Source organism: Dipteris shenzhenensis, chromosome 2, assembly GCF_047967505.1.
Source record: "Dipteris shenzhenensis isolate YYH24624 ecotype China chromosome 2, Dip_SZ_1.0, whole genome shotgun sequence".
In the NCBI taxonomy this organism is placed as follows: Eukaryota; Viridiplantae; Streptophyta; class Polypodiopsida; order Gleicheniales; family Dipteridaceae; genus Dipteris; species Dipteris shenzhenensis.
In genome coordinates this window covers 9,176,016-9,320,194 of record NC_141597.1, presented here as the reverse complement: position 1 = coordinate 9,320,194, position 144,179 = coordinate 9,176,016, and the positions used below count along the sequence as shown (strand labels likewise).

At 42.9% G+C, this 144,179-nt stretch overlaps 2 protein-coding genes across 8 annotated transcripts; both read left to right on the top strand.

The window, feature by feature from the left end:
• The first annotated feature begins 23,090 nt into the window (after window positions 1-23,090).
• Window positions 23,091-35,577, top strand: LOC147904305 (serine/threonine-protein kinase D6PKL2-like). 4 transcript variants are annotated; one of them, XM_087385762.1, is made up of 4 exons: window positions 23,091-23,192; window positions 24,267-24,372; window positions 24,485-25,225; window positions 34,377-35,577. In XM_087385762.1, exons 3-4 carry the CDS (start codon window positions 24,510-24,512, stop codon window positions 35,260-35,262), a joined length of 1,602 nt encoding a protein of 533 aa, XP_087241888.1. In that variant the 5' UTR covers window positions 23,091-23,192; window positions 24,267-24,372; window positions 24,485-24,509; the 3' UTR covers window positions 35,263-35,577. The 4 variants fall into 4 exon arrangements, with proteins under 4 accessions (XP_087241888.1, XP_087241880.1, XP_087241862.1 ...); XM_087385754.1 differs by having other exon boundaries at window positions 24,481-25,225; XM_087385736.1 differs by lacking the exon at window positions 23,091-23,192 and adding an exon at window positions 23,222-23,427 and having other exon boundaries at window positions 24,267-25,225; window positions 34,377-35,576.
• Window positions 35,578-68,789: 33,212 nt separating this feature from the next.
• On the top strand, window positions 68,790-136,286 carry LOC147904304 (PIN domain-like family protein). 4 transcript variants are annotated; one of them, XM_087393984.1, is made up of 10 exons: window positions 68,790-68,986; window positions 69,357-69,422; window positions 69,618-69,723; window positions 86,488-86,530; window positions 88,255-88,327; window positions 91,277-91,364; window positions 91,500-91,556; window positions 112,604-112,653; window positions 113,636-113,714; window positions 135,697-136,286. In XM_087393984.1, exons 1-10 carry the CDS (start codon window positions 68,883-68,885, stop codon window positions 135,823-135,825), a joined length of 795 nt encoding a protein of 264 aa, XP_087250110.1. In that variant the 5' UTR covers window positions 68,790-68,882; the 3' UTR covers window positions 135,826-136,286. The 4 variants fall into 4 exon arrangements, with proteins under 4 accessions (XP_087250110.1, XP_087250123.1, XP_087250115.1 ...); XM_087393989.1 differs by having other exon boundaries at window positions 68,827-69,053; window positions 135,697-136,279; XM_087393997.1 differs by lacking the exon at window positions 112,604-112,653 and having other exon boundaries at window positions 135,697-135,806.
• The last annotated feature ends 7,893 nt before the right edge of the window (window positions 136,287-144,179 follow it).

Sequence of the window (144,179 nt, the reverse complement as noted above, 5' to 3'; positions counted from 1 at the left end):
ATCTTTCTGCCTGTTTGGTTTTCTACCATGGCTTTGAATTCTTGAAATCTGGCAAACACTTCAGATTTCTCTTTCAGAAAGTAGACCCAACAATATCTGCTGTAGTCGTCGATGAAGGTCAAGTAATAAAGTGAACCATTGATGATGCGGGTCTAAGCATAACCCCATACATCTGTATGAATCAAATCAAGAATACCTCGTGCACGAGAGGTACTTCTGACAAAGTGGGTTCACTTTTGTTTGCCGAAGCAGCATGCTTCACAAACTTTTCCAAGAAACTGTAGCTTTGGAATCCCAATTGCCATATTTTGATTCCTTAGATCTAACAAGTACTTGAAGTTGACATGACCATATCTCTTGTGCCATTTTGCAGATAGTGGCATCTGTTGCATTTGAGCTGACATGGCATGCTTATCTAGTACTGTAGCTAGCATCCTGTATAAGCATCCTTCCTTAACACCTTTTGCTACTAGCTGACCTCTTTTGGATTTGTCTCTGATAGTGCATTCATCACCGTCGAAGATGACTTTGTAGTTGTGTTCTGTCATTTGACCTACTGACAAAAGGTTTTTGCTGAGCTTCGGAACATAGAGCACATCTTTGACTAATCCTTTTGTACCAGTGAAATTGTTCATAGGGATAACACCTGTCCCTTGAACTGGATTCGGTGTATTGTCTGCTGTGTAGATGACATTCTTTTGACCTTCTAATGGCTTCATTTCTGTGAACCATTCCTGGTGATTTGTCATATGAGATGATGCACCGCTGTCGATGTACCAAGGATCCTGTTCCACTTGGTCGACTTGATAGCTGAAATCCTCTTTGGGATTGAAATCAGTGTCTAGGTGCATTGTATCAGTCTGATGCAATTCCTCACTTGCAAGAAACATATTTCCATGTTCATTTGCAAAATGACTGTGACTAGAATGTCCACCACGATGATTTCCTCTTCCTCGGGAATTCCCTCGATTACTGCTGGTGGATTGACCGCCTTGGTCATACTGCTTTTTGCGGCAATCTCTTTCATAGTGTCCAAACTTGTGACAATAGTTGCATTGAATGTTTGACACATTGGTGGATGCATTCCCTCGTCCTTGGAATCTTCCTCGGTTGGAATGATTTCCTCTTTGCTGATTTTGATGTTGCTGCGGATGATGCTGATGCTGATGCTGATTCTGACTTTGTTGATGATGACCACTTTTCTAATATGATCTACCTCTGTTTCTGCCTTTGCCTCTGCTTCTGTCTGAAGCTGTGAATGCCTGATCATTAGAATGACCTTTACGTGCTTGAATGGCCTGAGTCCTGAGTTCTTTACCAAGTAGAACTGACTGAAGTTCTTCCAGTGTTGGAATTTGCCGTTGGATGGCAATACTTTGGACTAGATTCTCATATCCTTCTCCTAGTCCATTCAGGATTACTTGAACCATTTCTGCAGGATTCATAGTCTCTCCTGCTGCTGCAAGTTGATTGTTGTAGTCTTTGATGCGGAGTATATAAGCATGACCGGTTTCACTGCTATTGCAAAAACTCTGGTTGATCTGGTTTCTCAGGGTGAGAATCCTGGATGTGTTCTTGGACTCGTAGAGAGCTGCGAACATATCCCATGCTTCTTTTGATGTCTTGACTGTGTTGAGCTGTCCTAGCATGACATCTTGCACATTCTGCTTGATCAGGTGATAGGCATACTTGTCTTTCTTATCCCATTCTGCTTGAGCTCGAGCAATGGCAGGATCTGCTACTGGTGCCGAAACTGTTTGTGTAAATGTAGATCCCGATGTAGATCCCGTTGCTGGTGCTGTGACAACAGATGGAGTAGAGCTACTGGTGGCTGGATCGGCCAATGGTCTAGGTATAGATCCATCGACATACTCCCATTTGTCCTGAAGCACAAGAATGGTCTCCATTCGGTATTTCCATGTACCATAATTGGAGTTGTCTAACTTAGCAGATGCCTCCAGATTGAGGTTGCTAGTCGACATGGTGAAAACAATGTACTCAAAAAGTGTCCTGGAAAACTCTATATGAATCAACTGCAAATACACTGAAGATGCCAAGTGAAATCTCTATACTGTCGGTGAAGATAGAACTGCAGTATAAAAGATCTGATCTGTGTTACAAGGCTTGTGGCAATGATGCCGGGAATAGCCAAGAGGCTTTACAAGGCTGAAAAATGATCTGCACGATGCCGTGAGATAGCCAAATAGGCTTTACAATGGTGGCATGTGTGTGTGAAATCAAGTGCTATCTGCCCACTGAACCAATCTGCAATGCCTTTGAACTCTGAAGTCTGCTCACTGAACTGATGAACATAAGGTTTCAGGTAATGTAATGATGTGAAATCGGATGTGAGCATATGGACTGGACTCCGAGTAGGTACTACTCGGGAATTTCGGGCATGGCTTAGATTGGCAACTTGGGGAATTCAAAGCGTCCCCTCTATGGCGATCTAGTCTACTCTGATCTAGATCTAAACCAACCGTCGATCGATGAAAGAGTAGCAAATAATTCCTTTTCCTTTGTTCTTTTTAAGTGCTGGGTCAGATGCGTCGATGTAGAGGCAAATGTGCGTGAAGGAAGTGGTTTTGTTGACGAGGCACAAATGTGAGTGTAACTTGCACCGAAATGTGCGCATGATGTAACGAGCGCGTAGAGCACAAAAAATCGAGCGACTTTCCTTTTTGGAGCACCCTCAAATTCTTCCTAGATCAAGAGATACAACTTGATCTAGGTGGAGGGGCAAAAGGAGTGCAAATGGTGCTCAATGATGATGTGTCACTGTGAGTCACATGCAGTGATGATGTGGCACTGTGCTTAGCAAGAGGTGTGCCAGTGAAGCTCTGTGCTGAGGTGGCAGGAGTGTGCACATGCAGTGTGTGCACAGTGTGCCTGGCAAGGGACTGTGTCTGCAGAGGGTCAGTGCTGACTGGACTGCTGAGGTGGCAGTGCTGAGGTGGCACTGATGATGTCAGCAGGGTGATGTGGCAATGCTGACGTGGTACTGATGATGTGGCATAGGTGATGTGGCACTGATGATGTGGCACAGGTGACGTGGCACTGATGACGTGGCACAGGTGACGTGGCACTGATGACGTGTCAGCTGACGTGGTAGATAAGATAACGTTGCCACGTGGCACAATTGTGATCAAACCACCTAACTAGGGGTTGACTGGTTAGGTCCTATCTGCCACGTGTTGCAAGGTGAGCCACCGGAATCTTTCGGAGATTTTGACGGAATCTTCGGGATTCTGTCGGTGCTGCAGGTCGCGGGTGGCGTTCGAGTAGTATGCAGTAGCAGTTGCGCAGGGAATTATGGCAGCTAGACAAGTAGGAATCGCGATGGATTTCTCTGCCAACAGTAAGTATGCCTTGGAGTGGGCGTTGAAGAACATTGTTGAACACGGCGATCACCTCATCCTCGTCGTAGTCAACAAGAAGGTGAACGAGACGGGCGAGGTACATCTCTGGGAAGACACCGGTTCTCCTCTCATTTCTGGAGACTTTGCAGTATCTTGAGAGACAGTCTCTAACCTATCCATGCTTGACTGCCTCGACACTTCATCAACCTATTCATTTCCAGTTTCTTCCCTTGACAGATCGCCAGACTCCTCTTCCGGATCTGGCTCACCACAGCGTCCTTCTCCACCTGTATGGGCTGGATAAGTTGCAACCGTAAGCGTCCGTTCTCCCTCTGTGTGCGGAAGAACCCCTGAGGACGCGCACTAACCTCCTTCAGAACAAACCTACCGCCTTTCTTGATTGACAGAGTTGCACAAGAGGCGATAGGAGGCGGGAAACTGCGACTCGCTTTCGATGCGCCGGCCTCATCTGCTACCAGAGCCTCCTCATCTGCCAGAGGCCGGTTGTCGGCGTCGCTAATCAAGGCATCATCAGCCCGACAACACGGAAATTCAAGGCTTGGTGGTATATGCTGGAGCTGTTGCAGCCCGTGGCTGTTGGAGACGAAGAGGAGCGCTAAGGCATCTAAGTGCTTGGAGGAGAGGCTCGTAAGGAGCTACGATGGCGTTGGCGTAGGAGCGGCTGGTGGTTGTGGAGGCTGGCATGCTCCGTGGGCTTGCATGTGCAACGCTAGGCTAGAGGTGGCTGCTACTTCGGCTAGTGACCGATACAGAGGCTCGATTGCTACTATCGGTGGTCGAGGAAGAGCCGGGAGTCGATGGCCTTGCAGGCTGTTGTTGAGCATTTGATGAAGGTCCGACTTGAAGGGCTAGTTGGCAGTCGTTGGCGCTGCCGCAGTCCGCGAAGGCTATGAGGCCTTAGTGAGAGTTGCTTTGAAGGCTAGAAGTGGCCGTTGAAGGAGCCTTGCAAGATGCTATTGTTGCGCCATTGTTGAGTGTTGGAAGCCGTAGGCTTAGAGCCTTAGAAGTACTAGTTGGAGTAGTCGATCGAATCTCTCAAGATGAATACAAGTGGATCTCTTTCTCTCAAATGAGGATCACACTGAAAGAACTCTCACAAATGTCTCACGAACAATGAATCTCTCAATGAAACAATGAATAAAATGGAAGGAGATTAACAGAAATCTCTCATGGACGGAAATTCCTCTCAGATGGACGGAAATTTCTCTATCACTCAATGGAAGTGAAAGGATGCTCACAATCACTCAAGAGAACTCTCAATCTCACAATCTCTCTCACACTCTCAAGAATCTCAATGTCTCAGCAGAAGACAAGGAAGCTCTGATACCATGACAAAATATGAAGAGGGGAGAGGAGAAGAGTGGAGATGAGGAGAGAGGGCACAGCTAGAGAGCACACCATAAATGACTAACTGTACACTAGAATTAGTTGAAAAAATAGAATATATACAAACTCTTTTAGGGTTAGGGTTAGGGGATCTAACCCTTTCCCTTATAGCACTCTATAAAGTTAGTGCTATGCACATATGATCACGTGATGGTGCTATGCACACATGATCACATGATGTTGAGCGTGAACTCTCAACAGAGGCTTGCTGGTCTTGGTGCACGTAGAGATAGGGTTGTATGTAGCGAGGGCCTTAGCAGTGTTCGACGTTCCTATGCTTCTATTAAGCATAGGAACTCCAGTGATGCCTTGGCAGCATGTCGTGCTATTGTGGCTGCCATTAGTAGACCTCATATGATAGGCCATGTGCGTACCGCTTCACGTCTTCTTCAGATTGCACTGCACACATTGCAAGCAGGCATGATTAGGAGGTAGAGTCTAGAGGATAGTGAGACTGATGCTCTTTGGGCTTCGAGTGGTCATGCACCTCGCAGCGATCGATTGTTGGATGATTCCACTAGGTCCTTCATACAACAGTTTTGGGAGGAGCATTGCAGAGCATCCCCAGTGTTTAAGAAGGCATTACGGAAGAGGGTGTCACACGGGGTGTACATTGAGCATGGTGCATGTTTTTGGGAGTGTACCCAAACTGAGTTGTACACTTAGTTTGTAGAGGTGCACCCGGAGTCCAGGATTGGGCAGAGGTCATTTGAGCGATGCAGGCCATGGTTTGTGCAATGCTCTCAGGAGCGTGACACATGCTATTGTCGCTACCATGTGAATTTTGGATTGATGTATGACATATTCCGTTCCCTTGATGGTCATAGGGGAGTGGTTCCTACTAGCCCTCGCGACTTCATTCATTCCATATTGTGTACATGAGATGGTGATGCTTTATTCCACTCCCTTGATTGTGTGGAAGGCAGGTGTACTTTGTGCGGTGACTTTGCTAGAGTGCCACGAGTTGCACTAGATACTTGTGATGTGCAGATGGTCCATTGGCAGCAATATGAGTACAGTACCTTGACATTAGATGGTGGTGCATAGTCGAGGAGGTTGCAGCTTGTGGGGAAGGAGACACCATGTGTTGTATTCATTGACAATTTTTGAGGGAAGCTGTAGCACTACATACGCCACTCGCACACTGTGAAATGGGAGGATCGTCAGTTCCGTGCATGTTTGAGGACATTTCCTATAGGGGTGGTTGTCTCAGTGGTGGACTTTGTGGAGAATTACACCTTTGCACCACAGCATGAGATCCAATCGGAGTATTATTTCTCCGAACAGGTGACATGTGATTGAGTATTGATTTTTTCCCCGCCTCATTATATTGAATTATTTCAATAGTCATATTTTTTTTCAATGCCATATTGCAGGTTGCTATATTTGTGCACATTAGCTATCATCATGCATAGGCTCATGTGGATGGCATTGATAGCGCCATGGACTCACGCGTCATTGTGCGAGAGTATCACTTCTACATTAGCGATGATCGATCGCATGATGCCCATTTTGTGTAGCATTGCTTCACTTTGCATGATAGTTTCTTGAGGGATCATGGTGTTACATGGTAGCGGCGCTGGATCTGGTCAGACGGCTGTGGTGGTCAGTTCAAATCTGCTAGACAGTTTTATTGGTTCTGCAGATGGCACCGTGAGACAGGCATTCCGATCACATGGAGCTACTTCGAGGACCTTAGGACATACTGTGCATATCATACATAGTCATACTTTGAGGACCCTAGTAAGAAGACTCATTATGATCTGTGTTTGTTAACTATACAGATTCTGACAAGACTGTGTGAATGGTGTGAATGAAGCCAAGTTACTACGCTTTGGGCCATGCTATACTAAGGTTAGAAATAGAAGATACTTTTTCGTCATTATGTGAGCCTCAAGTGAGAGGATGTAGGTGGGTGCCAGGTGGGAAGGAACGAGTTACTTTGCTAAAGACATGAAAGAAAAAATCATTTTGCTAATATAAGGGAGAAACTCACATACCACATGATTTTGAATATTGCTTGCTCTTTTATCCCAAGGATGATGAGGACATGATTAGCTATGTTGGGATACATTTTTAGGATAATGCCCATGTGGTGTGGTGTTTTAGGGATAATGCCCAGGTGGTGTTTTATACAGCCTACTTACTCTACCTAAATTATGAAACAACTCTTAACAAACTATATAATCTATAATATTCCACATAAAGATAGATAAACACACACCGCTACCTTAAACTCTTATTTTCTTTTTTTTTTTAAGATGATTTTGAAGACTAAATATTAAACGTTTTTTTATTGAAATAAAAATAGCACCAATTTGAAAAATAACATAAAACCTACTTTAATCTCTCTTTTTTTAAATAGATGAATTTAGAAAACAAAATATATACATTTTCACATTTTAAATAAAAAATTACGTAATTTAAAAAAAATATTTAAAAAAACTTTAAAATGCATTTGAAATTTTGAAATATTTTATAATTAGATTACATATTCCTATAAACTAAAATAATATAAAAGCTACTTTAAACTCTTATTTTCTTTTTTTTAATAGATGATTTTTAAAAACAAAATTTAAACGTTATATTTAATTCAAAACTTCAGTAATTTATAAACTTCAGTTATAATTTTTTTTAATAGATGATTAAAAAAAACAAATTATATACTTTTTGACATTTAAATAAAAACTTCACTAACTTAAATAACTTACATAACATAAAAGCTACCTTAAACTCTTATTTTCTTTTTTTTTTTAAAGATCATTTTTAAAAATAAAATTTAAACGTTTTTTTATTTAAATAAAAATAATACTAATTTAAAAAATATCTTTAATCTCTTTTTTTTTAAAGATGATTTTAAAAAACAAAATATATACATTTTCACATTTTAAATAAAAAATTACGTAATTCCAAAAATAATTTAAAAAAACTTAAAAATGCATTTCAAATTTAGAAATATTTTATAATTATTCCTATAAACTAAAATTTAAACGTTATATTTAATTCAAAACTTCACTAATTTAAAAAATAACATGCAAACTACTTAATCTCTTTTTTTTAATAAATGATTTAAAAAAATAAAATATATACTATTTGACATTTAAATAAAAACTTCACTAACTTAAATAACATAAAAGCTACCTTAAACTCTTATTTTCTTTTTTTTTTAAAGATGATTTTTAAAACTAAAATTTAAACGTTAAATAGAGTAACTTGGAGGCTTGAATTCTCACTCTACATATCTTTAAATTTGGGGCTTTGTAAGCTGGAATGAATCGTTTATCCCAGAGAGTAAGCACAGCAGAGGAGGGGCAAAATAGTGTGCCACATTGCTTGTGAGAGTCTCTCCAAAGTCAACTGACTTTTTGTACAACACACACACACACACATGCAACTCCCCTGGATGCACACATGCACCTTAGAACAAGCCCTAGATCATACTTATCCCAATAGTATTAGAGCCCATCCCCAATGGTGGTCTCTATGGTAGTACTCTATGGTGGTACCGACCAAACGTTTGTAGTAATGGGGAAGGAGATGTACCCCCCAATGTAATCACTAGGCCATATTTATTTATAAGGAGCTGGGACAAATGGAACAAGTTAAGTGTGAATACTCTTCCTTCAATATGACAATGAAACAAATCAAGTGAGCAATTCCCAATGCTTCCAATATTCTCCCCCATGCTCATTTCATATCCATGTAGAGCCTTTCTGCCAATATCTGGGATAGATGTAAACCATGTTGTTTCAAAAATGTTACCAAAAGGAGATACACCCCTAGAAATCACGGGTCCCCAATGGGCCCGTGTGTGTGTGTGTGTGTGTGTGTGTGTGTGTGTGTGTGTGTGTGTGTGTGTGTGTGTGTGTGTGTGTGTGTGTGTGTGTGTGTGTGTGTGTGTGTGTGTGTGTGTGTGTGTGTTTCCCACCAACCGCATTTTCATAGGTCTAACACACAATCCAAGTGAGGGCAGAAGTCCACCCATCATAATGGATTAGGTTGGAATACTGCCCTAGTTTAAGTCATAAACTCAAATGGATATACTATCATCTCAATCCTCTCTAACCAATAAGTGAAAAGTAAATAAGAGTATCAATCCTCTCTAACTAGTCAGTTGAGGGTGGCTAAATTTCCATAGTCATGGAAGAGTCCTTAGACCAATAGGTCGGGGACTTTCGTAAATTGTATCAAGTGCAAGATGCTCGACCAATTGGTCAAGGGTATCAATCCTGAGAATCAAAAGAACAATCTTCTTATGAGAATTAACACTTCGAGCTTTTAGTTACATTATCTCTAGTATATGGAGACTTATTGTGAATATCAAATACGTGAAGATGAACTGCATCTTCTCGTAGACTTTTCATATCATGGGCAATGGATGCATCCAATAACGTGATGTTGGTCCAAGCATCAAGGCGTAGCAACCAAGGGAAGGGGTTGGTCCCATGGTCCCCGTGCCATAATAAGGCCTAAAACATAAATCAGTTGAAACAAGTTGGCCCAAGTATATCCATTAGTCTTAAGGTTTTTCTTATCTTACAATGGACATACTAGTGTGTGTTTGTCCTATCAAACAATCTATCCTACTACACTACTAGACCAAATTTCAATGGCAAAGTAAACCAATTGCAAACATCCATTATTGCCCTTATTAGACACCTAGTGAGAGTAGTCGATTATTAACCAACCTTTTAATATTGAATAAGTGAGATTCATACCTTTTTTTTTGACAAAGTATCAAAGAGGGAGTCAATTTTTATACTCACATTCATGTCAGTGCGTTGCAAAAAGTACAACAATATAGATGGCTAGTCTACCATATAATGTCCAATAATAATTATCAATACTTGGAGATAATCCATTGTAGAGTGCCAACACCATATCTTCATGCGTTGGATTCTACAATGCAAATCTGATGGAGAGGTATGCCGACTCACCTGGCACCATCACAACCAAATGAAAGTTAGAACAATTCATTTAAGCTGTGGAAGCCAGGCTTTGATGCTGGCATACAGTTGTTATCTGTGTCACTCAATCTAGATTAGCATAATCAAAGCTTGGCATTTTACTATTCAATAGTAATCAGAGGTGGGCAATTAAAGATATGAAGAAATGCATATAAGATGTTAGTGAAATCCAAGTAATAAGTGGGAATCTCAAGTAAGCCATAAATTTGGGTGTTCCAACCAAGTCCAAGGGAATTCCCAAGGTCAACAAATCCAAATATAACATCAGTATACTTATACCTTTCCTTAATCTCCTTTTGGCATTTTCCAATTATCAATATCACAATTAAATTTATGCATAGATCCAAGTGCGATAAGGTCCTTGAGAATGTCAAAATCGAAGGACAGACTCTATTCTATAAGGCCATGGTCCCATTCCAATTCCAATTTTCCTAATTATAACAAGTTGTCGACTCATGGCAAATAAATGACAAATGATGACCTTTTCCATTTATCAAAGTATAAAGTGTAAAGTGTAAAATATCAGAGCATAAAGTGTAAAGTGTACCTATTACTATACAAGTTCTCATGAAATAAAATCACAATGGCCACATTGTAAGCTTGGTTAGAGATAGATAGTCAAAGTGAAGATTTCTACATCTAGCCCAACCATTTTCAATCCTAGTGAACAAATAATATCTAGCAAAGGGTGTAAAAATTCCTTCCCATATAAAATTCACTAGTAATATGCAAAAGAATTCCCAATATGTATTAGGCTTCCACACAAAACTCTCGTGATAAATCCGTTACCTTTTTCTAACAACAAATGTCCAAGTAGTTAAAGGAAATCAATTCGGGACTATGAAGCCCTGTGATCTAGTTAGTCATCCAACTCAAGGAGGCAATGAGGAGTAGTCAAGATGCATGAGTTTGGGAGTAGTAGAAGATTAGGTACATCATGCATCACCAAAAGACATCGTAAGTTTGTATCACAAGCCTAGCTGTGCGAGCAGGGTCACAACCTCTCAGACCTGCTTCTAGTTTCGACCTCCCAGTTTTTTGTGCATCGTCCCAAACAAGGTTCGAGTAGTAGTCAAAGTAAGATGATGGCATATCAGACAGGAGCATCCTCCAAAGCAGCATACAAAGTAGCTAGTAATGCAACAACAGGCGAGGGAAGTTCATTCCAATAGAGAAATCGTGTAACCATAAGTGAAACAGAGAAAATCTCTGGTTCCATGAGCTCTAAGAAATTGGAAGAACACTATGTATTTCCATGAGCATGCTATAAAGCAAGAGTCAAAGTATCAGGCAAAGGAGAATGGTAGGCTAGTCCATATAGAGGAGGTATCTATCGCAAGTGAAGCAACAATCTTCCTCATGCTACGATTAGCAAATTGAAGAGTTCAAAAATGAGTTTATGGAGGATAAGGGTGTACCATCGAAACTACAAGACCTTGAGTGTGGTTGAAAGCATACAAAATCAGGGAATGAGCTTGGTAGAGCTTAGAGTTCCATAGAAAGGCCTGCTCTTCACCAAAATGAGCACCAATACTTGGCAAGCCCTACTCAGACACCCTACTCAGACATGAACATGAAGTGTACTCACTTGGCTAGATATATAACACATTATTATTGTTAGAGCAAATCAGGATGATCACACAATGCTATTTGAAGGTATCCCAGTGCATTGATGCTTGCAAAGCCATCGTGGTGAACCCCTTACAGGTGTAAAACAACCACCAGTCCTCATAACAAGGTCCAATAACTAGTTTTTGAAGGCCACAGGCAACTAGATGCCTTCCCTAAAGAACCTCGGCTCTATAACTCCCAAGGTGGAAAACCTGGCATCGGAATACAAAACGATGAGAAGGGACATAGCCAGCAGATATCGTTCTAAATTATGTTGCCAGTCATTGACGATGCACATAGTCTAGTAGCTAGTGAAATGCACCACAGTAGATCCTTCGCCAAGTTTTTGCAGTTATACAAGACTCCAATGAAAGTTTTAGTAGTAGAAACCCATATATCACTGGATATCGATTTTTCTATCAAAACTCAAACTAATAGAGCGTGATAGAGCTACAACACAGTTTCTTCTACCATTCGTAAGAACTCGACTAGTACCTAAAAATTATTGAGTGGATGCATGCTGAGCACCTTGTACCTAGTCTTTTGATATTCTCATGGAGCTTCAAGTGTTCGTTCTCCAACTGCTAAGTTATCGAGGTTTGGGGCATTTGAGTTCCTCTGTGGGAAGTCTTGGAGGGCGCTGCACCATTCTCTTAGGCCAACTTTGAAGGATTGGTCTGGGCCGTGTTCCTCTTCTTGTACTCCTCTTGTCCGAGAGCTACTAGAAAGTTTTGTCTTTCTTTGAAGGGAGAAGAGAGGAAGCCCCCTCTCCTTTGTTGAAGAGCCCCTGCATACAAGGAGCCAAATGCTGGAGTTTGTCTACCGTAGCCAACAAATGGTGTTTCAGAGTGGAGAGCACCACGACCTGCTATGGACTTGCCCAACCTACTTCCTCCACAACTTGAGATGGCAAAAGAGCTTCCTTGTTTGAAGGTTCTTCCTTGGGAATCAGCTGGGATTGACCAGCTTTCTCTACTTCGTGAGTCTTTGACATGCTATTGAGGTGGAGCTAGAAGGTTGTCTACTAGTGGGGGAAGGAGGCAAGATCAGTGAACTTAGGTCCCTTGTAATCCTTTTCAAAAGTAGAACAAAGAGCAATGAGGGGCGAGGTCACATCATGCATGAGAAACGATGGATGCTCTTAGAGTGTCGCATGTGGCAGAGTGGACGTTGAGTGAGACAAAAAGCTCGAAGGGAGAGATCTGTACTCGGGTCTGAGTGGAGGGAGAGGAAACCTAGATATGGCAGGACATGGGTCACCATCACCATCTCCATCACCGTCCTCCATTAATGCAACCTGTCAAATGTATATAGTGGTCATTTTGTTAGGCAAATATGAATAAGCAAACATTGTTTTTTGAAGAAATTCTATATGAGAGAGCTGGAGATCTCTTAGCTAAAATTTTGAGATACTATAACTTTCAAGATTCTATTATGTAGGAGGTGAAAGTGTGTGGAAAATCTGGAAAAAGTCACTTTTGACTAGATTTTCAACATGGATTTTCATGACAACTTTTGGTCTACAAATTTGAGCCCTAGAATAGTGGATTTTGGCATAGTGACATGGATACAAAACTTGTAGAATCATGAGATGTTTGAAAGTGGGCTTAGTGATTTTTCCCATATTCTTTACCATTCAAGAGATGTAGATTTCGAAATGTGGATGAATTCTAGAGTGTACTTTTATTTTAATTTTGTTTTTTAAGAGAGAGCTAAAAGAATTGATGAGGGCTGCTTTTTAGAAAAGCAAATTTTGCACTTCTAAAGGGGTGTTTTTTTGGAAAGTGGATAAATTTGGCTTTCCCTCAAATTTTTAGAGAAACTTTCTTCAATTGGAAGATGCATTTTATGTGCATGTGCTTGTGAAGAGGTCAGAGTGGCATATTTGACTAGGAGTCTGATCAAGGTTTCAAGACATAGATTTTGAGACTAAGATTGTGATTCATTCTTTTGCCTCTAACTATGACTAAGACTAAGATTAAGGCTGAGTTACTAGAGTAGAGTATGGGGGTGGTGTATTTGTACTTCAATAAAAAGTGTTTGCTCTTGTAGTTGAGAGATTCAACCTACTCTGGAATACAAAGCTTCAGCCTTCAACACTATTACAGATGATGTGAGAACCTTGTGTGGATTCTCAAAAGATGATTCCATCCAAAAACTTAAGATTATTGCCTCCTTTTTAAAGATACTCTAATTTTTCACAAGTCTATCTCTAAAGACAATAATTTTATGTAATGCAACCTTTCAAAGTGTTCAAAGTGGACTAAATACACATAGTTTAGTTTTTATACTTAGCTACACATGGATGTAGTCTTCAAAAACATGCAAGTTATTATTTTCTTTTTTGGATTGTAAGAAATATTTTCACATCCTCAAAATTACCCTAAGATTCCATCATTGTTGATGGTATAGGCTATTGTCTTACAGGTCTAGCTCCAAAAGCAATTGATTCTACAAAAGAGCACAAATTTATATAGTGCAACTTTTCAAACTAGTTTAAATACAAATAATTAGGTCTTCATACTCGAAACTACACATGACCATTGTCTTCAAAATGCATGCTAGATTATATTGTTTTTTAAATTATAATAAATATTTTACATCCACAAAAATAGACTAGGATTCCATCCTCACAGATGGTATAGAAATTTCTTTCAAAGTAAAGTAATGTGAAAGGTTTTTCCATTGAAAAGCCTTGTGACACAACTCGACAACACCATAGTGATAACTGCTTCCTTTATTGCTAATGCTTCACTCATATGCACTCAATCAACTACTTGCATAGTGACTCTCCTAAACTTGATTGTGCATGATTTGGTGATGACTGATGAGCAATTGGAGACTCTACTTCAGTAGATCTTCATCTATCCAACTATTTGCCAACAACTTGTAGAGATGCACAAGGCCATTATGGCACAGTAGAGTCTTGTGCCATGTGAACTTACTCGAATATTTGAAAGTATAGATGCTCTCATTATTTTATCATAAACATATGACATAACTTGATGTTGCTATCGAGTTGTGTCATAAGTTTCATAAAATAAAAATTAAACAAAAACCTCTCCCAAAAATTCAACAAATTGCCCCCCCGCAAAGAGCATGAAACTTATAACACAAGTCAACATCAAGTTGCATTATGAACGCTTTTTTTTGTGTGTTGATGATGCAACTTGATGTTATTATCAAGTGTTGTCATAATTTTCATGTTTTTGCACACATGCTAAAAAAATTATGACACAACTCGATAACAAGATCAAATTTTATCATATGTTTTCTTTGTAAAAATGAAAAAACATGAGACTTATGACACAAATCGATAAAAGCATTGAATTGTATCATGTATTTTTTTATTTTAATGAAAGGAAAAAATATATGATGCAATTGGATGCTATTATTGAGTTGTGTCATAAGTTCCATGTGCTTTTCACATTTTTGGGAAACTTATGACACAACTCGATAACAACATCGAGTTATGTCATATGTTTATGATAAAATAATAAAAGGATTTACAATTTTCAACAGTTTGAGAAATCTTGCTTTGCATAGTGCTCTACTCTGCCATAATGGCATTATGTGTGATGACTCATGAATAGCTGAATAGATAGAGATCTACCAATGCAGATCTCCATCTTCTCATCGATTATTACCAAACCATGAGTGATTGAGTCAGTAGTACGTCATTGTGCAAGTGCTTGACTAGGTGCATCTATGTGAATCATTAATAGTGATAGAAGTTTCAACCTAAGCCATGGTGTGCACCATGATTGTTCTATTTAGGATTGTTGTAGCATCCAACGAATTGAGGCTCACATTGTAAGCAAGTAGGGAACAACCCAATCCATGTGTCTTAGTATTGCACTTGAATTTACTTGATATGGATTCACTCATTCATTTTGCGCATTATTTGTGAAGCTTCGAGAGGATTTTGTACATCACATTTGGGAAATATGAAGAGGAATGAGGACAATGTGTTTGTTGTTGATAATATCGAGAAGGATGGATAAACTAGTTCATCTCCTAGTGATCATGATGTTAATGAGGAGCTTAGGGGTGTGGATACAAATGAGGGTGCCACGAGAAATATGCCAAAGTTATATTTTAAAGAATGGGTATTTGCTTGTTGTTTCATTTTGATATGATGGTTATAAGAAATTGTGATCATTTCAACTTTTTTTCCACATGCATACCATGGTTCAATGAAATTTGTTTTTTAGAATATTGAGTAGAATAGAAAACTTTTATCTTTTAAGTGGTTTTTGACTTATGATAGGAAGTAAAAATTGAGAAATATTGCATCTAGTTCCCGTTTGTGTGCAATACTTCTCAATTCATCCACAATAGCATTCTTCTCTATTTTGAAATTGGCCATTTTGTGTGATTTCTTTGATTTTAATGACTTAGTGCCTTACATTTCATTGGATGATGCTACATTTATGTGGGTAGGAGCCATGGATTGGGGAAAGTCCCTAATTGAACACATGCTTTTGAAGGAAAATGACTCTTATGTTTTCAAACATCTTGGACAAGAGCCTTACCCGAAATTTCAATAGATTTATCAATCCTTTGCATCTAGAACATTACTTTCTCAGGATCATTATCCTTTGGTTTCTTCTTAGCTCCTTAAACAAGACTCTACTAGACCTTTTGCTAGAGATGCAAACGCGTTGATGATTGCCATGTAGCAACCATCAGCTTCAAAATCGAGCTCTGCATCTTCTCTTTCTTCCAAGAACCCATAACTTCTATACAACATCAAAAAACTCTCGAACCACAATCAAACAAATACTCACGACCCACTTTGATGACCACCCTCAAAACTACTCTTGATCCATACACACGTAGTACCTCACCAATATTAATCAACACCTCACAAACCCCTAGACATTTTTATCTCATACCAATTGTTGATGTAGATCTTTATCTCGTATGCAATGTATCAAATAAAGACCGTGCGATGTTCCCATAGGCTGAGATGATACAAACTCACATATGTTATAAACTATAGCATAAAATGAAAAAGATCATTCCACCAAATTTCTTAGGACTCTCTTAATTGCTCATATGAGTTTCCATGACAAACTATTGTATTTTTTTGTCTCATAAAACCCACTGGACTCAACCCTACGAGGTTCATTGGCATACAATAGATGGATGACTAGGGACCCTATAGATAGACACAACCCTAGAAACTTCTTCATACTTACATCAACACCAAAGAATGAAGTTTCTAAATATGATTCTCATCAAGATGATGATAGGAACCATTTGGACCTCACATACGTCAAAAGGAAGATGAAATCTATTGCCCTTGTGCATCCATAAGAGCTAGGATGAAAATCGCCCATTGCCATGCAATAAAGTAGGTTGCCACATGGATCGTATGGAAGAATTCCCACCTCTAGTATCTCCATGAAGTCAGTCACATGGTCCAAGAGCCAAGAACCACGTAGATAGGCCAATGTGACAAAGCTCACATGGAGGCATTAGCACATGGTGCAATTGCATGCTTAGAGTCCTGCTTGCATGGCAATTCTTTACCTATTGGCCAAGATTTATGTGCACTCCCCCAACTACTCTGGTACACCATGATTCCCATGATGGTCGCCCATGATTCTTTGGTTGTTGGTACAAATCTAGCATATTGTTAGCTTGAGCAGGTCTCGATCACCTTCTTCAAATGAGACTCAATGCTAAGGTCGTGTATTGTCGTGTGTTCTCAGTCTTTGCATGTATTTATGTAATAGTGCTTTAAAGGTTGAAGTCCTTCTTAAGCAGGATTTTTTCATTCTAAAAATTAAGGATGGGGTAATTCTAGTAGAGCACTTGAATCGAATGAGAACCATTCTTTGTCTATATTACTAGATCTAGTTATTGTTCTTGTTTTTTAGGTTTAGCAGACTAGTGTTTGCTATTTTTCATCCTTCTCTTTGTTTTGAGAAGTTATGATAGTTTTAAGGAAGTTTAGGTTCATTTTTTGTCAACCTTGTTTGTTTGAGGGGGGTGTTGAGGATGACAACCCTCACATGGAGGTATTGGCACATGCACATGTCACAATTGCATGCGTGGAAGCTTGCTTGCATAGTGACTCAGTATGGAGGATATTCTACCTACTTGTTGATATTTAAGCAAACTCCCCTGACTGCACTGGTGCACCATGATTCCCATGATAGTGACCCATGATTATTTGGTTGCTGGCACATGCCTGGCATACTATTAGCTCAGTTGTGAGCTCAACGGGTCTCAATCACCTTCTTCAAATATGAATCAATGCCACATTCATGTATTGCAATTTGTTCTCAATCTTTGCTTGCCTTTATGTAGTGGTGCTTTAAGGTTTGATCCTCCAACAAGCCCCGTAGATATGAGGAGGATCATGCATGGACTTCTCTTGGAGAACTTTGCTTTGTATAATAAAACTTAGTATAACAAACTTCATTTTGACATGCAAGTATTTTGATATTCTATGCTCTTTGAATTCTTAGTGAGTGAATGTAGGAGTAGATTTTGATTATAATTTCAGAATGAGATTATGGGTTTTATATGCCTTCAACCTTAGTAATCAACCTTTGATGAGCCATCACATAAAACCACACCCAAACCCCACATTACCAACGAGAGAGAGTGAGTATGTGTGTGTGTGTGTGTGTGTGTGTGTGTGTGTGTGTGTGTGTGTGTGTGTAAGACTTGACACTGTTGACAGCACCACTTTGCATAGTGAAATAACCAAAGATTGAAGCTAGAGAATGGAAAAGAAAGTGAAACTTATTGCATTTAAGGAAACGTTTGAACAAGTAGGTGAACCCGCAAAAGTTACCAAGCAGTGGACAATTTTGTAAAAATGACTATGCACAAATTGCATAAAAGTAGAGCTTGGACAAGTCCTAGCAATGAAGACGGGAATCTGCATACCTGCCACCATCCAAAAAGAAAATTGGTGAGAACTAGCTTTGGGAAGACAGGTGTCATAAACACCCCTCCCTTGTTATTGGGGTCACAATAAAAATGAAAGCTAAAACCCGAACTTATCAAGCCTGATGTAGACCAGTAAGTGAAAAAATAATTGGAGCAAACATGTGCTTATGAGAAGAGTGTTGAATAAAAGCAAACTAACTTGGAATCTTGTGCAGATAATTTATAAAGAAAAAGTATAAAGGAGGAGAATGTGAAAGAGGAAAATGGGGAATCAATGAATTCATTTTGAAACAAAGTGTAGAAAGGTCAAGTGAATTAAAAAGGACCTGCAAGTACATTTCCACGAAGGTAGAGGCATTGGTCGTTAAGCCATGGGCATGCAATTGCATCAAATGCAAACAGCAGTGTGGAGGCAAGCATGAGGGTGCAGTCACCGAGAACCATGCGTCCTCTGAACTCTAAAGGAACCGAGAACTGAGTTAAAGAGAGGGCTTTTGAACTCTGAAGGAGTAGGACAATCGAGGCAATGGGACAACGAGATAGCCTGGAGGGTATGTGTTAATGCCATGAGCACAAGCAGGTGGGAGAAGGAGGTGGGTGTATAAAGGCTAGTTTAGAGGTAGCCAAGTAGGGAAGCATAGGATAGGCACAAAGGTGTTAAAGGACTGGACAATGTAGGCAGTTTAGAGGCAGCCAAGTAGGGAAGCATAGGATAGGTATGGGTTTATATAGATGTAGATAGGAAGAGGCACGACTCGGACGTTGTGGGTGGGGGGGTTAGAAGTCAAGTAGACGTTGGTCGAGTGGAGGGTTGGGAGGTGGAGAAGATTGCTCGAGTTAGGGGTTAGGGAGAAAAGGTGAAAGGCTAGCTAGGGATTAGATTGGGTTAGTTAGGGGTCGGTTAGATAGTAGTTAGGGGGTTGCACAGAGAGAGAGAGAGAGAGAGAGAGAGAGAGAGAGAGAGAGAGAGAGAGAGAGAGAGAGGGAATATAGAAAGCAAAAGCGAAGGGAGCGCCGGGGGGGTATAACTAGTTAGGGTATAAAGGGTTAGAGGGGAATCGAGAAAACTAGGGGAGGAAAAACTAGGAAAATTAGGAAGAAAATAGAAATAAAGGGGATTGAGGGAGAAAAATTAGGGAGAAATTGGAGAAAATAGGGGGGCATTAGCAGAAAAAATAGGAAAATTAGGAGAGAGAAAAATTAGGGGAAAATAGGAAAAAAAAGGGGGGATTAGGGAGAGGAAAAAATAGGGAGAATTAGGGAGAGGAGAAAATAGGGAGGGTTAGAAAAAATTAGGGGGAGGAGAAAATAGGGAGATATAGGAAAAAATAGGGGAAATAGGAAAGATAGGGAATATTAGGAAAAAAAATTTTGAAACACTTAGGAAGCAGATGGGAAAAAAATTGGTAAAATTTAAGGAAAATTCAAAAAGTATTTAGGAAAAAATTAAAAATTAAGCAAAGAAAATTAGAAAAATGGAGGAAAATTACGAAATAATTGGCAGAATTAGAAGATTGTGCAATTTAAAGGAAAAAATGGAAGGATAGAAAAAGTGTTAGCTCTTTTGGGGTGTGAGGAGGCTTGTGTGCCTAACAGTGGGGGATTGGGAAACCTTGTACTTGGTGTTCATGTGCAGATAAGTGGTAGTTCATGGTAGTTTTCCAATGTGCACGTGTGCATGTGCACGCATGCATGCGCACGTGCGTGTGTGTGTGTGCACGCATGCACGTGCACGTGCGTGTGTGTGTGTGTGTGTGTGTGTGAGAGAGAGAGAGAGAGAGAGAGAGAGAGATAGAGAGAGAGAGAGAGAGAGAGAGAGAGAGAGATGTGCATGTGTGCATGTGTGTGCGTGTGTGTACGTGCGTGTGTGCGTGTCCGTGCATGTGTGTGTGTGTGTGTGTGTGTGTGAGAGAGAGAGAGAGAGAGAGAGAGAGAGAGAGAGAGAGAGAGAGAGAGAGGTGTGTGTGTGTGTGTGTGAGAGAGAGAGAGAGAGAGAGAGAGGGGTGTGTGTGTGTGTGTGTGTGTGTGTGTGAGAGAGAGAGAGAGAGAGAGAGAGAGAGTAAATCAAATGTCTTAATTTAAGAATGGGAATGAATGATTATTCTACTAAATTTTAATGGATGTGTTTTCACTATCTCTTTTTACTCATGACAACTTTGGAATAAAGGAAGCCATAAATGTACTTTTGATCACTTTTCAAATGTGAAGCTACCACTTACTTAAGTAGTTGCTCACTAGTTAAGAAATCTATAGCTATCAAGCCAACTAGTAAAGAGGAAAGGGCTTCAATAATGGTATTGTAAAAGGATTTGTTCACATGCAACATTGGGAGTGATGATGGGCATGGAAGTGGAGTGTATGTCAATGAAAGGACGTGTTGGATGACAAGATTAAGGTGGAGTGATAGCAATGGAGAGGTGGAGGAGCCCATGTGTGATTGAAATGGATCTTTTCTTTAAGGAAATCGGGGCGGAGTTAATGGACATTACATTGAGTTGAAGTAAGGAAATGGTGAGGAGGTAAAAAAAGGAGCCAAGTGGAATTGTTTTTTGGGTGCAAATAGAGGAGCAAAATATATGAAATGAGGGAGTCCTTTAACTAAGTAATTCCAAAGTGTAGAGGTAGGTGGGCTCCCTAAATCCAAGTGCATGAAGAGAAAGGAATGGTGGGGGCTAATTTTAGACACACACACACGCACGCACACACGCATGCACGCACAGAGAGAGAGAGAGAGAGAGAGAGAGAGAGAGAGAGAGAGAGAGAGAGAGAGAGAGAGTGGTAAAAGACGAGAGAGAATTGGAGCACAAATTCTTTGTTTTGCCTAAAGCTACCAAATTGATTCTTAATATTTGAGTACATAAATTTCATCTTTAGTCTCTCTATTTTCTTTTTTGGATAGTTCTTGGAATTTCATGTGTGTTTTCCTTTTCAACCAATAGATAGTTCTTGTAGTTTCATGTGTCTCTTCCATTTCAAACTCCTTAATGTATTAGATCTATTGTTGAAGCTTTGAAGGCTAGGCATCCCTCTTATGGCTAAGTTCCTTGCTTCAACATGCAAAGGATCGTGAAATCCATTGCTTAGGTCCCTTCCAATAGACATATGATTTGACACTTGTAGACATTTTTCTCATGCTTTGAATATAGGTTGCTCATTCATGCTAGCTTCGTTTGCTAGATGTTGGTATATACATGATGTGTGAGCTAGATATTAGGGAATTGGTCAAATATCCACTAAGACCGTTTCTCTTTGCACAATGCTATTCCTAGTCTATGTCTATTGGGAATTCATTTTTCTCATTTGCATGTACTTTGTAAGTGGAAAGTCGAACCACCATGGGAAATTGTGAATTGAACAACAATGGTCACCATACACTACACTCAAAGTCTTATATGCCTCTTGTTTGGTTCTCTCTCTCTCTCTCTCTCTCTCTCCCCCCCACCCCCCGGCCAAAAATGCCGATTGAGAATTCCTTGCCTCCTTCTAAGGCTTGATGAGTAGAGCTTCCTGATGATGGCAAACAAATTTCAATAATTGATCGCTTTAGGCTCCAAGTGCTAAAGCTTAAATGCTCTCTAGGCTCGTGTGATCTTAGAAAGAACCAACGTGCAAAATATTGTTGAATGTGATAGTTATGGAAGCATAGATCAAACCCTTGGCAATGCAACTATTGTGAACGAATATGTGATTGGTTACATGTTGATCCTTCCTAACATGATGTCTTGACAATGGTGCATGAGCTAATTTGTGCCTCTGCTAATGTGTCATTGTCTACATGCTTCATGAAAGCTTCCTGAGTGGTGGGAATGATGAGAACCTTTCTTGTGTAAAATTTTGAAACGAGGGGGCTCCTTTCAGAAGTAGGGGTAAGGTCATGGGAAAGGCTTACCACTAGACAAGCAATTTAGAAGGGGTTTGATGTACAACCAAGGTCGATGGAAATTGTGAATTATGCCTCGTTAATGTGTGGTCACATACACACGTCTTGAATGGTCCTTAATTGACGAGGAGAGCGATAAATTATCATAAATTTCTATGAAGGGTAAAATTACTAGTAAAACAATAACAAGGAGGCCAACTCACGACCTTACCCTTAGATCAAGGTTGAAAGAAATGGCACATCAAACATGGATATAACTTTCTTGAATCGTAGGCCTTGTAGTTTGCCAAAAATCATCACTCTATGACATTGTGGGCCATGTAGTGTACTCCAGCCCTTGTCCGAGGAACTTGTGCGGCACCTTCGCCATGGTGGCAATGATGTGCTCGTGCCCTCGCACCGGCCCAACACCCTCTTAAGGCTAGAGTCCGCACGGACTAGGCAGGTTAATAAAGTCCATACAATGCAAAGATGCTTGGCCTAAAATTGGAGAGAGACATCGATAATGCTCACACATGATGCGTTAGTTCTTTGGTGACTTGCAAAAATTACCGATTTTCGTCTATACTTGTGGAGTCTTGCAGGAACGGCAAGAGCCAGCATGTAGGTCACAAGGTGAAGTCGGGATGGAGGCCTAAACCGAGTGATCTACGTCACGCAATGAACAAGTAAGAACTTGATAGGAAGTAAGGAGATGTCGAAGGAGAATGGGTGTGGGACTGAGAGGACAAGGAAAGAGACACGAGAGAGGCAAGGGTCAAAGGAAGGAAGGAGGGGCTGCCGGCCATATGCAATTGGGACATGATCAAATTGTACTACACTGTGGTATTGAGCACAATGCTCAAAATTAGTGCTTTGGTATTGATGAGAATGCTCAATAGCAATAGCAAGCTTGTGATTCTTTTCCTCTTATGAGTGTTGATTGATTGATTAGAGACAGCTGCACTTTTCCATTAATGCTCCAGATGCTCGAGCTTCACACCCACCTCTTCTTGCCTCTTCATTGCCTCCTCCTCCACAACCCACCTTCTTCATCTTCTTCATCGCTTCCAACATGTAAGCATCACCTCACCTTGTCTCTTGGTTGCTCACCTTTTGACTGCCTGCCTTCTGGATTTTCGCCCTTCTTCTTTCCGAGCTCCTCAATTCATTTCTGCGTGTTTTTCGTGTCGGCCACAGCCAATCCCACCTCCCCATTTCTCGCACCCGCACTGAACCTTCCCAGGATTTCTCGCCTCCCCTGTTGGGCTGCTAGAAATGTGTGCCCAGCAGAGGGACGCTTCAACGGAGAGTAAGCTCCTCTTCGCACTGTGAATGTCAGAGCACCAGTCAGCCACAGCTTGCTCGACCCAGTACTTTTACCTTTCCCGCAGTATGAGAGATCCTCCCCTCTCGTAGGTCTAAAATTCTGTCTCTCTCCATCGCCCTCGGACTCCCTTCCTCCTTTTCTCTTCCTTGCTGTTTCCGTGTTTGTGGTATGCATCGGGATGTTTCCGCAGGTATGCTGGTTTCCGTTCGCCGATCTTGGATTTTTCATCTTGATCTTGGCAGCGCAAAGCTCATACAGCCTGTAGCCAAGCTGTGTTGATCCTTCGTATCAGGGCCGTTCCTGCAAGCAGTTTCTCTTGATTCTGAGACTTTTGTTTACGGATTTCCTTTTGTGGCCGATCTTCTTGATGTTCGTTTTAGGGGGAGCTCTTTGTTAGGGTACCCCGATGCACTCATGGGTCGCCCGCATGTTGGAATGTTTGAAGGCGTGATAGCAATAGAGCAATAAAGGGCTCGATTCTGTGTATTCTGCTACAGTCACCGTATTTGATTAGAGGGAAATTGTCAAATGTAATGATCAAATTCAGGAAGTCGGAAACGCTAGACTGCTTTGCTACGCCATGGGCTTTGAGCTTGACTTGAATATTAATGCGTCAAGCTTAAAACATACTGGGGAGATAGAGATTCGACTCAGATAACATGGCCTTTGCTTTAGCTGCGATTTTTGGCTGCAGGGGTTCCGTTTGCTAAGTTTGTTCATCGAAAACTACACTTTTGTTGCTCTTTATTTTCTTAAACCGCAATTTTCTAGCATGATGTTATACATTTATGCCTAATGTCCGTGTTTTCCTTGCATTTCAGGGACTAGCGTGGGTTGATGATTTTATATGTGGCAAGGTCTGTGAGTGTTTTTACTTCAATTTCAGCTTGGAATCAAGGCTCTCTCGGCTCTAGTCGGTAGTTGCAGGTAACCAGACAGTTTTTTGGATCTTTAGCGGAAGATTGATTGTGTGTATGTTACTCAAGAGGGATGAGCTCAAACTCCCTAAACCCAATTCAATTTACATTTCGTAAGGCAGGCTGCCCAGGGGCCGATGGGGATGTATGAATACCTGCGATACTAAGAAAATGACGACGTTGGAGTCACCAGGGACTAGTGCAGACAGTTCAAGCACTGATCCTCAAGAGGCGGTTCGCAAGGTGTCTGTTTCTCTCAGTGGCCTTCAATTGGACAGGATTGCTGAGAAAGGCAGTACAAGTGGAGCACATGTTAGTGATGGGAAAAGCAGTGATGCCAATCTGAGTGAAGCCAAAGGTAGCGACCGGGGAGACTCTGTAGAAAGTGTGAAGAGTAGTGTTAGCCGGGCAAGTGTTAGCAGTGCAGCAAGTGATGAAAGTGCTACTAGCAGCATCAGTGGTGCCGCCAATAAGCCTCATAAAGCCAATGATGCAAGGTGGGAAGCAATTCGAGCCATTCGCACTCGGGATGGCACTTTGGGTTTGAGCCATTTCAGGTTGCTCAAGAGACTTGGATGTGGAGACATTGGTAGCGTATATCTCTCAGAGCTCAGTGGCAGCAAGTGCCATTTTGCAATGAAAGTTATGGACAAAGGGTCATTGGCTAGCCGAAAGAAGCTGCTGCGGGCGCAGACTGAAAGGGAGATTTTGGCATTGTTGGATCACCCGTTTTTGCCAACTCTATACACTCATTTTGAGACTGATAAGTTTTCATGCCTGGTTATGGAATTTTGTTCTGGGGGTGACCTTCATACACTCAGGCAGCGACAGCCAGGCAAACATTTCTCTGAACTTGCAGCTCGGTATGTAAAATGTCTTTCACTGCTTGCATTTTTTTTGTTAGCTTGAATACTTCTATTTCATAATATGAGTTTCTACATGAGGAAGTATTCCAGTGCTTTTTTAAACCAAGATAGTTATGCAAGAGCCCAAACCTACAGCTCCTTGAAGTTAGAAAGTAACTTAAGCGATTAAGTTTGGGTATTTTCTCCATATAAAGATGTGGGAAATATTGTAGGACTGGTCAGAAATGGGATGGTTTGTTGGAGTAAGTCACTGCCCCACATGTCAGCTCCCATATCCCTAGATGAGGAGGGGCAGGACACCTCCACAGAATATGGGCATGAAAGGCTGCCATGTGGCCATATTGTATTGAAGGACAACTCCACATCGTATTGGTACCATATAAGCACATCTAAAATGAAGGACAATTTCACATGCGTTGTCATTTGGGCAGCAGCATGATTGCCAGATGGGCAGTATATGTGAACCATCCTAAAGTCAATTCTAACCTTGGTAGAGTGTCACCGTTGAGAGCTAGTATCTTTACTAATCAAGACACAAAGTAGAAACCCATGAGGGTTGAGCTAGCAAGCTCACCTCCCAGCCGTAGGTTAAGTACATTGAGCCACCCTAAGGTTTCGACCACTGTGAGAGCTCGTCAATTTCAAGGTCAGATAATGTTTAGTTGCGTTAACCTTGATCCAATTCTAAATCTTAGATTAACTTGGTCTTGATCCTAGATAATCTAATCATTGTCAGGCCCTAGCTAGCCCGGTTATGGACGTAACATCCTCCCCCCTTTAAAATAGATGATTTATTTGGCATACATCAAGGTAGGAAATTTAACCCATGATCCATATTCCCGTTGGCAATTGGTGTGGAACTTATAATTGACTTCTTTCTAGATATAAGCAATGCAATATCCAAAAAGATCATGGAATAAACACAACTAAAATTACACTACAATCTCTGACATAGAAACGACCAGAGTAAGTTTCTCAATCTACCATAGAATTAGAGGTTGATATATACGATAAACGTGAACAACCTGAATATATTGGTTTACACATTATAAAAATGCCTCACATTGACTCAAACATTTCTGATTTGGCAAAATATGGAGTCATTTCTTCCCAATTCCATAGATTTTCCTGCCTTTGTACAACTAAGGAGTCTTTCATCACTCAATGTAGTAATTTGGTCACTTTACTATTACACAAGAGGTATAATCCAAGGAAAATAATGAAAAAAGTACGCACAATCTTAGATATGAAGTCTTTTATCTATGGTGTATCGGTATGTTCAGAATGATTGAACATAAGCTGAAAACAAAAAGCAGGGAGCTGAATAGCCCGTTTTTCTTCTAGTTTCAAAAGAGAGTTTGTTTGAGTATGCTTGTGCTTTCTAAGTTAGAAATGTATTTTTGCCTCTTTGTAGTAAACAATACGTAAGTGTAAAGGGCCATTTAGCTTTTTATCTTTTAAATAAGAGAGAGAGAGAGAGAGTTATTCCAGTTTTTTGGAAGATTTTGTTTCTTGACTTGCTTGTTTATTTTTGCTTAGTCACCTGCTTCCTTTCTTCTTTATTTCTTGTTTTCTTTCTCTTTTGTTTATTTGACGTATTTTAGTAAGCATTGGGTTTGCCCAAGAGACTCTGCAGGTCTTTAGAAACCTAGTATAGCTGCTTATGCTTGGGCACTGATGATGAGATAAGTGTTGCTTTGCTTGCTAAGTATGTCTTCCTTTTGTTTTTCATAAAAGTTTTTGTTTACCTCTTTTTTTCTTCCCTTTCATTTTCTCTTTTATTTTTTGTGTAGAATTTTGATCTTTAGAACAACAAAAAAATCTAAATTTGTACGATTGGACTTATTCTAGTCTTACAAAGGTATATATATATATAACCTAGACATTACGGTCTACAGAAGACGTTTCTCACGAGCATCTAACTATATGAATAACCACAAGTGTTGACCAAGAGGGATAGCCCACGCTTCCAGGAGCGCTGTCCGAAAGTCTTGTGTGATTTCACCTTGATGAACAAGCGCCGCTTGCATATATTGGGCCGCATACTAACCACTCTAATCTGAGAAGGGAACATAGCAAGCAACTAGAAGAAAATAGACATCGGCTAACAAGTCCTAAAAAATATGTACCAGTCTACTCACAACGAGCCATAGGAAAACCTATGAGACTACTTGCAAAGAGCCAAGTTTAACCAAATCAACCACCCACAAAGGGCTAGGCCAAACCGGCCACCCATAAAGGGCTAGGACATCTTTAAAATACACCACAAGTCTCTTGGAAAGCTCAAACATCAGCATGCTTTTATTCACATGCTACAACAAGTTCTACAATCTCTTCTGTTGATGTAGATTCTTCATTCTTTCCATTGTCAATAGACTTTTCGATTCTAGATCAAGTATCCATTGCTATCACTCAGGAGGACTCAATGAATTCCACACCTCTCTCAAGACCTTGCTGAATTCTCCTTACAAAAGCTCACAAACCTGTAGAACCAGACAATTGGCCCAGCCTAACTAGGCTTGTTGCCGTATTACAAACAAACACTATAAACGATCAACTCTCTGACATTGAAACGACTATGCTAACCCAGAAAATCACGCTCTACACAAAGTGTCACGAGCATCCAACTATGTGAATAACCACTAGTATTGGCCAAGAGTGAGAGCCCACTTTTTAAAAACCTCCAAGAGCGTTGCCCAGAAGTCTTTTGTGATTTCACCTTTATCGAGGAGCACCGCTTGCATAGATTGGGCCACATAAGAGTGGGTGGGAGACTCAACACTCACGTGGGACGAACTTGTCCAATGGTGTTGGACCAAGAGTGGTTCGACAACCGCCCACATGGAAGATGATCGGAAGCCTTGACGTCTCACATGAAAAAAGGTGGAGCAATCAAGCATGTTGAGGTGCTAGAAAAAAATCTCGGAAAGTTCTTTCAAAAGCTAATCACAGGTGGGGAAAGAAGCATGGGAAGATACGAGATGCGTAGGGGGGGCTGAAGAAATTAGCAAATGGGAAGGCTCTGGACTCACAAGGCCTAATGGCAGAGATGGAAGAGACAAAACAAAATAGATGATAAATAAAGCTTTGGAAGAGTGGTGAATAGAATTATACTACTCCACAATGGAGGAGACAATAAGATTACACAATGATCATGATACACTGTTTATTGGAAAACATATATGGTATTATACTTGAGCAGAAAGTCAGCGAAAGGGTGGAAAGGATTGAACAGCTCAAATACCTCATGTACTTAGGGAACCAACGCTCAGACTATGTAAGAAGGTCTTCATAGAATCGGCAAAGCCTTGGGTCAAACTCCAAGGAGAACATAATAATAAGCAGTGACATAGGGGTCAAACAAGGCTGTCCCCGCTTGCAAGTTTATTTTGGTTTATTCTTAGATGAACTAGAACATTGGATGAGAGCACACATTGGAGAAGTACAAATTTCCAGGTATGCCTTTATATAGATAATGTAGTTCTCTTTGTAAAAGTCAAGGACATGCAAACACGCCTGGATGCATTAGGTAAACGTTGCCAACACTCATGGATGAAAGTTAATATTGTAAAGACAAAGTCGAAACAATAAACAAGCAAATGTCCTTTTACATTTTAAGAGCAACCCCTAGGAGTAGTGAGAACCCCTAACTGTATGGGGCTTGAGTTTGAGAACAACTACTAGAAAATGTCCTTTATATTCAAAGCGGAACCCTCAGGAGCAGTCACAACCCACAAATATCTGGGGCTCGAGTTTCAGACCAGCTACAATTGGAATCCATGCGTGGAAAGAAGAGCTATGGGAGGTTTGAGAGCCTTATAGAACTTCCAAAACAAATGCAAGAAAGCACATCTATGGATCTGGAAAATGAGGAACTTCCTGTTCTCCAAGCTTGTTCAAACGGTGTTCCTTTATGGGTGCCCAGCTTGGGCACTGTCCATAGAATATTAGAAAGCAATGTTTCTTATAGGAGGGATGGGGTTCAAAGTGCAAATCCCCCCTATCCCGTTATTCTAGCAGTTACATGAATGATACCGCTCGAAGGGGAAGCTCTATGTCAGTGCATAACAAACCTTCACGAGGTAGAGAAGATGCATGCAAGATGACTGCCTCACAAAGCCATGAAGGGCAACCGAAAATATAGGAGGGCACAAAGAGGGGATGGATCGATGAGGGCTACATGCTGTGGATATCCCAGGCGATTTGAGGGAACAATTGCTGAATATAGATGAGATCATTCCCTGATTTAGAGATGATTACCACCACTTTGAATTCTCTTTCTGAGTCGTATCTCGGTTTTCATACCTCGCTGAATTTGTCATTGAGGGAGGTAGCAATCGTCTCTTTTCACGAGTTGGTAGGACTCTTGTTGCAAGAAGAGCAATCAAGAAAGCTAGCGAGCATGCCATGCTTTCAAAATTCAGGCCCAAGGGGAAAGGGCAACAAAAGCAACATGGAAATCAGCACACGCATCAGCATAAAGCTCATTCCGGACAGCCCTCTCATAAGGCTAAAGGTGATGCAAAGAAGCCAAAGAGGAAGGGTATTGGTCACTACTGCAAGAAGCTGGGTCACTACATTGGTGAATGCAAGAAAAGAATAGCAAAGGAGAAGAAAAAGGATTCGGGTATGGCTGTCTCAGATGCATCAGCTCCTAATGCACATGAAGGAGGGGATGTTATAGACAACTTTGTGGAAGAGGATCATGCCTTTTTATCTTGCATTTCAGATTTTCTAGTGGCTGGTCCAGATACTACAGCCACTCTTGAGGATTGACTCATATGCTTTCTTGACTTGCAGCAATGACCCTTTGAAGGATGCATGCTATTTCAGTGTCAATGAGACATTGAACACATGGTATTTTGATAGTGGTGCATCCAAGCTCATCTTACGGAAGAGTCTTTTTGCATCTCTGCATGCACCACCCGCTAAAAAGAAGGTGACATGTGCAAACAATTCTTCTTATTTAGTGTGTGGAGTGGGTGACATTATACTTACTTCCGCGGATGGCATGGATTTCAGAAATACTGATGTTCTTTATGTGCCAAGTATAAAGAAGAATTTACTTTCAGTGTCCTCTCTCAATCGAGGAGGATTTCAGGTTATCTTTGTTGATGCTAAGTGTGCAGTCCGAGACAAAGAGAATGATTATGCTTTGATGTTGTCTGGCACTTTGTATCGGAGTCTTTTTCAGCTTGATATTTATGAGGAAAGATCCGATCTTGCACTTGCAGTAAATACTCCCACTGCTGCCATGCAGAATGCAGAGTTATGGCATGCCAGATATGGGCACATGAGCTATGGCAGCTTGATGACACTTCAGAAGCATGCTATGATTGATGCATTGCCTCCTTTGCCTATGAGGGATGTATCCTTGATAAGATACATAGATTTTCCTTTAAAAAGGATAGTGCAGTACGAGCTACTCGCAAATTACAGCTCATACATAGTGATGTCTGTGGTCCCATGAGGACACTTGCTTTTGGTGGTTATTTGTATTATGTCACATTTATAGATGACTACACAAATTGTACTTGGGTCTATGGGTTGAAGAAAAAATCAGGTGTGTTTATGCATTTCAAACACTTTGTGGCCATGGTTGAAAATGAGACAGGACTCAAGGTGTAGACACTTTGCACTGACAAAGGGGGGGAGTATATGTCTCATGAATTCGAGGCATTTTTGAAGGAGAAAGGCATCACACATTAGCTTACAGTGAGGCTTACCCCTCAAAGTTGAGTAAAGATGTCATTTTTTCAATCCTGCCACAAGCAAGATTTTTGTGAGTAAAGATGTCATTTTTTCAGAGAATTCAGCTCATACACATGCTGAATTCACTATTCCAGCTTCTTCAAATGATGTTTTTGAGGGGTTACTTCCTATTGCGTTTGGTTCCCCAGCTGAGGCTCATGCTGAAAATCAGCATTTACAACAGCCTCCACCTGCTCCACATGCCTCGATTCAGCCACATGCTGATTTTGTTCCTCCACAGGCAGTGGATGATGTTGTCAGGCAAGAGATCCAAGACATACATGCAGCAAAAACAGTCCCGAACTGGTTGCTACAAACTCTTAGGGAGAGTAGACTTGAGGCACCTTTGCTTGGTAGGACTCGTAGTGCAGCAAGGCATGCAAGGGGAGCTTTTTCTATTGAATCAGCTTATGCAGGTCCTCTTCTTGATGAAGAAGAACCTGAAACTTTTGAAGAAGCCAATGATAATGTGCATTGGATGAATGCTATGCACAATGAATTGCAGTCCATTGAGAAAAATCATTGAGAAAAATCAGACTTTGGATGTTGTGGATTTACCACTAGACATGCCATTGGTACCAAATGGGTTTTCAAAGTGAAAAGGAAGCCAGATGGGTCTATTGATAGGTACAAGGCACGGTTGGTTGCCAAAGGCTATGCTCAGATAAAGGGCATAGATTATGAGGAGACATTTGCTCCTACATCCTGGATGACCATCCTGGATGACCACCATTAGATCAGTTATTGTCATGGCTGCAACTTTTGCTTGGAATGTCCATCAATTGGATATAAAAACAGCTTTCCTAAATAGGGACTTGCAGGAAGAGGTTTATGTCTAACCACCTCTTGGCTTTGAACTTTCGGGTAATGCACTTCAAGTTTGCAAGATGAATAAAGCTTTATATGGGCTAAAACAAGCCCCATGTGCATGGTATGCCAAGATTGATGCCTTCTTGGCAAGTAAGGGGTTACACAATAGTTTCACAGAAAGCACCCTCTACATCAAGAAGGATGGGAGGATATTTTGGTCATCATTCTTTATGTAGATGACATGCTGCTCACAAGGTCAAATGAGGAAATAATTGCAGGTTTCAAAGCTGAATTCGACATGATAGAATTGGGCATGTTAAATTTCTATTTGGGGATTTAGTTCATACAAGACAAGCGTGGCATTGTTATGTCTTAATCCAAGTATGTGCAAAAGCTCTTGGATAGGTTCAACATGCAAGATTGTAAGTCTACAGCCACTCCTATGGAGCCAGTGTTGAAGCTTACTATGTATGATGTAGGTGAATCAATAGATGCCACACTTTACAGCCAGGCTATTGGATGCCTCATTTATTTGTGCAATATACGGCCCGATATTCAGTATGCAGTATCTCAAGTGAGCAGGTATATGCACAACCCAAAGACAACACATTGGCAGGCTGTGAAATGCATCTTCAGTTACTTGTAATGCACTAAGTCTTATGGCTTGATGTTTCCCAGGGGGGGTGACTTGCAGAGGCATGCTTATAGTGACTCAGATTGGGCTGGAGACTATGACACTAGGCAGTCCATTCTTGGTTGAGCAAGAAACAATCTACTGTGGCTACTTCCTCATGTGAAGCTGAGTACAAGGCAGCTTTCACAGTGACAGTTGAATGTGTTTGGCTGCGTCGTTTGTTTGCTGATCTTCATCTCTTATTGGAGGGTCCTTCTCCAATTCTCACTGATAGTCAGAGTGCTATAGCAATGGCAAAGAATCTTGTGTTTCATGCTCGCACGAAGCTCATTATCATTATGTCAGAGAGAAGTTGCATGCAGGGGAGATCAGTATGATCTATGTGTCAACACATGACAATGTTGCAAACATCTTTACCAAAGCACTTCCACGTGAGAAGTTTGAGGCATTTCGCAATGTCTTTTGGTGATCGATCACTTCCTTGTACATCATCACATTGGCACTGCAGGGGGGTGTTAGAATTATTAGTATATTCTAGGCAGTGACCAATGTAATCCATAAGTGAGGTAGGGGCACTTTTCCCTCACTAGAGGTTTTCCCCCCTAAAAACAGTCAGTGGGTTAGTGTGGTTTTGTCACTTAGACAAAACCACCTCCACACTTGTACTTCTTCTATCTTATCTATTCTAGCTTTGACATTTTGCTCTCTACTCCCTTGCATCTCTCCTTGCTCTCATTTTCTACATCTCCTACGATTTCGAGATGGGAAAAGGCAGGTGGACTAGACCAATAATTTCAAAGGAGGTGACAATCTCTAAAATCTGCCCAACAAGAGTAATAGAAAATGAAGAGCACACACTACTCGACTGTAGAGCATACATGCACATCAGGGAAAAGTACAGCAGATATGCCCTCAGCCAAAAAGTCGTTATGAGTCAACCAGCCAAGCAATTGGGTGCATACTTGAAAATTTGGAACACCGCAGTAAAATTCTGGACATGGCTGACCGGCTGCCCAAACACTAACAACTCAGAAATTTGCAGAAATTGTATGTAAAGAACTCAATAGTGGTTTCTAGTCCCATAGATCCTGTAGGGTCTCAAGTGGACTTTAATACAATCATCTTATCCATAGTTTCAAACATACAGGTATGTTTGGTAGTGCAAAAGTTTGCTAGCGTTGAGAAGATGCATGGTTGCTATGATACAAACATACATTGCCTATTGAAATATATTTTAATTGGGGCCAATAGCCAATTTTGACTTTTGTTGATATTTTGCCTCATTTGTAGAGGTGATTTGTGCCAAGCTCTAGGCTTCAACCTCTCCCATGCTTACATGCGTCGGTGCGTCAGTTTTTTGGGTTCTTAGAAATCAAACATAACATGTGTTCCATGGATTTTTGCACTCTATATTGGGAAGGGGGTAGGGTTTGAGCCACGTATGTTATCAACCTGTAGAAAGTGACATACGTTTGCCAGTGGATCATACTTGCAAAGGTTTCATATTATAAACTTATGTTTGGAACCATGATCTCATAATCTCTCTCTCTCTCTCTTCTCTCTCTCTCTCTCACACACACACACACACACACACACACACACTTTTTTTTTAAATAGTGAAATCTTTATATTTCTGTTGGAAACCTCAAAAGAAGTAAAAACCCACCAATAAGTACAAGGAAAAAGTTTTACAAGTAAAACCTCAGAGCAAAAGTCATGAGGTAGCCAAGTAAAATATGTAACACACACACACACACACACACACACACACACACACACACACACACGAGGACATTTATCTTTCACTGATTTTTTCGGGCACTCTCCTTATTCAAGTTTATAGATGTGCCGAGAACCAGTGCAAACTTCTTTAGTTTTCTGAAGGCTGGTGTGGTGTCTATTTCTCTGTAAAAACATTTAGTACTGCTGACATATTCTGTTTAATATTTACAGGTTTTATGCAGCAGAAGTTTTGATGGCCTTGGAATATCTTCACATGTTGGGAGTTGTGTATAGGGATTTGAAACCTGAGAATGTGCTTGTAAGAGACGATGGACACATCATGCTTTCAGATTTTGACCTTTCATTAAGGTGTGTTGTTAGTCCAACGCTGGTGAAGTCATCTTCTTGTGATTTTGATCCATCCAGAAGGATTCCGACATACTGTATACAGCCTTCTTGTGTGGAGCCCTCGTGTGTGCAGCCGGTTTGTATACAACCTTCTTGTGTCCAGCCTTCATGCTTTGTTCCACGATTATTAGGCTCCAAGTCTAAAAAGAAAACGAGGGCAAAGAATGAAGTTGGGAATCAGGTGACACCATTGCCTGAGCTCATAGCTGAGCCTACTAGTGCCAGATCTATGTCTTTTGTTGGTACTCATGAGTACCTCGCCCCGGAAATAATCAAGGGAGAAGGTCATGGGAGTGCAGTTGACTGGTGGACTTTCGGCATTTTTCTTTATGAACTGCTTTTTGGAAAGACTCCTTTTAAGGGACCAGGAAATCGAGCAACTCTGTTTAATGTTGTGGGGCAACCACTCAGGTTTCCAGAGGCACCAACTGTGAGTTTTGGAGCCCGGGATTTGATTCGGGGCCTACTTGTGAAGGATCCCCAGCACAGGATAGGTTTTAAAAGAGGTGCTACTGAAATCAAGCAACATCCTTTCTTTGAAGGCGTAAACTGGGCCCTTATACGCTGCACAACTCCTCCAGAGATTCCACAGCCTTTTGACGTGGACTCATTAAAAAATACAACCCCGGCTGCTACTTCTGGAGAAAAGAAAGCAGAAAATGCTGGCTTACATTCAAATGGTCAATACTTGGACTTCGAGTTCTTTTGAAAAGCTTGACAGGATGGTGTATTTGTATTGTGATTACCTCTGTGTATCCGTCTGGGCCTGCCTTGTCTACTTCAGGTGAATCTCCATTTGATTCTTATTATGAAAGCCTAGTCTTAATTGAGATATACGACTCTTATGATGGTCGTACACACATCATGTTTCATTAATTGTATCATAGCTTTTTAGCATGCAGAGTTTTATTGTTTTTAATTACTCAATGCCCACCAGCTATTTAAAACATCATGTCAAGATTTGGGTGATGAAGTTCTGTATGGATACATTTATGCTGTGCTGGAACATATAGTTCTCAATGCAATACAAAATAGGTTTTTTTTTGTTTGCTTTGTTGAGGGCATCAAAAAGCCAGTTGATTGTCAAGTTCAGGTATGTACTGTAATTTCTAGAAGAACCTGGAATCAGAATTCATATGCAGCCCTGCCTCTGTTAGGTCTCACACCGCGTGGGATCTAATGTGTCTTCATTGCATCTTCCTCCTATTCAAGATTGAAGGGAGTGATAAAATCATCGAAGCTTTGTAAAATTTAATCTCTCAAATTATGTCTTTACAATTGAAGTTCATTTATCACAGATTCCATATATGCATAACAAAAAATAATTTAAGATTGAAGTTCAAGGTATGTAATGTAATTTCTAGAAGAACCTGGAATCAGAATTCATAGGCAGCCTAGTGCTCACACACCCTGTGGGATGTAATGTGTTTTCATTGCATCTTCCTCCTATTCAAGATTGAAGCGAGTGATAAAATCATCGAAGCTTTGTAAAATTTAATCTCTTAAATTATGTCTTTACAATTGAAGTTCAACTATCATAGGAAAATAAATTGAACAGATTCCATATATGCACAACATAAATGTTTCAAGATTGAAGTTGAACTATCATAGGCAACACATCTCATATATGCACTAACTATTCTCCCATAAGCACCATTATGCCCTTCGATTATTTTTGTGTATGTTCCTCCTATTGGACTGGGCCTATTATATTCATGCTGGCTTTTCTCTCTATATCCTTGTTCTATGTGCATCACTGTTGGCTTTGTCTTGTGTGGTGCTTAAACATGCATTTAGACTGCACCACTTTCTAGGCTTTTTGAGCAGGACGACAAACCATAAATATGTGGAAAACATCCTCCCGCGTACACTCGGGGGCAATGTTTAGAAAATCCATCCAATTTCTATATAAAAAGCCCTTAGATTGTTCCAAACAGATACTCCTGCATTTTTCATGATTTCCCAGAGAGTTTGCCAATAGCGTTAAACTTGTATGTCATTTTTGATGTAATTGATGGTCATTTTTCATAATTTGCTAGAGAGTTTGTCAATAGCATCAAACTTGTATATCATCAAACTTTGATGTAATTGATGGTCTAGCTGCCTTTTGAATTGGTAGATCATCAAGCCATTATTTTGATGGTTGTGCTTTTTGCTAGAGGCTACCAAATCCAATGGTATGTTATTTGTAGTGTACTGGTCTCCAACCTTAATCTTTCCCCATCTCTCTGCACCATAGAAATTCCACTCTTCATTTCCTCCTCAACGCGGCACTTTCATCTTGGCGGACCACAGGCTCTTTCTTTTGTTTCCAATCAGCACAGGCTTTGAAAATAAATACTCTCTCTGACCTCATTGAGAGCCACCAAATAGTACGTGCTATTGTAGAAAGCGTTGATGAAGGTATCCACCTCGTTGAGCTCCTCCTAAGAGCAGCTCCCCGCGTCAAGGCTGGCGCTGGGGACTCAGTGGGGAGGTTGCTGGCTGGGCTCCATCGTGTCCCCCCCGTGTAGACATGCTACATATTTTACACTTTCCACTGTCCGCAACCTGCTGAACAAGTCGTTTCCAGCTTCCAAGGAGGCTGTAGCTTAGGGAGTTGCACAGATAAATGCTGGTCTAACAGGTTCAGCCAGTCCAGCAGTGGAATGCTGGGCTGGAATTTGGAAATTCCACCATGGGGCTTTCTGCCAGTGGGGCTCTCCCGCTGGGTGGCGCGGGGAGGTTCTCTAAGCCCCAGAATAACTTGAAGAGTTGTCTCCCGTAGATGCTTTGAGAGCGGCAAAAATCTCGTCCTCTGCAAATCGTCATCTCACCACACCCGCACCTTCTCTACAACTGCAACGACCCGCATCAGCATCAGCAACACGAGCAGAGCGAGCGACTCCGCATATGCACCGAAAGCGTAGAGATGACCTCCACAATGGCCTTTTATCAACTATCAGGACATCAAACATCTGGAAATCACTGTGTCGCGTCTGCATCAGAATGCCCGGCCACCCTCGTTTGTATCGACACCCGTCGGTGACGAATTACTGCTCCCGCATGAACAACCCGACGTCCCGGTGGGCTACACGCGCATGTTATCTGGCCATCCACAGAAGCTTTAGAGTGCAACCCAGCCGCAGCCCCGTAACGAGCACCGCAAAAACCCGTGTGCTGAGGCTGGCAATGACACCAGACACTCCGGCATCCGCAATCAGATCACCGCACCGTAGAAACTCCGCATCCTAGTAAGCAGCAGCATCTCCCGCACTCACGATACGGTGCACAAACTACTTCGCAAACGGCATCCACCCCGCAACGCCTTCCACCATATGGCATCGTAGATCTTCCTTGTGACCAATCAAAACTCCAGACATTCGATTTATCGCCCTCATCGCCACTCCGAATGTGCGCTCTTTGTTGATGAAGATCGACTTGGTGATCAACATCGATCACGTTGCTTATCACCGGATGCGCCAATGAATCAAATTCTGTAGTCTCTGAATTGCTCTATCCATGCATTTGTCGATGGTGGATTCACCTCCCGTTGCTGCTACCATGAGCCCCAACACTTATCTTGATTCAACATGAGCGGGCAACGCCTTCTTCAACGTGTTCTGCTTGAGTAGGACAAGGCCACCAACGTCGCTCGCATATATTTAAACTGCAACTCCAAAAGAGAAGGCTGCATTTCCACTTGGCAGGGCTTACCCGGTTCGGGTTATCAACACGGCTTGCTCTTTGCATTCCAATTTCCTTGCCGCAGCATCCCGACTACCTTGCAGCCCCACAAAGACAAATACCTCCTCCTATTGCTATCGTTGTTGCTGCTATCTCTACGATCCTCGCTCTCAACTGACATGAAACTACCCAGCGCCCTTCGTGCAACGTATGGTGCGCTGATGCTAACGGATGCCGTCAATTTGAGATTGATCCTTGGCTGCAGCAAGCTAAGCACTGGCCTCCAATTTGCATGCGAGAACGCTGTCACGAGATCAACACTTTCACCATGATTGCCTCTCACCTTGATTGTGGGATTCTGCATCGTGATCGCCAATGTGTTGGGGCCAAAGGGGAACAAAGCACAGAGACTCTCAGAATAGAGGGCAAGAGAGAGAATGAAAGATAACCAATTGATGTTCTATTGCGTGAATGGAATGGCGCTCATACCCCTTGTAGTACCCACACACCCACCACATGTGAGCAAGCAAATGCAAGTATGTATCCACTCCTATAAAAGGGAGGTTCATTTGAAGCAATAACATCTCAACTCTCTTTACAAGTACAAGTCTCAACCTTGTAACCTAATTGAACTTGAGTCTATGCTTTCATAGTTTAGCTCTTCATCATGTTTGCACTTAGCTTGCATCCACCTTAGATTAGTGCTTGGATACCTTAGGTGCTCGATGGTCCTCTCATTTTTTAGGAGAGCTCGATCCGTGCTTTCACACAATTTCCCACAAACAACCTGATACCTAATAATTACTCTCATTCATGCATGACCTAGTACACATCATCAATGCTTCACATCACAAGAAACAGTTAGCCTAGCTAACTAAATACAAAAAATATCCTAAAGTGGTACATTTTCAAAGCATTGATATGAAAATTTATAAAACATGATATAGATATCCATTTTGTTGTAGTGAATGTACATGGACGCTCAATGCTTCCATTCAATAAAAATTGCTATCATATCCATGTGTCTTTTCACCAACTTTTTGACTTATAGGAAAAATAGAAATCATCATAGGAGACCCCATTGTGGTCCTAAATTTGTTTATCACAGATATTGTAGTAGTGCTTCTGTCTCCCTTCGCAATTTCTCCACGAGAAGGTAATTGGTTTGAAAATATGTTAACACATAAACTCATCCATTCTAAGAGCATTGTAGAGCCAAAGCTCGCATCCTAAAACGATAAATTTCAATGAATTTTTGACAATAGCAATAAGCAGATGATTCAATAGTTTTTATTAAAAATCATTAATTTAAGAACATAAATGAAAAGAACTAGTAAAATAACTTTATGCTACAATCTCCTTTGCATGTTTATCATCAAATGCTTCTTTGCAGTGGTTGATGGAGCCATTGCATATGAATCTCTATCATTATTGTGTCCACTACATCACAATCCATAGGAATCCCTCTCTCTCTCTCTCTCTCTCTCTCTCTCTCTCTCTCTCTCTCTCTCTCCACCCCCCCCAAAGTCTCTCCGCAACACACTCCTCGTACCCTCTCTCCCTTATGCACCCATCCTGAGCAATCCAAAGATTGCTATCGTCCTTCAAAATGCGACCTACACAAGATTGAAGTAATAGATTTGGTTTAGGAAAAGGGGAGCACTTCGCCATTATAGAAATAATGAGAGCAAGCAAAGAAGAAAAGGTTGAAGAAGGTTGTAAGAGAGGAGGAAGAAGTTGATAGGAGGTTGATAGGACCGAAGGCTCACAATGTTTAAGGCATAAACACACGGGTTTATACAAGCATGAAAAGAGTCATAAATACATGTCACGATGAAAATGACATCTCCAAAGAATCCCACAAATGTCTTGATGTGGAGATGCTCCAAAATGACAAAGACGTCTATTATCAAGATGTATTAAAATGTGAGCGTGAGCACGCTCATCCTCCTCCAAATCATTTGCACTCATAGGATCAAAGGTTTTGCCAAAAAAATATGGCAATAATCCCTTGATAAAAATGATTTTCATTATGAAAATTTGCCATCTATAAAATCTTTTGCCAGTGGAAATATCTTGGGCCATTGATGCCTAGGATATAATAAACAACTTCCATAAAGAAAGATCCCCCTTTATAAGTAGGTGACCTTGAACTATAAGAGAGACCTTTAGAAGATAACCTTCTAAGGGATAGCCCAAAGAATCAAGGTATACGCATCCCCTTGATAATATTTTTAAATAGTACAAAATGGCCTAGTTAACCTTTCAGGAATAGGTATGTCAACTTGAGGTTTGAGCAAAAAAACCCCTTAAAAAATAGGATTAAGGGGGTGCTTATTAATATACCATTTGTCAAACATGTAAGGCGTTATGAGAACCTAAGAAGATAAGGTGAAAGTTCAAAGATAAAGAAATGGTATGCACATAGAATTTGTTGCAAGAGAAATAGATCCCTCACCACAAAAAATGCAAGCCATGTGGGCAACATGTCCTTGCTTCAAATCTTTACTCATACCTTTGCCTCTATCTATATGCTCATGGCACGACAACTCTCAACACTTTCCCTTGGTGCCATGATCCATCATCTACTGCAAGGTGGTCAGATGTGAGTTTTATGAAAGAAAAATCCAGATGACCTCCTCTTAGTGCATACTCGCTACTGGAGAGGGTCGTGAAGTGTGGTATTACAACATGATTGATACCTCCTGTGGGTGCTTACATAGTTACTCTTAAGTGATCAGGTTTGATAACTGGAAATCGAGGGCTACTCATTTGGTGACTCTTTATAAAATATGGGCTAAAGTTGGTAAGATTTGCTTCTTAATACATGTTATCATTGTCATTATCCTCTTTGCTTGATGTAGCTTGATGCATGATGTTTTGTTCTCCGTGTCCCTTTAGTGCATTATGTGTGGATGCCATGTTCTATGCTATATCATGCACTTGTGCTTTTGGCATGCTCATGATATAGTGATTTATGCTTTCATGCTTTGCTTTATCATTTATTGCAGAGGTCTTATCAATTGATTTCTGATAGTGTCTAACTACATACAATAGTTTTGATTTAATGAGTGCATAGGTCTTGAAAAATCAATTATTTTTTCTTTTTGGATCAGAGGAAAATTCTTCCCGGATCAGACAAGGGTGATGTGGCCTGTGTGCTCACATGCTATATGAAAACTGTGTCTAGATGGCAGTGTGTACCATGCGCCACAGGTGACATGGTTGCTGACATGGGAGGGTGATTTGGCCTTGCTGATGTGGCAACTGCCACATGTCTATTGATTGGACTATAAAAGTGTCTTGTGGATGCGTTTTACCACATGTCAAGAACTTGACCAAGCCTAGAAGTGACCTTATCTACCCTATCTTCGATGTGGAACAATGCCACACGTCCTAAGGTCTCAACCTTGTGAAGCTATGATTTCCTTAACGCACGTTGGTGGTGTCCCACGACTACGATGGAGGTTCGAGGTGAAGAGGTAGAGCAACGGGCTTGCGAATGCATTGCTTAGTTGTTATATCATTGTTTGGGGATTCCTATGGCATTTGCTTGTTGAGTCATGTGTGACTTATCATGGTTGGATTGTGAGCTGCCTACTTGTGCTCCTTCTGAGTCGGTTGCTTAAGCCACATTCTTTGTTGTAGATCATTGTTGTAGATGTCTTGCTGAGTTGCTTCCAAAAAGCCTTGTGTAGTTTGATTTGTTCATCTTATGTAAATGCTCTACCTCATGGATGCTCTCCACATTGACAGCGTGTTGCTATAGTAGTCGAGTCTAAGCTTGTGCCTAGGTGAGTCGTATGTGTGCTCTTTTAGCATCATTTCTGGATGGTTTGTCCTGTGTCTAATCTTTGTTGTGTAGTCCACTTAAAGCTTGTGTCGTTATGCTTATGCTTGCTGTGTGCAGATTTGTCTAGGAAATCTCATGCTTCTTGTGTGCCTTTGTGCTATGACTATTGGTTTTGCTGTAGCTACTCACTGTTGGAGTGTGTCGCTTGTTCATTGTGGGATGATGAGGTATTGCTGTGTGGAGATGCCTATACATAGGTCTAGGTAGAAGCTTATCTCTCTCTCTCTCTCTCTCTCTCTCTCTCTCTCTCTCTCTCTCACACACACACACACACAAGAATGTAGAGTAGGAGCCTCTATATCTCTCTCAAAGGAAGGTTTAAAACTCTCAAAGATGGATTCTCTAAAAAAATCTATTTCTCTTTCTCTTAATCTCTCTCAACATGGAATAAATGAAAATTCTCAAGGAATGCACCTCACATAAGAAATACATCTCTATGAAATGAACCTTAATAAGGAACATAAACACTCCAAAGATTATATCTCATGCTCTAGGAAGGGATTCAAGTTGACTTGGACTATAAATCACATTTTAAAACAATTGTTCATGATCACATGTCTTCATTCCTATTTCTTCCTTACATAGAATGGAAGTTGGCAACTTGGACAATGGAAGCCTCCATCTACATTGGTAATACATGCTTTAATGGAATACTTCAAGTAACATTATTTTGCAATAGTGGATATCCATTTTTTCTCTGTAACTTATGGTATTGATGCTTTGGAAGTGTTCTACTCTTGGATATTGTTTGCATTTTGTTAGCCAGGTTGAATTTTTATTTTCCTTAATAACTTTGAATGATGCCAAATGTATGAAGGGATTTTATATTTTGATATGCATTAACAAAATTTGTTATATGATTTTGCAATGATATAACTTCTTTTAAATATAAATATCTTCTTTAAAAGGCCAAAAATTTTCTTAAAATTTAATAAGATCAAATCTTTGGATCAAATAAACACAGTGCATCCTTTATAAGTTTAAAATATGTGGCAATCAAGCATGCCAAATGTTAGTAAGAAGGTAGGACAATGGTGGGAAAAATGTTCAAGATTACACGCCTTCATTCAAAAAAAGTGGAAAACCTATAAGGTCCGAAAATCCTAGTGTTTAGCATCCAAAATCCAATGTATGCATCATAAGTATATAACATCAAAAGTTTTTGAGCATCTAAAAGAAGCGACACATGTAGATTGATTGTACAATAAGCATAGAATATGCGCATGCATACCTATGCTATGCGCAGCTATTAGGAATTGAGGTACAAGGGGATAAGTGAATGGCACACATGTGTTTTTTCTTAAGGATTATGTTATCTTTGTAATATTGGTGATGCTTGTATAAGGATTGTAAGGGTAAAATGTCTAATAAAATTTTAAGAGTGACATTTGTTCTTATTGGCTTTAATGATACATGTACACAATAAAAGCGTCATTAGAAAAGACATCATAAATACGAAATGAATGTAGTTGTGTTTTTGTAATAGATCAACCTTGTAGCATATAATATGTGTACATTTGCAAATACACATGCCATGCAAAAGTAGAAGGGATGCACGTGGGATATACACCTGTTAATTGATTGGTTAACAATATGCCAACTCTAGTTATTAGTGATGTCATTTGATGGATAGTGGCAAGTCCATAGAGCTAGGATTGCGCCTTAGATCCAAATAGGCCCAAGATGGTTGTAAAAGAACGAGGAAAGAAAGTGGTATAAAGGGAATAGGGTTGGCCCTCCCTTCAAAAGGTGACATGTATAAAAGGCCAAGTGGTTGAATTTGGTCTTCATTGTTGAATGCACAAGTTTGAAATACAAGCTCCCTCTTCTCTGCCAATAGTGTTTTTGGGTGTTCTATTGTTTCCTTTGTAGTGCCTTTGTGTTTGCCACTCCATCCCCATTCATACTCCTCTTCTTCTCCCCCTCCGACTCTTTTCTACCCTCTCCCATTTCCCTCCTCTCATGGAAGACACATTGTAATAATCTGGGAGCCGCTTGAGTGACACTTGGGGATGGCTCGTTCTTTGCATTGCTCTCACAAGGAGTAGCTTGGAGTGGAGACTCCATTGTCATTCCTTCAAGATCCCCATGACACGTGAGTCACCGTCGAGACCACACATCTTTGGTGCTGTTGTCGAGGAGTTCAAGCTATGCTTTTGCATTGTACTTGTTTTCTCTCATCATTTACCCACTGCGCAATGTTTCAAGCTTAACATGGAGTTTGGTTAGTGGAGTTGTAGGAGAGGAATGAGTGAAGTGTGAGTTTAGGAAGAGAAAAGTAGAAGCTATCATTTTCTTTTTTGAAAGATTTTGGATCATTTGAAGCTTGCTTTTTATGTTTCTGAGAGTTTGGTTAGTGGAGTTGCAGGAGAGGAATGAGTGGAGAAATGTGAGTTTAGGAAGAGAAAAGAAGAAGCTGTCATTTTCTTTTTGGAAAGCATTTTGGATCATTTGAAGCTTTCTTTCTATGTTTTTGAGTGTTTTGAGTCGGTAGGAAGATAGTTTGGAAGATTGCTAAGGAGTGTATGGTGTCAAAACAACCAAGAATGAGGAATCATGCTGAAAATCAAAGTGGTTTTGAGTGTTTACAGTCACCTCTTCAAGAAATCTCTCATTTTGCATTCAAATGTTGTTCTTTTTTGTTGTTTTTTGCATTGAGTAGGTAGACTAGGTAGTTTAGTATCCCCCTATCACAATAATACCTGAACAGAAACTTCAAAATCATCAAAAATTAGTTAGCAAAACTGTGAGTTTCTATCCATAGGACTCGTCGCCATAGCTTGCTATCTCGCTGACCCATCGCCTTAGGCCTCTATCCCGCCGATCAAACATGCATTGACCCAATGCCATAATGCTATCCCATCGGACTGACACATGTTAGTACCTAACCCACCTCCCTAATTAATTATTGTCGGTCAACTATCCCGCCAGTCAAAAAGGCATTGACTGAGTGCCATAACGGTATCCCGTCGACCTGCTATTCCACTGGGTCGATGCTTTAACTCTATCCTGCAGGTTGTTGCCTTAGCTCTATCCCGTTGGTTGTTGCTTTAGCTCTATCCCACTAGATGTTTCTTTAGCTCTATCTCGCCGACTTGCTATCTCGTCAGTCATTGCCTTAGCTCTATCTCACCGGTCGTTGCCTTAGCTCTATCTCACCAAGTCGTTGCCTTAGCTCTATCTCACCGGTCATTGCCTTAGCTCTATCTCGCCAAGTCGTTGCTTTAGCTCTATCCCATCGTTTGAAGGGATACCTCTGGGAACACAAAAATCAGGTAAAAGCAAGGATATAACTATATTGTGTCACTTGAAAATGGGGACCCCGAGCATCAAGAAATGATGAAATTTACCCCTTGACCGTGCGTCGAGGTAGACTCAACCTAGAATTGGGGACTCAATTGTGCCAATGAACACATGATATTGAGATTGGTAAGAGTCCTATAGGCTCACCCTGAGCCTAAAGACAATGCCTCAAATACCATCTTGTCCACCTCCATACCTAGTTTGGCATCCTCAGGGTCAACAAGCTCAAAAGTTGGTTCTCACTCCTTGTAAGAACCACCACCAGATGAATTCTCCAGCTCAAAAGAGTCCATGAGTCATGATGGAGACATGGGTGAACCCTCTAATCTTAGAGCCTCAGTAGCTCTGACTCCATCCCCAGTGATCTCCACTCTCCTACCCCATCTATAGCAACAACTAAACTAAGGGAAACCTTTTCCAATATCATGGGAAGGTTTGGATTGACAGACTCAATAAAATTTCTAAAACCATTTGTTGGGTAGACTAGGGCAACGATAGAACCTCAAATGTCAGCCCAACCATCGATATCACGAGCAATATATAGGGAACTGGTCCAGTCCCATGACACCTACTGGCAACCAAACCCCATCGTACCAATTCTTTGATGATAGACAGTCCTATGGGGATGGATTTGGACCAAGATTCTCACATAAGAGTAACCTCAAAGGCCCACAATTAAGACCCTCCACCTTGGAATCCCCTATGATTCCTCCTTGGCAACAAAACATGGGAGATATTATGTACCCAACAACTACCCCTTATGACCCTATACCAAGGGTGAACATACCACTCCCTAGAGGACCTCCAGTCCAACCTGTTAGGCCCAACCCAATGCAAGTCACAATGCAAATGCCTAGTGGGCCTAGATCCTCTCCTCCCAACCTTCCATGAAACCCTTCATTAGGACCACCAATGTACAGGATAGGGCCCATCATTCCACAACCTCCTCCTATATCGCAAACGGTCCTTACAGATGAAGCTATGAGAATCCTAGTGCAAGCGCTAGGAAGGGGGGCCACCGCTCCACCACCAATGTTTCCAAGAATGGATACCAACCCCTCAAGGAGCAAGCATGTCACAATCTCCAAGCTAGTCAAAAAGCTTGTAAGAGAAGGAGACCTATTATTTCATGTTGATAGATTTGAACACATCTGTGAGACCTTTGGCGATATTAAAGATCTAGACAAGGTCAATGCTTTTGGCTTGAGCCTTGATGGCAATACTGGACAATGGTTTAGAGCCTTAAACCCTAAGGAAAAAATAAATTGGGACATGTTGCGTAAATCGTTCATTGTGGGGTTTGCCTCGAGTGGTCCCAAGTGGAGCCCGATGAACCAAATTTATGAGGTGAGGCAGAAGGAGACCGAGTCCTTAAGAGACCATATTTCTAGGATTAAACATTTGAACTCGTGATGTGAACCCCATGAGAGAATGAGTGATGCATAGCTTCTACCACACTTCCTCATAGGGCTAGGGGATGTTAAGCTGCATGATCATCAGTTTGCTATGAATCCCACATCGTTTGAGGTATGTAGCAAGATGGTGATACACCTAGGGGATAACACGAGGGAGAAGCCCCAAAATGATAAATCCTTAGCTTCCTCTGATATGTCCCAAATGATAAAGCATATAACCTCATAAGTAACTAAGGATGCAAGCATGATGCCCAATGTGCTAAACATGGAAGAGTTGACCACCGATCTATTAAATGAGTTGAGACAACGGAAGGCAGAAGCACCAAAAGAGGCTCCTAGCAACCCCCATCTATTTCCACAAAGAGATAACGTATAATATGGGGTATGCAATGGAAACCATCCCACTAATGAGTGTTCTCGTCTTAGAGCCAGGTCATCACTCTATTGTGCACATTGTGTTCATTGGGAAAATCACGACACATTCAAATGTCGGGGAAATCATGACACATTCGAATGTCATTACCCTAGGGTGATCCCTCAACCCATGTATCAACAAAGGCCATACCTAACATTTCCTACACCACCCAAATAACCAAGCAATCCAGCATGTCCCTTGCCAACAAACCAAACAACATCATGCACTATATGAAAAGGAGGACTCTTTTGGGTGGTAGGGTCTAAAGGATACAAGTTTCCATCCACCCAAAGGTCAAGATGCTTCTTCCCTTGCAATCGAAGACTGTGGAGCACACTTTGAGGAGTTCCACTATATCCCAAATAGCGTGTGCTTACATATTCTGTCTCCAATTGTAGGTTCACATAGTACTTGTTGGATATGTCCTCGAATGGTGCCATGAGTACTCATAGAGAGGTATCAGTGATGCAGGCTAAAATGTAGGGGAGAGCTGGCAAAGATGGAGCAATGAGAGGGAGAGAGTAGCAAGGAAGAGGGAGGAGGACAAGCAGATGAGGGCAAGGGGAAGAGGAGGAGAGTAGGGCGATAGGTGTAGAAGGGAGGGAAGGAGCTGCTGCAGAAGGGAGGAGGAGGGGAGAGATGCTACAGGAGGGAGGAGGAGGGGAGAGATTCTGCAGGAGGGAGGAGCAGAGGAGAGGGAGCCTGGGCGGCTAGAGAAGGAGGGGAGAGGAAGGAGGGAGGAGGAGCCAGAAGAAGGAGGAGGAGGGGAGAGGGAGGAGGGAAGAGGAGGAGCAAGGCGGAGGAGTGGAGAGGAGGAGGGAGGGGGAGGGGGAGGGAGAGGGAGGAGGAGGGAGGGAGGGAGGGAGGGAAGGAGGGAGGAGGAAGGGAGGAGGGGGAGGGAGAGGGAGGGAGGGAGGGAGAGGGAGGAGGAGGGAGGGAGGGAGGGAGGGAAGGAGGGAGGAGGAAGGGAGGAGGGGGAGGGAGAGGGAGGGAGGGAGAGAGAGAGAGAGAGAGGGAGGGAGGGACATTCAAAATTTGAAATTCAAATTTCAAAAAGTGGCCCCCTCCCCTCATTGATGGGGGGAGAGGTGGGCTCAAATGTGGGCTTAACCCAGCTAGGTTGGGCTGGTTAGGCCTCTTTAGGACCCCTCCAAGCCCCTTGCATTAGCCCACTAATCATTTCCTAATCCATCCGTTATGAGGCTCTTTTGAGACCCCAATTCTCCCCTAATGCCTGTGGTTTTGCTCTCCAATCTTCTCCTTGACTTTTCATAATCGATAGGCCTGAAGTTGATGTTTGCCTCTCATTTGTTGGTGATGAATATTTTAGAGGCTTGGGCCTCCATTCCTTCTTCTACTCTTTTTTGAGGACATTGTTGTTGCTATTGGAAGATGATGGAGGTGCTCTTGTTATACCTAGTACCTTGGGTATCCAAATATAAGTGTTTCCAAGGTAATATCTATGGGCCTCTAGTAATCTTGTGGAAATCCAACAGTATTATACCTTCCTTGCTGGATGGCATTGTTTTGTTCTTCGATGTCAAGGTTTGTTGTTTGCATGATGGCGTGGATTTTGATGTCAAGGTTTTGATGGAACCCAAATATATGATTCACCTTCAAAGTACCCTTAGGCTTGTAGTAGATCCTTTCAGACCTACACTTGCCTAGTTGCTCTTCTTCTTCATTTTCTCTGTTGGTGAGGTGTTGGCCGAGGTTGAGAAGTGGATTGAATTTCAAACTTCACGATGTACCTAGCCAGGATGCTTTAATGTCTCCCTGGAGATGAGGTTATTGCTTGCTCGCCAATCTGCCACGGCTTGTATTTGGCATGTTCCACTTGTTGATGTCAGCTCTACCCAAAGTTGAGATGAATACATATCCATCTTGTTAGGATCAATAACATTATCAACTGCAAGTTCAACTTGATTAGGTAGTATCGCTCTTATGGTGTAAAAAGGTGTAATGGCTGTAGGTTTATCATTGTCAAGGTGCATTATGGGAGCACACCAAGAGTCTTCAAGACCAAAGTATTGGCCTAGTTTGTTGACTGACACCCTTGGAAGTTCTTGAGCTTGATTGGAAGATTCAACATTCGTAGGATTAGTGGACTAGGTTGTCACTAGTATTTCCAAGTCTTTTGAGGCTCGAGTGGTTCTCTCAGATAAATTGTATCAGCACTCTTGCTTACCTTGAGCCTTTGCTCACATTCCTCTTGGCACTTGCATACCAACTTTTGCACCTTGGTGAGACATCATTTCCCCACCCATGGGTTGGGATATTCACCACGATCCTTAGGCGTTGTGGCTTGGCCATGGGCTGAGGCCCTTATCATTCCCTCATTTGCCTCATGTAGGTGCTTGTTGCTACTACTGTTTGAGAAAGTACAACCAGAGAAAGATGATGGTACCAGGGAGGCCATGTCTTCATCCGACCCATCCTATATGATGACCTTATTTTGTCCCTTCCCAATCTTCTTTACACCCTTGGTGCTTACTTGTGCTGATTCAATTGCCTCCCTAGGCTATGACGTGCTAGCTTTATCCCTTTTGGCTTGTTTGTGAAGCTCTTTATTAAGAGATTTAGCTTGCAACCTCATGATTACATTCAAGGATACTAATGATACTTGGTCTCTCTCAATGCTTAACAAGTTAAGGCTCGTGGTCTTAGATGACCTTCACATCGAAAAATCCTTAAAAAGATGGTCCACACCACACCTCATGCATAATGGCAGTGGTGTATTAGATGCTGGTGCACATGTGATTGGGTGATTTATATGAGTGTGGCCCTTGAATCATATGGCATTGAATGGGTTGTGTATTGGTCAAGTTGTTCCTATCTCCCATTGTTTGAGAAATCGGTGATGTTTGGTAGACCAAAATGTATTAGTCATCTTGTATAATGTAGTGACTTATAATGTTGAACCGATTTGCATTGTCACCATATTGGAGATAGTTGTTTCCACTAAAGGTAGGTTTGGGGTCTCCCTAATCACTAGGTAGCTCTTCCACCAATACTTGATTTAGGGGAGTAATTTGTGGTAGTGGTGGTTGAGGTCCCAGTATCAGTATTGGCGGGGTAATGGAATATTTTGAGCCCTAAATTTTCCTTTATTGGCTGATGTGGCTCCTTGTATTTCTGATTGTTCCTGATTGGATGGATATCGATTGAACCATTCTCAGACATTGGCTATGCAAGCAAGCAAGGTACAGAGAGACCAAGTAGAAGAACTTGCACATTTGAAAAATATTACTATTGTGGCAATGCATAATAGTATGCAGGATCTCCAATTGCAAAACAAAGAACTCAGTGACAAAGCACATGCACTGGACTTGGAGTGACATGAATTGGAAGAATCAATCTAGAAGCTCGCTGAAAGCAAACAAGATTTGGAAAGGTCTATCTATGGCCAAGTTCAACGTGCTATGGAGAAGAAATGAGAGAAGTCGATAAAACGAGTACAAAAGTTGAAGGGAACACCTTTGGGATTGAAGGAGAGAAAAAGACAATTGCAATCTATGGATGCATTGTCAACCAATAGTGGTGCCCAAAAGAGGAGAATACAGGATGCAAGGTTAGTTCCCCAAATTTTCAATGAAATTTCTTACTCCAAAATATTTGTGGTGTTGCATTGTTTCCACTAAGACTCATTTGTACTTTACTTTAGGAATTTCATGGAGGATGTGATGGGAACAATGGAAATGGATGATAGTGATCCTTCATATGTTCTAAGAAGTTTAATAAAGCCAAGTCATGTCATGGAAGCGTTGAAGGACCCTGGACAAAAGGGGCTACGTGAACAAGTTGCTAGAGAGGTAATGAAGGATTTCAAGGGCCTCGTACAAGCAAAGGAGGTGCTTGGAGCTTGTGATGCTGTTGGTGTAAGTCGTGAAGCTTACAACTCTGTTTTTAAAATTTTCAAGTCTGAAGTATAAGATATCTACAATGCCATTGCCAACACCGTGGTCTATAAGGCTTGCACATCAAGAAACAAATCAATGTGCTAGAGAAAAGCTTGGAGGATACCATAGTGTAAGTGGCACAATGACTTGCAAGAGTAACAAGAAATCTGGTATCCAAACATTTGAGATGAATGCTTTCAAGAATGCTTACATGGATGTAGAGAATTTGCAGAAAGCCATGGTCAAATTCTATGGGATGAGAGAAGAAGGTAAGAGAAATTCCCTCTTCGTATTCAACTTTATTTCTTCTCATTTCTATATCCTTACTGTATTTCTCTTTCATTGTACAGATGGCAAGCTAGTATTTGTTATAAAAATGGATGAAGCTCAATTTTTGGTAAAAGAGCACAAGCTAGAGAGGGTGAGCATTTGTATTATGAACAATGCCTTGCATTTTGCTCAAGGGGATGACGAAGTTGAGCAGGATTTCTCAGTACAATCTGAGGACATATGGTGGCTTGCAACCTTTGAGACCCCAAAGGAGTGCCACGAGACATTGAAGTGGGTTTTGGAGAGAACCAACATCCTGTTGATTATTCGAAGATAAGAGGCACGGCAAACATTAATAGTGGATGGGCATGGAATGTTTCAAGTTAAATGGCATCTAGTTGGTGATTTGAAGACCCTCAAGTGCTTGTATGGTTGTGATACAGCTGCAGATGCAAAATGGACATGCTTGTATTGCACCCACTCTCAGAAGATGCAAAAGGGATGGCATGGAGCATCTAGAACAACAAGGGAGCAAGAAAGGCAAAGAGAGGAGATGGAGAGATTAAAGGGGCCACAACAAGAGGAAGTATTTGGCGGGCTCGCAGATATAATGAACCTTGGCCCCAATCCTCCAACCAAGTAGACTGCATGAAAGAGCACCATCAACCCTATGTGCCTCAATATTATCACATATGAGGAGCCTCTAGTACGAGTGGAGCAAGAGCCTTAGCCTACTATCTCACAGCCTCATGAAAAGGAAAAGAGACCAAGGACAAAGAAGACCCCTAGGCACGACAAGCCACCTCGAAGGACCCACTAGACACAGGAAGAGAAGTCTAAAGAGGGGATTGCAAGGGAGGAGAGGCGAAAGAAGTTCAAAGTGGACAAGCAGCCATAGGGCCATGTCCAGAGGCCAATGCATGGTCCCCCAAAGATTAAGAGGCGCAAAAAATCAGGCGTGAAGTCACTTCGGGAGATCCACAAGTTCCAAACCACTGTGGACAATCTCATTCCCCGTGCACCCTTCCAGTGTGTTGTACGTGAAATAGCACAGCATTACAAGGATGATGTGCGTTTCACTTCAGGTGCTATGGGAGCAATTCAGGAGGCAACGGAGTAGATGACAATAGGTCTTTTTGAAGACGCAAATGTATGTGCTATCCATGCCAAAAGAGTAACAGTGATGGACAAGGACCTTGCACTCGCCAAGCGCATCCACTCCGATCCCTCCTTAGGCCCTAGATGTTGTTTAGGTTCATTTGGTGTAACCTGAATCATTTTGTAAATTTCTACCCTTTGAGGTCAATGATTAAAAGATATTTTTATGTTCTATTATATTGTTCCCATGTTATTATACATGTTATATGATGCTTTCCATTAGTTTATGCAAGTTCAGTGTGAATTTGATGGTCAAATGATGTTTTTTCACCGTGGCGCAGAAGGCAAATGTGTTCAACATCGTGCGAGGAGCTCAAATGCCAAAACCTGCTATGGTGCATATGAGGCCTGCTTGACTTGGTCAAACAGGCCTCATACACGCCATAGCGGGTTTTGAAATTTCTAAGCTCCCCACACGATGCCGAACACATTTGCCTTCTTCTGCATGGTGAGATTCTTACTAGATTGCTCAAAAATGACCATTATAGCGCAAAAATTTATCTGATAGCATGCTTTTGAACATAATAGTAAATGAAAATATTAATGCCAACAACAATTAAAGTTACAAAATACAATGACAATATAAAATAAATTTTGTAAAAGAATACAAAATGGGGCACTGTATAAAAAGTATATCTGTATTCATATAAAATAAAATTTCTATATAAGGCTTTAGAGCCTTTCTCTCTTCTCTAAAACACTGAGAACATCGGGATTTGAATTCCCAAATACACTCCTAGCTCTAAACCTAGTTGATATAGAGTCAACGCTATTGTCATTGGTTGGCCAGAGAGAAGAAATTCAAAGCTCATAGTTTCTTACCACTATGGAGTCGTCATGCTCAATCCCTTCCTCTTTGGCAATGAGGATGGATCCAAAGGCCTCCTGCTGTCTGGAGTGAGATGTGGAGGCTTCTTCTGGAACATCAGGTAGGTTGGAGTAGATTGATGTCTCTACATCTTTGATTTGGGCCAGTGTTAAAGCAAGAACCTCTTCTATTGTATCACTTGCTCCCAAAAACCTAGGTCCTTGCATAGTCATGTCCACCTCGTATCCACACAGGACGTCAAGAGCTTCATCCTCCCAGAGACCAAACATTATTCTCCACCGACAAGAAGGGGAGCAAGAAACTATATCACTATTGTAGGGTCTACAGAGGTGGTGCCCGAGGTGGATGGAATTTGAGAAGTAGAATGGGGTTCAAGAGGTCGTTGGAGCACTTCCAGGGCCAATTACGTCCCTAAGAGTCCACTGTGACATGATAATCTCATTCTTGACATCTCCTAAATGAGAACCAATACATAAACTTACCCCTGTATTATCATCGTCTCATTAGAGTCAAGGGGAGCCAATTGCCACTTGTTTTCTTCCAACGCCTATATTGGAAAGCAAAATATAACATTTGGCGGGAGATGTGGTACTTGACAACCACATTGTCCTTACATACATGGCATCAAAACAAATCACCCTTTTATTCACCTGACCTGCTTCTCCAATTCACACCAAGCAATTCCTCAAGGGCATTCTCATGTAGGCACTTGCATGACCACATGGTTTTTGTTCTGTGCATCTGGATATTCTGAAAGCAAAAATGTGCAAAGGCATAAACCAAGACAACCTTACCCATTTAGAGCCAAATGTAAACTTCATGGCCATGCCCACATCCTTTGCAATCTTTTCCTTGTATGATTGCACTGTTCTTGTGTCCACCATGTTGCAATCCATGTCTTCAAGTTGTGGTGTTGCAATGCATTGAAGATGGCCATAGCTTGATGCCATCCTTGGAGTAATGTACTTGGCATTATACCAATAGATATTTCTCTGTTTCAAAGCAGAGGAACTCTCCAGCATGCATTTGCCTTCCTAAATCCTCATGAATGGCAGTAAACTTACCTAAGAAGCACTCAACTGGTTCCCACTCCTCAAAGACTCAAGGAAATACATCTGCTATGCACAAGTGCTATTTCAAAATACAATTTCAAACTGACTCATTACACTTCAAAATCTTGCATAAAATGCAGACTTACAATGCGATGGTATTGTCGATTGATTACTTGATAGAGGAAGGCGCATGTCCTTCCCCATGTAGATGTGTTGCACCTTTGCAAGCCATCCTTTCTTCCCAAGCTTGAACTTCATGATGCGGCCATTCCATTCATGCAGAAGATCACCTCTTTTGCTCTTGAGAAGCTTATGTGGACCCTTGGTAGATCCTCTCATGACTATCTAATCATTTAAGCTGTAGGTGCAAGGCACCCATTCACCCAGTGCATTTTTGCTCCTGTGTGACATAGAGTACATGTATGGTCTCCTCACCATGCTTGTATAGAGATCACAATAGCAATAGTGGACTAGAAAGTGCAGCTTGGAGGGAGAGAGCAGCTTTGATAGAGGGAGAGAGAGGGAGAAGGTATAGAGGGTGCAACCAAAAGGTTGAGAGAAGCTTTAAGAGGTGCTGTAGCTAGGAATGGAGGGAGAAAGAGCAGAGGGGGATGAACAGCTGCTCCCGGACATGTTGTAGCTAGGAATGGAGGGAGAAAGAGTAGAGGGCGATGAGCAGCCACTACAAGAGATACTGTAGCTAGGAATGGAGGGAGAAAGAGCAGAGGGGGATGAGTTGCTGCTGCTGTAGGAGGTGATGTAGCTAGGAATGGAGAGAGAATGAGCAGCTGCTAGAGGAGGTGCTGGAGAGGGAGAAAAACAGTGGACCAGAGCAGGAGGGGGCAGAGAAGATGCCAAATGAGTTTCCACGTTTGAAAAATGGAGGGAGAATGGAGCTGGACTAGAGAAGAGGAGCAAGCCTATAACAAGCTGAGAGGGGGGAAATTTTCACCCAGAAGGGCCCACTGCCTCTTGAATGACTTGTAGGTTTGTTTGGGGGAGGTGCATATGGGAGAAGGGTCAAGCATGGGTTGAGGGGGGGGGATGGTTTGTCCCCGGTGTAAGAGGCTGTTTGCAGGTTTGCCCACCTTCCACCTCAACATGGCATTGCCCCACAAAAAGAAGCACTCCCATTGGTACACCTCAAATACCTCACTAATCCCTTGAAATTAGGAAACACTAATTGTGGGCCCTTTGGAGACCAATGAACCTACCTTGAAAAAGGTAGAGCCACAAAAATCTACTCACAAAGATAAGGGAAAAGCACCAATACAAGAGGATCACACACAAAGAGCATCCTCTACCTCCTATTGGGTAGTAACACAAGAACCTACTCGACCACTAGTCTATCGAAATGATATTGAATTTATTGCATCATCTTCAAGGAAAATAGTAGTTACACAAGAACACATCTTGAAAAAAGAGACAGTAATACAAGAACCTACCAAGATGAAAGTCAAATACACTTTGGGAGCCACACAAGAACCTTCCATATTGAGAAATTCGATGGCAATGATCAAGGCAGCTACGCAGGAATCGACCATTCTAGTGATGCCCATCACAGCGAAAGTCTCACAACTTACCTTCCAATGTGACCGACAAATTATCTTCACCGACAACTTTCTCAGCAAAAACTTGGGCCCAACCAAAACAAAAGATCTCTGAGACATTAACATCCTACTCCCATCTGATACATAGAACATATATCACTTTATTATGGTGAGTATAACAAAAGTAGTACATGTGGGAGATCGCAATGTTCAATGCTGCAACATAGGCAATAAGCACACCTTGGCAGATAAGAACCTTCTCCTAAAAATGGAGTAGCTCCACAAGAACCTACTGCAATGAAATATATCAAAGCACTTCAAGCAATGTTGCTACCAATGGGAAGACAACTACCTGCCAACAACAAGATCTCGATCGATGTCTCAGTGATACTTCTTCCTAGTCATTATTGAAAACTATGAGGACCAAAATAGTGATACAAGAGACCATCCCAAAAGTTGACAAAATTGAGCCCCAAAAAGAGAAGTCGATCAGTATGCCTCAGGAAGAAAAAGGGAAAGCCCCTCTTCCTGTACATAAGAAAAGTGAAGTGGTCATTGTAAATGAGGACAAAATGGATGACACTTTGGAGGAGGAAGAATTTGTAGCTACTACATAGGATTTTGAGGAGCAGTTATCCCAGGAAGAACACGCACTGGTTGAAGAAGGAGAGACAGACACCCTTCACAGTTGGTAAGGGGAAGAAGACAATCCAAACTAAAAGGAAGAGTCAAAGAGAGAACCTAGCTATTAACAATCCCAAAGACTCAACTTTCCAAATGCTAGGTCTTGTTGTGTCCCTAAAGAATCAATAAAGATACATGTGGGAGTCCTTCCTCTCTACTTGCTTCAAGGAAGTCCTAGGTGAAAATAGGACTAGGTGCAATAGGCAATTAGTCCTCTTCACGTCCCCAGCATAGTACACTCAGCAAATCTACATTAGTCCAAGGGCTCCTTGGTCAAGAAGATAAGGTACAAACCTTACAAAAAGTCAGTGCACCGGTGCAATCAGCATTGACAAAAATCCCACCAGCAGAGCCAAAATAGAGCAGGGCACTGACTTATGCCTAAGTCAGCAGGGTCTTGAATTTGAGTTCATACACATGGAACAATAAGTGGTTCAACTACAGGGTGAAGATGATGACACCAATATGGGTTCGAATGAGTTTCTTGTGACCTTGAAACATTTTTATCACATTCCCTTACACCATCTATCTAACTCGAATTATCCTTTTCTCTTTATTTTTCTTTCTTTTTTTTCTTATTACTTCTAGCTTAAAAGCCTTTCCTAGATCCCAGTATGCTACAAACCTCTTCAACCATAGTCCTCATTATAGGAGTTTGTATAATGTATTATCGGACTCCCTTGGATTTGATGACTTAGACAAATAAAGATCCAGATGGTGCCACAAACTTCTTGGGCTCAAATAATTCCAAGAAAATCCCTCAATGAAATATAATCCATAAAATGGATTTTGAAAAAACTTTAAAGCAAAGAGGCAAGGAAAAATGTCATGCAAAACTTTGGACTTACAAGCATGGCAAGTCAAAGATAGTCTAATGAGAATCCAATAAAAGTTCCACTCAAATAAAATATGGGACTTAAGGAGGAGCATCATAATACATTAATACTTACACCACTAACCCCACTAGGATCTTATATCAACTCGTACTATAACTTTTTCCTAACAACTTACCCCTTAGATTTTTCTTTTCTTTCTTCTTTGAATGGTCACAAGTACTCAATCGGCTCACTCAAACCTTGAGGTTCCAGTTCCAGAAAAATCACTCATCCATACTTCCAGCAACAATTTCATAACAAGGATTCACTACATCCCTCTGCTACAATGTAGCAAAAGAAGATTCAACCCAACACACAAGAAAGACTACTTTGCATGATCTTCATTGATAACACTCCAAAAACCATTAACTTCGGATGATCTAGAGGACTAGATCAAGGTCAGCAAGAAAGGGGGGCATATTGTTGACCAATTAGTAAACAATATGCCATCGCTGGTTAATGATGTCATTTGATGGATAGTGGCAAGTCCATAGAGCTAGGGTTGTGCCTTGGATCCAAATTGGCCCAAGATGGTTATACAATAAGGAGGAAAGAGAGTGTCAAGATCTCCATAACACATGAGTCACCGTCAAGACCACACATCTTTGTCATGTTAACTGATTCATTAACAACATAAACCATGAATTGAAAAACAACAATTTGTAGATTAAACTTGTAACAGATCAACCTTGTAGCATATAATGTGTACATTTTGTGAATACCCAGCTTGAGGCCCTATTCATTGCACTCTATTTTAATATTTTTGTCATCAAAATATTGATAGTTACCATTTTTGAAGGGCAAATAAGCACCCACTATGACCTTTATTCCACGATGACCTTTATTAGGCAATTTGTAAAAGGCAAGTGATGTGGCATTATTGATTAGACGAGGTTAGTGGAGGTAGGGATAAGGCCTATTAGGTAAGGTTAGTGGATATATTAAGGATGGTAGGTAGAAGGAGCTAAAAGCTTCTTCATGCATGATATGTGTTGAACCTAGAGCAAATGAGGTGGTGGAGGTGACAAAATATGAAGAGGGGAGAGGAGAAGAGTGGAGATGAGGAGAGAGGACATAGCTAGAGAGCACACCACAAATGACTAACTGTACACTAGATTTTGTTGAAAATGTAGAATATATACAAACCCTTTTAGGGTTAGGGTTAGGGAATTTAACCCTTTCCTTCATGGCAATCTATTGGGTTAGTGCTATGCACATATTATCACATGATGTTGAGCATGGTTTCTCAACCCCTTACCTCAAGATCAACATAATGAACTAGGCCTTCCCTCAAGATGATGATTCTGGGGAATCGAAGAAGGATTAAGCATTACATTCCTTCACATTCCTTTAATGGGAATGTCCTTCCTTTGAGTCAAACCAAGAGCTTGTCAAGCCTTCTCGAAAATCTCTTTTCCAAGTGGTTTGGTAAATATATTTGCAACATTCTCTTTGCTATCACAATGCTACAGTATGATGTCACCAAGTAACACTCTTTCTCTAATGAAGTGCTCTCTGACATCAATGTGTTTTGTCCAGGAGTGATATACTGGATTATTGGCCAATTCTTGAGCCAATTGATTATCACATTATATTGTTGTTGCCTTTGATTCATCAAAGCAATTTGTTTCTGACAATAGTCTTCTGAGCCATATAGCCTCACATGCACCTTAGTGAGAGACCTATATTTTTCTTCAATTGAAGACAAACACTCGAGACCGTTTAGCAAGGTGGGATGAATCCAATACCAAACGTACCTGGTGTCTCCACCAAAAGATGTGACATGAAGTTGGGGGTAATGAAACTTCACGCACCTCTTAGCTTCCTACTCTTCCCAATCTTAATAATAGAGACCCTTATCACTTGCAAAGAGAGATACATAAAATATTTTCATGCAAAGAAAACCACAACATATCTTTCTCCTTGCTTCCCTTAGAGGAGAATGAATATGGTAACATCCCAAGTGACGTTGTAGTCCAACATCGGGAGAAGAAAAGGATCCACAGAGGCCATTATCTCACCAAGCCGGTCAGTGCCAAAGAGAAGAGCGATGCATTATTGAAAGAAGATCTTTAGGCTCCACATGACATGAGCTGATATATATCTAGGAGCTTGAAGGGGTTGATTTGGCTGGATGGGTAAATTCCGAGGAAACATGGCACCTCCTTCACAGAAGCCTCTAAAAATGGCTCAAAATCATTCTACAAATTACTAGAAAACACAGAGGTCTATAACTTCCATGAAAAAACTGATATTAGAAATTAAAGTACATACATGGATGTGTCTTGAAGTGAGCTTTGTACTGATATAAGTTTCGTTGAAAACAGATAACCAATTAAAGAGATGGACAATTTATTGAAAGGGGATAAAACTGTCATGAAAATAGACTCTCAAACACAAAGACTCATAACTTTTTGCTATAGTATTTGATTCAAGGTCTGATAAAACAAAGACATGCACCTTGAAGAGAGCTTTGCGCTGATATAAGTTTCATCAAAATCGGACTAACGAGCGGAAAGTTATGAGCAAAACATTTACAGGGGGCCAAACTATCATGAAAAATAGACTGTCAAACACAGAGACTCATAACTTTTTATAGTAGTATCTGATTCAAGATCTAATCACATAAAAAAATGCAGCTTGAAGAGAGCTTCGCATTGATATAAGTTTCATCAAAATCGAATTACCGAGCAGAAAGTTATGAGCAAAACACTAACAAGGGATCAAACTATCATCAAAACTACCCTCCCCCCATGCTAATTTCGCCTGAGCAAACTACTCCCTCAAGGCTCCACAATTATCAACGATCCAATGCCCCTAGAATTCGTCTAAAAGAGAGAAAGAAGCTTGCTACTTTAGAGACTTGAATAGAGAGAGAAAGAAGATAGGAATGGAGACTCAAGGAAAATGATAAGTGACTTTCATTGCCATGAGAGAGATTCCACTCAAAATACTACAAACACAAGGGAGAAGAAGAGGTTTCATACATACAAGAGGGAGCGAAAGCTCCAAGACTACTCATAGAGAGAGAATAAACTAGAGAGAGATGGACTCAAGAAGGAAGCCCCTCCTTATGTATTGTTCTGTATTGTAGGTTTGTGGAATATTGCATTTTATTGGCTTGAATGGTCAGCTCAAATAGCATCAGTGTGCATTTTGCGAAGGCAATCGAGGCAACTCTGACCCTTCACATGCATAGTACTATACTTATGAGGTAGTACAAGGTATTATTCAAGTACCATTTGCTCGTGCACACATTCTCATACATGATGGTGGAGAAGACTCCTTTCAAGTGCAGGGGACACACATGGATCACCTTCTTGCTACTGGGTCATCTTTCTTAGACATCCACACTAAAAGTGTGCTTCGAGCATGTGCTATTATGCTCAACACCAAGCCAGTGGGGAACTTCACGATCAATAGTGTTGGCTTTATTATCGATTTCAAGTCTGACATTTGATGTTCTTGTTAGCATCCTTGATGCTCCTTTCATAGATGGTTTAGACCCACACTTTTGAGGATATGTTGAGTATTGCTTGGTCATGCTAGTTTTGGATTTTCAACACAGGAGCTTGGTCTTCAATTTTGATGCTATTACATTGCAAGACTGCAAATTTCTTATTTCCAATTGTTTCACCTCTATGATGAAGGGCATTTTGATGTCCATTTTGGGTTTAAACTGATGACTTCTTCATCAAATACAAAGATTTGATTACACTGTCCCCTCAAATTTCTACATACTGCTTCGTTCATAAGCAAATAATAATCTTGAGTCGCCTACTTTACCTGAGCTTGCATATTCCTACGTACTCAATGTGAAATTTTTTAATAGTGTGACTGTGGGTATTTAATTTCGGTTTGCAATTATGTTTCTACTACTTGCATGTTGGGTCGTGGGATGACAGTGGTCACTTTTTGTTACATCGTTTGTGGGCTTACAAGGGTCATAGGGCCAATGCACACCATAGAAAAATGCACAACTAGTGCTCAGTTGGTGCGACCTTGAAGCCCAACTTCAAATGAAGTGCGTGAAACAAATGGTGGGTGTTAGAAAATCATATAGACATTCAAAGTGAGGGACAGAAGCCCTCTGAGCATTTGTAGGGGAGACGCTTTCAAGTGGTAGATTGTGCACGTGGACGTTACTCATTGGTTGGGGCAGAGCAACTTGAAAACAATGAACTATTGGAGTAGCGTTGAATGCATTGTTAAAGCCAAATGGGAGCTTGTGATTGGCTAAAGGAAAAATGGTGCTCTGCAATCTACACCTTCCAAAATCTAGGTGCCACTTTGAGTCGAAATGGTAAACTAAGTATTCATACATGTGAATAGATTTACTCGCAAGTCAATCATCTCCCTTGTGCATTGGCCCATAGTGAACAATAGCTTGCAGCTGTCTCTATTCTTTTGGACAATGACATCCTTAAGCTTGATTGTGAAGATTGATTGCTGAAGTGTTTGTCGTCAAATCTTCTGACGTTTGCTTGTGCCTGAATCACGAGTATCTATTACTGCACATCTCGCTCCTAGATCTACAGCCTTTGATTTTAGTCTGTATTGGCTATCCACCGCAAGTGGTGGACCATTTTGTGGGCGTTTAGCAATCCAAGCCTCTCTTTAGGGATGACATTTTGGGCTGCATAGCTATTATGTTGCCTTGCGATGTTGCCATGTGTGGGAGACAGTGAGTTTTCGCCTTGAGTCAGACCCATTGCGGGGAATTCAGCTATGCCCCTTTCAATTCCGATTGCTCTAAGTGCTTCTTCAAATTTCTTAGCATGCACTTTGTCTCTCGGTAGATTTAGTTCATGCGCGCTGGGTTGACCATGCATGATCCTTAAGACAGACAAATTCTAAAGCACCCTTCAGCAACCCTGAGTGAAAAGAATCACACAGCTAGAGCAATTTGTATTGTACTCACATCGTCATAAACAAGTCATTGATTTGGGTCTACAAGTGTTGCGTAGGCTTTGTTCAGCAGAATCGACATGTTGTTTAGCCTTGTTGCCATATGCTTCTTCGTTGTTGATGGTTGAGCAGCCAGCTTGCTATCAAAGCTGATAGGAGGTGGCTTAATTTCCTCTTGCAACTGTCCAAAGCAACCCATTTCGTGTTTCAGTAAAACGACTGTGCACATCTTCTCGGCTGCTTCCACCTGTTTTTCCAATGTTCTCCTACGTAAAAATAAGACACGCAAGATAAGCACCTGACCGGATCTTCTTCTCAGATAATCTCCACAACGATTAATTTATTGCCATTGGCATGTGGCTAGGATTTGTGATGATTGATACATACGCTTACTGTGTACCGCCCACTTTGGATCCCTAAGTGATTCGGCTAAATCCGCGAGCCGACACAAAGGAACAGAAAGCCTGTGAAGAAGTGTGTACACTATCCTGCAAAACCTCATATTCCGCATAATATACCAATGACAATAGCAGGCACAACAATCCCATTTGAAATCCTCAATGATTTTGATATTGCTCTTGCGACTCACAATTTTTGAAAATAAAATCCTAATAACACGACATATTGAAATGTTGATTGTCAATTTTGCTAGGCGAAATTTACAAATCACTTTCGAGTTTGATTTCACATTCCATTTCAACAACTCCTCTCGTAACGTTCAACCCTTGGTATCCACCAACATCCTTTCATGGAGGAAGGAATGAATCACATCTCACAATAGAGCATATTGCCAACCAATTTCAGGTGTCATCATCTTCAAGAGCATTGATCATTATTGTTTGCAAAGAGTACATATCGCATTCAACTTGTCGTTCAAGCTCATAACATTCTATGGGGAATATGCGAAGGAGGCATTCTCAACAAGAAATGCAAGCCCTTTAGATTCCAAGTGTTTGATGTTGGATGAGTCAAAGGAGCCTACTGAAATAGTTCCACTACTCTAGAGAGTGGAGGAGGTGGCTTCAGGGCATCAAATTGAACCACAAATGTCTGACACGAATGTGGGATTAAAACATCTGGGTGATGAAATGCCTCAAACATCATACAATTTGTGGAAGGACTTCAAAGCTACAACAATCAAAGCATTTTCTGAAAAGAATCCTCAAAATACAGATGTATTGAGCTATTTGTTAACGCTTCTCCCAAATCAGAGTTACACTTCCTTGCTCAATGGTGTTTGCAATTCCATTTTACGTTCACCAAAAGTGAGTTCAACTCCCAAGTTTGCACTAAGGAGCACCGACCCTTCATCAAGGCATGGCCGCTAATTAACAAGAGTACAAATAGCAACACAAATGCAATTATGTTCCTCATCCGGAGCATTACTATTAGATTGCCTTAAACAAGTTGCACTAATGGTTCACAAACCATTCAAAGTTCTTTCCTTCGATGGTAGAGTAATGAAGGACATGGTAGTAGTACTATGCCCTATAAATGAAAATATGAATAGCGTTCTCTTGGATGAGTCAAGGGTCCCAGTAGAAATTATCCCTCTAGTTCAAAAGAAAAAAAATGACGTTACCTTACGTGGTCGATGCAAGATGATGAAAGATTAGCTATTGCCATGCAAAGAATGGAGGCTTCATCTACTCACGAGAGATTGCATTGGCATTCCAAAAAAAGATAGGTGCCACCCAATACCTCGTCGACTTTATAATGAAGAAAGTCATAAAACAAAGAAATTGGAAGCATAGCATGCAATCGTGTTAGTGAATTTTATGCAATTCAAAATGCCCCCTAAGCAAGCATAAGTAGCATTGTCAAACATTGAAGTTCGTGGGAGCGCAATCAATCAAAAGAGACAAAGGAACGAATGCACTGTTCATTATGCACGTGGGAGCGCAATCAATCAAAAGAGACAAAGGAACGAATGCACTGTTCATTATGCACATGAGATATATGTAAAAAATAACACATCATCATTTCCTTGTATATGCTACGGCACCTTAACTTTCTAGCTGAAGCTCAAGCGCTTAACAAAGAATGCATAGGAATTTCTAAATCAACATGAATCAAATATTGTGGATGAGAAAGTCAGTGTCAAGTCCCTTTGTGGTTACTATTACAAAAGCATAGAAAATCAAAACTTCCTATTTTTGCATCATCTAACATGAAGTTGCCACAACCCAAACCATACACAAGTAACCTAAATGACATCAAGGCTCAATTACTATCGATAAAAATTCCATTTGCACAAATTAGGGAACTCACGTATGATGGACAATATGGACTAAAGGGTAGCATCATAAACGTTTTTGGTAATGTAGACAAGGCACAATGTGTGCTACCTAGGTTTTTGAGCGACACAGCAACAGTTGTTGAAATAAAAAGGAAGATAGAGTATCACCACAACTACATTACTGGATTTCGCAGCCTACAATTCTCCTTGAAAGAGAACCAAAGGATGTTTACACAAAAAACTTCAGCCTATGTTGAGAAATTTATGGGGCACGAACATTGACATTCAGTTTGTATTAAATCCACATGGAGTTGCAACTTACTACCCCTCCTACATAACAAAAGCATAAGGCAATGGCAAATGCAATGAAAGAGGCAATTGGACAGTGCACAGAATAAGATACAACAGCAAATGAGCATGCACAAAGTGGGGAACATGATTCTTAACATGCAACACATTAGAGCCCAACAAGCCATTTACATTTCTCTCTCCCTACCATTAACACGCAATAGCAAGGAATTCACATACATAAACACCTATATCCCAACAGTATCCCAACAATGCTATTGAAATGAAGAAGGAAGCTACAAAAACTTGACCCTAAAAGCATGGACATATTCTTCAAAGAAATAATTGCTAAAAACAAGAGAAGAAACATAGATGCACAAGACATGTGCCTAGCGCATTTTGCAAAAAGCAAAATAAACACAAAGAAGAATGCATACGAGAGAAGGAAAACAGGCAGAATAATTATATTTAACAACTATAGCAAGCACAAAGAACTAGAGAATCACTATGGGGAGCAATGCCATATGTATCTCCCATTCATTAGAAATAAACATGAAATTGGCAAACTGAATTTCTAAGTGGCACGACATGTACAGTCAGCATGTAGACATAATCAATAGTAACAAAAAACATTTTAACAAACAACTACACCAATAGGAAGAAGCAAAAAGCATAAACACATCCAACTACTCAACGGAATTTGACTAGTCAAACGACACAAGAAGCGGAAAGTATGATGTAGGGTTTGAATTGCAAGGTGCTAAGAAGAAGAACCAATTCATAACAAGGCACCAAAATCCAAGCAAACAAATGGAGAACTCCAAGTACTTTGCCATGTTGCAAGGTCTAAATAGTTAGAAACAACCAATTATCGTTGAGGACGTAATGCTGAAGAAGAGAATCTAGTCACAAAAAGCAATAATATTGTTCCTGCTAGGAAATGCCAAAACAAGGAAGATATACAAACTACTCACAGTATAGGCATTACTTAGGCACTACTCGCACAAGGAAGGAACGGCGGACATGGACTCGTCTAGAGTACTCTTGCTCGCATACATAGAAAAAGCCGCATATAATAGCCGATTAATGACTCTACATTTACCATTACTTGCATCATATATTCAAGGCAATATGGGCCTATCAACACATCCAACAAAGATCGCAATACATCTAAATGTCCTGTAAAGCATCCATTGCAACCCAATGCAAACCACGAATGATGAGTGCACATGGCTCAGACTGCAACCAAAGTGATATGCATAAGGTATATCAAAAAAATCATAGCCCCACGGTAATGATTGCTAATGAAAATAGAACCTGGGATGCCTCAAAACATGGGAGTCACTGAAGGGGGCTGGTTCCTCCCTTCAGGCTCATTTTCCTCGCAATCAGGCTCGGTCTTGGCCTTCAATTTAAGCTACTTGGCTTTAAGATCTTTTGTCCAAATGGCAAATTGAGCTGCAGCATCTACTTTCTCGTCGTAGATAGCTGTAGCAAGCAGGCACATTTGATCTGTCCATGACCTGGGCAATGGCAAATGGCATACATTAGCCTTGGAGCAGTGAAACTACAACAATTAAGCTCACTCTACAAAAATGTAGAACTACTAGTCATTGATGAAGTATCACTGGTGAGACTGAATACTTTCATTGCAATGGACATGAGATTAAGAGAAATAAAACACCACCACAATGCACCCTTCAAAGGATTGAACAGAATCCTATGTCAAGACCTATGTCAAGCAAGCCCAACGGAGGATAGTCGAATTTTCTCAAACAAAGAATCATCCCTGTTAGTAATGTCATGTGTGTGGAAAGAACGAGTGCGCTACTGTGAGCTCAAAATCCAATGTGAAAAAAAATGACTTCCTAGTGGTACAAAACAAAATACGAGTCGTTCACACACAAAGCAAGACATTGGCTGCATCAACAATAAATACTTTTGTAAACCACAACACAAGGAATTTGTGTTGCATTTCTTCTACACAAACACCACAAAGGCAAACACAACAAAAACATTTTTGACTTGTTGCACACAATACCACATGTAATCAAAGCAATGAATATAAGACGTAGAACATGCATCAGCACAATAAGAATAACAAATGACCCAAACTCCCCAAGAGAACTACACTACAAGCTACAACTAAAGCCAGGGATGCTCATGGAGATATGCGGCGAAAACCTAGGCATATCTGATGGGCTAGTCAACGAAGCGGAGGGTACTTTCATGAAATACGAAAAGAAAGGGAACACACAAATAGTTTGGATACAATTCAACACACCAGAAACAGGAGCAAAAGCAAGAATGCAGAACATATCACTTTATGATCACATAACTCCAAGAACATGGACACCAGTACAATGCACAGATAGGGAGTTCCAAGTGAGAAAAAAGAAACCTCAACACCATATGAAGAACTTAGTTCCCAATACAACCGGCTACTGGAAGGACTATTCACACATCGACTATTGATGGACACACTAGCATCTGACATTACAACACATGGGCTATATATAGAGCTCTATCACGAATCAAAGACCAAAAAACCTATTCGTAATTAACAAATTAGATAGCAAAAACCTAAAGGTTGATAAAAGAGCACTAGAAGAGATAGATAGACTTTAAAACACATAAAAATGGACACTAAATCAAATAGATTTCTCTCAAAACAAAAAATTATTCATAAGCATACAATCATTAAACACAAGGTCGATATTACAACATAAAGAAGACATTCTAGCAAGTAAAAGCTTATTAGCAGCAGACATAATATGCTTCCAAGAAACACATTGTAAAAAGAGAGAATCAATACATATCCCTAACTTCAAATACACTCACCATGGTCATGGCCTTGGAATTGCAACTACTTAGAGAGAAAACACTCAGCTACAACGTGAACATTACACCATGCAAGAGGGTGCAGAATGCTTGCTTACTATTCTAAGCTGTACGAGTATGGATCAAATTGCAATAATAAATGTATATGTGAAACCAACAACAAACATAGACAACATCATTTAAGCATTACAAGAAAGCACATAAAAAATAAACCAAATACAATAACATACATTATTGGAGACTTCAACATTGACCTCAATGCACAAACAATTAAAAAAAATTACAAAACATGATGGGAAAAAAAACATGACACAAAAAATAACAAGGTGAATGATATTTAATCATTAAGAAGGTTTGCCCAAGATCAAAAAAGCAAAAAAGAATCCATTGGAGATGGTGTGGAGGAAGGTTGCAGAAGAAAAAGGGGGGAGAGAGAGAGAGAGAGAGAGAGAGAGAGAGAGAGAGAGAGAGAGAGAGCGGGAGGGGGGCGGGGGGGGAGCGAGAAAAGGTGGAGATGGTGTGTAGGAAGACTTCAGGAGAGAGAGAGAGAGAGAGAGAGAGAGAGAGAGAGAGAGAGAGAGAGTAAATTCATTCGAGAAGTTCACGTAAGCAGTTACTCAAACTTCCCCTAAAATGCCTTTAAGCCACAAATAAATGTGCAAGGAGGGAAATAAACTATAGGTGTACCAACCAAACAGATCCACTCATATAAACCACTTTAAAGTTTGCGTTCAAGTCCATACTCGAGCTAATGAAGTGAAGAGAAGCCACGTATCAACATATTGTCCAATAGGAAAAATGCACTTCCCAAAATTCTAAAAATGCCTAATTTCTGCTTTGCATGTTACTAAAGCTACCCAAAGGGCAGGCCAAAAAGCCCAACAAGAATATACAATCCTTGCATCAATTAGATCTGGACAAACAACCAAAACAATACCACAAATCAGGGTACAAACTAACTAAACTCAAATCACGGCACAAACTAAATCATTCCATAAGGGCAGGTCCAATGAATGAAATTCATATTGTCTTTTGGGCATTCATGGCGAAGTCCTAGTTTCTTTATAGAGTGGTGTATCCTTATATGAAGTTTGCATTCATTGTAGGAAAATCAGAATTGGCCGGTCCCTGTTCAAATACGAGTTTTGAGAGTTGGATAGTGGGTGCAGCACCCAACGCGCAGGATGGGTAAGGCCAAGAAGACCAGGAAATTTGCGCAGATGAAACGCATGCTCACCCCCAAATCTTTGAAACAGTTAGTTTATTCTCTTGCCCTCTGCTCTTAGCGATTTCAATTTGGAACTTGTTGTGCTTACGACTATTATTTGAGGAGGGGTTTGAATCTCACCTTCGAATCTACTTTGCAAATTGCCTTAAAGTATATGCTCAAGTGGACGCAAAAATTAGTGTGTTTCGGGATTTTTCAAGCTCTAATAAGGGAGACGAAAGGAATAGATGCTTTCTGAACGTTATGATGACGATGATGTTGTCGTTGCTGGTATTTTAAAAAATGCGACCTCAAACATTTACAGCTTCCTATCTTGCTTTTTTGGCTTAGGTACAAGCAAGATGTCCTGAACATGGACAAGAAGGACCCAGTGAAGGAGAAGCTTCCTAGGAATATGTAACTTTTCTTCGCCCTGTTGTGCCTTTGACTTTTAGAAGAGTGTTGGCTCTGGTTTCTTGCTGTGAGAACGTCAATGACGACTTTTCAGGACGACCGGAGTGATGACCTTGCACATGTCATGGACTCCTTTTCTGGAGTCATTACCCTTTTTAAAGAACTTTGCGAATTCTTATGGGTTTTTTGGGTTTCCAGACCAAATGTACCATCAGCCCTGTTTTTCAAGTACAATACTGCGTTGGGCCCACCATACCGTGTGTTGGTGGACACTAATTTCATCAACTTTTCAATTCAGAACAAGGTATCAAGAGAAACACTCTATATTGTACTCATTGCGTGAAAAATTAAGCTAGGCTGAATCATGAATGCTTTGTATTACTGTCCAATTTCGTGCACCCATTAACTCTATGGGATTACTGTAAAAATGTACATTTAAGTGCTGCGTACATTTTGATTTTTGTCCAAGATGCAATAATGTAGTTTTCATGGTTTGAAACTCTCTCATGAAGGAGATGAGTAATTTGAGCTAGTTCAGGGTTTGACAAAGATGGTTTTGCTTGAGTGATAACATTCACCATGACGCTAGTCTTTTAGGGGTCTTTGAAAAAGTATCATTTTAGGAACCATGGACGCATGGATGCACGCCATATTTTACTTTTGCATGGTGAGTTTTGGCATTGATCAAGCTGCATATTTAGTAAGATTTTTGGCTTACAGTTTTCTTTACAAGGAAACACTAAACAAATTATTAACCTCTTCTTCAGTAGTAGTTGTTGAAGCATTAAACGCATTAACCTCTTCTCAGCTGCAGTTGCCGCTTTGGAATTAAAGAGCAATGTGGGCGTAGTCTTGTCCCTAAGAATTGGCTTGAATGCTCTCCTCATGTATGGAGTGCACCAGTACATGTGCTCACACGTGTATCTTTCTATGTGCGTACATATGTATGTATTGTGATGAAGGTGATGGGATGGAAGTAGAGAAAGGGGGAATAGCGGAAAGGAGTGAGGAAGGGGAAGATACTAGAAGGAAATTGGAGAGAGAGAGAGAGAGAGAGAGAGAGAGAGATGTATTAACATCTACGGGAGGCCTCGTGGGCCCATGAGACAAAATGCAAAACCCAAAAGGTAACTCATACAAGCCACTAGGGGCTGAAGCAAGGGGCTTACTAAGGCCCTTTGACACGTCCTCGATCACTCTTGAGAATTCGGTCTTGCAAAGAGACACAAATAGCCATAAACGGTGATGATCTAGCAGGCTGCTCCCCAACCATGACATCTACGAGAGGATCTTGGATCAAGATATGTCTCCTTCGAGCCACGAGCTGAGCTGTTGGCACATCATCCATCTTGTCACAAGCAGCCTGGTGTCCCCATACCACCAGGTGGTTCCTTCAGGGGCATCAGACTCAGATGAACCTAGGGCAATGCTAGATAGCAGGTGCGCACCCGCACACAATCCAAGATCAGACCCGCAACTGGCTCGCTCCCACTCACGATACTGACAACTGAGGCCCTGAACCCCTTATATAGGCTCAGGCCCAATAGTAGCGGAAACCCTCAGTGCCCTTGCAACTCAGCTCAAGAATCGCTTGCATCTAGCCCTAAGCCTCCCTAGGCTTCCTAAGCTAGTGACAACCCATATGGCATCATGACCTATGCGCGTTCTTGGCAAACCGGTAATAAAATCCATGGAAATACTTTCCCATTTATTACCGGGTATCTCCAATGGCTGTAATAAACCCGCGCTCCTAAGCCTTTCAGCCTTAGTCGTTTGACAAACTCGGCAACCTATGACATATTGTTCAACAAACCGTCTCATCTTAGGCCAATAGAAAGTAATAAACCCGTCCTTTTAAGCCTTTCAGCCTTAGTCGTTTGACAAACTTGGCAACCTATGACATATTGTTCAACAAACTGTCTCATCTTAGGCCAATAGAAAGTGTGTTTCACAAGAGACAAAGTTGTGTGTGCCCTTGGATGCCCAGCACTAGGTGCATCATGACACTCCCTAAGGATTGTAGATCTAAGATCCCCAAAGTCTGGTACACAAATCTTATTATTCCGGAACAACAAGCCATTCTGAATCATCCACTGACCTCCTACCGCTTGCATTGTGACCGGCACAATCCTTGAGTTTTGGTCAATCATGGAGCTTCCATCCTGGACCTTCTGCCAATATAAACTGAAATGAGTATGAATTGAAATAGGTGAGAGGATATGTGGGTAAAGGATAAAGCATTTACCATCTTAATGCGACTCAAGGCATCAGCCACATTATTCAATGAACCCTTTAGATACCTAATCTCAAAATCAAAATCCTGCATCAACTCTGCCCATCTCGCTTTCCTGCCCCTCAAATCATGTCCATCACATACATACTTGATTGATTGATGATTAGTCAAGATGTGAAATCGAGAACCTTACAGGTAGTGTCTCCAAACCTTTAAAGCATACACCATTGCCTAAAGTTCTTTTTCCATTGTCGGCCAACAACATTGAGTGTCATCAAACTTTTTATCTCAAACGCAACTGGTCTTTTTTCTTGGAATAATGCTGCCCCGATTGCAAAATCACTAGCGTCGGTCTCTAAGATATAAGGTCGGCTAGGATCGGGCAAGGCAAGAACAGGTGCTTTCTTGATATAGAATTTCAAAGTATCAAAAGCCTTGTTCAAATCTTTATCCCAAGAGATAGGTTGGTTTGACCTACGTCCATGGCCTTTCAACACGTTGGTTAATGGAACTATGATATTTGAATAGTCACGTACTGATTTTCGTAAGAAGACAGTAAAGCCCAAGAAAGAATGAAGTTGCTTGACAGTTTGGCGAATTGGCCATTCTAACACCTTTTGAATACGGTCCAAGTCAATGCTAATCCCTTCCCGTGAGATCTTGTGTCCTAAATAAATGATTTCCTTCATAAAGAAGTCCCATTTACTTTTCTTGGCGTACAGTAGATTCTGTCTTAGTAAATTCAAGACAATTGTTAGATGAGATATATGATCCTCTAAGGTCTTGCTGTAAACCAAGATATCATTGATGTCAGTGATCATGTAAGAGGTGCCTACTTAAGGACCTCACCTTTCTTCATTCCATAAGCAAGAATTCTCAGTTTGTGTTCACTCCATGCTTTCCTTTTAGTTTTCCAACATAGCGGCACTCTTTGCAGGTATCATTGTATCATCATAAATGTGCACAAACGAGATAGCTTCCCGTAAAGTAGTAGCTTTATTGTGCTTGCCTTGGGATCTGGTAAACCAGCCACAAAAAATCCAAGCAAAGTGGTGGAATCCATCTTTGATGTCCATGTTTGCAGATCCCTAAACTTTTGTAGATAGGTCTTGAACGAGAGATTGTGTTAGAAATGACCCAACAGAGGGTACACACAGCGGAAGACTGATAGAATTGCCCAGGAGCTCACACAGTGTGGTGTGGGGTGTGGATTCACAAACTTAACTTAATGTGCATAGATGTGCAAGCCAGTAAATAGACAATGCTCAGAGACAAATATAGAAGCAACACTTTATATTTCCGTCCATCCACAAAGTAGGACAGGATACAATACCAAAAGGTTCTACTAGATGTCGAGCACTTCTAGATCTCTGAGCCCGCGTGCTCCACCTCGAGCATATGTAGACTCTCTGTCCAGACTCCAGAGTGTTCTTCTCCACCTCACTGTCTGTGAATCAGCCTAGGTGGGCAGCACCTTACTGAGCTAGGTCTGAAACTCTCCAGCCTCTATGTCCTCCTGGATGTAGGCTCATAGGCTGCTGGTCTGCTGCTCCTGCTGCTCCCTGAAGTGCTGCTCCAGAAGATGTGTATAATGAGGGCCTGGGGGCCCTCCTTATATAGGGCATAAGCCCCTTGAATCAACCGACCTGGTAGGGGCCAGATCTGGCTGACCAGACTGCCCCTACCCACCCGACCTGCTGGTCTGTAAACCCTGACCAGTGGGCAGCCCCTTTGCTGCCCCATGCTGCCCCACCTTGCCACGTGGCCTTCAGCCACTGTCACATGTACTGCCCTGCCCCAGTCGGAGCCTATTGCAGCCTCCCCAATGCCCCCGGCTGGTAGCTCTTCCTGATCCGCCTATGTACGGCCTGCTTCCAGGGCCTGTTGCAGGCCAAGACCCTGCCCACATCCCTCACCATGCAGCCGTACTGCAGCCGTACAGGTCTGCACCTGTCCCGCCATGTTCAGGACCTGCTGCAGGCCATAGCCCTGTGCACAAGCCTGCCGAAACAGGTCGCCATGCTGCGCCTCCAATTGCGCCCTGTTTCGCCATTGTACAGCCTCTGCCAGGCCCTTCCTTGGCACCTGGATTCCATAGCTTTGTGCTGCCCACATGGCAGCCTGTGTGCTGCCCATGTGGCAGCCTTTGTCCTGTCAGTGTGCTGCCCACATGGCAGCCCATGTGCTGTCCATGTGGTAGCCCCTTCAGGCCTTGGTCTAACTTCCCCACGCTCTCCTTATTTGGGGGTTTACAGATGGGAGGTGATCCTTCCAACACCCCCTCTCACCGACACATCCAGGCCCAATGCCAACTCGTTGATGACGTTGCCCCAGTAGTTCCCATGGTGGAACCCTCTGGAACAACTTGATGTCAATGTTGCTTCCTGGCTTTTCATCCAGTGGCTTTTGCTCCACCAGGTCTGGTTTTGCTTCCGCACACCATCCTGGTATACAGGTCCTTCTCTGGTAGCACCTCCTGGCACCACCACCTTCAGTCACTTTCCTACCTTCAAACTCGTGCAATCCAACCGTCACGATCTTCCAGTTGTCCCCCTCATCATGAGTGAACAACTTGGAGTCTTCCAGGCACCATGCTCTGAGGGTTTGTTTCAACCCGTCAATCCTTTGGCAAGGTCCACAACCAATGAATGTCTCCAGATAACCTGGACCATGAACTCTCACTGAGCTCTCAAGGAGGTAGTCTTCTGGCTTCAGTACTTCTTGTCCATCACCTTCCACCAATCTGCGTTCGAGATTTGAAGAAGCACCCACACTTTCCTTCGGCCTTTGAAGAAGGCCAATTCCTTCCAATCTCGCATTACCTGAGACAAATGAAGAGCAGAGTCTCTCCACAGCATGCTATAAAGGCTCAAATGCAGAACATTGTACTCCCTGTGTGCTTGCTCTGAAAGCAAACGATGCAGTATTCCTTCGCAAAATGTCCTGGTGTGTCACAATAGAAGCACTTCTTCTTCTGCTTTCTCTTGGAAGTGTCCTCCTCATTGGAGTCGTCTTTTTTGGACTTGCCCACCGTTAGGCTCGCCCTTTCCTTTGCCAGCGTAATCCTTTGCCAGCAATGCCTTGTCGTCTTTGTCGTCCTTGTCGTCTTTGTCATTGTTGTAGAGCTTCTCCCTAGCTTCTTCCTGTAGCAGTAATGGACCCAACTCCTCAAAAGTCAGGGGTTTGGTCCTCTGTCCTGTTGTCATAGTCGTAACAAAGCTTTTGAAACTCTGAGGTAGCCTCCTCAGTACCATCAAGGCCAGATGGTAGGAGTCCACCTTCTGACCAATTGATGCTAGCTGATCCCTCACCACCTTGACCTTCGTCAAGTGGCTATGTACCGAATCTCCCTCTTCCATATCAATTTTGTGGAGCTGATGCTGAAGAAGCAAGGTGTTGTCTGTCTCGTACAGATCCTTCACAGTGACCCACGCCTCTACTGATGTCTCGGCCATTTGGATATGAGGAAGCACAGAGTCGGCTGTAGTCCCTATGGTCAATGCCAGGGCATGGGCATCTTTGTCTTCCCAAGCTTCGAGCTCCTCTCTGTCTACTGCCATACCCCTGTCTATTCACCATGTCCTCCGGCTTCGCCTCCACTCCCGTTGTCAGTTTCCATAGCTTCCGAGCCACTAAATGACTCCGGATCTTCACCTTCCAGATCGGGTAGTTTGTCCCGTCCCAGTTTCCCAGACTCTCCAAAGTTAGGGATAGTGAAAGAAATAAAACTGGGGGAGGAGGAAGGGAGAGCAGGGGCTGAAGAGGCTGTAGAGGTCAACATCTCTGCTGCTAAACCACACATTAAAGTCAACCAAACTCAATCTTCAGTAGACCAGAACTTTGAACGCACATGACTGAACCTGAGTCACCCTCCTTCTCGCAAGGGCACTGTCCTCAAGTCATGGAAGTTGATTCCCAAGAGTGACCCAATAGAGGGTACGTACAACGGAAGACTGATAGAATTGCACAGAGCTCACACAGTGTGGTGTGGGGTGTGGAATCACAAACTTCTTAACTTAATGTGCATAGATGTGCAAGCCAGTAAATAGACAATGCTCAGAGACAAATATAGAAGCAACACTTTATATTTCCGTCTGTCCACAAAGTAGGACAGGATACAATACCAAAAGGTTCTCCTACTAAATGTCAAGCACTTCTAGATCTTTGAGCTCATGTGCTCCACCTCGAGCGTATGTAGACTCTTTGTCTAGAGTGTTCTTCTCCACCTTATTGTCTGTAAATCAGCCTAGGTGGACAGCACCTTGCTGAGCTAGGTCTGCAACTCTCCAGCCTCTATGTCCACCTGGATGTAGGCTCATAGGCTGCTGGTCTGCTGCTCCTTTTGCTCCCTGAAGTGCTGCTCCAGAAGATGTGTATGAGGGCCTGGAGGCCCTCTGTATATAGGGCATAAGCCCCTTGAATCAACCGACCTGGTAGGGGCCAGATCTGGCTGACCAGACTGTCCCTACCCACTCGACTTGCTGGTCTGTAAACCCCGACCAGTTGGGCAGCCCATTTGCTGCCCCATGCTGCCCCACCTTGCCACGTGGCCTTCAGCGACTGTCACATGTACTGCCTTGCCCCAGTCGGAGCCTATTGCAGGCCCATGGCCTGCCCAGTGCCCCTGCCTGGTAGCTGTTCCTGATCCGCCAATGTACGGCCTGCTTCCAGGGCCTGTTGCAGGCCAAGACCCACCCACAGCCCTGGCCATGCAGCCGTACTGCAGCCGTACAGGTCCACACCTGTCCCACCATGTTCAGGACCTGCTGCAGGCCATAACCCTGTGCACAAGCCTGCCCAAACAGGTTGCCATGCTGCGCCTCCAATTGCACCCATGCCAAGCGCTGGCCAAGGCTGCTGCGCAGGCTGGTGCTCAGCCGTGGTTGTGGTGTGAGTACTAAGGGAGAGAGAGTAGAGTGTGTGAGCAAGAGAGCAAGAGAGTAGGAGAGTGAGAGCTGAAAGCAATAGTTGCACTAGAAGAGTGTGATACAACTGAAGAGTGGGATAGGTTTTGTCTAAGTGACAAAACCTTATCCTTTACTAACCGTAGTTAGTGAACTGTGGTTAGGAGGAAAAACCTCTAAAATGAGGGAAAAGTGCCCCTAACCTACTTATTACATTACATTGGTCACTGCTAAATTATAACAATAATTCTAACACCCCCTTGCAGTGCCAATGTCATGTACAAGGAAATGATCAATCACCAAAAGGAGATAAGTTCAGGGCATTGCGAAATGCCTCAAACTTTTCACGTGGAAGTGCTTTGTTGAAAATGTCTGCAACATTGTCATGTGTTGACACATAGATCATACTGATCTCTCCTGCATGCCACTTCTCTCTGACGTAGTGATAGTGAACCTCAATGTGCTTCGTGCAAGCATGAAACACATGATTCTTTGCCACTGCAATAGCACTCTGACTATTAGTGAGAATTGGAGAAGGACCCTCCAATGAAAGATGGAGATCAGCAAATAAACGACGCAGCCAAACACATTCAACTGTCGCTGTGAAAGCTGCCCTATACTCAACTTCACATGAGGAGGTAGCCACTGTAGACTGTTTCTTGCTCAACCAAGAAATACAGGCTTTGCCCAAAAAGAAACAATTGCCACTTGTGGACTGCCTAGTGTCATAGTCTTCAGCCCAATCTGAGTCACTGTAGGCATGCATTTGCAAGTCACCCCCCCTGGGAAACATTAAGCCAAAAGACTTTGTACCTTGCAAGTAACGGAAGATGCGTTTTACAGCCTGCCAATGCATAGTCTTTGGGCTGTGCATATACATGCTCACCTGAGAAACTGAAAACTGAATATCAGGTCGTGTATTGCAGAGATAAATGAGGCATCCAACAGCTTGACTATAGAGTGTGACATCAATTGATTCACCTGCATCATGCATTGTAAGCTTCAGCCCCGGCTCCATGGGAGTAGCTATGGGCTTACAATCCTGCATGTTGAATTTGTCCAAGAGTTTTTGCACATACTTGGATTGAGACATAACGATGCCACTTTTCTCTTGAGTGAACTGGATCCCCAAATAAAAGTGTAGCAGCCCCAAATCTGACATGTCAAAAGTGGTCTCTGCAATTCAGCTTTAAAATCTGCAATATTATCCTCATTTGACCCTGTGAGCAGTAAGTCATCTACATAAAGAATGATGACTAAAATATCCCCCCCATCCTTCTTGATGTAGAGGGTGCTCTCAGTTGGACTATTGTGCAGCCCCTTGTTGGTCAGAAAGGCATGAATGTTGGCATACCATGCATGTGGGGCTTGTTTCAGCCCATACAAAGCTTTATTCAGCTTGCATACCTGAAGTGCATTTCCTGAAATTTTAAAGCCTACAAGTTTCCATTAAGGAAAGCTGTTTTAATGTCCAACTGATGAACATTCCATTCAAAATTTGCAGCCATGGCTATAACTAACCGGATGGTTGTCATTTTGGATGTAGGAGCAAATGTCTCCTCATAGTCTATGCCCTTTTTCTTAGCATATCCTTTTGCAACTAGCCTTGCCTTGTACCGATCAATGGACCCATTTGGCTTTCTTTTGACTTTGAAAACCCACCGTGTACCTATGGCATGTTTACCTAGTGGCAAATCCACAACTTCCCATGTCTGATTTTTCTGAATGGACTGCAATTCATCGTGCATGGCATTCATCCAATGCACATTATCCTGTGCTTCTTCAAATGTCTCAGGCTCCTCCTCATCAAGAAGAGTACCTGCATAAGTTGATTCAACTGAAAGAGCTCCCCCCCCATGCCTTACTGCACTACGAGTTCTGCCAGGTAATGGAGCATCAATTTTACTCTCCGTGAGAGTTTGTAATAGCCAATTTGGAATTGTTTTTGCTGCATGTATATCTGCGATTTCTTGCTGAACAACCTCTTCCACTGCTTGTGGAGGTGGTAAGACATCCTGTGGCTGAATCGGAGCATGTGGAGGTATCTGTAAATTGTTATTAGTAGGGGAACCCAAGGCAATGGGTAGTAATCCCTCAAAGACATCATCGGAAGAAGTAGGCATATCAAATTCAGCTTGAGTGTGAGCTGAATTTTCTCAAAATATAACATCTCTACTGACAATAATCTTGCGTGTGACAGGATTGTAGAGACGGTAGCCCTTGCTCTCTGCACTGTACCCAACAAAAATGCATTTGATTGCCTTATCAGACAACTTATGCCGAAACTCAACGGGCACATGAGCATATGCAAGGCATCCAAAAACACGAAAATTATCCACAGAAGGCTTTCTCCCTTTCCAAACTTCATAGGGAGTCTTGGTCTTCAAAGCTTTTGTGGGAGCCCGATTCAAAACATAATTGGCACACATGAGACCTTCAAGCCAAAATTTATGAGGCAATTTTTTGCTTTTTAGCATGCATCTATCCATCTCCATAAGAGTGGGATTTTTCCTCTTAGCTTTGCCATTTTGCTGAGGGGTTAGCCTCACTGTAAGCTGATGTGCAATGCCCTTGTCTTTCAAAAATGCATCAAAATCTGTAGACAAATACTCCCCTCCTCTATCTGTGCGTAATGTCTGTATCTTGAGTCCTGATTCATTCTCAACCATGGCTATAAAGTGTTTGAAAACCATAAACACTTCTGATTTGCGTTTCAGCCCATAAACCCAAGTGTAGTTGGAGTAGTCATCTATAAAAGTGACAAAGTAAAGATGACCACCCAATGATGGAGTCCTCATGGGACCACAGACATCACTATGAATAAGCTGTAATTTTCGAACAACTTTTACTGATCCATCCTTCTTGAAAGGAAATCTGTGCATTTTACCAAGAATGCACCCTTCAGAGGCATGTGGAGGAGGTGTTTCAAGAGGAGGCATTGGATCAACCATAGCATGTTTTTGAAGTGTCATCAAGCTGCCATAATGCATGTGTCCGTATCTGGCATGCCATAACTCTGCATTCTGCATAGCAACAGTAGGAGTGGAAACTGTAAGAGCATGTGCTAGTCTTTTCTCATACATGTCAAGCTGAAAAAGACCACGTAACAAAGTGCCAGACAATCTCAAGGCATAGTCATTTTCTCTGTCATGGACTGCACACTTGTCATCTTCAAAAATGACCTGAAATCCAGCTTTGTTAAGAGTGGACACTGAAAGTAGATTTTTTGTGATACCAGGCACATACAAGACATCAGAAATTTTGAATGTTGAGCCATCAATGGCTGTAAGTTCAACTTCTCCTGTACCACGAACTGAATAGGAGGAGTTGTTGGCACATGTGACCTTTTTACCAACGGGAGGTGGATGCAGAGATGTGAAAAGATACTTCCTGGAAGTGATATGCTGTGAGGCACCGCTATCAAAATACCATGTATTTAGTGTCTCATTGACACTGAAAGCCGATGTATCCTTGGAAGAATCATAACTGCATGTCAGAAAAGCATAAGAGTCATCATTACAAGTGGCTGTAATATCCGGAGCAGCCAACTGAGAGTCTGAAATGCAAGACAAGAAGGCATAGTCGTGTTCCACAAAGTTGGCTGTAGCTTCCTCATTGTCAGATGCATGAGGAGCTGAATCTGAAACAGCCATACCGGAGCTGTTTTTCTTTTCTTTTGCAAGCCTCTTCTTGCATTCTTCAATGTAATGACCTGGCTTTTTGCAATAATGACATATACCCTTCTTCTTGGGCTTACTTGCATCACCCTTAGCCTTTTGAGAAGGCTGTCCTGAACCACTGGAAGGCTGATTTGCTGATGTCTTTGCTTGTCCCTTTCCTGTAGGCTTGAATTTTGAAAGCATGGCATGTTCACCTGCTCGTGAAGCCATGTTTTTCCTAGTCTGCTCTTCCTGCAACAGAAGTCCTATCAACTCGTGAAAAGTAAGAGGATTTGCACCCCCCCTCAATGACAAATTTAGTGAGGTATGAAAGCTGAGATAAGACTCAGGAAGAGAATTGAGAGTAGTGGTAATCATCTCTGAATCAGGAATGATCTCATCAATATTCAGCAATTGCTCTCGTAAATCCTGTAGCTTTGTGAGGTGCACTGACATGGAGTCACCCTCTTCCATATGTGTATGAGACAATTCTCTTTTCAAAAAAGACACCTTTGCATCATTCCGAGCTGCATACATGCTCTCCAAAATATCCCACGCTGCCTTTGAGGTCTTACACGACCGGATATGCGGAATGATGAATCTTTGAGTCACCCTCTTCCATATGTGTATGAGACAATTCTCTTTTCAAAAAAGACACCCTGGCATCATTCTGAGTTGCATACATGCTCTCCAAAATATCCCACGCTGCCTTTGAGGTCTTACATGACCGGATATGCGGAATGATGAATCTTTTCACTGAAAGAGAAATACACGACAAAGCTAAAGCATCACGTGAATCCCATCTCTTTTGCTCTGGAGTAGTAGCTATAGCTGCACCAATAACTTGTCCTGCAGCTGTACCCTGTGCACGACCTCTGCCTCCTCCTTGCTGGGGAGGGGTATTAGGTGCCACATTTGCTGGCCGGATCTCATCCCCATTTACATAGTCCCACAAATTACGGGAAATCAGAATGTTGCGTACCATAAAACTCCAGAGGGAGTAGTTGGTACCATCCAGCTTATCCTCTTGTGAGAGACCACTGAACTAGAAATCATTTTGATTTTGCTGGGCCATGTCTTAGAAAGAAAATACAGCAAATGCAAATCTGAATTCCCTTGCTGGGAATGGAGTGCACAATTCCAAAAAAAAAATACAGCCAAACACTTGCTGAAGATGCAACTCAAATCTCTGTAATGTCTCTGTCAGAAATCTGCCAGAGCATCCAATCTCTCCCAAAACCTATCAAAAGTGCTTCAAAACACTTACAAAAAGGCAGTGTGAACTGGAACTTGCAAAATTGCTCTCCCAATACAAAAGCCCCAATTTGTGGCTTGAAATTGCAACCGGGAAGGGGCCAATGGTCTAAAAGCCCAAAAAATGCAAGAAATTGCAGTGCAAAACTAAAAGCCCCAAATTTTGAGTTGAAATTGAGTCAAATTTCACCCAAATAGTGAATCTCCTGCAAAAGCCTCAATTTCTTGGCCAATCTTTGCAATTTGCTTGCAATGTGTGCCAAAAATTTTACAAAAGCCCCAAAATTGTAGTGTGTCTGCAAATGATTCAGAAGTCCCAATTTCTCAGCAAACAGAGATACTCTTTGTTGAAGCTGGCGCATATTTGTACGGAGGCTGGTACAGTACGGTTGCTCAGTACGGTCGACCTGTATGGAGAGTACAGTCAGCTGTACAAAATTCGTATGCCTTGACGGTTGTATGGCGAATGTACGGACAAGTACTGTGTAGGAACTGCAGTACGGTGCATGTTTGTACGAAACGGGTAGTACGTCGCAGGTACGTACAGAACATGTAGTACGATGCAATAAACGATGGTACGACGGTAATCTCCAAAAATCCGTATGGAAGTTGTACGGACAGTCAGCGCATGACTGTACGGACGACGAGCAGAAAGAGCAGGGAGCAGGGTGGCTAGGCAGGGAGCTTGCGGGAGTTGGAGCTTGTGGGCAAGGAAGCTAAGAGCAGGGTCTTGCTGCTCTGATACCAAATGTGAGTACTAAGGGAGAGAGAGCAGAGTGTGTGAGCAAGAGAGCAAGAGAGTAGGAGAGTGAGAGCTGAAAGCAATAGTTGCAATAGAAGAGTGTGATACAACTGAAGAGTGGGATAGGTTTTGTCACACAAGAGAGCAAGAGAGTAGGAGAGTGAGAGCTGAAAGCAATAGTTGCAATAGAAGAGTGTGATACAACTGAAGAGTGGGATAGGTTTTGTCTAAGTGACAAAACCTTAGCCTTCACTAACCGTAGTTAGTGAACTAACTATGGTTAGGGGGAAAAACCTCTAAAATGAGGGAAAAGTGCCCCTAACCTACTTATTACATTACACTGGTCACTGCTAAATTATAACAATAATTCTAACATGTGGGAGCAGCATGGCGGGGGGGTGTACGGGCTAGATGGCTGATCGCGGGCCAGGTGCATGTCCCGAGATGATCAAGGGCAGGTCCTAGGCAGGTAGTACGGAGTAGGTACAGATCAAGGCAGACAGGTACGAATGGGTTGATGAGCTGGGAGTGGGTCTGTGAGAGAAAAGAAAGAAAGAAAGAAAGAAAGAAAAATATATTAATGTGTGCAAGAGGCCTCACGGGCCTATGAGACAAAGTGCAAATCCAAGAAGTACCTCATACAAGCCATTGAGGGCTGAAGCAAAGGGTTCACTAAGACCCTTGCTAAGAACTAAAGCTGAAAAACTGACTGAAAACAAAAGCTAAAACACTAACATGCTCAACTAGTGAACAAAATACTAGAGTAGCAGAGTAATAAGAGCGTGTCAAGCGCTCAGCTCTCTCTCTCTCTCTCTCTCTCTCTCTCTCTCTTCCCTTTCCCCTCTCAATCTCTCCCTCTCTTTCCTACCTCATTCTCTGTCTCCTACCCCCTCTCCTCCCTTCTTCCCCTATCTCTCTCTCCCTTCCGCTCCTCTATCTCCAAATCTGTCCTTATCCCCTTTTCTACATTGGTATCAGAGCTCCGCTCTCTGGTACCTTGCTTCCATTGGCTTTCACCCCGTGTTACAACAAAATCCAAGACGCCTACAACGCCCACAAGTACAACAACATACCAGGCTCATAGGTCAGTCGAGACCAGCTCATAGGCTGACGTCACGCAAGGCCAAACAACACCAGTAGCCTATCCACGCCTATCCACCCTTGTCAAGGGCCTGGGCACGCATGAATCTGACGTTCGCTTGAAGGCGTAGAAGAAGCCCACAAAACGTTTGGAGGCGTCAAACGGGTTTGCAATCAAACGGGTTCGCAGTCTTGCCATACGGTTTCCTAACGGTTGAATCCTTAGCCCAAACCAACAAGTTTCGTCAGTTCTCGTCGCCTCATGTCACCTCGCGTCGTGACCTTCCTCAGGCCGGCTCGCGTCGTGCACACCACGTGCACTACATTCTGTCAGACCTGCTCGCGTCGTGCATGCCGCCTCGTGTTGCCTCCTGACCGTTGACCTCACGGTGCCGCGCCTCGCCCACGCCGTTGCCGCGACGCTTCCTTTTCACCTTAGACCTTAGTCTGAGGTCTTGACTAAGGTAGGTCAGGTTGGGTTTAGTTAGTAGGTTGGTTAGGTTAGTTTAGGTTTGGTTAGGTCTAACTAGTTAGTGGGTTGGGTTACTTTGGTTAGGTTTAGTTAGTTTGGTTGGGTTCAGGTTCAGTTAGTTGGGCTAGGTTAGGTTACTGCTAACTAGGGTTAAATGGTCAAGTTAGGTTACCTTAGGTCAATGTCCTAACTGTCTTACCAGTCTTTAGGTTAGGAGTACTAGGTGATTTAGGGAAACCCCCCCCCCCCCCAAAAAAAAAAAAAAAAAAAGAAAAAGAAAAAGAAAGAAAAGAAGAAGAGAGAGGCAAAACCTCAGAAGTTTCCAGCCACTTTAAGGGGGTTTCCACAGCCCTATTTTAGCTTATTCAAACCCCGTTTCAAAGCTTCTTCAACGACCTTTCTTCCGAGCCTCTCCATCAATCTTTTTTGTGTTTCCACACACTAACTTAGGTGCTCATTACAGCCGGGATTTGCTACCCCATTTTCTCTTTGTCTACATTCGAGCTTATCTCTCCAGGGCCAGTCACCATGTTACCGAAGCGTGCCCCGTGTGATATATTGCATGAGAGTGATGAGGCTGCTCAATATGAGCAAGTGCCTACCACGGTGGTTGCATCCACTGGTGGTACGGAGGCTCCTTCCACTCAGCCTCTCTCTATTGCATCTCGGGAAGCGCAGGTAGCGCAGACAAGATGCCCTTTCCTCTATGCTCCAGGGTGCTTTCCGCCAGATAGGACAGGAGTTCAGCCAGCAGCTTACCACAGCCATGGCTATGCAGGATACCGCTCTTGCCCAGATGGAACAGCAGATTGGTCAGTGGATCACATCTGCCATTGCTATGCAAGATAAGGGTGAGCAGCCCTCACCCCGGCAAGGTTCCATAGATGAGCCTTCTTGCATTTATTTTGGAAGCTATATAGAGCTTTTAGACCTCCGAAAATCCTCCTTTCCATGCATGCATTCCATTTGTAGTTGTCGGTGAAATCCAGCCCTAAATATTTATATGAGGTAACTATTTCCAAGGGCTCCCCTCCAAATGTAACATCTACTTGTTTGTTACGTGTCGTGATGACCATTACCTTTGGCTTGTCTTTATTGACCTGCATTCCCGAGTGTTTATAAAACTCTCTTAGGGCATCCAGATGTCCTTGTAGGATCTCCTTGTTCTTTGTGAAGAATACCACATCATCTGTGTGTATAAGCATTAACTAAGCGTACCCTGTAATTTGCACACCTTCTTTGCTGTGTATTCTCATCCACTCTTCCAATTCATCGATAAAAAGTCCGAACAATGTCAGTGATAGGAGGCAGCCTTGTTTAACCCTTATGTCACTCCTAATCACAACTTTTCTCTTGGAGCATGATCCATCCACTACCGGCTGTGCTAACTCAGCTAGAACCTTCTTGTAGAGTTGGTACATGGCTTCTTTGAGTTCTTGAGGGACTTTAAGCTTTTCCAATCTTTCCCGTAGCCTCTGTCGCGGCACTATGTCAAAGGCTTTCTTGAAATCTATGAAACAGCAGTAGACAGCCTCTTTCGTACCCTTAACTCCTTAAGTTGCAGCCCGTATGGCAACCAAATGATCAACTGTAGAGTGCTTGGGGCGAAACCCTGCCTAGGATGGTGCCCTCACTCCTCCTTCCGACCATTTGCTGATTTTCTACTTAAAGATAGTGCCATATAACTTTGCCATTAGGCTGCTTACCATGATTGTCCGATAATTCTTTGCTATTGTGCTATCTCCCCCTTATGGATTGGCACAATTCTGCTTATCTGCCAATCTAGTGGAAACCCTTCCTCTAGAGACATGTTCATAAGCCTCGTAAGCATTTTCTTTGTTTTCTCCCCTCCCCATGTTAACATCTTTGCTACTAGCCCTTGTGTGTCTGGAGCTTTCCCATTACTCCCCATGTCTTCTTCAGTTATGACTCCATCTATTGCTTTGACAGTATAGTTGTGGTTGATCTTTTCTTCCCCTTCTTTTGTAGAGGCTTTTGACAAATCGTATCATGTCTTCCCATTGTGCTTTCCTCTCTTGGGGTTTGTTGCCATGTAGTTTCTGAAAAAACTTTTTGGAATTTTGTTTCAGCTCCTCAAAACCCTCGAGCTGTTTGCTCTTGAGATATATCCTCTTTTTGTGTCTTACTATCTGTCTATATGCTCGAGCTTTGTCTTCCTTCTCTGTTGCATTTGCTGTTTTCCAGGCTCTATTTGCGTCCTTGCAGTCCTGGTCGTACCAATGATTACATGCCATCCCTGCACTTCTCCCCTTGCTTTTAGAGAAGCATTTTTGTGGTGTTGACAGCAGCATATCTGTTATGTATTTGCTCATTTCTTGGCATGTTGAGGGCATTGGCCTTTGTGCCATCGCCGCCTCGATCTCCTTTTCATAAATATGTGCTTTTTTGTAGTCTATTCTTAGCATGGGATGTGTAATTATTTTCCGTTTTTTTCCCACAGCATTGCTTGTTCTCTTAATGCCTATAAACATTGCTCTGTGGTCCGACTCGAGAGACTCATCCTCAATCTTAATGTACTCAATCGTGTGTTTTGCATGTGAGTTTGTGACCACATAATCTACTACACTTGAACCTTGAGCTGTTTTGCATGTGTCCTCCTGTGTTTGAAAGTTTGTTGTGCCATTGCAAGAGAGAGAGAGAGAGAGAGAGAGAGAGAGAGAGAGAGAGAGAGTATTTATTGACCATAGTATTGTGGTTGTGCAGTTAGACTTGGAGAAAGCGATGATGGATTGCTTGTATGCAAAGTGTGAGTCATTCTCAAGAGACATTGATGGAAATATTCTTTCAAATTTCTGTCCTAAGTCTGCATGTACAATAGCGAGGACAAATTGCTTATAGTTTTTTTTGGACAATGGAGCCGGCTTTTGCATAGAAGTGAGTGAGAAGAGAAAAAAATTCTATATATGTAGATGCTAAATACAATGTCTTGTGGGTACTGTCCATACAGCTATAGGTGGCTCTTTTATTTCAGCAAATTGTTGTCTTATTTTTGTTTTTCTTTTCTACTTATAATTTGAGCTTATGTCTCCAATGCCCCCCCCCCCAAAAAAAAAACCCCTTTCCTTGTCCATCCCTTCAGGTGGGATTTATTTTGGGAGATATTATTTGACCCTAGAAGGAGGACAGACCATTCCATTTTCTAACAGATTCTTTTATCCACAAAACTGTAGACCTTAGAATATCTCAAACCGATTCTAAATATGTCCATCATATATGAAATGCTGTAGACTATCTCATCAACATTAGAATATCAAGGTTTTGGATCATGTCATTCATAAAAACCCAATCCTCTTATCAAAATATCATAAAGCAATCAAATCATTCGTGAAAATAGAATCTTTTAGGTTGAAGACAGTGATTTGTATACAGTCAATGTGTTGATGACTTGTGGCATGCTTTTAGCCTTGAAATACATCTTTTAACTCGCTTGAAAGCTTCTATTTATGGACAATATCCTTCCCTTTGCAACATGGTTGTACATGTCTATAGGTTCATAGCATTCAAGGCGTGTTAGGAGGTGCTAGCTTCGAAAAAAGGTTAATTTGAAATTTAAAACAACTGAGAAGGGGAAGAAAAATATTCACATCAGATGTAGAAAAGCATACGACATACATAGATGACTTGCAGCATCTACAGATAGAAATGGCCATTAAGGCAAAGAAAGCCTTAGAGAATCTAATAACAGGGGGCTGAGAATGAAGGGAGGGCTCTGAAAGGGCAATGAGAGAGCGCTAAGAGATTGAGAGAGAAGGTTTGAAGAGGGCAAGGGGTGAGAGAGGGATGAAAGAGGGCAAGGGGTTGAGAGAGGGCTGAGAGAGGTTCGAGGCTTAGAAGGATATGTTCAAAGCCATGTGGAACGAGTTGCATTGGTGTCAGTTAAATTTTCAGAGTTTTTAAAAAAGGTGTCTGATGGAAGCACCTTATGATTAGGTGCGTTCTATAAGGGATGGAACTCTTAGAACGGCACCTTAGGATAAGGTGCGAGCTTTGAATCAACCATGCTTTACAAAGGCTTATTTGATGGTGCAGGATTGGGGTCTCCTTTTTTGCTCTTCAAAGGTTTATTTTTGATGGCTATGGTGTAAAGTATTGTCCAATTGTTTTGTGTTTGCAATAGAAAAGATATCATTTATAGATGTGTTGTTTTGACTTGTTTGTCCACAGTATTTTGTTGTTTGTAATAGGAAGATATCATTTATAGATGTGTTTCTTTGACTTGTTTGTCCATGGTATTTTGTTGATAATGACCGTAGACTATGTCATCTTGTTGATGTATCATTGGATGGTGATTATCATCCAATGTGGTTTCTCTGGTAATAAGTTGTCGATATAAAGCTGGATGGTTTGTTGTTACTCAGTGCATGCTTGTTGTGGTTAAAGAGACTGTTTTGTTAATGACATTGATAAAGTTTTGTTTGCCCTTTCTTCCTTTTTATTATGGAACTGAATTAATCAAATCTTTGTCCTCAGGTACTCCCTGTATCACAGATTGCGTTATGGCAGAACTGGAAAAATTGGGTGAAAAATACCGTGTGGCTCTTAGGTACCCTTCCTATTTGCAAGTTTTATATAGTGTGGGTGAAACAATATTGAATATATATAGGCACTCACTCAAGTCTTCACATGATATGTCATCTCTCTCTTTCTGTGTGTGTGTGTGTGTCTCACACACACACACACACACACACACACACACACACATACACACACACACACACGCACGCATGCAAAGAGAAAGAAAGAAAGAAAGTTTATTAAACTTTTCGGAAGACCAATGGGTCTATGAGACTTTAAGAAACCTGATACAATAAGCTGAAAGGGTGGAGCTACTAAAATGAGCATCGTCACCCATACTAGATGCTAAATGCTACATAGTCCTAGAAGTATCAATATGACATAGTCACAACAGCAACATAATCTACATCATCAACATCATCATGTCACATCAAGTCCTTTGCCAAGTCTGGCCTGATACTTCTGATATTGGAGCTCTAGAAGAGAGGTCATGGTTGACCCAAAGCCTGGTGAGGCTGTGGTGGTATAAGATCATAAGATAGAGGGCTGACTGCTATCTATGGATGCGGTCCGGCGTGGTCTCCTGGCAACCCATCCTCCGCATGGTGCCCTCCAAAAAGGTCACTTGACCTGTCATAAGCCTTCTTGAAATCCAAGAGAAGGACAGCAGTAGTATGAGACTCCTCTGAGCCCAATCCATTGCCTCCCAAAAGGTGAAGATGTTGTCTAGGATGCTGTGCTTTTGGACATCATGCATATGTCAGCAAGATGGGGTCATAGTTGCGAAGTGAAGACTTTAGCTAAAGCCTAATATCTTGTAGGTGGTGAAGGGTGATTGGGCGCCACTGCAGAATGTCTGATTGGTCTCTGCCTTAAAGAATCAAACAAATCTTGCCACGGCTGAGTGACTAGGGGAGTAGTCCGGACTCTTGGAAGGCCGACCGTAGGGGAGCTTGAATGCATTCTCAAAAGCACCTAAAGAAGGATAGCGTTGGCCGTCCTTGCTCGAGCACTTCTATAGTGGGAGGGCCTTGAGGGCGTCCAAGAGCTTATTGAGCATGAGGTAAAGTGTCTCATTCTCTATCAATACATTTGCTCTCAAAATGTAGTGTCTTATCTTCCCTCATCTATGAACTGGGCATCCACCTGCCTGCTATAGCCATGGGGCAGAGGATTGTTCCCAAATTAACTCTCGGATTGCAAAAGAATCTGCAGGGAATCCATCTGCGATTGATACACATGTTGATAGAATGAAATTGGGCATCTCAAGAATCTCTTGATGGTTTGAGCGAATTCGGCTGCTCTCATCACGTAGCTGTTGAAGCTAGGTCTTTGCTAAGTGCGGGCCAGTGGTCTGGAAAATTGCATGGTCATCCTATCCCCTTGATGGACCTAGTGTGCTCTGGAAGAGTGATAGGAGAACTCTGTCTTGCGGATCTCTATGGCCTATAGATGAAGCTCATATCTATCTGCAAGCCACTGAGAGGGTATCCTAAGTTGAGGCCAAACCTCATCTCTGTGCTCTCTCCTGCTCTTGAAGAGAGTGTCGTCTGTAAAGTGAAACTACTCCTAGCTGGTGCATCTTGCTTGCGCAAGAACAGCCGTCTATTGCTAAATCTCTGCTATGGCTTGTTGGACCTCCTCCTTTTGTAGCAATGCATCAGGAATCCGCATCCCTTTTGGGGGAGTCCAAAACAGAGGCTCCCCAAGTCAAAAAAACCGGGAAATGATCTAACATTGTCTTCCTTATCAAAACATTAGCCTCAAACATCAGACGATGGTGCCGTCTCCTCCTGGGTGGAGGCCCGTGGATCTGGTCTCAAGTAGTAGGGGGTTTGTATTTCAGTAGCCCAGGTGTTGTCAAGAAGAAGCAATGAGCACCATAGACTAAAAGATCTTGGTCTATTAGCCTTCAGCTTGTGTGTATTATAAGAACCAAGCTACCTTGCTATTTTATAGATAGTCAAGGTTATCCATACCCCTCAATGTGGATGAGGATTTTGCCTTTCCACCAATCATAGCTCCTCTCTCCTTAGCACTATACCAAGGTATGTTTTGATGGTAGAGGTTTTCAACATGAGAGACTGGACAGATTTTACAAAGAGGCATACCATGTGAAGTGTTTACAAGTTGTCTTTTTTATTGTTGTTTCTAGCAAGGGCCATACAAAGAGGCATTGCCACGTGAAGTGTTTACAATGGCTTTTTTGTTGTTCTTTGTGATAATGCCATCGATAGCGGAGGAGAGGGCGACAATAACAGATCTAAGACATGCTTCAGATACACAAGGTCTCCGAATTGACTCGGATGACCTTCTACATTGCAAATCACCTTATAACAATCTGGAATCTCAAGAAACACAAGCTCTTGATCTTAAGGCTGTTGTGCACTCTCACGCACACAGGGAACTAGAGGGGTCTAGTTCACTTCTATATACATAGCATGAGTAAAAAAAGATGGGAAAAAAAAAGAATACATAAAACAAGCCAAGGATCCCAATTGTGTGTAGATCCCAAGTAGATAGACCCTGCTTAGAGTATGTCAATGTGTGATCTGAGTTATACATGAGCTTAATTGAAGTCAAGAAGTCTCGCTGTTTGTATATCTCTTTTGTTCCAAGGTAAGTTTTTCAGTTTGCAATGGCTTGGCAAACTACAATTATGGCTTGGATTTTCTTGTGGTATCGATGTTGATCAAATGCCTCAACATATGTACCTTGTATTGAATATTAACTTGTACCTCAACACATGTACCTCATCTGTACCTCAACACATTGTATCAGGTTTCTGTACATTACTGAGAGATTAGGTACATTCACTCATCTGGATGTTTCCTGGATGCATCAATCAGCTGCTTGCAACATCAACTTCTGGATGTGGCAAATTTTAAGTGTGTCTTGCTTTAGCATGTGCAAATTATGTCAAACTTTCAAATGGTTACCACAAGACTTCAGCGATGTCATGGATCTTGTACTGTAGGGTTGCGAAGGATCCAAGGTTTGAGCAGCTTCCATGCACACATAAAGGAACATACGCTGATGACTGTCTTGTTGAAAGGGTGACCCAAGTAAGCATGTCTATTTACCAGATTGTGGACTATGAACAGTCCATAAAAACAGTTCGCTATGTGGTTAGGCTTCTCAACTTTCATGCTTCTAAAAAAGAGAAGGAGTTATGCTCACACAATGTAACTTTCTTCCAGCATAAATGCTATATTGTGGCTACGTGTGATAGGGATTTGAAGCGTCGTATTCGGAAGGTAAGCTGTCTCCGACTTTCAATCTCATGTTGCATGGTTTTTTGTTGCAGATCACTTTGTGGTCAGTGCTAGTCTTTTCTCCAGCTTTGTAAACTTTGAAGAATATTCTGTGAACCTTATGTAGCACAAAAGAACAGATGTAAACCTATGCTGTAGAGACGGGCATTGGACCCAGGCTTCCAGAAACTGGAACACATGCACTGGACCATCGAGACTTATAAATGGGGCAAGGGGGGATTTCAATATAGTTAAGTGCTGTTTCGCACTGAAAATACAATCCATATGGCTTTTATAATTCAAGTGGAAGGAAGCTGTCTTTTTTAGTCAAGTCAGGTGTCCCTCCCTGTTCAGTCTAATAAAAGAAGCTGATATTTTATGTGAAGACTAAAGCAGGCTTCCAAGATAGCTCAAGCTTTGGCACGGTAGGAAATATTGAAGCATCTGCGAAAGATATTGTGACGGAGGTTGATATGTTGAAATCTATATTGTCATGCGCTAGTGGGAGTCCATCCAGTGTGATATATCTGAATTATCATGGGCATTTTGTTGAAAGGGACTACTTCTCAGAGCTACAGTTGTGACGAGAAATCTATTAAGCTATTGAGTTGATGCCTTGGTCTATCTTTAGAGATTAATTGTTGTGACCTTCAAAGATGGTTCCTCAAGGCATGAGTGACCCATGCATGATTCTTAGTCAATGAGTGATATAGTTCAGGAAGTGGATGCGGGTCTATAATGCTCACTTTAATCATGGTTTCAATAAGGTTTCATTTGTTTGTTGTTATCATGGTATATGATTTCACTTCACTAATTGTACTTCAATACATTGAAGTTTGATGTGACTTCCCTTCAGTCTCCTTAACAATTAGAGCTTTCAGCTCTATCAACAGAATTTAATCCTCATCCATGCTCTCTCTCTCTCTCTCTCTCTCTCTCTCTCTCTCTCTCTCTCCTCCGTTAGCCCTCCACTCCACCTCTGTCAGCCCCCACTCCACCTCCATTAGCCCTCCGTCAGCCCACTCCACCTTGCTAGCCCTTTGCTAGCTCCCTGTCAGCCCCCGCTAGCCCTCCATCAGCCTCCGCTCCACCCTCGCTCATCCTCTTTTATAGCAGCAGCAGCGGTTTGAGGAGCAGCTCGCCTTCTTTTCACACAACCCCAGGCTGGGCTGAACCCCTAGCCCAGCTTAGGGGTTAGCTTCAACAAAGGGGTTTTCTCAGATTGATGCAGGCCAATATGGAGTTTCCCAAGACGAAGTTGTTTGTCCCTACCCCGACCAGCAAGCCTTCGTACTCCTCTGTTGCAGCAACACCTAGCCCCTATGCATTGACATTCAAAAGAAGGATTGGATTGGATCACAAGAACAAATCTACTACCCACATCATGAAATTAGAGAGCTCATGCTTATGGTTGCAGCTCTTGGAAGAAAAGTGAAGGAGATGGAGAGCAATATTCTAATAGATATCATTCTTCGAGAGAGTTTTCTGACTGAACGATGGTATTTTTACGTGTTTCCAAGAAATCTAAATGCCTAAGTACTGGTAAGGTTAAGCAGTTATCGTGGTTTGTTTCGGATTAAAAAAAGAATTGGACAGTTTGCATATGAACTAATTGCCTCCTAATGTAAGAGTTCATCTAGTTTTCCATGTCAGTAGACTAAAAGAACCACTGGGTGCTGAGGATCAGTTGGTTACTCCTCAATAACTTATAGAGGTTGAAGACTTAACCTTTGTACTGCATGAGCCTAAAAGTACTCTTCGATTTCCCTGAACGTTAAGTCAGAAATAGGACAATCACGGAATCTGAGATTAAATGAAAGGATCATGTTGAGGAGGATTCTACATGGGAGACATTGACTACCCTTCAAAGAGAGTTTTTTGGCTTTCTTATGAACTCATGAGTGAGTTGTGCTTTTGGGGAAGGAATCTATCCTCATGACTCTTGTGAATTGAACTGCACTTCAAGAGGGGATTCTTGTGTTTTCTTAGATCTTAGACTTTCTCAATCTACCGTAGGATTAGAGGTTAATATTTATGATAAACGTGAACAACCTGAATACAGTGGTTTCAGACATTATAAAAATGCCTCACATTGTCTCAAACATTTCTGATTTGGCGAAATATGGAGTCATTTCTTCCCAATTCCATAGATTTTCCCTCCTTTGTACAACTAAGGAGTCTTTTATCACTCAATGTAGTAATTTGATCACTTTACTAATACACAAGAGGTATAATCCAAGAAAAATAATGAAACAAGTACGCACAATCTTAGATATGAAGTCTTTTATCTATTGTGTATCAGCCTTCGGAATGTTTAGAATGATTGAACATAATCTAAAAACAAAAAGCGGGGAGCTCAATAGCCCGTTTTTCTTTTAGTTTCAAAAAAGAGTTTGATTGAGTATGCATGTGCTTTCTAAATTAGTGTTAGAAACATTGTGTGAGGGAGAGACAAAGAGATAGGCTAGCGAGTGGAGAAGTGATACTCAAACGAAGACACAGTGAAGGCTTTCATTCATTCGTCAAGTATGACATGACAAGTGAAGTACAAGCCTTACATAGGGTACACACTCACATGCTTACACCAAGTGCATATGGGATAAGTCCCATAGTGACACGTGGCCCTCACACATGATTCGCACACATGAACTAGTACTAGAATTCCTAGTACTACACACCAACACATCACACTAACATACTCTTTGGCTGTGATATCTCCAACACCCCCCTTTAGAGCAAAGAGTGTGAGACCCAACACTCAAAGAGTAGACCGATCCCCCCTCCACCACAATACTGCAAAGAGAAGTCCAACTATCCAACACCTCCCATGTGATAGTGACTTCTCAGTCAGCTTGTGACTGGCAAGGGCAAACCATCACTCATCACCCCCATTACTCTAAATTGGGTGGTCAATACCATCAAACCAAAGTAAAAGACAATACATTCATTTTTGGGGGACAACCCAGGGCAGAGTACCTCTTATTGACTCTAAATACATTCTGTTTAGATGGACAACTCAAGGTTGAGAACCTTTATTGACTCAACACAAACACGCATAGCATAGGGGACCTAGAAAGCCCTGTCGTAGGGGTCCTCGTCCTCAAGAGAGGCCGTGAACCTCTGCTGTAGCTGCATGGATCTCCTCAGGGGGCTCTTTAGGTTCAGCTTGTTCTTCAACAAGGAGATTAGCATGGTGCTTCTCTTGTTCCTGTTCCTTCTTCTTGAAGCAGTGAGCTTCAATGTGTCCTTTCCTCTTGCAAAACCTGCAATTCTTGTTGGTCTTCCATTTGCTTGTAGAAGCAAATCCTTGATCACCAGGAGAGGCAAGAGAGGCTGCCTTATTGTGACGGTCCTTCTCAATGAGTAGTGCCACAATATCATCAAACGTGATAGTGGCACAATATCATCAAACGTGATAGTGGCAAGGCGAAGGACTTAAAGAGTTTTCTCAAAGTGAGAAATTCCATACATAGGACAGCCATCTTATCTTCGTCATTTGGCGCGCTTTTCAAACTTGATAGTTGTTGAACAAGAGATTGAAACCGTGCGAGATGATCACTCGACTCATCAGTTTTCGTGGTTGCAACAGTCACATATTGGCTACCTGGTTACTGGACCCCTCTTCGTTCCTTTGGGGATAGTGACGCCAATAATGACCTTTCTGACCACATTGGGTACACGTACGGGATGCCTTGAGAGCTTCTCATTCCCCAGCTATCAACTGCTTTTTTTCTCTTTGATCAGCTATCAAAGCCTTAGGCTGACTTTCGTAGGTACGATTGACAAAGCGCTCCTCCTGGTCAAGCACCATGGGGACCAGTTCCTCCCACATCAACTCATTCACCCTACCACTGGTGATCAGGGATGAATTGAAGGCTTCGTACTGAGACAATAATTGGGATAGTAGAGTAATGGCCATGTTCGCTGATGAGATCTGCTTCCCTGCCTGGAGGATCTCTGGCTGAAGTTCTTGTAACTTGTTGATGTGTTCCTGCATCGATGAAGATTTCTTGGGATCCAACAACCTCATCTGGACCTCCAGTGAGACCCTCTTCATGGGAGAGGTTCGGTTATACATGGACGCCAAATGCTCCCATTTACTTTTGGCCATTGTCATGTGCTTCACGTGATTAATCACCTGAGGACTACAGTTAAGAAAGATAAATGATCTTACCCTGTCATTAACATGGTCCCACAGCTGGGACAAACTGTCGGCCTCCTTCCAAGCCAGGATGCCAAGGTCTTTTGCCAGTGGATCTGGTCGGGTAACACCTATCAAGACGAAATCTGCCATGTATGACTGTAACATAGATTCCATCATCACCCGCCAAACGCTGTAATTGAGTCCATCTAACTGCCGGTCAATCGGGAACGTGAGCAACACTGGATTCTAGTTTTGTTCTCTGCCATCTCTGACAAAGTCGCCATGTCGGAGTGAAGAAGATGGAAAGAGAAGGTGGATGGGATGGAAGGGATTTGAGGGTTGAAGAAAGGAGAAGGCGGAAGAAGAGGATGAAGGGGCTGACAGCCCAATGTACCTTCACACCTCGCTACAAAAAAGAGGTTATGAAGGACGGTGTGTCTAGTCCTGATACAAAAAATATGTGTCTACCTCCAGATGATACAAAAAAGAAGGGGGGGCCACCAAAAATGGGGCAGAGGGGGGAGATACAATATATATGTGCAGGTGGTGATCGTCATAGACCAATCATAGAGGGGCCGTAAAATGGGAGGCCGAAAAAAACCCTGCGATAGATGATTGGCCTTTGACGTCACGCGGCCTAGTCGAGCTCGATCGTTGGGGGCGGCGGGTGGCCCTGTGGATGAGGACAACGGTAACCCCGGTGGGGCGGGCAGAGAGCAGAGGAGAAAAGAAATAAAGAAAGAAATATTAACCTCTGCAGGAGGCCTCGCGGGGACGAGGTACGGAATCAAGTAACTCATACAAACCACTGTGGGCCGGGCCAAAGGGCTCACTAAGGCCCTTGCTGAGTACTAAAATGCTATACTAGTATAAAATAGCAAAAAGTTAGCAAAATAGCACGAGGGTGGTATGAAAATATCAAGTGCTCAGAGCTAGTCCCAAGTGCATGAACCGGCTCCACGTATCTAGGCTCCATGGTGGCTCTCTGATGAGATGCAAAGAGCTCACGTATCTGCATCTGTCGGGCTGTCTCCCATGGTGGTGGAGGGCGTGGTCTCCTCGATCTCTAAATCCGATGGGCTCTGTCAAGGGTGACGCCTCGCCTCGGTCGATCTCCCCTGAGGAGAGCTGAAATAGGTCGAACCTTGATCGTGTGTGCTCTGGTCGCTTGTTGTGTCGTGTATGATCTCTGTGTCCCTTGTCCAATAGCGCTGTGTCAGCTTTCTCCATCGATCAGTATATCTCTCATGTCGGCTAGCTCCTCTACCGCACAGTGCCCTGGAGCTGAGTCAAATGCATAGAAATCCGTGACTTGTCTCTGCGCTCGGTCTACCTGAGTACCCTGTGGTGCGGTGGTCCCATCCCGCTGCTCTCTGATATGTTGTAGTAGCATCTTTTTGTGTCGTCACATCTCCATCAGGTAGAGCCCAATATAGACTTGGTCCTGGAAGTAGATCAGTCGTGAGAGTGGGCCAAAGCCGTGCTCCTCTTGAAAAAGCTAGTGGTAGCGCCCTCGGATCTCATAGTAGGATGGGCAGACACATAGGAAGTGCTCCTTTGTCTTGACCGCCCCCATCGTGCACAACCTGTAAGTCTGTTGCTCTCTGGGTATGCCTGCAGCTCTCCTTGCCTCAATCCTCAGCTGATGGGACGATACCCGCGTCTGTTCGATGGCAATCCTCAGCGCGTGTGAGACTCCTTTGTCCTTGAGATACTGAGGTCTGATGTCGAGCCCATCCTTTGATACTCTTAGAAAATGGTCATAGTAGAGCTGGGTCTTGGTGGGGAGCTCCTGGTCCCCCCCCCCCAAAGTGCGAGATGTGTGGAGCTGAAGGAGATCTAACCGTATGATGCGGTTAATCTCATCCCGTCGGATCAACTCAGGCGGTGCATCCATGCTATATCGAAATGGGGGAAGCCGATCCATCTAAGTGACTGGCAAACCATGCGGTGATGCATGCATACCATGCTGTACCTACCCCTCTCTGCTAGTCATATGCCTTGGAAGTCTCTTACGAGGTAGGTCCCAAACTCTATGGAGGAATGTCACTGTCTGAAAAATGGCATCAACCTGGGGAGGGGTCATGGCAAACTCTGTCTGTACTATCTGATGGGGGACCGAGGGCTTACTCCGAATCATCCTAGAGCCCATAATCACCTGTAGTTGCTCAAATCTTTTCCATTTTGTTGCTAAAAGATCACACCCCCAAAAAGGTGCCGCATACATGGCAGTCGACCTCACTAGAGTGTCGAAAAGCCAACACTTTGTTGGTGGATCCTGGAAGTGCGCCTGGAAGCACTGTCGCTGTAGTCGGGCCAAAGCACCGTGCCCTCGTGTGAGGCGTGCTCTGGCTGAGTGGGTCATCGTGAAAACTGGCCCTATGAAAAGTGCACCCAAATATGTATAGGACTGCACAATCTCCACTGGCTGACTCTGGTATGTAAAGCTATGTCAGTGAAGCACTGTGTCAGAGGTGTTGAAGATCATGACCTTGGTCTTCCTAAGGTCCATCAGGTCTCTCTTTGCAGAACACCTCTAGGGCATCTAGATGTCTCTGTAGTTCCTCTGCCGAAGATGACAAGAGGACTATGTCATCCGTGTATAGTAGAATCTGTATCATCAAGTCAGCTAGTGGTGCTCTCCCTCGCCTCCTAGACGGTCTATGAAAGATTTAATCTCATCAATATAGAGCCCGAAGAGAGTCGGTGAGAGAGGGCATCCCTGCTTTACCCCGATCGTGCTCTTAATCCAGTCTGATAGGCCTCCTGGGACACGAACTCTCCCTTTGATGGACTCGTATAGGCTCACCACTCCCCAGATCAGAACCTCTGGAATTTGCATATCCTGTAGTCTCCTGATCATGCGGGATCGCAGGACAGTGTCGAAGGCCTTCCGAAAGTCTACAAAACAAGCGTAGACTTTCTGGCGTCTCGACCTTGCCTCCTCAATGATAGTCCTCAGGGTGAAGATGTGGTCTAGTGTGGAGTGCTGTCTCCAGAAACCTGCTTGCCCATGTGCCTGTGTATGGCTGCTGATCTCCCTCTCCAGTATCAATCCATAGATCTTGGCCAGCGTGTGGCCAATCATGAGAGTGCGATAGTTCCCAGTATCCATGGGGTTGCTTGCCTTGTGTATCGGTACTATGGTGGTGGTACTCCATGAGGGTGGGAAGCCGTGACATGGCGTGGTTGAACATCTGCGCTAGGACCGGAGCAAAAACCTCCTGTCCATGATCGAAATGCCCGGTTGGTAGCCCCTCATGGTCCTGTGCTCTCCGGTTATGAAGCCGGCTGAGTGCAGCCTGCACATTTTTGCAGTGAACAAGTGGCAAGTGGTGGGCTTGGGCATAGTGGACATATCAGGTGGTACCTGCATCCGAACATCATAAAGAGAGCATGAATAAGTGTGCCAAACACCTGGGTCTGTGATGAGGATAGGTGGCTTCCCCTCCGATAGAAGCCCCCAGCCAATGGTGGGATTCCCTCCTCGAAATGAGCTTGATCACCTTGTCTGTTCTGTGGGTGAGGAAGGCCTGTCGTTGACGGCGTGTCAGTCGTCGTGAGATCCGTTGTGCCTCGGGTGATGTCAAGTGGCCAAGGGCTCGCTCACGTGTGAGGTGAGCTCTCATCTCTTTGGACTCATCATCATACCAAGGATTCTGTGGCATCTTCCCTAGTGAGGCACGTGCAGATCGAGTCGTTGGGAAAGACCTGATGGTTGCGTCCATGACCACTGTGGCAAGGGTGTTTGAGGCGTGGGCGAGGTCTACATCATCTCCAAGTACTAGGGCTGGAAGTCCTTGCGCCAGGTTGCTCACATAGATGGGGTCCAGGGCACGATCAAAGTGAACCTGTACATGAGTGGGTGTGGGGGGGACCCTCCCTGTGACTGGCATAGTGGTAGAGAGACAAAAGGCTAAGTACGAGTGATCAGCACCAAGTGGGGGTGGGGGCACACTAAAGTCGTATGTCCGTGAGGTAAAGGCCAAGGGACCCAATACGTAGTCCACGGTGCTTGTCCCTCCGCCATGCGGGAAACAAGTGAGAGACCACCAGATGATGGCCATCCCTGTAGACCATTGTAAATAATCAAATCATGGACAGCCCCTAGCTCAAGTAGATGTCATCCATACTCTTTCACCTGTGGTGCATCTGCAGAGTGTCTCACTATCCCGAGCTCAGCTGCATCTAGTTCTGGTACTATGAGGGAATCCGATGCGAAGTCCAGCAGGCCCACCTAGTTGTTCCGAATGCATGCATTGAAGTCACCAAGGAGAAAGATGTCCCCTTGCCTAGAGAATTCAGTGATATCATCCTGAATTGACTTAGATGGGCTGTGCCCCTTTGTGTTGACCTCACGTGCATAGGATGAAGTAATCGGGGGGGACATTGTTAGAATTATTATTATATTCTAGCAGTGACCAATCTAATGTAATAAGTAGGTTAGGGACACTTTTCCCTCTTTAGAGGTTTTTCCCCCTAACCACAATTAGTTCACTAACTATGGTTAGTGAAGGATAAGGTTTTGTCACTTAGACAAAACCTTTCCCTCTTCTTGTATTCAGTCACTTCATCTATTGCAAACTTACGTTTAGCTCTCTTGCTCTCTCTCTCTCCTATTTCCTACATTTGGTATCAGAGCAGCAAGACCCTGCTCAATAGCGCTCCCGTGAGCAGTCCGTACACTGCAGTACAGCACCGTACATGTGTTGTCTTCTGAACAGCGCTGTTTGGTATAGGTACCTGTGCCGTACCTTCGCTGTACGAGCGTCGTACAACTGGCAGCAGGCTGCCGTACTGTTGACCGTACACATGCATCAGTCCGTACACATGATTTCTTGCGATGTCCGTACTGCTCCCGATAGTTCTTCCGTACGTACCTGCAACAGCTCCTCTATCAACGCGTATTAGGCTGTACAACAGTACGGTCATCCGTACTGTTCTGATCAACCGTACCTATGATGACATTAGGACCGTACAGCTCTCGTTAGCTATCCGTACAGCCGTACAGTCCGTACTGTACGGGCTGTTCTAGTCGTTCTGTAAAAGGGTGCCTTGGTAATTTGGAGAGTTCTCATTGCAGGTGAATCTTGCAGGTGTTTTTTTCTTTTGTTTGGTATTTGTGCAGTGAGCCATTGTTTGGCTGTGGATTCAAGCAGGTGCATTTTGGGATTGAGGGTGTGCTCATTTGCACACATAGGCAGTAGAATTTGGTTCTTTTTGCAGATAAATTGCAAATTGGGGCTTTTAGTCAATTTGCCCCTTTTTTGTTGCAATTTCTTGTAAAAATTTGGGGCTTTTTGCTTTTCACAGCAATTTCTTCCATTTATGCAATTTGGCAGTGTACAAGCATTTTGGGACTGTTGCAGGCAATTTTCGACTCATTTTGAGTGACAGTGCAGACATTGGCAAATTTTGTAGTGTTTTTTGGCAGTTTTGGAGAGCATTTGTAGGATAATTGAAGTGCATTCTGAGCCTTTGACAGGCTGTGACAGTATTTGTCACTGTGGGCAGATTTTTCTTTGCAGATTTTACTTGTGCATTTTATATCCTAGGAAGGGATTTCACTTGGTCAGTCTTGTAGAATCCCGTAGGATAGAATAGATGCATCTTGCAAGAGGTGTGAGAGCACAATGAAAGCAATATGTTGTTCTCTATTATGGATTGTGAGAGAGATGACTCTCTCTTATAAGAATACCTTCCCTACATAAGTGGCAATCAGCCCCTACATCAGTGGTAATCAATCCCTACATCAGTGGGATTGCCTTTGTCTTACATCATCACTTAGGTCACACACTAGACACATCATAGCACTTGATGTGCCTTTACAACACACACAAACACACATGTGACTCCCCTAGATGCACACATGCACCATAGAGCAAGCCCTTGATCATACTTATCCCAACATACCCCCCCTTAAGGGGTTGCCTCTTGCAGTGTCAAGGATACATCTAGTCTCATAGTTTCTCATGCCATCTCATGGTGGTCAAGGATAAATCTATGGCTAGGATCTCATGCTAGCAAGGGTTCCCAAGGGTGTGAGGTTCACAGAAATGGGATAGATAAAACACACATCACATGGTCTACATCATATGGTGACCAGAGGTGATTTATATAACATATTCTTTTTGGAGTACTACTCCAGGCAGAGAACCTCAAAATTAGACCAAGTGATGGTAAACAAAAAAGTGCTTAAAAAGCATAGTCTTCATAGGAGGCCTCATCTTGTGGAGGCACATCAACTGAAAGTAGATTGGTAGTTTGTGGCTTTGGAGTTGCTTCCTTTTTGGTTTTACAATACTTTTCATGGTGATTGTTTTTGCCACAATGTTTGCAAGGATTGATCTTGAAGCAATCTTTTGAGAGGTGATTAGTCTTCCCACAATGTCTGCAAGGTGAAAACTTGCCCTTTTGAGTTTTTATGGCAAAGGCTGTGTCATTGCCTCTCCGGAGTTCCATGTGCCTTTCTTCTTCTTGAAGAGCAGTAATAAGACCTTCAAGAGTAGGATTAGGAAGATTTTTCAAAGTGGTAACAACATGATCATAATCTTCAGGCATACTTTTGAGCAACACTGCCATTGCATCATCTGTAGTGATTGGAGAGTTGATAGAATCAAGTTGAGTCATGAGACTCCGCATGTGATTGACATGGGCAGCCAAAGGAGTGCCACTAGCCATCTTCAATTCAAAGAAAGCAATCTTAAGTGACAATTTTGAGATGTGAGAGCTAGCACAAAAAATAATATCAAGCTTCTGCCAAGCTTCAGAAGGAGACTCCAAATCAGAAATGTGATGAATATAGTCATCTCCTAAGCCAAGAGCAATGATGCCATAGGCTTTCTCCTCTCTAGCAGGATCTCGTGCTGGGCGTGTCGGAGCTGAGGATTCTCCAGCATTAGAGGCTGTTGAAGAAGAAGTTGAAGCAGGTTTGACAAGCCCCCAGAGGTTTTCCCTCATTAATGCAAACTTAACTTTCATCTGCCATGTGTGAAAGGCTTTACCATTGAACTTATACATATTCAAGAAGGTAGCCATGAGAGGGTCTAACCCAAAATGGGCAGTGTCTTCTCTCTTACAAGGCTAGAAAGATTTGAAAAACTTCAAAGTACAAGCATTTAGTGTAGCAAAGACTTGTAACCAAATTCCATACTACAAATCATAATGGAAATGATGCTTCAACTTGCATGCTTCATAGAGGTGGCTAAATGAAAGTATTCCAAGCAAATCCAGGCAAACTTTCCCATACACATATGAAGAGAGAGATTCCATGAATTCTCACCTCACAAAGCTTCAGGACCTGAGGGAACAATTGCTGAATATTGATGAAGTCATTCTAGATTTAGAGATGATCACCATCACTTTGAACTCTCTTCTTGAGTCCTATCTGGGTTTCCACACCTCGCTGAATTTGGCGAGTTGGTAGGACTTCTGTTGCAGGAGGAACAAACTCGTAGAAATATGGCAACCTGGGCTGGCGAGCATGCTATGCTCTCCAAGTTCAAGCCCAGGGGTAAAGGGCAGCAAAAGCCACATGCCAATCAGCCCACACATCAGCATAAATCTGATTCTGGACAGCCTTCTTATAAGGCAAAGGGTGATACAAATAAGCAGAAAAAAAAGGGCATCTGTCATTATTGCAAGAAGCGAGGTCATTATATTGGAGAGTGCAAGAAGCGCATAGCCAAAGAGAAAAAAAGGGATTCCGGTATGGCTCTGTCAGATGCATCAGTTCCACATTCTCATGATGGAGGAGATGTTGCAGCCAACTTTGTTGAAGAGCACTATGCCTTTCTGTCTTGCACTTAAGATTTTTCAATGGGTAGTTCTGATATTACAGCCACTAATGATGATGACCCATATGCTTTCTTGACTTGCAGTTATGATCCTTCAAAGGATGAATGCTCTTTTAGCATTTATGAGACACTTCATACTTGGTATTTTGACAGTGGTGTAACTCTGCATTCTTCACCCACCAAGAAGAAGGTAACTTGTGCGAATAATTCTTCTTATTCAGTGTGTGGAGTGGGAGACGTTATTCTCACATCCAGTGATGGCACAGATTTCAGAATTTCAGATGTTCTCTATGTGCCAGGGATAAAGAAGAATTTGCTTTCAGTGTCCTCACTCAATAGAGGAGGATTTTAGGTTGTTTTTGATGATAAGTGTGCAGTCAGAGACAAAGACAAAGAAATTACAGCTTATTCACAGTGATGTTTGCGGTCCCATGAGGACACCTGCTTTTGGGGGTTATCTCTATTTTGTTACATTCATAGATGACTTTACCAACTACACTTGGGTCTATGGTCTCAAGGCAAAATCATAAGTGTTTATGCATTTCAAACACTTTGTGGCTATGGTTGAGAATGAGACAGGACTCAAGGTGCAGACACTTCGAACAGATCGAGGGGGGGAGTATATGTCTCATGAATTTGAGACATTTTTGAAAGAAAAGGCATCATGCATGAGCTTACAGTGAGGCTTACACCTCAACAGAATGGCAAAGCTGAGCGGAAGAATCGCACCGCCATGGAAATAGATAGATGCATGCTCACAAGTAAGAAGTTGCCTCACAGGTTTTGGCTAGAAGGCCTCATGTGTGCCAACTATATTTTAAATCGGGCTCCTACAAAGGCTTTGAATACAATCACTCCCTATGAGGCATGGCATGGGAGAAAGCCTTCAGTGGACCATTTCAGAGTTTTTGGTTGTGTTGCATATGCCCACGTGCCTGTGGAGTTCATACACAAGTTGTCAGATAAGGCACTCAAATGCATTTTTGTGGGATATAGCTCACAAAGCAAAGGCTATCGTCTCTACAATCCTGCTACACGCAAGATTTTTGTTAGTAGAGATGTTATATTCTCTGAAAATTCTACACATACACATGCTGAATTTCAGACTCTAGCCTCTTCGAATAATGTGTTTGAGGGGATGCTTTTTATAGCATTTGGTTCCCCGGCTGAAACTCAGAATTTACAGCAACTTCCGCCAGATTCACATGTACGGATTCAGCCCCCAGCTGATTTAGTACAACCTTCGGGTGTGGATGAAGTTGTCAGGCAAGAAATTCAAGAGATACACGCAGCCAAAAAAGTCCCGCATTGGTTGCTTCAGACTCTCAGGGAGAGTAAGCTTGAGGCTCCGTTGCCTGGCAGGACTTGTAGTGCAGTAAGGCACATGGGGGGGGGCTCTTTCAGTTGAATCAGCTTATGCAGGTACTCTTCTTGATGAGGAGGAGCTTGAGACATTTGAAGAAGCAGAGGATAATGTGCATTGGATGAATGCCATGCACGATGAATTGCAGTCCATTCATAAAAATCAGACTTGGGATGTCGTTGATCTGCCACCAGGTAAGAATGCCATAGCAAAGTCAAAAGAAAGCCAGATGGGTCCATTGATTGGTAGGCTGGTTGCAAAAGGATATGCTCAGAAAAAGGGCATAGATTATGAGGAGACTTTTGCTCCTACATCCAGGATGACCACCATCAGGTCAGTTATAGCAATGGCTGCAAATTTTGAATGGAATGTTTCATCAGTTGGACATTAAAACAGCTTTCCTTAATGGAGACTTGTTGGAAGTGGTTTATGCCAAACAACCTCTGGGCTTTGAAATTTCGGGAAATGCACATCAGGTATGCAAACTGAATAAAGCTTTGTATGGGCTGAAACAAGCCCTATGTGCATGGTATGCCAAAATTGATGCCTTTCTAACCAGCAAGGGATTGCACAATAGTCCAATTGAGAGCACCCTCTACATTAAGAAGGATGGGGGGAATATTTTGGTCACCATTCTTTATGTAGATAACATGCTGCTCACCGGATCAAATGAGGAAGTAATTGCAGATTTCAAAGTCCAATTGAAAGCTACATTTGATATGTTAGACTTGGGCTTGTTACACTTCTTTTTGGGGATCCAGTTTATTCAAGAGAAATGTGGCATTGTTATGTCTCAGTCCAAGTATGTTCAAAAGCACTTGGACAGATTCAACATGCATGATTGCAAGCCTATGTTCACTCCCATGGAGCCGGGGCTGAAGCTTACAATGCATGATGTAGGTGAATGAATTGATGTCACACTCTATAGGCAGGCTGTTGGATGCCTCATTTATCTCTGCAATACACGATCTGATATTCAGTTTTCAGTTTCTCAGGTGAGCAAGTATATGCACAGCCCAAAGATTATGCATTGGCAGGCTGTAAAACACATCTTCCGTCACTTGAAAGGTACAAAGTCTTTTGGCTTGATGTTTCCCAGGGGGGGTGACTTGCAGATGCATGCTTACAGTGACTCAGATTGGGCTGGAGACTATGATACTAGGCAGTCCACCAGTGAAAATTGTTTCTTTCTAGGACATGCTTGCATTTCTTGGTTGAGCAAGAAACAATCTACAGTGGCTACCTCCTCATGTGAAGCTGAGTACAGGGCAGCTTTCACAGCGACAGTTGAATGTGTTTGGCTGCATCGTTTGTTTGCTGATCTTCATCTTTCATTGGAGGGTCCTTCTCCGATTCTCACTGATAGTCAGAGTGCTATAGCAGTGGCAAAGAATCCTGTGTTTCATGCTCGCACGAAGCACATTGAGGTTTACTATCACTATGTTAGAGAGAAGTTGCATGCAGGAGAGATCAGTATATTTATGTGTCAACACATGACAATGTTGCAGACATCTTCACCAAAGCACTTTCACATGAAAAGTTTGAGGCATTTCGCAGTGCCCTGGACTTATCTTCTTTTGGTGATTGATCATTTCCTTGTACATGACATTGGCACTGCAGGGGGGTGTTAGAATTATTATTATATTCTAGCAGTGACCAATGTAGTGTAATTAGTAGGTTAGGGTCACTTTTCCCTCTTTAGAGGTTTTTCCCCCTAACAACAGTTAGTTCACTAACTATGGTTAGTGAAGGATAAGGTTTTGTCACTTAGACAAAACCTTTCCCTCTTCTTGTGGCAGCTGGACTCGTATCCACATGTGTCACGCATGCTCCTCTCTCCGTGCCACTGATATGAGAGGTCTCATGTGTCATCTAAAGAGGATAGAAAGCAGAGAGAGGCACAGGAGAACTGGAATTATTCTCTGGAGAAAATCCGCTACAACTGGGGGAAAACCTCGGAACCAACGGGCTGCTCAAGAGCTCAAACAAACAGCTCAACAACCAAGAGAACGGGAGGCTCAGAGAGAGGAAGAACTGCTCCACAACTCTCCTTTAACACTGCTCACCAAGGCAGACTATGCTGCTCCACAAGGCAGAGGACTGCAGTGCTATGCTGCTCCTCTAGGTGGTGCAGAACAGGGAGAATGGGGTCCTATATATAGGCAGCCCCCTGCCTGGTCAATTGATCTAGAGGGGGCCGATCCCCTGCTGTAGGGCCGACCCCTTGCTATAGGGCTGACCTGCATGTGTGGGCCGACCCAGCCCTAGGGCTGCCCACAACCTTATAAAGGGGAGGCTCTCCCCTAGCCTATAAGGGGTTGACACGAGCCAAGGTGGCCGACCTGCAGGTCGGCCCACCCTCTGCTCTACAGCCCTCATCTAGGGCGCTTATAAGGGCACACCCATGGCTGCCCAGACAGTCCCGCAACCAATGACCGTTGTGGCAATGCATGGACCAGAAAAGGATGCTGGAAATCTATCAAGTCCTCCTCTCACAGGGGCGGGCACACCCACAACACAGGCCCTCTCTCTCTATGCTACCCTCACTGGGCGGGCACACCCACAATCAAGGCCCTCTTTCTCTAAGGTGACATCAGGAGATGTTGACCTCCAACTGGTGGCCAAGCATCAATACCTCAGACACACAAAGTTTGCACACAGCCTTAAACATGGCATGTGCCTCCTCCTCTTCTCTAGCCTCTTTGTCCACAAGGCTAGGACTGCTCTTCCTGAGAAGACTGTGACTCCTCCTCCCAATCACTTTTCATGATTCTTTTGGCTGCTAATAACTTCCAACAAATAGTACTTGCCCTAGCAACAACCACAAGCTCACCTCTTGATGAAGATGGTGATATCCCGGAAATGGAACCACTGAAACCAGCCTCCAGATAAACTAAAGGGCAGTAAATAAATATTAACCAGCAAGTACTAGTATTTCAGCCAATTAGAAAATAATTTCAGCAACACAAAGAGAACACAAGACCCACAAGTTAAAACGGGGAGCTAGATTGCTCCTGCTCAGAAACCGGATACCCAATTGGCCCCCAACCTTGACACCCCTTTTGGTATTTATTTATTTCTTTATTCAGAAGGCAAAATTACAGCAAGGCTAAATGCCATTGCACCTGTCCAAAAACAGCCCAACTGAATCTCGACACTTGCTTGTGCTCCATGGCCAGCAGTTCCAAAAATCCCATCAACACCTACAAGGTAGAATCACTTCGTGGCTATCCAAGCATCAATCCCTAAAACACACACAATTTGCACACAGCCCGGAGCTGTTACTAGCAGCCTGACTCAGCCACACAGCTCTCACAGGCTGTTACTAGTGCCAAACCTTTGCTGCCCTCCTGGGGATACTCTAGCTGATAGGGAAAAGAAGACGACTCTCCATGCAAACTATCTGATAGAGAATTTTGGAAGCAACTCTTTGCTGTCCAAAGCTGGCATGCAAGACGATACCCCGGATTGCCCTTCAACTGCTTTCTGACTTAGCAAAGGCTGACACACGCTCGGAGAGGCGAAGAAGATACGTGGCCAGATGTGAAGAGTATTTGAGCCAGAGGCAATGGCTACATCCAACTATGCGAGGCAGAGTAGTCTTGGAACTAGAGTTCAATGCCCGAAAGAGGCTCCATTCAGAAAGGTGGATTTTACATCCATCTGAAACACGGGCCAACTTCCCTGGGCTGCTAAAGCCAAGGCAAATGGAATTCGAGTACTCATCCACGGAGAGTTTGGATTTTGAACGGATGGCCATCTCCTCGGTGGAACAACAAAATGAACGCGAAGACCAACTCAGAGAGCGACAAGAACGTCTTCGGTGATACTCGGCTATCATCCCCAAAAGAATATGTCCACAAAGGTATGAAGCTAGAAGACCGGCTATGGCTGATGGACAAAGAATCCATCGTCATGAAGATAGGCGTGCTTCTGATAGAGAGACGCCACTGTAGATCCGAGGTGAATGAAGAGCAACTAAGGTAGTTTGCCGAAGTTCCTCTCACAACACAGAGAGAACCTACTCGGCCAATGGTATAAGTCAAGTTGTACCCTTGAGGCCTGAAGATAGTACCAATCGAGTCGGGAGTCTACATTGACCTCACAATTATGAAGGTGTCCACACCCCGGTCTTCAAGCACACTACCAGTTGATGCCACTCATCCTGAGTAACTTGAATAAATTTCCTATAATAGACCATGATGCCGAACAACTGTTTTGCTTCGTCACGGGTTATCATGAACTCTCTCCTCTACCCCTATAGCTTGTCAACTCAAAATTCACTTGACCCTTCTCCAGTAGGATCACCAAAATGTTGACGGCTTGGTCACTTACCCGGCTAACTCAGAAGTGCTCGGTCTATTAGTTGAAGATGCTCTTTGTGTTTGTGGATATGCGATTCACACACAGTCATGCAACCGGCACCTAGCTAGAAGCGCTGACAAGATCAAATCATGGACTTCTTCTTTACAGAAGAGGAGCCTACTTTAGTTGGATGTCATTGAGCACACGACCCTAAACCAGCCCTCCATAAATTTCCGTAGTATGAGGACAAATACAGGGACCGCACTCATTCGAGCTACCTCTTGGAGTGAAGCAAACCTAAGTATGGGTTAGGTCTAGTCATGGCCATTTGGAGATTGCATGGAGTTTTGGTGGACACCAACTAGTGCATGGGTGGAGATTCTACGTTTCTCTTTCTCTCTCGAATTTGTTGGTGGAATCACCTCTCTGCCTCTAGGTTGGTACCCACGATTCCCGTGTGGAGTATGGCATGGAATCTGGCTTGTGATTGACAACTACAACCTTGGCGACTCATCCTCCATCTTTGATATAATGGATCACTGCTAGGATAATAGGGTGTGAGGCTTGTATTTGTTCTAACTCTCATGTCATGTTGTAAGTGAGTGGAACATTCTCCAACAAGCCCCATGCTGAGTTGGTTGCATGTGTCTTGTTTGTAGAAGTAGGCCTAGGGTTTACATCATCCTCCCAATGGTCTCACAATTGTAGGTTGTATCATGATTCCCTCGAAACAAGCCTAGCGAGCATTGTAGATGTATGACATCATTTGACACGATGTATTCAGATTTTGTAATGATAGGTCCTTTTTGGTCAGTTGCAAATGCTAAATAAACCTTTCTTTTTAGAGCCTTGGCTATGTGCCCAAATAATACAAACGAATTAATAAAGGTGGCAGTCCATCATTTATCTTAATAACTCTCTACCCCTAGAAATCCAAAAGAAAAGAAAAAAGAAAAACTTGAAAAAACTCAAAAAGAACAGATCTAGGATATAGGTAGGTTAACATGTTTTGTTGCGTAGAGATGTTTTGAAATGTGCACATGCTTCAAAACATTTCGTACACAATGAAATATATTTTGTTGTGGCTCTATTTCATATTGGCAGATTCTTATATTAGCTCGTTTCCACCTCAGGTTCAAGAAAGAAAGAAAGAAAGAAGGAAAGAAAGAAAGTCTATTAACGTCCACTGGAGACCAAAAGGTCTATGGGACAGCAAGAAACCCTCTAGTACATCTGCTTTAGGAAGGGCACATGGCAGCTCCTAAGGAGTGCAAAAAGCCACCCACCTTATTTAGAATACCTACATGATAGTCTGGAAGAGTAAACAGCCATACATGAGTTTAAGACTGAGAGTCTTTTGGTTTTGATTTGAACTCTTTGATTAGTGCTACGCCTTCACGGTAAACTGCCCATTTTCCATCCTTTCTGGCAGCCCTGACTTTAGTTAATTCAGTTGTCTTAATCTTAAGTTGAGCTTGTGTAAGCTCCTCTGCTATCCATACTTTGGTGCCCTTCAACTTGCAAGATTGTCGAAGAAGCTTGATCCGCATATCTTTTGATTTCAGTGTAAGGATTGCATGACCTTTTTAGTGCAAAATAGAAGCTGGCCTGGAGTCGTCATCATCGTGCTCATCATCATCCACCCATTCAATGTTGGGTAAGCTTGCTTTGATCTTTGTCAATATTTCACTGTATGTGTCCTCCTCTTTGTACCAATCTTCTGGGAGTCCCCCTATTCTAATCTTCAGCGCATTATCACATCTAGCTTCGTGTTCTTTAATCTCTGCTTGGATATCTGACTTACATGCTTTGGTGTCCATTTCCACAATCACTTCCTTCTTAACAGTTTGTACTTCAGTGTGAACAAGATCTTTGACTGTAGATACTAGCTGCGGGGTAGGAGGGAAATCCTTACAAGACTTTACAGCCTCATCAATTACTGCCTGCTTACCAGGCCCTTCCAGATTGTGAAGTCAAGCCTTTACTTCTGCCAGTTCCAATCGTAGCTCTCTCACTGTCTGTTGCAGATAAAATATCTGATCTGTTGCCCAAGGATGGGCTGTTTTGAGCCTTCTTGTTGGTAATTCTGTGCATATGGAGAGGGTGTCATGGCTGCAACTGTAGAGTACTGAGTCTTGATGGATGTTGAGGGAGTTGAGGGGGACTTGGAGGAGAGGGTAGGCCAGTCCATAGTTGGTTGTCTGTTTGAACCCCCTAGCTTAATCTAACCCCTGGGTTGGGTTGGGGGTTTAGCCCAACTCGGGGTTTGGGTTAGTTAGCAACAGCTAACGGGTAAGGAGGGAGAGGTATGGTTGCTGCTGACGGGCTATACGGTACTGGTTGCCTGCTGACGGGCTGTACGGACAGGCGGAGAGGCACGGACGATAGGACTGTAACGGACGGGTGGAGAGGCACGGACGACAGGACTGTACGGTACTGGTTGCCTACTGACGGGCTGTACGGACGGATGGGGGAGATGTATGAATGATGGAGGTACGGATGTACGGAGGTACAGACGAGGTACGGACGTGGGGGGAGAGAGAGAGAGTTTAGCTCTTTCTTGAAGATAGAGATGCTCTCGTTGAGATACTCTCGTCTCCCGCATCAGGTCAATTTCTTTTTGGTAGAAGATCATCTTTTTCATTGGTTCATGCCATATCTTGGATAATTATTCTTGTGTTATAAGATCTTTGGTGGCGATATCTTTGTTAGGAGATCTGGTGCGTTAGGTTCCCAATACTCCATACATTCAATTCTTGCCTTGCACTTTCATTGCCATTACAACTGTAACGTCATAGCAAGATGTTGGCATAGAGGCTCTCCTCCCAATGGTATCATGTTTGTCTTTGCTAGCAAAACTAGGTAGAGAGTCTGAACTCTAGCTCGCAATGTTTCTATTAGAAATCTCTTTATCACCTTTCCATTCTCTTCTAAGATATCTTGGTGGTTCTTGGAGCCTATGCTTGGCATCCATAGAGAATCATTGCTAGTGAAATTTGTGATTGTTTGCATGTACTATACAGAGTGCTTTCATTTCCCTAGAATTCTTTGTCTCTACGCATGCGTTACATTTGTAGTTGTCTCTTACCTTTGGATGATTGAATGACTACTAAATCTTGTCCTTCAAAGTAGAAGGTGATTTGGTTGTGACATGTCACAAACAATCATGATGTCTTACATGCTTACATGCTCTTCATCTCTTGCAAAAGCAAGCACATCAGCAACACGACAAATGTGTAGCCTATGATTTGTGCCCTCGCCTACATGTGGAGCCTAATTGTATCAATAAATAGGCCAATAGAGTTTGGGAAAGGGGGCATCCTCGTTTGGCACAGATTTCCCCATGCATAGTGGATTTTTCATTTGAATAAGAGACATTTACTAGTGGCCTTGGTAGTTTGGCCAATAATTTCTCTAGTAATCTGACCATATCTTCTCGTAGGTCATGGGGGGCTCTGAGTCTTATGATTCGTGCTTAGAACTTTTTCCAAGGTAACGTTCTCAATGCTTGAAATCTATGAAGCAAGAATAGAGTGCGTATAATTGCTCGAAATCTATGAGGAAGTAAAGAGTGCATTGCTTTACCCTCAGCGATTGCTCGTATTGTGGCTTTATGGAGAATTGTGGAACGATTTTGGCAAAATACCAAAATGCGTAAGCGGGGCAAAGGGAAATACAATGCTTGAAACCCTAAAGAATAGATTGACTGCGTCTTTTGTTCATTATTTTAATTTACAAATGAAGCAATAAAATGGAAATTTGGATTTTTGCTTCTTTATTTTGCTACATGGATCCCAACTCAGACATCCTAGCTTCTCAATTTATTGTATGGCTCGTTTCTCCCCCCTCGTTAGCACTGCGTTCCAAGCAGAGCTATCGTTTCACTTTTTTTAAAAAAGTGTCCCACACCATTTTTCGCCACATGGCCCCCTACTATTTTGGTTCTCTCTCTCTCTCTCTCTCTCAGGGAGTTTGCAAATCATTCGAACTTTCCTATACACGGGCTTCCATCACAGGTGTTGCAAATTAATCATTCATTCATCTTGACAATTGTTTTCCTTTGACATAACCAATTGAAGGCAGTGCTCACGAGTACTTGTACTCACTTGCTATACTCATCCCAATTTATTGGGCAACAGTTTTTTCCACCTTAGAGCTTGACTTATCTAGACGTTTTTGGTCTCAAGTTATTTCACTTTCTTTTTTCTTTTGCCCATTGTTCTGGTTCTTGCATGCTTTTGAAGTAAGTCGTGTCATTATTATTTTCGAGTGTATGTTATATAAGAAAAAATGACATTATTTTGTTTCTTCTCTTTGAGAATTTGTTGTAAATTCAAGATCCTTTTGATAGCATTGATACTGCAATTCAGCATTCAAGTGGGACATGTGGTAAAAGATTTAAGTTCAAATGACATAAATCTTCCTCAAGCAAAGTACATAACCTTCCATTCAATGGGCTTGGTGATCTTTGCAGGTTCCAGGTGTTCCTATCATGTATATTACTCAACACAAGTATTCTATTGAGAGATTGCCAGAAGCTACTATGGGAGGTGGTAAGTTGTTGTCCTTGTTTTATAATGTTTGATGTCATTGATATCGCATTATATAAATTGTTTGCTTACGCTATGGTATGGTATTGTGGTGTCTATAATTTGTGTTTATTTAATTCTTCAACATGTATTTAGAAACCACATTTAATTGGAGAATTGGTATTTGGGAAGAAGGGTTTTCAAGAGCCCAAAAGTTGTTCTCCAAAGTTGGTTGGTTTGAGCCTCTGGCCCCTTGTGGGACTTGTTATTGCTCAATTTGGGACCTTTGTGTTGTTGATTCTCCCATCTTATTGTTTCATGCCCAATTTGTGTGCATTTTGTTAGGAAGCACAAGAAGGTTTGTGCAAACAAAAGGTAGTATGCATATGATGAAAAAGCACAAGTTCAAGAGTGTTTGGATATTCTAGGAAAACATGCAATTGACAAAGCAAGAGTATAGACTAGTTGAGGTATCTTTGCTTTAAATGTAGTTCTCATTTAGTTGGTTGTTTTAATTTTGTTTCTTGCTATGTCAGTCCGAGGGTGTTAAATGTTTTGTTAATCATACATATTTTCAAATTGTGAATTTCTTATTGCAATGATTCCCAAGGTTCTGCACAATCGATGGGAAGCTTTATACGTTTGCTCTAAATGCAGCAATATATGACATCTAATACATAGCTAGAATGAAGATTTTATTAAGGAAGTACCACTAAATTGTGCTATATAGTCATTTATCGAATATGAACAACATTTGTAGGTACATGTAAAGGTTTTAGAAGTTTTATAAAATATTATTGGCTAAATTGACGCGACAACTTTCACAGATGGTTGGAATCTTTTTAAGAAGATACAATCCTTCCTACCAACACCTGCTATGACATAATACATCATTCATTCATAACGTTGTATAAAAGCAGAGAGTTAGAGAAGGTTAAGTATGGCACAACAACGTATAATGAAAAGCCTTTGTAGATCTACCTCAGTAGATTCACAATGCAAGAAGCTTTCTCATTCCCAGAGGCACAAGAAGAATATCCAATGAAACATTTGGATGCAAGATTCTCTGAGATTCATAATTGGTTCCCACCTAAAACAAAGTCACAAATCAAGGGAATACACCATGACATGATTCCGGACCTAATATGCAAAGAGGATTTTGGCTAATATTTTCAATCATATAGGAGTGGGAAAAAATTACATGTCAAAAAAAAATTACACTCCTTGGTAGGGGAAAACTATAAGATTGGGTGCAACACATATCCTCGCAGCTAACAAATTACGTATCCACTATCCATAATGGCAAAAGCTACATTGCCCATCTATTGGCCATTATAATTGGGTTTGCAATACAGCAAGAGATAGCCTCTACATCCTCTCAACACAAGAAATAGAAGACTTTGAAATGTTGATATTATCTTTACAATGGGAACTAGAGCCCCTATCTACTCTTAATGCGGATGACATGGATGGACGACAATTCGAGTAGATTCCCAATGCGGATCTGTGCCAAAGAATTCTGCAACTTAGTTCATAATTGCTACCACAACAAATTGACTCGAGGGAAGAAATCCAAGAGGAAGCCATGCCACACAATGACATTTACAGAAAAACACCTACAGCTGTCTAATGCCTTAAGCAAAAGGGAGAGGTCAAGCTATCTCTCTTCCAAATGCAAGTCTCTTGTGATGATTTGAAAAAAGAAATGGTGCACTTAAATGAAAGCGTGCTACTTAAAGAGGATCAAAGCCATGCCACAATAGATATAAACAATGAGTTGCAGCACAGCTTCACAGAAGGTAAAAATTCAAATTCAAGCACTAAAGAAGGAATGCATAGCATCAACGGAGACAATTGTGAATGCTAAAGCAGAACTGGATGCTCAAGAACAAGAGATACTCCAACTCCGCATGCTTAATGATACAATTGCCAGGGCAGCCAAAAGTAAATCAACAATTCAATAGTCTAAAGCTTGCCTAGACCTCAACACTAGGCAAGTATAAATAAAAGTGCATAAAGCTACAAAATCGAAAGGGTAATAATTTCCAAGTTGGAACTTCAACTCCTGAGTCAAGCCGATGACAAAGTGGAGGAGTCAGCACAAGATCTATTGCTACAAGGCATCACTGTATTATACCAAGATCTTGTTGCAGTCCTCTAGCAAGAGGATTAACTCAATGGAAGAGTACGCATTCAGCGGAAACACTTGCAGCTCAAGATGCTACATGCAGTATCCGGTCTTGATTGGACCACGCCAATGAACACAAAGACTCTCTCGGATCTATGCCAAGAGATGGATGAGGACAAGAGAAATGTATTTAGTCTCTCAGTACATGCAAATCTCATATGGTTAAAGCCTGATGCAATACTTCTATATGAGTGTGTGATGGAAATCCCTCCTCTGCAGGTAGTAGCTAGAATCTTGCCCTTAGTGCAACAATCACCATCAACTTCACTGGGATATAATTCCAAGGCAAATCCTACATTGAAGTTGACAATGCCTCCCAAAAGTGACAAAGATCTGCTCACTAATGGTGTCCTACCTTCAATCTAATCTCCTCTATGTTACCACTCTCTTTTCAGGTCTTCTCAAATCCCTCCCTAACTCTAGTAAAATCCTTCATTCCTTTCCAAATCCATCCTAACCCATATTCCTTGCCATGCCTCTTCCCCCATGCCTCCCAACACTACCTCCTAATCTAAGAATCTAACTTCTACCATCCAATAACACCTAACTTTTTCCTACCACTTGAATACCCTTCCTTGGAGGACTATCAAAATGGTAAATCCATTTGCCCTGCTCTTCCTTCACTTTCCATCAACATCCCTACTCTTAAGAATACTGTAGTACGCAGAGTGTTCCATGAAGTGAAAGTGGAGGAAGTGCAAACGAGAAGCCGGCACGATTGCGAGAAAATTAAAGGAGTTCGTAATCTGTACAGCATATGGGGCTTTTCAAACAACCAACTGATTAAAACAAGAAAACTTTCTTGTTTCTGCAGTGCGTGCATCATAGGGATCATGACGATTATGAGATCATTGCAATTGTGAAGACATGGGAGCGAGTTCAAGTTTTTCTTCTACTTTCAGAGGGAGTGATAAACAATGGAGAGACAAACGACTCCCCACAGTTTGGGGAGAGTTTCGATGACCTCACTGACTATCTGGAAGAGGGGGATAACTTTGTAGCTGTCGCTGTGATCTCAATTGAATTTCCAATGGAAGGCACAATTAATGATTCGATCAATGAGCTTCACGAATTGGATAATCCGAATCGAACACCCACATGAGAGTTGAATAAGGATACATACAAGATTCCCATGCCTAGTAATCCCATAGGTAATGTTTGGAAGCAATATCCACATATGCAGTCAAGAGGAAGATGGGATCTCTCTGAGATTTTCATGCACATTCGCATCGGGGTCAAGCAAGAATGCTCAATATTGTTAGGCTTTTCACGGACAAACTGGAGGATTAAATGCCAACACAATAGTACAGGGGTTTAGATTGCTAGGTATGTGCTTCCTAGTATCCTATGTAGATGATGTGGTTTTGCTTGCCAAAGATGAGAGGGGTCTAGAGATGCATGAGGGACTTTATACGAATTCAAGCTTGCAAGTAAATATTTCCAAAACAATATTATCAATACGTGATGTAGAAAAAGATTTCAGTGTGTGTGTGAGGATGAGCACCTAGAAGTGATTCCAATTTACAAATACGTAAAGACTATTATAATTGCAATGCTTGTAGAATGAGGATACTTTTCAGCTTCCTTAATTAATGCCTATGGATTGGGGAATTAGGAATCTCTTTTATGCAATGTTTTTGTAGATATTATTTCAAAATGGTTTTAATACGAAAGAATTGGAAGTGAAGGGGCAAATTCCCTTTCCCATTTTATTGGCTGGATTAGTTATCTTGGCGTTTGAGGGGGAAGCACTTTTCATTATCTCAATAGGGTTTAAAAAACGTATGCAAATAGATTGCCACTCAAACGCTAAACACAAGGGCTCGTACAAGGCAGGGGCTGATGGGATGCATGATGCTTTTTTTTGGAAAGTAGATTCTCAAATCTAGTAGGCAAAGAATGGTAATTGGAGAACTGGGAATGTATGGTGGGAGACAAAGTTCTACAAGAGAGAAATCAATTGCATGTTTGTTGTCAAGAGACAAGAATACTGGGAGGAGATGTCTCTCATGTTGCTGAAAAGCATGTGACATTGGATTTTATTGTCTGGTGTCCAAGTTGCTTGTCATGTGTAGGCACGCAAAACTTAGAAGAGATGACACATGTAACACTCATTATAACCTTTTAGCCTTTGTCAGATGGGGGTTTCTTGGTTGGCCTTATAGGTTAGTGAGACTTTGTAAGAAGCAAAGCACCTCTTCCTTTAGGCCTTTCTTTCTCGAATCTCTACATTGCACATCTAAGTGTTCCTCATATCATCTTCAGCGGAGGGGCTGCAGAGACATCTGAAGGTCCTAGAGGTGTTCTGCAGGAGAGACTTGACAATCAACCTTGGGAAGACCAAGGTTTGATCTTCAACACCTCACGCGCAGTGCTTCATTGATGTAGCTTCACTTACGGAGGTGAGCCAAGTGAAGATAGTGCAGTCCTACACATACTTGGGAGTAGTCTTCAGTGGACCCATCTTCATGATGACTTAGGTAGCCAAGGCACGACTCCTCACACGGGGCAAAGTGCTTTGGCCCGACTAGAGAGGCAGTGCTTCCAGGCACACACTTTCAAGATCCACAGATGAAGGGTGGTCTTTTCGACACTTTGGTGCGGCTGGCCATCATGTTTGCAGCACCCTTCTAAGGGAGTGATCTCTCGAGGACAGAGTGGAGGAGATTTGAGCAGCTATAGGTGACTATGGGATCTAGATGATTCGGAGTAAGCCCTCAGTCCCACATGAGATAGTATAGGCAGAGTTCGCCATGACATATCTCCAGGTTGATGCCATATGTCAAATAGTGACATTCATCCATAGAGTTTGGTAGTTACCTCACTGGAGACTATCGAGGCTGGCCTTAGAGTCATCTAGACGACTAATTGAGAGATGGGCAGATACATGGTAAATGCACGTATATCCACACACATCTAGAAATGTTAGATCAAGAATATGTTCATTGGATGGAAGTTATGGACACTTCTTGATGGAAAAGTGCATGCTCTATCACAGATTTCCACACAAGTGGAGTAATAGAGAGAGGGTTTGTTTTCTTAAACATTTCAAAATATTTTCCACCAAGAAGCTAGAGTAATAGAGAGTTAGTTGTGAGGTAAGGTGATGGGGGGTAGTAGGTCATAAAGGAGGTGCTAGAGTAAGATTTAGTACTAACATAACAAAGATAAAATATCTATCTAGGCTTTATCAATGATATCCATATCATATCTTACTCTTTAGAAATTAAAGCCCATTATATGCATCACAAACATGCATAACATAGAAAGTTTTTGAACATCTTAGAGAAGAACAACTTGATTGTACCATGAGCACATGACATGTGCATGCATAGCCATGCCACGCATATTTATTAGGGATTGAGGTACAAGGAGGTGATTTTTAGAGTAATTAGGAGCATACAGAGGATTATTTTATGTATCCAATACTGGTGATGTCCACATAAGGAGAATACATATGTAAGGATTGAAATTCAAGAGTGACATTTGCTCTTATTGGTTTTAATGAAAAATATGGACATTAAAAAAGAAACTAGAAAAGGGAAGTGTTGTGGATGTACTTGTAGTGGCTCCAATTTTGTTCAGCAACTAAGTTGGACCTTGGTTGTGACAAAATCCTCATGGCAACAAGTGGATGTGGGAGCTCACAACTAGCACCATTCATCGTCCACCATTTCCATGCAAGTGTAGTTTTGGCTAGTGCTTGTACATACGGGCTGTATGGAGAGGTTACAAGATTGTACGGAGAAGGTACAACGGATTGTACGGAGAGGGTACAACAGATTGTATGGAGAGAGGGACGCATAGGCCACTTGTGACATGGAGAGCGACTAGAGCACACTCTATTGAGGTCCGGCCTATCATAGCTTTCCTCGGAGGAAATTGTCAGAGATGAGGGGTCACTCTGGACATAGCCCAGTGGGGTTCAGAGATCGAGTAGACCACGCCCTCCAATAGCATGAGACAGCCCGACAGACGTAAATCCAAGATATTTTCATAGCTCACAGGCGAGCCACAACAGTGCTGGGCTTCGGCTTCTGCGTCCCACCTCTTAGTTTGCTTCAGTTTGTATTTGATTTTGTTCGAGCTCTTGATCAAAGTCAACCACTTGGCCTTTTATACGAGTCACCTTTTGAAGGGAGGGCCAACCCTATTCCTTGTACCACTCTCTCTCTCTCTCTCTTTTGTTCCGACCACTTGGGCCCATATGGTGCCAAGGCATATGCTAATTCTCTCAACCTTTACTTTGTCTCCAAATGGCTCTTGTGTTATCCATATACGGGATCCATCGTGTTTGGAGGGATACGTACAGACATCTGGAGATGACTGATCTTGCAGACGCAGCTGGAGGTGCACGTGGAGGCCAGGCGAGACGCACGGAGATCGACGGTGCGATCCCAACTGCTTGGTTGGTTCCACCTGAGCCTCAGATCCTCATGCCTGGTGACACCCGCTGGCTGGGACAGTTCACCCCCCGTGGCATTCCACTGGTGATCGCAGGACGTATGGATGACTCCTCTATCTCTTTCTTCGCGGTTTCTGGGGATGGAGGACTCAGGAGAGAAGGTGCGCTCATCGACCCCCTACTCCCGTGGCAGAGGGTTCGGGTCGTAGGCCTCTTGGGGAAGCTCTGGCGTACCGACCCTAGCATCGAGCAGGACCAGGTGCAGCTTTGGCGTCTTTGGCTCTGGGAGGGGCGGGCCTTGTCAGAGCTTGATTGGGACCCAGGAGAGTGGTGGTGGCCAGAGATTGTGACAGGACAGGGGCCGACCTCCTTCTTCGCCTATAGTACGACTCTGGGCAGGCGAGTTCTCGGGAGGATGCAGAGCCGCCCCCCCCACCCAGCGACCCAGCTGGTACGCACAGGGTATTTTCAGGTTCTTTTTGCAGGCATTCTGGAAGGCCTTGTGGGAGAGCTGGCGGCCGCGGAAGATCTCATACTTCTTGTGGCTTCTTGCCCACAAAGGTCTTCTAGTGGGGAGCTGGCTGAGGCAGATTGGCCAAGACGGATGTTGCCAGATTTGCCATGCGGATGAGGAGACACCAAAACACTGCCTGTGGAGCTGCACTCACGCCCAGGATGTGTGGAGGTGGACTTTTGGGATTCTTACTCGCGCAGCACCAGAGCTAGGATTGATCACTTGGGGCGCGTTCTGTTGGTGCAGCACCGCACCTGGTCTTCATCACTTATTCGAGGCATGCCAGCAGGACCCCACTTTCCTTATTACACAGGGGACGTGGGGACCGCTCGAGGGTATCCCACAGCACCTAGCAGAGGCTGATACAGGAGTTCGGGAGAGGCAGCCAGTCTGGGAGATTATTAGCAGCATTACAGGGTGGCACATCTGGACCTCGCGCTGCGCGCAGATCCTCGGTGGCACCTCCTTATCGACTGCCCAGATCATGGCGGAGATTTGGAGTGAGATTATTCATACCCTCAGAGGCCAGTGGGACCAGATTCAGGGAGACTCCCGGGCCGGTCAGGAGAAGCGGAGACGCTTCCTCCGGGCTTGGGACACACAGGGCCTCTTCTTTGAGCAGACTACGCAGGGCCTTCGGTGGCACTACTCACCACCCCGATGGCTGTTCATTCATACTCGTCTTATCCCTCCGTGAGAGGATGGTTTATTTTGCTACCTTTTAGGGCTGTGTCCGATTTGTGAACGCAGCCCGTCAGCTATAAGCTGACCTCTTGTATCTTGTTCTCGAAGTAATATAATTAGCACTGTTTTTTCGGAAAAAAAAATATACGGGATCCAAATGGCCCTTGTGTTATCCTTGCCAATCCGGCGACTACTTCGAAAAAGAGCCATTTGTGGCTCAAAACCCGTAGGGTTTGGATGGGCTAGATTCCTTAATATGCTTAATGGCTGTCTTAACATGCTCAATGCATGTTAACATGCCCTCCTTCCTATTGCTGAGCCGCCCCCGAATTAGCTGCAGTGTAGTGAGTGAGTGGAGAGGACCGTCTAGAGTATGGCATAGCGGTTCAGTTGCCATGGGGTGATCTTGTGAAAGTGGGGTGGCATGCATGTCCTCGAATGCTCGAATGTGATGGCCATGTAGACTTTTGAGGTGAAGGTACAGGCGTGGGTCTTGGGACTGGGAGGGGCCGATGTCGGGGTCGAAGACAATCTGATTGTTGAGATTGTGAAAGTTTGTCGTCAATTGGACAACTTTGGGCGGGGAGATCTCGGAGCAGTAGGAGGATAAGGCGGTTCAAGTGCATTGTGGCTACCACCGCAGGGTCAGGTGCCAAGCCGTAGGTATCGTTGAATGATTGAATGCGAAAGCAAAATCCTTCCTAAGTCATCTGCTTGGGGAAGCTATGCTTAGGAAAATTGTAGGTCTTTGAATTGGGCCCAGGTCCATCGTCGTTCCATGGGCATGTAGATGGAATGGGTTTGTCTCTCAAGGGGTGCGCTGCGGTAATAGCGCCAAAATTGCTTCTTCAAAAATGGTGACTTGCGTCTGCATCGGTGAGGGAGATTGGCGCGTTGGGAGCTAAGTTATAGCCTTCACGTGTGCGCTTCGGGTTGGCCCTCCTCCAGTTGTTGAAGGACTGAGTGATGAAAGTGGTGAAGAGGCAAACTTCCATTATCTCATACAAATGAAGGCGGGAGACTTCGAGTTGGGCCTTCCAATGATGTATGAGAGTGCTGTCCAGTAACTCTCGGAAGGACTGGAGGTCGGGCTGCCAATGTACGTCTTCTGGTGGAGATGAGGGAGGAACCGGAGGAAGATCATCGATATTTGGCATGGGTTCCTCCTCTGCTTGTCCTATTGTGGAAAAGTCCATTGGATGGCTGGCCACAGCAAGATGTTCAGAGCTTCGTTAGGTAGGTCGACTGGAGCGTTGGAGGACATGAATTGGGAGGTCTCGTGCTTTTGGGTGCTAGTGTTGGATGCGCGGGAGGAGTACTCAAGTTGGTTTGTGCGGGGAAGGGGAGGCGGGACGGGATTGACGGGTGGTTGAGGAGGGTTTGCGGGGTTTGTGGGGTCGGGATTAGGAATATAAGTGGGTGGGGTGGTGGTGTTGAAGACTGAGATGGCTCGCTGACCATCCTTCTCGGTGACAACTTCGGGATATGCTACATGAATTGTTTCAAAATTGCTAACGAGGGACTCTTGTGAGTCTTGGAGAGCTTATAGCACCCTGTTGAACAAAATAATGATTTTGAGGGGGTTGTAGGTCGTGGAGTGATATGCAGCTAAATGCATTTGAGCTTGAACCACCGAAGCATGGCCATAGGTCTGCATCTAGTCGATGTCAGCTCGCATGCTTTCAGGAGTACATGCCCATGGGTGTAGTTTTTTGGGCTTGGCATGTAACCAGATTTTTCTATCCTAATCTCTGTTGCAGATCACGGGAGTAGCACCTTGATCTTCCACCCAGCCAATTCTGCCTAAGCTTCCCAGCAAGAGAGAGAGCTATATCGAAATCACGTAAAAATCTCACATTCTTCACTTCTCTCACTAGCCTTGACAGACCCCAAATCCCTAGATAGATCTAGATGCCACATGTCATCCATATAGGGCCTTCCTAATGCAACATTTCACCCCTCTCTTGGGATGCATTTAATTCCTTGCCCCTAGGCACAATCTTTGCACTAGGCCCTTGGTCTCAGATCTATCTAGTCTGGTGCTATCAGCCCTCACCTAGGACCTTGACATTAATCCCTCCCGATCATTTATATAAAGCGCAAACACATATATTACAAAGATAGATCCTATAAGGGAAATGTCGACTGATTCTTCCGAGGTCATGCTACCTCGGCTAGAGCGTAACATTCCTTCCCTCTTCAGACATCAGCGTCCTCGATGATAAAGTCTGGGAACACTCTCCGCAACTGATATACGGATTCCCAGGTAGCTTCGGATAGAGGCTGACCATGCCATGCAACCAACACCGTGGGTATCTTCCGATTTCGTATTTGCATTGTTCCTCGGTCCAGGATTCTTGTTGGTTTGCGCCTTGCAATATCCTCTATCTCCTGAAACAAAACCACACCTTCGATTAGTGAGTCACCAGTATGTAAAAATTTCTTTAAGCGTGAAACATGAAAAACCGGGTGCACCTTACACCCCTGTGGCAATTCTAATTTATAGGCTACACTGCCTATTCTCTTTAGAATTAACCACGGCCCACAGTATTGAGGTGATAACTTAGCACACTCTCTTGAAGTCAACGACTTCGAGTGCGAAGGAATTCTGAGAAAAACTTTTTCTCCTTCTTCAAATACTCTTATAGACCGATTTTCATCCGCATACACCTTGGCTCTATCCATAGCCTGGCGGATATTCGCTCTCGCAAGTGCTAGCATCTCCCGCATCTGAACTACAAAGTTCGCGGCACTAGGCACTTTCTGAGGTACTCCAACTATAGTCGGATTGGCTGGTCTATAACCATAGTTCAGTTCAAACGGACTGAACCCAGTAGATGAATGTTTCCTATCATTGTAGGCAAACTCCAACAATGGCAACCACTTGTCCCATGTATGTTGCCTCAATGACACATATGCCCTCAGCATATCCTCTAAAGTCTGGTTGACTCTCTCCGTCTGACCATCCGTCTCAGGATGATCCCCACTACTCATTCCCAACTCAGTCCTTAGTGTCTCAAATACCGCTGTCAAAAAATGACCGGTAAACCTGACATCTCTGTCTGACACTATGGATCTAGGCAATCCATGCAGACGGAATATATGTCTAATGAACAAATCCGCCACTTGCGGGGCACTAACAGACTCTCTAGTCGGAATGAAGTGAGCCATCTTGGTTAGACGATCAACCACCACAAGGATAGAATTATACCCACCTTGCATTACAGGTAGCCCTACAATAAAATCCATGGAAATGCTCTCCCACTTGCTTAGTGGTATTTCCAAGGGCTGTAAAAGTCCGGGTGGCTTCACCCGCTCGGCCTTACTTACCTGACACGAGAAACACCGTGTCACATATTCATGAATATGCTTTTTCATCTTTGGCCGAAAGAAATCTCGCTTCACGAGATCATATGTCTTCTCGACTCCTGGGTGTCCCGCACACGGGCTATCATGGCACTGTCGAATGACTCTCTGCCTGAGATCATTCTGACCAGGTACTACAACCTTGCCATTTCTAACTAGCATACCATCCCTTATGGTATATCTTGCATAAGTTTGGCCTTTTCTGGATGCCAGGTCATCCTTTTCACTTTCCCCGGGTTTTAACACATGAGCCTTAGGCCACAAGCTCTGGACAAACTCGTCCACCTTCTGAGTTTCTCTGATCTCGGTCATTAGAGCACTCTCTAATACCGTGAAACTCAGGTTGTGCATAATGCGAGACAACGCATCAGCTACCTTATTGTCTTTTCCTCTTCGGTACCGAATCGTTAGATTAAACTCCTGCATGAGCTCTGCCCACCTAGCTTGGCGGCCCCTCAAGTCAGGCTGTTTACAGAAATGTTTCAGAGTATCATGATCCACATCCACATAAAACTCTGAACCATACAGATAATGCCTCCATGTTTTCAAAGCATGGATAACAGCATACAACTCCAATTCATGAGTTGGCCAATTCCTTTGAGAGGGAGAAAGCTTCTTGCTTTCAAAGGCTACTGGCCTTCCCTCTTGAAGGAGGACTGCTCCTACCGCAATGCCACTCGCATCGGTTTCTAGGAACAACGGTTTCTGGGGATCAACTATTTTTAACACCGGTCCTGAGACCACAGCTTGTTTTATGGTGTTAAAACTTTCCTGTTGATTCTGTCCCCAAATAAAAGGTACTTTATCTGAGGTCAGATCAGTCAATGGCGATACTATTTCGGAATATCCTTTGATATGCCTTCTATAAAACTGGACAAATCCCAAGAATGATCGCAACGCGGTCAGACTCTGAGGGATTGGCCAAGTTAGTATCGCAGCCACTTTCTTCGGATCCATTTCTACCCCCTGTGGAGTAATTATGAACCCTAAGTACTCAAGCCTAACCATACACAGTATAGTTTTCTTTTTATTCACGTAAAGACTGGCTTTCCTCAAAGTACTGAACACTATCCTTAAGTGTTCACAATGCTCAGTAACACTTTTACTGAATATCAAAATAAAATGTACTACGAACTTTCCGATATACGGACGTAGTAAATCGTTCATGAGCATGACGAAGGTCGCTGGAGCATTGGTAAGTCCGAAGGGCATTACCAAAAACTCATAATGACCAAACCTGCTTCTAAAAGCGGTTTTATGCACATCCTCGGCTCTAATCCGGATCTGATGATAGCCGCACTTAAGATCTATCTTGCTGAAAATCACGGCTCCATGTAATGCATCTAGCAAATCATCAATCCGAGCCATCGGATACCTGTGCTTAACAGTGATATTATTCAATGCTCTGTAATCTATACAGAGGCGAAACGTATCATCCTTTTTCCTCTTTAATATCACTGGTGAAGCAAAAGGTGAGAAACTTGGTTGAATCTGCCCCAACTTGAGGTATTCTTCCAGTTGCCTACGCACCTCTGCTTCTTCAGTAAAACTCATTCTATAGGGAGGTCTATTTACAGGCTCTGCCCCCGGGATCAGTTCAATCTTATGCTGAACTTTCCGCTCTGGAGGTAACCCATAAGGTAGTTCATCCCTAAAACATTCAGAGAACTCCTCTGTTATAAGATTAGCCAGCTTGGCCATCTCATCACTTTGCGTAACATCAGTGCTAGTCGAAGAATCATTCACCGACTCTACCGATGCGGTGCAAAGGTACAAAAACTCTACTTGAGCCTTTCTGATTTCCATCACGGAAACCAACGGTCCCTGAGGTATATCTTTTTCACCTCGCAAGACATAAAGCACATCATTCATCTTGAATTGATATACGTGCTTTTTCCAATCAATGGCTGGATTCTTACTAGAATGCCACGCCATTCCCAGGGCTATATCCGCATGAGCAAGCTTGGTCATTTCAAAATCAAGCTTCTCAGTATAGTCCTGAATCCGAAGCTCCAACTGGGTAACCCTTTGGTCCCATACTTCAGTTGAACTTCCGTCTGCCATCCTGACTGTGTACGCATAGTCAGATGGACTTGTCCTTAATTTCAGCCTCTTCACGAGCTTGGAGTTAATCACATTGTGAGTTGACGCTGAGTCAAACAACACAATGACATCATGATTGGCCACTTGCCCTTTCATTTTGATCAACTCCGTATCGTTGAAGGCTGTATACCCCGTTGCTGCGGGCTTAGATAGGATGTTATCAGGTGCACTCGTCACTAACTTAGCAACAGATACACATAACAAACAAGGTACTAACCTCTGAGAAGGTCCCGCCAGTTGCATCTGCATATGCTCCGCACTGGGACTCTCCTGCATTTCCACGTCGCATTCAGATATTATCATACTAGCCGTGCGACGATCTTTGTTCAGTGGACAATCCTTCCACTGATGTCGCTGAAGGCAGCCAAAGCACAATCCTTCTTTTCTAGCTTTCTCTTTTTGTTCAGGGGTCAATGAGGACTTTGACCAAGCCCGGGCTGCCATTGGAGTTATTTTCCTTTTCACCCCAATGGTGGTACTTGTTTTTGTTGGTCCCTCAACCGGCTTCACCTGCTTGGTTTGGCCACTTGGCTGCGAGACACTTGTCTTTGAAACCCATTTCCTCTGAAATCCCCCTTTCCTCGGGTGCTCATACTGAGTCCCTGCGTGCACAAATCCACCAGACCTACCTCTGGCATCCTCATAGTTCAGGGCTACTGCTATAGATTCATCTAATGTAGTCACATATTTAGCCCGAACTTCCATTTTTATCTTGTCGTTCAGTCCATAGATATAGTCTTTTAACTGAACCGACATAGGGAGAGGGTCTGTTATTTTCATAACACATTCTCTGAATTTGTCAGTGTACTCAGCCACTGACAAGCTCCTCTGACGAAGATTTCTATAAGCATCCCAAGCTCGGGATTCTTCATCAGGTGGGAGAAAGTGTTTCTTGAATTCAGCTTTGAACCCTTCCCAAGTGGTTGGAGCAACTTGATCCTTCTGTTGCTTTATCCACCATCTGTCCGCTGCCTCAATAAACAGGTGAGTGGCCTCGCGGATTTTCTTTAGATCGGATTTAATCTCACAAATGGCGAAGGCTTCTTCCCACTTGTGTAACCAAACCTCGATCACATCAGAGCTGCGCTCGGTCATCCGACCAGCGTACTTCTCCGGTCTATAATTAGCGATATTAGGCACTTTGACCCTTGCGCGCTCTAAGGAATGTACACTGGGCTCTGGCTCTGCTGGAGCTTTGCCCTTATCAATCCTAGACGGTCTAGCCGACAAGGCTTGCACCATCTCCCTAATCTCATTTTGACCAGCATTCACCTGAAGCTGCTGGTTCATAATCTGCTGTAAAGCATCCTCTAATATTGAAATCCTACCAATCAATGTAGGTGCTGCGTGATGTGACATCTGTTGTGTAGATTGAGCTCTAGACTCACTAGGATTCACCCTTGAACTCTGCCCTTCTGCTTCCATTTTGTTGAAAGGGAAATTTCTTTTTTTTTTTTTTTAAAAAATAAAAGGAAAATATATACTGCCTCCTTTTCTTATACACAGAAATAAATAGATGATAGCCTCTGCTGTAACAGACAACTTCGACTGAAAACTCAGATTTTGATTTAAAAAAAAAAAAGAAGGACTGCTCCCTGGAATCTCCACCACACCATCACAGTTCCTGCGTTCCGCTCGTCGAAGGCCTATGTCTCCAATTATGCTTTATTCTGGCCCTTCGCAAGCGGCCTTTAATTTTCCCACAGCCACAGCGTCTGGTTTTGCAACTACGAAAGGTCCTAATTCGTCGCAGATTATGTTCGTCGCTCAATCACGTCTCTGATCTCCTTCGACGCTGGTCTATTCTAGAAGCTGCGCCTGGTTCTTTCCCATCGCTCCAAACTGCTGCTCTCCGTCGTCACGGCGACCCTCTAGGTCCAGCCACCATTTGAGAAGTCCCGACTGACCGGCAAACCACCACGCTGCGAGATCGCCAATTCCACTACGCTCAGACTTCTCGATATCAATCGTCACCTGCTATGATCGACGACGTGCCTTCCCACTAGAATTCTGCTGTTCGTCCGTAGCTTCCGTCAAAGCTCACGAACCTCTTCCTGTTCCTTACGCTCTGATACCAAGTGTAACCAGATTTTTCTATCCTAATCTCTGTTGCAGATCACGGGAGTAGCACCTTGATCTTCCACCCAGCCAATTCTGCCTAAGCTTCCCAGCAAGAGAGAGAGAGCTATATCGAAATCACGTAAAAATCTCACATTCTTCACTTCTCTCACTAGCCTTGACAGACCCCAAATCCCTAGATAGATCTAGATGCCACATGTCATCCATATAGGGCCTTCCTAATGCAACATTTCACCCCTCTCTTGGGATGCATTTAATTCCTTGCCCCTAGGCACAATCTTTGCACTAGGCCCTTGGTCTCAGATCTATCTAGTCTGGTGCTATCAGCCCTCACCTAGGACCTTGACATTAATCCCTCCCGATCATTTATATAAAGCGCAAACACATATATTACAAAGATAGATCCTATAAGGGAAATGTCGACTGATTCTTCCGAGGTCATGCTACCTCGGCTAGAGCGTAACATGGCAAGCTGCATCACGTCATCGTCCGGTGGAAATTAGTGGACTTAGTGATTATTCTACACCACGCCTGGAAGTTTAAGAGAATGGGATGGACGGCTAGAGTCTGAAGGTCGGAGGGACGGGCTAGAGATAAGCTAGCAAGCTAGAGATCTAGACAAAAGTACGACATAGCTATGATGGGGCGATAGTGATCTGGATTTCGGCGAAGGATGGTAGGGAGTGTGTTGGGTTGGAGAGGGACGGTGAGATCGATGTGAAAGATAAGATTTTGTGTGCAAAGTGCATCTGGAGGGTTTAAAGGATTGTGCATGGGGAGTATGTAAGTGGCGAGCTGGAGGGTTTAAAGGATTGTGCATGGGGAGTATGTAAGTGGCGAGCTGTGCGGAGACCTCCCTGTACATGGTGAACTCTTGTTGCTCCCTGTCTTCCAATGTCGAACTCCTATGGATTGTGCATGGGGAGTATGTAAGTGGCGAGAGGTGCGGAGACCTCCCTGTACATGGTGAACTCTTGTTGCTCCCTGTCTTCCGGTGTCGAACTCCTATGGTCGGGCAGAGGTGCAAAGCTGCTCATTGTCATTCTGCAAGGTGATGGTGAAGGCTCACTCTTGTGAGAGGAGGTCTTGGAGCGTTGGGATATGTCGTCACCCCTCGTGGTGCCTTGCGTACTTTTCCCTGGCGTGTTCCAGCCGCTCCTCCGTTGCTCTAAGGCCCCAGGCCCGTTTCTGCCTTGTCCAAGTAGTCCATCATGGTTTGAACTAGGGACTCGCTCATGGAGAGGTCATCCTTGAGCTTTGTGACGGTTACCTCCAGGTCCTCGACCTTGGCCTTGTATTCTTCTGCTCTATCTAGGGCGGTTTGCCCGATGGCGTGCACGGCGATCAAGTGACTCTCATGTGCCCTGACCTGACCCTGTAGTAAAGAGGAGGACAGCTGGTTGGCGTGCTCCTACCTTTGCTACCAAATGGTACGAAGTACCTGAGGGAGCTGGACCATGGCATCAAGGAATTGGAGCTCCATATTGTCTGCCCTTGACAACTGCTCTGCAGACATCATGCTGTAACCGTCAGGTTCTCTGTACTGTGGTGCACTGTCAAACTGTAGGGCCTCTGTTAGCCCCACCCAGGGAGCGTAGTGTTGTTGCTGGCGTGCGCTTCCCGGACGATCAAGAAGGCGGGGTAGAGGCCACTGCTATTGGCTCTTGCATGGTTCATTGAGTATTGATCTCTTCTTCTGTTTGGAGCTTGGCTGCAAGGATGTCGGAAGGCATCCGGATTGAAACTGAGGGGGTGCTCTAGGACTCAGACGGACCGGCAGGTAACGGATTGGCAAGTAATGGATCCTGGGGGTGTAGGCTGAGTTCTCTCTTGAATTCAAAGAATTCGTTATCGGGATCCATCGGGAAGAAATAAGGCAAGCGAGTAATGAACAAGTCGGTAGAGGAGGAGTCGTCAGATGGCATTCAATGGTTGATTTGGAGGCTAGTGGGCAGTGGGAAAGATTGCAGGAAGCTGAAGAAAATTTTGGCAGAAAACTGACAGAGTTTTGTTGTTTCTGCTAAGGCGATGATCCGAGGGGATAGGGGGTCCTTTTATAGTTTTCAGTATCCCACCGACCGGGGGGATAGTGGTATGAGGCCGACTCGGAGGGATAGCAATATGCCCTCCATTTGGCGGGATGGCTAAGGCGCTGAGTTGGAGGCTTGCAGGTATGGCACAGGTCGGCGGCGGGTTGGCAGTATGAAGCCGATTCGGAGGGATAGTTGGCTAAGGCACCAGGGTGCCAGTTTGGTATGAATTTGGAGATTTAACATTTTTCTGACCTGAGTACTCCCTTGGCTGAGCTAACACACACCCTATGGGGAGCGGTTTTGTGCTGATCTTTCAGGGAGATGGATACGTGGTTGTACCCTGAGAAACCATCTAAAAAGCTATAAGCTTTCTTTCCAGCCAGCCTTTCTAGAACATGTTCCGTAAATGGCAATGGGTATTGATTGCACCTTTTGGCAGCATTGACCTTTTTTAGGTCTATAGAAACTTGAATTTTTTCATTCTTCTTTACGACTATCACAATGGGTGACATGCAGTTTGTATGCTTTCTCTCATAGATGAATCCCGCATCTATGAGATTTTGTATTTAGCAATTAAGGCTTGCTCCTCATTTGGGATTGGGGGTGAGGTCGTCTACCTCAGCCCCTTTTGGTGTCATGTTCACGTCCTTAACTTTGGCCGGACTATCTTATCCTTCGAAGTTTGCTGGTATAGGATTATGGTCCTTTATCGTGTAGGCCTTATAATGGGAAGGAAGGAACTTGTCGCAGGTCCTCCTTTTCGTCGTTCTCCTCGTCCTCCACCTTGGGGGTTAACTTCTCTTTGCCCTTGGTGAAGACTTTCGGGCTTTTGGATCTTCGGAGCTTCAGACTTGAAGGGAGCTCTTCCACAGTAGTTATAGCATCCACGAGAGCAGTAACCCTACTCAACTGGGATCCCCAGTTGGAGAATAACTCACATATGTTAACCAATGGAGGTCTGACTTGACTTTAACTTCCCTCTTGCTCACCCCTTGGGGTTTGAGCATGTTAAACATATAAAGGGGCACTACTGCCTTCAATTCTTCACGTTCGGAGGTCGTTATTTGGAACCCTATTCTTTTTGGGACGTCAATATTTGTGAGAATGTGCATCCAATTATGAGAGAACTTGGGCTCGGGGGGGGGGGGACATACCAAAACTCATCTGCGTCTTTCCCGTCGCACTCCTTCTCACAAGCTTGAAACAGTTTTAAGGATGCTTTCCTTTTAGTTGTGTCGGACTCTGCTGCAAATAGGTGTCCTAATAGTGGGCGGGCCTTGTAGGTGCGCAGGTCCACTCGCACGATTCGCTCCTCGTGGCATAAATGGATGTTGTTTGTGCGCCAATCATGTACCAATCCTGACATTCGTAGGAATGGCCTACCCAGGATGACTTCGTATCCAGGCTGCTGAGTGAAGTCCATTACCACAAACCGAATGGGGTATGTGAAGCCAAATACCTTGATGTTGATACCCTTGAGAACTCCTAGGGGTTTGGCAGTTCCGCCGTTGGCCAGCTTCACTACCAGATGGGTTCGCTTGAGGGAAGGATTTCCCCATCTTTTCCAGCATTCTTTGGTGCATACACTTACGTCTGCTCCACCATCCAGGATGGCTTCAACATTTTGGTTCTGGTAGGTTTTGCGGATAATCGCATTGGTGCCATCACCTTTGAAGTGTTGGCCTAATTTATTGATGGGAACCTGAGGTAGGTTCTAGCCCTCTTCTTGCAGTTGGTTTTCTTCTAGATTGGTAGGCTCTTGTGCAAGGATTTGCCCGTTCATCCAGTTTGAGAGGTTTCTCCAGAGGGTAGGATTCCCTCGTAGTAAGGATGCAATCATCATCTTGACCTCTATGGAGAGGAAGGCCACTAACCCGGCAATATCACGTGGTTCCTGGGAGGGTTTCCGTCCCACCGATAGTGGCTCCTCAAAGCCGAGAGGGTTAGGTCTTCCTCCTCTCTTAGGTTTTGCAACACTATTAATCATGAAACATCTGTTACATTAGGTGGGGGCACACTGGGATCATCCGTTGAAGGGGCTCGTCCGCATGCAGAGGAGGTGGCCAAGGTGGCTGTTTCCTCATCCGAGCCATCCTGGATGAGCACTTGATTCGTTCCTTCACCAACCCTGGTGGTGACCTTCTTAGGCTTGACTTGTGGGGACCGATTTGCCTCGAAAAGTTCAGGTGTGGAAGCCTTTCCCTTCCTGCCTGCTTCATCTCCTTGCCTAGGGCCTTTGTGTGCATCCTCGGGATGACCTTCAAGGGCACCGCTGCTACTTGACCTTGTTCTACACTTAGCAAGTTGATGCTAGTCTTCTTGGGCGGGTAGTTGGAGTCGCTGGTCTCGTTAGGGTACAATACTTAAATAAATGTTCCACTCCGTATCCTGTGCACAAGGGCGTGGGCTTGGTTGAGGAAGGCACCACTAGGGTGAGATTTCTGTAATATGAGTCCTTTAAAAAGTGCGGCCCTTGGCATTTAAAGCATGACACAGGAGGGTTCATTGCTTCCTTGTATGGGCATTCGCTTGCTGTCTGTGGCCCTTTTGACATGTATAACATTGGATCAGGGGCCTCTGTGCTAAGGAATTCATGTCTCTTGCCCTTTGAAGCACGGGGGCTGTCTCATAACCGGGACATGCTGATCCTCATGTAAAAGGTAGTGGCTTATGATGCCACTTCCTTCCTCGTAAGGGTGATAGTTGGGGTGGCCGTGATCATGCTTAGGCTCCTCCCAGTCACTAGGTAATTCCTCTACCAATACTTGATTGACTGGTGTTATGTAAGGTGGGGGTGGCTGAGGGCCTAGTACGGGTGGCGGTAATGGGGCGGATTGCCCTGTACATTCATCGGGTTGGGTGGGGATGTTAAGGCTAATGGGGGCCTTGGTTGCTCGACCAGAAGTTTGTCACACAACGCTAGTCCTAGCTCCAATTCACCGTTCCAGCCTGCTGTTCAGCTCTCACTCTAGTTGCTTATCTCTTTGCCATCCCAAGCCCTTTGCTCAGGTTTCACCCTTTCCTTTTCTCAGCCTGATTTTGGGCTGATCCCCCATCTCAGCTCAGGGGTTAAAACAGCTAGGGCGGTCTTGTATTGTAGGTTAGGCCACCATGAATAGAAAAGCACCAGCTGCTGCTCCCGCTCCCGCCACCTTGACTTTCCTATGCTGCCATCACCTCTGCCCCAATACCCACCCCTATGCTGTGACATACCACAGACAATGGAGCAAGCTCACAGCTGTCTTTAACCCATATGAACAAATTCACTTTTTACAGCAAGAACTTAGAGAGGTAAGCTTGGACTTGCCTCGTTGGAGAGGAAAGTTTTTGCATGGAAAACAATGGAAAAGAAGAAGTATCTAGGAGGTAATGTAGAAATGCTGTAGAAATGCAATGCAGCAGCACCTGCACCACAGCTTGGTACCAGTTACCAAGGTCCAAGGTATGTTAACACCCAGCGCAAGTCCATGAGACAAGAAATCACAGCAGCAGTGGACAACAAAATCAATGAGGTAAAAGAAGAGGAAATAAGGGCTGACAATACCCGGGTTATACGCATAGGAGGGCTGCGTGAAGGCTGGTTTGTCGGTCATGGGAGCATGAAAGAAAGTATTGATCATATCAAGGGAACATTGAGTGGGATTTAGAAGATATATCTTGTATCTCTCAAAAGGGGACACAAGCATGAGTTTTTTATATAAAAAGCGCGAGCATTTTTCAATGATAGAATGGCAAGGAACAAGGTCTTAAGCAAACTAACAAGCTGAGAGGCACCAAGACATGGATCTCAGAGGGGCTGAAGTGAAGGATGCTCGGAAGGAAGGGAGGTGAGCTATTTATAGAGATGGGAAAGCATTGATCAGAGACTTCAAATCTAGACCCAAAGACTCTCTGTCTTAAACTGAGGTAAATGCAGGCTTATTATCTTTTAGCTAGAACCACTGAACTCACTAAATAGCCAGGAAAGCAAGAAAGTGGGCAGTTTGCAGAGATGGACAAGCATTGATTCTGGATTTCAAATCTAAGCCTAAAGACTCAGTCTTAAACTGATGGTTTAGAAGTCATCTTATTATAGTACTAGAATGTAGCTATGCCTATAATAACTCGGGAGGAGTTGATGCACTATGCACTCGCCCGACTCTCTGGTTATCCAGTCGTAGTGGTCATCTTTTTGTTGCTTGTACTTTGTCTCATAGGCAAGTCAGGCCTTCTGGAGACTTACATCTCTCTCTCTCTCTCTCTCTGGGTTTCTCTTCGCTTAAGGTTTACATCAATGCATTGTTCAAGTGATGTTGACATATTATTGGCTTTGTGACTTCACTAAATGCTAGGTCTATTTATTATATCCCATGTTATCTTGAAACTAGATAGTAGGTTGTCCTTGGATTTGTTGAGATTGTGAGCCTACCCTTGTTCAGGGGTGTTTTTTAATTTAAGTTTTGTGTTTAGTTTCAATTCTTTTCTTGCAATTATGTTGGAAGCCATAGTTTTCCATTTAATTCAAGAAATACTATCTTGTCTGAATTGCCAGTTTTGATTACTTGGACATTATCTCAAATTGTTTATTTTGGTATCTATATTTATTTCAAACATTTGTCATTTCACTTTCTCATGGTTGGATACTGGGAATGCAGCACCTCGCATCTGAATTGGGAGAAGAGATGGCACCTTTGATGCAATGGAGATTAAAAGTTGCACTGCCTTTGTTAATCTGTCTGCTTCTGCAAAGATGGATAGCTGTGTCGTTCTCCCTAGAAATCTGAGAAACCAGGAGCCGTTCTTGTAGTTTTGGCTCTCATCTGGATTTTGTAGGATCTAGCAATTGAGCTGCACTATAGTATTATATTTGGTTTTGTCAATTTGTGAAACGAAAGAGCATTTAGTGCACTCTTTTTTGTTGAGTGGCAATTATGCAAACTTACTAGATAGTGATGTGCAAAAGAGTAATGCTCAAGTATTACCTTGTTGTATCACTATTGTAATTACCAGTTTAAACCACAGTAAAATTTTCAGCACTACTGGGTGGTCAGCAGCTTGATTCTCGTTTCTGTGCTTGTCGTTCCTACTTGGAAAAGCTGACCATGGATTGTATCATCAAGCGTTGTGATTTTACATTGGCTGTGGTTAACCGAACTGCAAAGTCCCTCATCTTGCTCCAGCAGCAATTTGATAGAAAAGAAGTAATCTTTTATCTGACGCAATTGAATTCAAGTCACAAGTTTGGCAAAACCATTCTTTAGTGTAAGAATCAAGTGTGACATTTTTTGTAGTCTTTTTCTCATGAATTATTTGTGCATCTTTCAAGACCCCTGCCAAGAGGGTAATGAAAATTGGTGCCGAAAGTTTACAATGCCAATGCGTTCTTTTGACTTTACAAGGTGGAGGAATTGAGGGAAATTTTAATAAGTTTGTTTTCTGTTTCTTCCTGATCAGAAAAAGAGTGTTTATATGATCAAGATGTGAGCATCATATTCATGCAATGATATGAATGAGCTGCAATGGTTGATTCCATTTGACAAAGAAGTGAATTAGACTCCAACAATAATGGTGAACTATAGGTGGCTTCTATTACTGATGCTGTACGTAACTGCATATTGTTTTGTTGCATGTTATATGGTTCTGATAGTTGTCGTTTAGAGTTGATTCCATCATAGGTTCCTCTGTGAGGGCTTTCAGAAAAGGCCTCGTGCCACCTCCGTGTTCATGTGACCACTTCCTCTCAACTCGGTTGAGTTACAATGTGAATCAGGCTGGCTGAAGGGGTTTCTCATCAGCCAGTTAATAGAAAGGTAGCCAATTGGTCTGCCTCTACATGTGAAGGAATTGATGAAAAAAATACAAGTTCTTTATAAGTTTGTTTTCTGTTTGTAATGTTGCTTGCTTCCTGATCAGTGTTTATGTGATCAGCATGTGAGCGTCATATTCACGAAATGATGCAGAAGACTCAGATGAGATGCAATGGTTGATTCCTTTTGACGAAAAAGTGAATTACACTCCAGCAATAGTAGTGAAGGATATGTACTGATCATTCAGAAATGGTCTTGTGCCACCTCCTTGTTCGTGCGACCTCCTCTCAACTCGGTTGAGGTGCAATGTGACTCAGGCTGGCTGAAGTGTTTTGTCATCAGCCAGTTAATGGAGAGGTATGCAATTGGTTTTCTTGTACATCTCTGTATCCTGCATTAGAGAACATACAATTATCAGACTGAGTGGGGACCCACCTGTGGCTTGTTTGTGCCTTTGGAGCAGTGTCACAAATAGATTTTGATAGTTATATATACTTCATAAATAATTGCCTTTAGATTCTGTAGAGGGTAGAGTAGAGAGTAGAGGCTAGAGGAGAGTAGAGGGTAGGGTTGAGGGTAGAGTAGAGTAGAGTAGAGGGTAGGGTAGAGTAGAGGATAGAGGAGAGTAGGGGGTAGAGAGGAGAGGAGAGGAGAGGAGAGTAGAGCAGAGCAGAGCAGAGCAGTCGAGGAGTCGAGGAGAGTAGAGTAGAGTAGAGTAGAGTAGTCGAGGAGTCGAGTCGAGTCGAGTCGAGGAGTCGAGGAGAGGAGAGGAGAGGAGAGGAGAGGAGAGTAGTCGAGGAGAGTAGAGTAGTCGAGTAGAGGAGGAGAGTAGTAGAGGAGAGGAGTAGAGGAGAGTAGTAGAGGAGTGGAGGAGAGGAGTGGAGGAGAGGAGAGGAGGAGAGGAGTAGAGAGGAGGAGAGGAGTAGAGAGTAGAGTAGAGTAGAGTACTAGGAGCAAGGCAAGCAATGGAGCGGTGTCGGAGAGGAGCCAAAAAACAAAAACGGCGGTCAAATTCCGAAATAAACCCATCGCGGTGGAAATTTTGATAGCCAGGCGTTTCGCCCTAATAGGCCGTTTCGGGCGTTTCTCGAAACATTTCTTCGTGTTTCGGTGCCCCGAAACACGTTTTTTGATGACACTGCTTTGGAGCACAGACGGTTTGCCCTTGGCAACAAGTACAAATTACAATTGGTGTACCTTTGGACGAATGTTTGTTGTATATTAGGATTGAGTTGGGAGATGTGGCCTGTTTTGTGTCTTTTGAGCATATGTGATTTGCCATTGGCAATAATATTCCCTAGTATCTGGAAGTCTCCTATAATGCAAACTCAGGGGTGCAAAAGCATGGACGTGAATTGCTTTGTTAGAATGATGCATTGAGAATGCATATCTTGCTTAGTTGTATGGTATAGCTTAAGCGCTGTGTATATTGATAGTTGAAGTAGTGCATATACTGTTGTTTAATAGAATTTGCTTGATGGTTTTGCTCTATTGTCCTTGTCTTGGTTGATGGTTTTGTTCTATGTCATCATCATCCTCGTACATACCTATGTTTGGTTCTATTTGACATGACCCTAGCACTCTTGAAACCTCTAATTTGCAATCAAACACAAGAACACACTAAACGTGAGGAATCTGAGCAGGTTGCTCACCGTCCAACCATAACATCTACGGGATGCGATCCCGAATCAGGAGATGTCCCCTTCGAGCCACGAGCTGAGCTATTGGCACGAACTCCCAACCAGATCCTGACCAGGCTAGTGTCCCATACCACTAGGTGGTGCCTAGAGGCCTTGGATCTATTGTTGGGCCTTGGGCTATGTTAAGATGCAGGCGCGCGTCTGCAACTCAATCCAGGATCAGACTCTCTTCCCTCGGCTCCCTAAGAATTGAACCTCTCGGCTCCTTATATAGACTCGGGTCCAATGTGCCAAAAATAGCGAAGACCTCTAACTGGTTCGTACCCTTGCCACTCAATCCCAGAATCAAGCCTGCCTAGCCTTAAGCCTCCCCAGGCTACTTGAGCTAGACTTGTGTACCCCTGTACACGTTAAATATCGATCCGTGCACATGACATACTTCTCTTCCTCTAAGAACTCACTCCAGAGTTCGTTAAAAAACCTAGAATGATCTCTGGAGGTTAGGTAATGTCTCCCATGTTGCATCCTCCTCAACACGATTCTTCCACTTGATCATGTGTTCCATAATAGTTCTATTACGAATCTTTCTTTCATGAAATTCAAGAATACTCTTAGGTTCGTGTGGAATAAAAGTCAAATCTGTAACTCCTATTATTTCTTTATATGCAATTGGTCCAATTCTTTTTATAATCTTGAATTAATCACAATATTTGGGGGATAATTTTGGCACCAAACTAATATTGGATTCCTTGCGAATACGTAAATATACCATCGTCCCTTCAGAGTACTCTCTGGGTGAACGATGTCTATTAGCATAGAATCTGTCTCGATCTTGGGCACTTCTATTAGACTCCTTGGCAAATTGCAACATTTCTTGCATGTCTTGCAAGAATGTTGTTGTAGCATCATTTTGAATTCCCTTGAACCCAACCATAAGTGGTGACTTAAGTTGAAACCCGTACATAAGCATAAAAGGACTGTAACTAGTACTTGAATGCTTTGCATTGTTATAAGTAAATTCTATCATGGGGAGAATCTTCCCATGAAGTGTCTTAGAAATATATGCTTGAAGCATTTCTTTAACCAATTGGTTGATAAAATATGAAGAGGGGAGAGGAGAAGAGTGGAGATGAGGAGAGAGGGCAGGCACAGCTAGAGAGCACACAACAAATGACTAACTGTACATGACTAACTGTACACTAGATTTAGTTGAAAAAATAGAATATATATAAACCCTTTTAGGGTTAGGGTTAGGGGTTCTAACCCTTTTCTTTATAGCACTCTATAAGGTTAGTGCTATGCGCATATGATCACGTGATGGTGCTATGCACACATGATTACATGATGTTGAGCGTGAACTCTCAACACCTTCCCTCAAGATCATCATGATGAAGTAGGCCTTCCCTCAAGATAATGATTCTGGGGAATCGAAGAAGGACTGAGCATTACATTCCATCACACCCCTTTAATGGGAATGTCCTTCCTCTGTGTCAAACCAAGAGCTAGTCGGTGTTTCTCAAAGAGCTCTTTACCGAGTGGTTTGGTAAAGATGTCTGCAACATTTTCTTTGCTATCACAATGCTGTAGTGTGATGTCACCAAGTAACACTCTTTCTCTGATGAAGTGCTCTCTGACATCAATGTGCTTTGTCCTGGAGTGATATACTGGATTTTTGGCCAATGCTTGAGCCGATTGATTATCACAGTATATTGTTGTTGGCTTTGACTCATCAAAGTAATCTGTTTCTGACAATAGTCTTCTGAACCATATAGCCTCACATGCACCTGTAGTGAGTGCTCTATATTCTGCTTCAGTCGAAGACAAAGAAACAATTGGCTGTTTGTTTGACAACCATGATATAGCACCTTGACCAAGGAAAAATGCATATCCCTGTGTCGATCTCCTGGTCTCATGATCTCCGGCATAGTCACTGTCACAGTATCCATGCAACCGTGGATGACTTCCTCTGTATTCTATCCCAAATTGTCTTGTTCCTCTGATGTATCGCAAGACTCTTTTGGCTGCATTCCAGTGAGACTGTTTTGGATTTGCCATAAACTGTGCTAGTGAGCTTACTGCATAATAAATATTTGGCCGTGTGATTGTCAGATATATAAGAGATCCGATGAGCTGCCTGTAGTATCTGTCATTGACTGTAGGCTTTTCTGAATCTTTAGTAAGTTTCAAACTCTGTTCCATGGGAGTGGTTGCAATCTTGCAATCTGCCATATGAAACTTCTTCAGGAGACTATCAACATACTTGAGTTGACTCATGAATGTGCTATCTAAATCTCTCCAGAACTCAGTTCCAAGACAATAGTGCGTAAGTCCAAGATCTTTCATGTCGAACTCTGCAGATAAGTCTTGTTTCAATTTTCTGATGAAGCTATCCTTGCTTCCTGTCACAATCAGATCATCTACGTACAAAAGTGCAATAGTAATGTCTTCCCCTTGAACTTTGTAGTAGAGAGTATGATCTGCATTGGATTTCATGTATCCCAGATCAGCAAAATACTTGTCAATTCTGTTGTACCAACTTTTGGGTGCTTGTTTTAAGCCGTAGAGACTTTTCTTGAGATGGCAAACCTTTTTCTCCTTTCCTGGTTCAACATAACGTGCTGGTTGTATGTAGACTTCCTCGTCTAGATAACCATTGAGAAATGCATTCTTGACATCAAGCTGATACACATTCTATTTGCTGAGTGTCACTAGTGATATCAAGAACCATATGGAATCCATCTTTGCCACTGGAGCATAAGTCTCATCATAGTCTTGACCATATTGTTGTGCAAATCCTTTTGCAACTAATCTGGCTTTATATCTCTGAATACTTCCATCTAGATTGTACTTCACTTTGTATACCCATTTGTTTGCTATGGCCTTCTTTCCTAGTGGAAGGTCGCATAATTCCCAAGTGTTATTTTTATACAAAGCATCCATTTCTTCAGTCATAGCAATTTGCCATTCTGGCTTGTCTTCTGCATCTTCGAAGTACCCCGGCTCTTTTGTAGCCATGATGGTAGTCATAAGAGCATAGTTGGTGGTTTCCACCTGAATTGCTTTGCCTTTCTGAGCATATGTCAATCTGGCTGGTGGTCTGCTTTCCCTAGTAGACCGTCTGAGCTGCTGTGGCTCTGCTTGGGGTGTTGCTGGCAATTCTTGCTCTTCTTCATCAACCTGTTCTGTAGATGACTTTGAAGTCGATGCTTCTATCTCCTGTGTAGGTGAGGTTTTCCATTCTGATTCCTCATAAAAAATTACATCTTTGGAGATAATGACTTTGCAGTTGATGGGATCATACAATTTGTGTGCTTTGCTTTCTTCACTGTAGCCAACCATGATGCATTTGCGTGACTTCGCATCCAATTTCCTGCGATGATCATCATGTATGTGGGCATATGCTATGCAACGAAATATGCGAAGATGCCCAATGCGTGGCTTGTGTCTAGTGAATGCTTCATAGGGAGTCATACCCTGTATCAGTTCGGTAGGAAGCCGATTAAGCAAATAGTTAGCTGTAGCTATTGCTTATGCCCAATACTGATGCTTTTCACTAAGCATTGCTCTAGCACTGTTTGCTAAAGTCCCATTCTTCCTTTCAGCTATTGCATTCTGCTGAGGAGTATCTGTACATGTGAATTTTCTTCGAATGCCATGATTTTTGCAAAAGTTCATGAATCTTGAAGATATGTATTCACCTCCTCTGTCTGATCTCATGACCTTGATCTTTCTACCTGTTTGGTTTTCTACCATGGCTTTGAATTCTTGAAATCTGGAAAACACTTTAGATTTCTCTTTTAAGAAGTAGACCCAATAATATCTGCTGTAGTCATCGATGAAGGTCAAGTAATAAAGTGAACCATTGATGCTGCAGGTCTGGGCATAACCCCATACATCTGTATGAATCAAATCAAGAATACCTCGTGCATGAGAGGTACTTCTGACAAAGTTGGTTTGCTTTTGTTTGCCGAAGCAGCATGCTTCACAAACTTTTCCAAGAAACTGTAGCTTCGGAATCCCAATTGCCATATTCTGATTCTTGAGATCTAACAAGTACTTGAAGTTGACATGACCATATCTCTTGTGCCATTTTGCAGATAGTGGCATCTGTTGCATTTGAGCTGACATGGCATGCTTATCTGGTACTATAGCTAGTATTCTGTATAAGCGTCCTTCCTTGACATTTTTTGCTACTAGCTGACCTCTTTTGGATTTGTCTCTGATAGTGCATTCATCACCGTTGAAGATGACTTTGTAGTTGTGTTCCATCATTTGACCTACTAACAAAAGGTTCTTGCTGAGCTTCGGAACATAGAGCGCATCTTTGACTAATCCTTTTATACCAGTGAAATTGTTCATAGGGATAACACCTGTCCCTTGAACTAGATTTGGTGTATTGTCTGCTGTGTAGATGACATTCTTCTAACCTTCTAATGGTTTCATCTCTGTGAACCATTCCTGATGATTTGTCATATGAGATGATGCACAGCTGTCGATGTACCAAGGATCCTGTTCCACTTGGTCGACTTGATAGTTGAAATCCTCTTTGGGATTGAAATCAGTGTCTAGGTGAATTGTATCAGTCTGATGCAATTCCTCGCTTGCAAGAAACATATTTCCATGTTCATTTGCAAAATGACTGTGACTAGAATGTCCACCACGATGATTTTCTCTTCCTCGGGAATTCCCTCGATTACTGCTGGATTGACCACCTTGGTCGTACTGCTTCTTGCGGCAATCTCTTTCATAGTGTCCAAACTTGTGACAGTAGTTGCATTGAATGTTTGACACATTGGTGGATGCATTCCCTCATCCTTGAAATCTTTCTCGATTGGAATGATTTCCTCTTTGCTGATTCTAATGTTGCTAAGGATGATGCTGCTGCTGCTGCTGATTCTGACATTGATTTTGTTGCTGATGATGATGACCAATTTTCTGATATGATCTACCTCTGCTTTTGCCTTTTCCTTTGCTTCTGTCTGAAGCTGTGAATGCCTGATCATTAGAATGACCTTTACGTGCTTGAATGGCCTGAGTCCTGAGTTCTTCACCAAGTAGAACTGATTGAAGTTCTTCCAGCGTTGGAATTTGCCGTTGGATGGCAATACTCTGGACTAGATTCTCGTATCCCTCTCCTAGTCCATTCAGGATTACTTGAACCATTTCTATGGGGTTCATAGTCTCTCCTACTGCTGCAAGCTGATTGTTGTAGTCTTTTATGCGGAGTACATAAGCATGACCGGTTTCACTGTTGTTGCGGAAACTCTGGTTGATTTGGTTTCTCAGGGTGAGAATCTTGGATGTGTTCTTGGACTTGTAGAGAGCTGCGAACATATCCCATGCTTCTTTTGATGTCTTGACTGTGTTGAGCTGTCCTAGCATGACATCTTGCATATTTTGCTTGATCAGGTGATAGGAATCCTTGTCTTTCTTATCCCATTTTCTGCTTGAGCTCGGGAAATGGCAGGATCTGCTATTGGTGCGAAAACCGTTTGTGTAGATGTAGATCCCATTGTAGATTCCGTTGCTAGTGTTGTAACAACAGATGGAGTAGAGCTACTGGTGGCTGGATCGGCCAATGGTCTAGGTGTAGACCCATCGACATATTCCCATTTGTCCTGAAGCACAAGAATGGTCTCCATTCGGTATTTCCATGTACCGTAATTAGAGTTGTCTAACTTAGCAGATGCC

What these genes read in the sequence shown, in the direction of transcription:
- LOC147904305 (XM_087385762.1), top strand. Translation starts at nt 24,510, where the DNA reads ATGAATACCTGCGATACTAAGAAAATGACGACGTTGGAGTCACCAGGG. An exon ending in TTCTCTGAACTTGCAGCTCG is followed by an intron (nt 25,226 to 34,376) that starts GTATGTAAAATG and finishes TAATATTTACAG; the next exon opens with GTTTTATGCAGCAGAAGTTT.
- LOC147904304 (XM_087393984.1), top strand. Translation starts at nt 68,883, where the DNA reads ATGAAGTTTGCATTCATTGTAGGAAAATCAGAATTGGCCGGTCCCTGT. An exon ending in ACTTTTCAATTCAGAACAAG is followed by an intron (nt 69,724 to 86,487) that starts GTATCAAGAGAA and finishes GTGGTTGTGCAG; the next exon opens with TTAGACTTGGAGAAAGCGAT. An exon ending in TTGTTGAAAGGGTGACCCAA is followed by an intron (nt 91,365 to 91,499) that starts GTAAGCATGTCT and finishes ACTTTCTTCCAG; the next exon opens with CATAAATGCTATATTGTGGC.